The 128982-nt window shown below is 46.7% G+C and overlaps 5 protein-coding genes and 1 long non-coding RNA gene across 7 annotated transcripts; 3 read left to right on the forward strand and 3 right to left on the reverse strand.

Moving 5' to 3' along the window:
• Positions 1–6062: 6062 nt before the first annotated feature.
• On the reverse strand, positions 6063–25606 carry CUNH1orf131 (chromosome unknown C1orf131 homolog). The gene is made up of 7 exons (XM_031341813.1): positions 25422–25606; positions 23465–23790; positions 9291–9347; positions 8319–8414; positions 8113–8199; positions 7266–7324; positions 6063–6838 (listed from the first exon to the last, which is right to left on the reverse strand). Exons 1-7 carry the CDS (start codon positions 25507–25509, stop codon positions 6706–6708), a joined length of 846 nt encoding a protein of 281 aa, XP_031197673.1. The 5' UTR covers positions 25510–25606; the 3' UTR covers positions 6063–6705.
• Gnpat (glyceronephosphate O-acyltransferase) lies at positions 25570–52861 on the forward strand. Its single transcript, XM_031341812.1, has 16 exons — positions 25570–25845; positions 33760–33942; positions 36604–36780; positions 37616–37745; positions 40333–40460; positions 40963–41038; positions 41829–41980; positions 42099–42229; positions 43511–43734; positions 46068–46310; positions 48008–48087; positions 48830–48970; positions 49786–49882; positions 49959–50052; positions 50843–50904; positions 52227–52861. The coding sequence occupies exons 1-16, from the start codon at positions 25771–25773 to the stop codon at positions 52268–52270; spliced, it is 2037 nt and encodes a 678-aa protein (XP_031197672.1). The 5' UTR covers positions 25570–25770; the 3' UTR covers positions 52271–52861.
• A 4893-nt stretch (positions 52862–57754) lies between these two features.
• On the reverse strand, positions 57755–62506 carry Exoc8 (exocyst complex component 8). The gene has a single exon (XM_031341814.1). It carries the CDS (start codon positions 62155–62157, stop codon positions 60007–60009), a length of 2151 nt encoding a protein of 716 aa, XP_031197674.1. The 5' UTR covers positions 62158–62506; the 3' UTR covers positions 57755–60006.
• Sprtn (SprT-like N-terminal domain) lies at positions 62384–70963 on the forward strand. 2 transcript variants are annotated; one of them, XM_031341815.1, is made up of 5 exons: positions 62384–62913; positions 63900–63999; positions 64906–65034; positions 66409–66676; positions 67493–70963. In XM_031341815.1, the coding sequence occupies exons 1-5, from the start codon at positions 62693–62695 to the stop codon at positions 68272–68274; spliced, it is 1500 nt and encodes a 499-aa protein (XP_031197675.1). In that variant the 5' UTR covers positions 62384–62692; the 3' UTR covers positions 68275–70963. The 2 variants fall into 2 exon arrangements, with proteins under 2 accessions (XP_031197675.1, XP_031197676.1); XM_031341816.1 differs by lacking the exon at positions 62384–62913 and adding an exon at positions 62957–63153.
• Positions 70964–73861: 2898 nt separating this feature from the next.
• Positions 73862–114843, reverse strand: Egln1 (egl-9 family hypoxia inducible factor 1). Its single transcript, XM_031341817.1, has 5 exons — positions 113961–114843; positions 80939–81058; positions 79109–79245; positions 76911–76978; positions 73862–75888 (listed from the first exon to the last, which is right to left on the reverse strand). The coding sequence occupies exons 1-5, from the start codon at positions 114780–114782 to the stop codon at positions 75833–75835; spliced, it is 1203 nt and encodes a 400-aa protein (XP_031197677.1). The 5' UTR covers positions 114783–114843; the 3' UTR covers positions 73862–75832.
• A 379-nt stretch (positions 114844–115222) lies between these two features.
• Positions 115223–120513, forward strand: LOC116068169. Its single transcript, XR_004109465.1, has 3 exons — positions 115223–115525; positions 116934–117014; positions 120492–120513. It is a non-coding gene; the product is annotated as an uncharacterized LOC116068169 (long non-coding RNA).
• Positions 120514–128982: the final 8469 nt, after the last annotated feature.

Consider the following 128982-nt stretch of genomic DNA (forward strand, 5'->3'; position numbering starts at 1 on the left):
ACTAGGACCTCCAGGGGATGGCTGGCCACAAGTCAATTGTAGACAGCTGACTGCTGCCAGAACTTCCTGGCATAAGCTAAGAAGGGTGGGAACCTGACCTTTTCCATGAACGAGAATGGGGCTGAACTCAGCGGGAGGAGCTGGGACCCGACTCTAGGTGGAACGTTTCCTTCGAGTGAGTGGTGATGCTCACTGAGAGCCCTGTTGTCAACTCAGCTCTGGGAAAGGTCCCAGAGTCAGAGGGTTAGAGGGGACCTCTGGGCACCACTGGGCACACCTGTGAGCAGAGGCTCCATAGGCCCTGAGACAGCTGCTGGAGCTACGGGAGTGGCCTGTGGTGGCCTTTCCAACTCCAAGCCCCAGGAGACTGGACTTCCTAAGCACCCCGCTGTCTCAGCACCAGCGGAGAGTGGGGTGTAGACACAACAGAAAACGTGAATGCATGATGTAGAATCGCCGCCTCTGCACTGTGCGGCACACTGAGCATGAACGGTGTTTGTATAATGTTGGCGAAGGAATTTAACAGAAACAGAAAGCTGTGTACCGTTGTTTGGCCGTTTTCCCCTTTCCTTGCCTTCTCGCCCCACTCTCCCTACCGAATCGATTCTGTCCCCAGTGGTTGGTATTTGGTGGCAGCTCTTGGTCCTGTGGCTGTTTATGTCTCACTGAAAACACGGAGGGGTGGGCAGTGGTAAGGGAAGTAATTTTTTTCTAATTTTTGTATAGCTATCCACAAGCGTTTGTATTTTTTGAATTGCAAACACTGTGTTTTCTGGTCCTTGGGGGTTGGTTGAACTTCCTGTATTACTTTTTGGAAAACTTGAGTTTTACCACATTCTTAAACAGATTTGAAATAAATTCTTTTGACACTGCCAACAACTGGAAGACGGGTGTATTCTGTGGTCACTAGTGAGGGGTCACATCTGAATTTCCACAGACTGGCCCTAAATCTCAAAGAAAAGATGTGGTTTCAAATTACAAAGCACCATTTTCTACAGTGAAATTATAGTTTCATTTAAAAATGTGTGTGTGTGTGTGTGTGTGTGTGTAGGTTGTAGATCACCTCAAGTGTTCTTCTGATGCTGTCTACTTTTCTTTTTTTGCGATGGATTCTTTAAAAAAAATTTTTTTTTCCAAGACAGGGTTTCTTTGTGTAGCCTTGGCTGTCCCAGAACTCACTCAGTAGACTAGACTGGCCTTGAGCTTACAGAGATCTGTCTGTCTCTGCCTCCCAAGAGCTGGGATCAAAGGCATGCACCACCACTGCCCTGAGACAGGTTCTTTTATGGGCCTAGCACTTGCAAATCTAGCTAGACTGGCTGGGCAGCAAGCCCCAAGACTACCTGTCTCTGTCTTCACCCTGCTGGAATCCGTAGTACACCCTGTTCTCTATGTAGGTTCTATGGCTCACACTAAGGTCCTCATGCTTATACGGCAGGCTCTACCAACTGAGCCAGCTCTAATCACAGACTCATTTTTGCAGAAAGCAAGAAGACTGGGCTGAACCCGGTACAGTGGCTCACATTTGTAATCTCAGCACTTGGGAGGCTGATGCAGGAGCAAGCTCAAGACCAGTCTCTTCTATATGGTGACACCTAGCCTTGGAAACAAGAGATAAATCCACGAAGACCTGACCTGGGCTCCAGGACAGCTCTGAGCAAGCATCCCAGGCTGAGCATCAGAGATAACATATACCCTTCAGCAGTGTAGCCAAGAGCTTCCCCTCTGTCCTTCCTTGAGCTATGACATTCTAAAATTTTACTTTTTTGAGACAGGGTCTCACTGTGTAGCCCTTGATGGTTTGGAATCCACTATGTGCACTAGCTTGGCTTTGAACTTGTGGAGATCTGTCTGCCTTGGCCTCTTGAGTGCTTGGATTAAAGGCCTGTACCACCTTTAAGTAGCTCTCCTCTATCCAATTGTTCCTAAGACTAGTGACTGGGGCTCAGTAGGTGGGGTGGGGAGGTTGTAGGTTGGGTTTTGAGGGAGGCAAGCTTTCAAGGGAGGGAGGGTTGGAGGTTATTTCCCAGGAGTGATCTTGGAAGGAAGCGGAATCCAACAAGAGGGATATTAAGACCCAATAAAAAGCTGAGCACATGCCAGGCGGTGGTGGTGCAGGCCTTTAATTCCAGCACTTGGGAGGCAGAGGCAGGTGGATTTCTGAGTTCCAGGACAGCCTGGTCTACAGAGTGAGTTCCAGGACAGCCAAGGCTACACAGAGAAACCCTGTCTCGAAAAAAAACAACAAACAAAAAATTAAAAAAGTGAGCATAGTGGCTCATTCCTGTAACTCTTTCATTCAAGAGGCTGAGAAAGAGGTTCATGGAGAGTTTGAGGCCAGCCTGAGCTATGTCGTGAAATCCAGGCCATCTTTACCTACAGAGTAAGAAACTCAGTCTCAAAACCCCAAAGCAAACCGGAAAGGCATAGTAACCAAGGGTCCTCCTTCCTCGTCCACTGCTGGCCCCTGTGGTTCCTCCCTGCTCTGTCCTGGCTCCCCACGTTATCCCAGCTGCCTGCTGAGACGTCGGTCTCTACAGTCCTCATGTTCACCATGAGGCTTCAGTGCTCAGCATGAACCCTGAGTGTGCAGCAGAAATTTATAACTGAGTGAGTCTCTGAAGACCAGGCCAGAGCTGCCGCCCCTGTGAAACCTGCTCAGACACTTGCAACTGAGCTCAACAAAGAGGGATAGCAAGCTTTAACATTATGATTACCAAGCTTACTTGCGGTATATTAGGTTAGGTGAGAGTAAGAAAACAGAATGAGGGCCTGGAGAGATGGCTCAGTGGTTAAGAAAACTGGCTGCTCTTCCAGAGGACCCAGGCTCAAGTTCCAGTCAAACATGGCAGCTCACGGGTGTCCCTAACTGCAGCTCCATAGGATCTGACACCCTCACACAAACATACACACAGGCAAAACAGTGACACTTTTTTTTTTTTTAATGAAATGGTTTAAGAAAACAGAATGGGAAACGGTCTGAGCCGAGGCAGCCCAGTAAACTGGAACCACCGGCTTCTGCTCTGTGAACCTGCAGAATTCTTTTCCCTTGAGAACTGGCCACCACCAATGCCCACGTAGATATCGTGTTCTGTTTGCTAACAGTCAAACTGTCTTAACCAGAAACTTGTGAAGTTTAGCTTCTATAAAACCTGTTTAGCTCTAGGGAAAAATCTCTTTGGGGTGGGGATAAAAAGACCACCCTAAGATAATCACAACGCCCAACCCTTCATAAACCTTGAATATTTCTGACTGAACCTGGACTTATTAAAGCAATAGCTAGAGGTTATAACTACATGCTAATTAAATTTCCCTTTATCTCTAGGGCTGAGAATTTCTCATTGAAGAAAGCTGAGGAGCCTCTCAACAAATTCAGTGTCTTTCAGCACTGCCTGTATCTTTCTTATATATGTCCACATACAGTAGCCCTGGACACAGGGACACTGGTCATGGCCACGTGCCTTCTGACCAGTAAGAAGTGACTGGGGTAATAGCTCAGGCAATGTACATGTTGTGCAAGTGTAAGAACCATAGTTCTAGTCCTTAAAGCTCACATTTAAAAACACAATGGGGCAGCTGCTTAGAGATCTTCACTGTTTACCCTGCCTGTTTCTCTGAGCTTCTAACTCAGAAGTGTGATACCAGTCAAAATCCTAAGCATGCTAAAACCCTCTGGGTTTTCTCACCTTCTGAAGGCCCAGCTACCCTGCCCCATCGGGCTGCTTGCTGACCTCTACTGTAGAATCTGCCTGCTTTCTGGGACCCCTTAACTCAAAAGACATGGCTACCTCTCTCCCTCTTACCAGTCACCCTGCTCCCGGCAGTAGCCAAGATTTTCAGTTTGCCTGCCAGACTGGTTTTTCTAAAGTGATCTGTAAGCTGAAGAAAGAGGAAGGGATGCAACTGGCCAGAGCTTGAATGCCTGTGCAGTTCTGGGGAACTCTGAGAGATCAGCAGTGAAAGAACACTACTCGTCGAGTTCCATTCTCAGCACCCACATGGCAGCTCACAACCATCTGTGGTTCCAGTTCCATGGGGTCCATCACCCTCCTCTGCCCTCCCTGGACACCAAGCATGCAAGCAGTGCAGACATACGCGGCAGGCAGAAACACCTATACACAAATTTAAAACCAAACAGCAAGGTAGACAGTATCTAAGGAATGGTAGCTGAAGCTATCCTCCAGTCTCCTCCACATGTGCACGTGTACACAAACCTGAATGCATGTATGCACATGCACATACATGAACATGTAAAGGTGGTCATGAGTTGGTATGGTGCAGGATACAACAGGAGTACTGTGGAGGGGTTTGTTATTCAAGGCTGCGGTGGACACTGAAGCTTGGTGTGTCTTCATTAGGGTTTTGCTGCTGTGAACAGACACCATGACCAAGGCATCTCTTATAAGGACACATTTAATTGGGGTTGGTTTACAGGTTCAGAGGTTCAGTCCATTATCATCAAGGCAGAAACATGGCAGCATCCAGGCAGGCATGGTACAGGAAGAGCTGAGAGTTCTACATCTTCATCTGAAGGTTGCTAGAATACTGGCTTCCAGGCAGCTAGGATGAGGGTCTTATACCCTACACCTACAGTGACACACCCCTCCAACAGGGCCACACCTTCTAATAGCACCACTCCCTGGGCCAAGCATATACAAACCATGACAGTGTGGATTATGAGGTTGTATAGTGGGATACAAGAGTGGTGTGAATTTCAAAAATGATCTGAGCTGAGGAGATAGGTGGAATATGCAGAGACGGAGGAAGAAATCATAGTAGTTAAGGAGACAGTCACATGACTCCCACCAAGCACTGGGGCCAGGTGCTGCTTCTGGCTGTGGGAGTGTGACAGGTGGAGTTAGGGCAGAGTCAGCTTCCCATCCATCTGAAGAATCGGTGTCAGACAGTGCTTCTTTGCCTCCTCCCTCCAAGTCAGTGTTGGCTAAGACAGCATTATCCAACAGCGCCTGGGCACTTTCTGGGGGCTCAGTCAGGACTCACACTGTGTTCCTTTCCTGGCCACAGGGAGTGCAGGCCACTTCCATCTCAGCAAGCCCTGCCTGTGTCGTGTGTCCTGCACAGCCGCATGGGCCAAACCCTGAAGTGACTGAGGCCAGGTCCTGTACTGTGGCTAGAGCCAAGAGCTCAGGCAAGACCCTGTTTCCCTGAGGTCGGCTTTCCCGCAGAGCAGCTGTTCTCAACCTTCCTAACGCCTTTACTACAGTTAGTTCCTCATGGTGTGATGATCCCCAACCACAAAGTTATTTCATTGCTGTTATTTTTCCATTGTTATAAACTGTACTGTAAGTATTTGATAGGTGGAGAACCACGACTGTAGTTAATTTTGCTGGAGGCCTTACCAGGATCTTCATCCAGAGCAGACTTAAGCTTGATCTTCTGTGCTCAGAACACAGAGCTGTTTGTCGATCATTTTGTCCTCTGAAATGTTTTTAGAATACTAAGTGGTCAGTAAACTGAGCTTTAAGTATTTACACATTAGACTTCTCTGCCTTTCTTAAGGGTTGAGCATAAATATTTACACACTGAGACTCTGGTCCAAGCTGGCAGTCCTCAGCTGTCTAAGCCCCGATGGCTCATGGTGGCGGTACTCCACGCTCCCAGGCTCTCCTTGAGAAGATGGAGTCAGCTGATGCAGTGACCTTCCAAAGCTCCTCTCGTGCCCTGAGATTTCTCTCCCCAGTGCTGTCCTGTTAAGATTTTCTCAGTTGGGCTGGTGAGGGGATGAGCAGGTGAGGTTGCTTGCTGCCAACCCTGACACCCAAATTCAATTCCTGGGACCTGCATGCTGGGAAAACCAGACCCTGTGACTTCCACACAAACACTGACACATGTGCCCTTACTTACAAATTATAAGCTTTAAAAAACCCATCATTTAAAATTATTCAGCAAATTGGATTCCATCTTGTGAGGTGTTTGGCAATGCTCTCAGAGCATTCTGACAACATCCTAACAGCTAGCCCCATCCTGACAGTTCTCAGATCTGTGCTGCACTGCTTGCTGGACAAGGAACTCCAGGGTGGGAAATGCCAGAATTGCTCCTGTCACTGCACACTTTCCTTTAATGCACCTCAGCCTCTGAGGAGTTGCTGACATCTAGGCAGGGATGGTAACATCACTGTAAAACGGCCTTGTGAGGTTACAGCTCCAAGTAGGTGTGGGGAACCAGTCAGAACTGCCTGTACGTAACTTAACAGTCACTCATACTACAGCGGTGTATTTTTAGAAGTTCTTTTTTTTTTTTCACAAAGTGGATTTACACACGTAGCAGGCTGACAACAGAATCGCTTTTCCACAGAACCAATGGATAACAAGTGCGCTTAGTGTCTTCATGAGTCCAAAAGGCACTTCAGCGTCAAAAGGCACTCTAAGCGTCACAGACACTTAGAGACAGTAAAATTATGAAAAAGTGGAGTGTGACCAGTGTGCTTACACCAGCAACCTGCAACAGGAGGGGAGGCGGGGCACAGCCCAGCACTGAGCAGGGTCACTTCCTGCTGTATGTACAGGTAGCCATGTGTACACATTCACCTCTGCAGCACAAGGGAGGGAAGCCCGGCACTCAGCCGACTCTCTGCTCAAATGGGAAAGGGCCGGTGGAACAAGAAAGGGCAGCCACAGGGTTAACGAGTCCTGTGTCCCATGCACTGCCACTGTTTCTGCTCCTCTCTGGAGCTGACAGGGACTTCATTTAGCTATCCTGGAAGAGTTGATTTTCTTGATATCAGTGGGGCTTAGAATCAATGTCCCATTTCTGAATTTTCCAACTTGTCCAACCCGTCCACTTGACAAAATGCTGGGAGCCGACTTCTTGGATCTCCTGTGTTGAAAGCGAGAAAAAGGTGCCAAGCAGTTAGAGCGAGAAGCAAGACCAGAACCTGTAGCTTCCTCCCCTTGTGCAGGCCCCGTCACAGCTGCACGCGTCTCTCGCTTCAGATAGGTGTGGAACACTATATCCAGGGTTACCCTTCCTCTCCACTCCGATCCTGACAGAGGTCACCGCACTGAAATGACCCCTGCAGTGTTCTCCAAGCTCCTCTGCAGCCTCGTTACAGGACTCCCCAGCACCTGATGGCAATCTGTTTTCTCAGGTGGGGCTTCCCTCACTGCCCCTTGGGGACAAGGCTTCCTTGGGTGACCACACCCGCTGGGCTGAGGGCTGGGGTGCTGCCCACACGCAAGGAACCGTGAAGGAACCAAGCACAAGGTGTGGTCGGTGACAACCCAGTAACTATGCCACTACTTACCTGTCCTCCTGCCCCCTCACTTTCCTCTTCTTTTTCTTGAAAATGTCTGTCTCTTGGGCCTACAATTTAAGATAGTATGTCAGCAATGGATAGTGAATATTCAAAAACAGAGCAATGGGTTTTGACAAAATGGGTCATATGACAAAAAGTCATATGAATGCCATGTATTTAAAACATTTCTAAGTTGGTATATTAAGCATAAACCAGGGGCTGGAGAGATGGCTTACCAGTTAAGAGCACTGGCTGCTCTTCTAGAGGTCCCAAGTTCACCCCCAGGACCCACTGTGGTCCACAACATCTGTAACTGTATTCTTATGGGATCTGATGCTCTTTTTTTTGTCTGCTACCCTCTTCTGTCATTGCAGGCTTATATGCATATACAGCACTCATATACATAAAATACATACATAAAGAAAGCATCAACCATAAAGTCTCACCCTGAACCCTGTGATGGGTCTAGTGGCACATACATGTGACTCTACTCAGAAGGCAGAGGCACAAGACTGACAATTTTAAGCCAGCCTAGGCTATATAGTGAGACCCTTCACAAAAACCCAAGGACTTGGTTGTAGCTTCCTTCACTGCCCTGGAGGACAGGGCTTCCTTGGGGCAACCACAGCTCAGCACCAACTGACAGACACTGTGGCGACACCAATGACCCATTGCCTCAAGGCCAGCCTTGCCTTACCATGACCAAGTCAGATGCCTCAGCTGGCCGGATGAAGCTCGGCTGAGATAATGGGGGGTGGGGAAGACACCTATGGGGCAATGCTGGTGTCCTGACTGCTCAGCAAGCAGGGAGCGCCAGCAGGCAGCCTCTGAGCTGAGGCTGCCAGGCCACACCTACCGCTCTCTTTTCTTCTTCCACTGCGATCTTCTTCTCTTTGATTTGTTTCTGCAAAACCTTGTAGTTCACGTAAGTATTCTTGGGAGGCTGAAGGGAAGGAATAAAGACATCATCAGTTTCTATTCCGCAATAATAAAAGAGCAGTCCCAGGGCCCCTGGGCTGTCCCCTCCCTTCAGGCCTGGCCACAGCGGTATCCCTCACTCACCTTAGCCCCCAGCATGACAGCCCGCTCCCGTTCCAGGACTCTTTCTTTTCCTTTGCCATAGCCCGTGATCCCAAATCGGTGTACTTCCAGACGAGCCTGTGGAACACAGCAGTCAGACCCAGTGTGTCAGCCACAGTCAGACCCAGTGAGTCAGCTACTGCCCTGCAGCCTCTCAGTCACAGTCAGACCCAGTGTGTCAGCCACTGCCCGCAGTTTGTCAGTCACAGTCAGACCCAGTGTGTCAGCCACAGTCAGACCCAGTCTGTCAGGCACAGTCAGACCCAGTGTGTCAGCCACTGCCCTGCAGCCTGTCAGTCACAGTCAGACCCAGTGTGTCAGCCACTGCCCTGCAGCCTGTCAGTTACAGTCAGACCCAGTGTGTCAGCCACTGCCCACAGTCTCTCAGCCACACGGGCCCATAAAGCTACTGCGGCTGAGGAAACACCACCAGGCTCTTGAACTGGCCACTCTCAGTGCTGCCTCTTTGTTCACTCTCACAGCTGAAGCAATGGACTATCTCTTCATGAGCTGTGCCAGAACTGGGATTCAGGAGGCACTCTGTACTCTGATTGGATGCCCAGTGCCAGAGGGGCAGCCACTTAGAAGAAAGCCCCTCTCCTAACATACTGCCCATAGCAGGTCAGATGCAACTGTTTTCGGAAGAGGTGGTTAGCAGTTCCCACTCTCAGTGGCTGACTCCCTCCTGCCCTTTTCTCAGACATCTTAGAAACCTGGGGCACAGTGGACACATGTCCCCATCTAACTTACCACTGTGTTACTGCACTGCAACCTTGGTGCTGGGAAGTGAATAGCAGTCAGTCACATGAACACTGCAAGACTAGGTTTGCCATCTCCTTAGCCAGCCTGGAGACAAGAGTCTATACAGAAGACCAGTGCTGCATTAAAGCTGCCAGTTCATAATAAACTCTAGTGAGCCTTAAGGAGGAACTAAAAGCTACCTCAAATGCTTACCTTTTCTAGGTTAAATTCCTGAACACCCACATCTTTTTCAAGGACCTTTGTTTTATTCTGCAAAGAAAACAAATTCGTATTAAAAACTACCAATTAGCCAGGTACAATAGCACAAACCAGTATTACCAGGAGAAAAGAGGTGGCTACTCCTTTGAGGCCACTCAAAGGGCTACACCATGAAACTTTGTCTTAAAACAAACAACCCAACACCTATATGTATGTGTATGAAATAAAAATAAAAACCAAAATACCCACCTCTCAAAAAACAAAACAGAAAATATTAAGTATTGGAGAAGATGTTGAGAAACTGAAACCCTTATACTCTAGGCACAAATGCTAAAGGGACAGCAGCAATGGGCAGTGTGTCATCTCCTCAGAACAGTAGGACAAAGTATGCACACAACTGAGTTGTTCCACCCTGCCAGGGGCTTGCAAAGGTATCTTGTACACCAATATTCATATTAGCTGCCTTCACAACAGCTACAAGGGCAACCCAGATGTGTGCTGACAGATGAACAGGTTAAACTGTGGTTTATACTCAGCTTTTAAGAGGGGAAACTCTGGGTTGGGGTGTAGGTCAGTGGCAGAGTGCTAACCTCATAAACACGAGGTCAACACTAAATAAAGTGCTAACACACAATAAAGAACAGAGGACACTGTGAAAAAGACCAGTCACAGAGGGCAAGTAGTGGCCCACCCCGCAAGGGGAGCTGGCCTGTAAGAGAGCGAGAGCAGAAGACTCTCGAGATGCTTGGGAGAGACTACTGTTAAAGACAAAAACGTTGGCCAACAGTAGTCACCATCTAATCCCAGGCCCCATCTGTCGTAGCAGCAAGAGCTGTAAACTCCACGCAGCCTCTAGGAAAGATGTTGGCCCCCGTGGTGGAGGATGGGGCAAGCCAAAGTGGCTGTCCTGCTTTCTCAGGACATAGTCCCTGCTCTGCATAGGCAGGATATCCAATCACAATGCAAACCCCATGTCCCTTGCTTTCTTCTCCATATGGGAGCTGAGCTCCTGGCCCAGTAAACCTGTCTGTGGCCCACTGACTTGCCCCAGATCAATTTCTTCTGTGTGCCTTGGATTTAAAAAGACAAAACTGCCAGCTGTAACTGCACGTCTTTAATCCCAGCACTTGGGAGGCAGAGGCAGGAGGATCTCTGGGAGTTCAAGACTAGTTGGTCTATATAATGAGTTCCAAGATAGTCAGAGGTACATAGTGAGGCCCTGCCTTGGAAACAAAACAAAGCAAAGCAAACCTCCTGTCCCCAAGAATAGAAAAAAGTATCAGTGGAGTAATGAGCTGACTCAGCTTTGGGTAAGGCACTTCCCACAGAGCCCAGGGACCTGGGTTTATTTCCTGGGCCTGACACAGTAAAAGAAGAGCGCTGTCTCCTGAGTTCCCTCTGACCTCCATACATGTGTACCCTAGTACCCACTATCACCTGTACAACTAAATAATGTTAAAAAAAAAATCAGGATAAGACTTGCTCACTGTGGCCAGTGTAAAGTTCATCAATCAGATGACTCTCTTCCTAAAACCTGACCCCAAGGGAGCTCAGAATGAAGTGAGTACACTGGATAAGCACTCTGTTGTCAGGCTTTTTAGCAATGACCTGGGGAGGTGTCTTCAGGTCTGGTGATGCCTCTGACTCCTCCCACTGGTCTTATCAAAGGCCAAAGAACCCATATAACCTGTATTCTATCTCCCAAGCAGCAACTAAGTACATAGCCTGGAAGCCCGAGAGCCTGGGGTCAGATCCACAACCCTGTATCTGAATGGCCAGGGTCAAGTTCTGCCTGCAATGCTGCACACTGAGAAGCACAGGTGCCATCAGCACACACTTCCATGACAGCAGGGGCACACGTAGAGGGACATGCCTGGTGTATGCAAGGCCTCTCTCTGTCCCATCCCAACATCAGAGAAATAAACCACAATCTGTAATTTGTGGCGGACAGGGAGACAAGTGATTGCTGAGAAATCTGATGAGGTTTGTCTGCCAAATAAGTTTGCATTAATCTTAAAAACCAAACCTTGTAAAGTTGTGCTGACAAGGGCTGAGTATTTTGAGTGGCACATGTGTATAAGGAGTGCACTTAACTGCAGATCAGCAATACAGCCTCCTCAGGCACCTGGCTCCTCTGTACCCAGAGACTGGTGGGAGGTCAGGGGATTCAGTGAGGCAAGAGGGGTCTGTGGATGGGAACAAGCACGGGCACGTGGGAAACAGTGCCAATAGCAGAGCCTAGGACAATGCTCTTCCATCTTTCATCTCTCTATGTAGTCCAGGGTGTCCCTGAACTCAGAAAACAACCATGCCCTGCTCTGGTCTTTTCCATCTAGGTCATCAAGGGGCCTCTGATTCCTAGGGTAGTAACGGTGGAAACCAAGCAGCTTGAGAGGGTGTGGGGGACAACCTCACTGACTCTGCCCTTCCTCTCCGGAAGTTGCACTCCCATTAAAGGACAGGTTCTTTCGTTTGTTCCCTAAGCTCCAGTCCAGGCCACCCCATTTCAAACTCAGAGTGGAACCCATAATTTGCTTCATTGGTTAGAATTCATTTGCTACCCAGGGTCAGCATCCTACAAACATCAATCAGACCAACTCCTGCCTGGTCTTTGCTACTTTGTGGGTTCTTCTTTTTCCTACCCTTATACCCTGGTTCTACCCTCTAACTCCTCTAAGAGATAGGAGAGAAAGAAGCATAAAGGAGGGAGACAGGAAGGGAGGGAGGGAGAGAGAAAGCAAGAGTGCTCCGAATCTAATTTATTTCCCAACGGCTCCTCCCAGTTTCCAGACTAGCCCCTTTAAACTTTTCTCCCAACCATTCCTCCCTCAGTTCCTCAACAGTCCCTTCTCCCAGTTTTCCCAATACTAACAGCTCCAAACTATAACGAAGGTTGTAGCCTATCTGCTCAGCTCAGCGTCTCCTGGCTGAACTCTCTCCTAACAATATTTTCTGCACCAACTGCCTTTTCCTCTCACTTGACTAACTCAATCTCCTTTCGAAATCTCAGCTCGCTTTTTGAGGCAACTGACATTGTAGGCCATAGGGTCAAGCAGTTCGAAGAGCTAAGAATTCTTAAAGGGCCAGTCGGCTAGCAACTGGGGATCCTTTAAAAGCCCAGGCATACCAGATAAATCCCACCGCACTCCCCATTTGCTGTGGCTTCTAAATCTGCAGGCTTGAAACTGCCCCAGGTGTCCCTGCAGTCCTGCTACTGTTGTTAGTGTTGCTTCTCCCTTCTTCTCAGGGTTCACAGATGTCTGCTGGGATCTCTCTGGTCACTCAGGAGCATATTTATAACTGAGATAGAACCTAACAGCGATGCTTCTCTTCTTCCCTGTAACGTGGGCACCGCTTCCTGAATCTTTTATACTTCCTTGATGACGTTGCTTAATCTCCACCCCAGCTCTGTGCTTATAGTCCTGACTTGGGCACGCAGGATTTGGTATTTAACATGGTCTGTCTTAAAAGTCCTGCTCAAAGGCCTGCTGTCACTCTGCACTGTGGATGGCTCAGTATCACATGAGAAGAAAGTCCCCCTCATAGGCTAGTTAGTGGTTAGGTGCTAAATGCTTCTTGTCCAGGCTTCTGGGCTGACAGGAGAAGGCAGTGGCTGGTCCAATGTTTTCAGAAGACCTCCCCTGTTCAACTCTGAGCTTTATTAGTTTTGGTGGTATCCACAGCTTTTCATTTCCCATGGAAATACAAACAAATTCATGTTCCCAACACAAAACATTTGCTGACTTCCATTGTGATATAACATATCCTTATAGTATATAAGCTGATTTGATTCCAGTTTTTTCTTTTCCCCAGTGTTTCTCAGATGCTGTTGTTCCTTTCTTGTTAATGTTCAGAAAACTGAAAGTTAACAGAGCATTCCTGGTCTATCCTGGGGGAGGCCAGGAGGGAGTGGCATCTTTATTGAAAGTTAACACACCACTATTAGTCTACCCTGGGGTCTTTATTTTTTATTGCTTACACCATCCTTCTTTAAAACCTACTCAGCCGGGCTGGAGAGATGGCTCAGCGGTTAAGAGCACTGACTGCTCTTCCAGAGGTCCTGAGTTCAATTCCCAGCAACCACAAGGTGGCTTACAACCATCTGTAATGGGATCTGATGCCCTCTGCTGGGGTGTCTGAAGACAGCTATAGTGTACTCATATATACATAAAATAAATAAATAATTTAAAAAAAAAACCTACTCAGCCAATCCTTTTGGATTTTTCCAAAAGCAGCTACAAACAACACAGTGTTTAATGAGGTCAGAAAAGCAGGATCTCTTGCTCTTATGATTAAGTCAGAAACCCCTTCTATAGGTCTTTAACTTTTTACTTTGTTTGTATGCTAATAAGATTCATTCTAAAATACTATCTTTTCTTTGCATGATGAGCCCAGAAGAAGAATGACTTGAAGGCAAAATAACCAAAATACAGTCCAGTTTGGGATCTATGTGATCCACATATGAATCTTGCAGTCTCTTTTCAACTGAAGTTGACTCTTTCTTTGTTTCCTTTGTTAGGTGGACTAAGTTTGAATTTCCTTGTAATGTTTGAAACAAATTACTTAACTCTTGAGTAATTAATCCAATGGTGGGTTGTAGCCAATTAATATCTCCTATTCTGTACCTTCTGTGGTTAAATTTTTTGTTGACTTATTTTATAACCTAGATAGTGGATAGATCTCCTCTGTATTTTTTCAGAAGCAATCAACAAACCCTAACAAGGCAAAATTCTTTGTTTCATCAAACATTTTCTCTCAAGTATCTGCATCAGAATCAGAACAAAATCAAACAAAATATTATGTATGTAATGGTAAATAATGGATTGAGAAAATTGCCTATAAATGATTTCTAGTGGTTGTTGCACAAAATATTAACATAGAGTTGGACTATTTAACATTCCTTGTGGAAGACGTTTTCACTGATACCCTTTACAGGTTAAACATTATTATATGTAGGCACAGTGAAGGCAATTTTTTTCTTATCCTGCTCTTTCAAGGGAATAGTAAAAAAGTTGTCTTATAAATCAGTTATCATAGGCCATGCCATAGGTAATAAAGAAGTAAAGAAACACCAGGTTGCAATGCACTCATTGGTTGGAATATTCTATTCACAGCTCTCAGATATGCTAACATTCTCCATTTCCGCGATTTATGTTTTTATAACAAATACAGAGGAATGCCACGGGCTGGTAAACTCTCCTTCCTATACGCTCAGCTTCCACTACACTGTACCAGCTGACCAAGTGTTGTAATCTCTCCTTTTCTCAGGGCCACCATCCTGTCCATACAGGCTCATTAGTTTTAAAGTTTTATCTATCCATGTACTTCATGTATACAAATGCACACCGGAAAACAGAATCAGAAGCCATTACAGATGGTTGTGTGCTATCATGTAGTTGTTGGGAATTGAACTCAGTACCTCTGGAAGAGCAGTCAAGTGCTACTAACCACTGAGCCATCCCCCCAACCCATTAGTCAACCATTTTAAGGATAGGGCTATTGGTATAATATCAGCAATATCAGGCCCCCCTTATAAACTTGAAAACTCAGTCCCTGTTGTGTCCTGTTTTGGGACAACCTGCACACTCTGTGGTTATTCTGGATGATATTTTTCAATACTGTTCCCAAAAGCATCTTCCATTTCACCCCTTATTTTAGGGATTGTCACTGGTATTGAGGGCATGTTAATCTGAGTTTCCCACTGCTGTAATGAATCTTATTCCCATAAGTTAATGGCTATGCCAGCCACATGAGGCCTTAAAGTTCCTTTCTGGACCCATACATTTAGCTCATCACAAACTTTGTTTTACCTGAGATAACTTTTTTTTTTCAAGACAGGGTTTCTCTGTGTAGCCCTGGATGTTCTGGAACTCACTCTGTAGACCAGGCTGGCCTCGAACTCAGAAATCCATCTGCCTCTGCCTCCCAAGTGCTGGGATTAAAGGTATGTGCCACCACTGCCCGGCCTGAGATAACTAATTTTAATTCCTAGAAACTGGATATAAACCATGTGAAGTGGCCATTCTGAATTCCAAGGTTTTTGTGAAATGATTAATATAATATAGCTCATATCCACCCAACTTTCTATTTCAACGTCATTCACTTGCAACTTTAATTTTGGCCTTCCTATCATTAATAATTGTTCACCAAAATACATGTTTTCCTGTACTTCCAAACCTTCCCAATCTTACTTCTGAGCAGCTTTGTCCTTGATATAGGGAAACTGATAGCTGAGCAACCCTACCACCTGCGTTAGCTAGCATCTCTCTTTTTACATAAGCCATTACTTCAATTTCTCCTTTGAAATCTTCATCTATAATTCCTGGATGCACAGTGAATCCTTGTGAAGTCAAACTCTTCCTTCCCAAGATCATCCTTACTGTCCCTGAGGGCAAAGGACCATAAACCCCAGTGGCTATTTTATAACTCTGAATTTTTGGGGTTAGTGTAAGATGTTTATCTTTGATCAAGTCTAGAGCAGCACTGTCTGCATCAGCATGCATTAGATCTGCAATACTTGGTTGAGCTTCTCATTTTTCCTAGCTTGTACATTTTACTGCAGGGCCTTGAGCTAGCTGACCTTCCCCTCCACCCCATTTTGTCCATTATTTTTTTCCCAACAGCAAGAAATTGACTTGGCTATCTCTCTCTTGGATTCACTGGTTCAATGACAACCCTTGCCACACCATCTGCACACCCCTGGAAGCCTAGGACTTCTGACTTCTTTCTGATTTATATCTAGAAAAACTGTTGCCCTTAGAGATGACTTGTTCACAATTTTGCTGCAAATGACCCTATTTCCCACAATTAAAGCTCTGTGCACTTTGAGGTCTGAGACCTTTACCAGCTTGTTCACAATTTTGTTGCAAATGAACATATAGCCCCACAATTAAAATATTTGTTATTTTGAGATCTTGAACCTTTAGCTACAGTTTGCCCAATCATGGTGACATTATACACTCTAGAATCAATGTTGGTGGCCTCCCAGATCTACTCTTCCATGGGTCCTGCCCTCGCCTTAAATGACCCAACAATTTTTGTGAATTCCATATTTGCATTTTCCAATCCCAAGGTCTCAATTAGCACTTGTTTCACATCAGGGTCTGATATGGCTTTGTTCACAGCTGAAAAATATCAGTGAAGGCTTTCCTGAGCTTTGTATAATTTTTGTATATTTCTTTGCTGGGTCCTCAACTTTGTCCCAAGCTTTTAAAGATACTAAATGGCATCATTCTATGATTGCATCTTCAAATTGAACCTGTTCTTGTATATCACCAGAGCAATGTTCAGCGATCAACTTGTCCCTCAATAAAATGCGTTGTTCTAAGTTACTAGCATCTTCTTGTTGGGAGCCACCTAGGAGAAGCTAGAAGCCAGCAGGTGTTCTTCCTGAGGTGGTTCTGCCATGGACTATAAATCTATGACATTCACTTCTTTTTTTGTGTTTTTGCTTTTGTTTTTTTGTTTTTTAGAGACAGGGTTTCTCTGTGTATCCCTGGCTGTCCTGGAACTCACTCTGTAGACCAGGCTGGCCTCGAACTCAAAATCCACCTGCCTCTGCCTCCCAAGTGCTGGGATTATAGACGTGAGCCACCACTGCCCACCTGAATTTCACTTCTTTTTTGGTTTTTCAAGACAGGGTTTCTCTGTATAGCTCTGGCTGTCCTGGAACTCACTCACTCTGTGGACCAGGTTGGTCTCGAACTCAGAAATCCACCTGCCTCTGCCTCTCAAGTTCTGGGATCAAAGGCGTGCGCCACTACCACCCTGCTGAGTTTCACTTCTTTAAGCAAGGCTGAAAAGATTACATGTTAGGAAAGATTTCTGCTATTAATATGCTTTTCCTATATATAAAACATCACTAGATATTAACTTATCCTTTTGAGCAGATTTCTGCAGAACAATGTAAATGTACTGTCTTATAGTGATGCATATAGACAAATAGATTTAATTCTTAATGATGATTCTATAAGAATTCCTAAAATTGGGCTGGTGAGATGGCTTAGTGGATAAGAGCACTGACTGCTCTTCTGAAGGTCCTGAGTTCAAATCCCAGCAACCACATGGTGGCTCATAACCATCTGTAATGAGATCCGATACCCTCTTCTGATGTGTTTGAAGATAGCTATAGTATACTTATTTATAGTAATAAATAAAATTTTTAAAAGAATTCCTAAAATTATATTAGTTCTTATTAAGATCTTTTATAATAGGACTGCTATTAAGCCCTTTCTGATGTAAAAACTGCAATGAGAACTCTGCCAGTCTTCAAGTATCATGAGTTAATTACTTCTGAGAAAGCAGGCAAGCATTTACAACTTAGAACACATTCTAAGAGGTTGTAAAACAACCAAAGATAATAAAAAGGGAACTAAATGATTTACCATAGGTGCAAGAACAGAAGATAAAATGTTGAGCACGTTTACCTATATGAAATGTCACTAATAACTTAGTCACAAAAATTATGTTTTTTAACTTTTAATGAACTTGTTGAGTTTGTGAACGTTTAGCCAGACAATTACTCCTAATGGATATGCAGGTATATATTCTCTGTTGTAAACTTCTTATTCAATATATGATTTGAATTTATGTTTGAACTTCTAGTGAACTCTTGTAAAAAAAAAAAGAAAGAAAGAAAAAGAAAAAAAGGCAAGGGGGATGCTTGGATAAACCATGTGATCTTTTCTCCTTGAAAAGGTACAAAAAATTAGGAAAAATTACATTGGCAGGCATAGCATTAGGAGTAAAGGCACTGGGAATGAGGAGGGCATTATTATTGTTACATCAGAACAGGAGGAGAAAGCAAGATTAGAAGAGAGCAGAGAACTTTTTAGAGAGAACTTTTGTAGGAACTTTTTGGAGAACTGAAGAATTTAGAAATAAAGGCTAAAATCACTTTTCAAGTGTTCCTTTTCTTCCTGCAACTTCAAGTAGCAGGCTAGAAGTTAGAGCCATGAAGTTCCTGCAGATAGAACAAAGGCTACTTTACTTACTGTGAGGTACTAAACACCAGAGACTGAAGTTTTCTGGCCTTAGAGGAACTCAAACAGGTCAGCTACCACAGCAAAGTGACTTAGACTTAAGACAGCTAAGTTTTATTATTAAACAGCAATCCTAAATATCTCTCAAGACTAAGTCTTATTCCCAACTGTGTTCTTCCCCCTCGGCTACCTTCAAGAGAGAACCAGAAAGAAGTGTCAGGGCTGGTCCCCCTAGCATCTTCTCTCCACCATGACAAGAATTGCAACTGAGGGCCAGCCCCTGGCACAGCTGTTACCAGTCTCTTCCAGTCTTGTGGAATAATTCTACTTTGAGTAGCCCAATTATCTAGAGTTTGTTTCTCAATGGGGTAGTGCACCCCATTAGACATCATCACCTCTTTAAAAAGTTTTAGGTCCCTCATTTCTACAGGACTCCATCCTATTTCATCTTAACCTTATGGATTATTTCCATTAGCAGGCATAGGCTGTATAACCACTGGGAATGCTGTTGGTGATTTGGGACCCAGGACTGCCTGTCCTCATAAGGTACTAAGGGTTTAACCCTGTCTCCTGAAAAGGGCTGTCTCATCTGATCACCCTCCTGCTTCTCCATTTCTTTGACTTGACTGCCCTTTGACACAGTTCCTTTTCTCCTTTCTACCTAGAAGAAACTCCATCTCTCTGGTTCAGTCGGTGGGAATGAACTTGTTTGTTCTCCTGTTTCTTGACACTTTTTTCTTCCATATTTTGATTCCCAAGCTTCTCCATTTCTATCTGAAAACGTTCCAGTTGCTCAACTTTTTAATAAACAAAATAGCCCCAAAATGAGGGAAAACAAACACTGCTGCTGAAAACCACACGGGGCATATCCGGACAACAGCCTTCGCAAACACCTTGTAAGCTTTTTGAAACAACGTATCCATCCTTTCTTTCCCTCCCTTTTGCTCTAAGGTACATGAAATCAAACCTCACATTCTGCCTAGCCCTGCATTGAGGTCACCTGTAGCTGGTTTTGCTCCTTTGTGGGTTCTTCTTTTTTCCCAAGCTTTTATTCCCCAACCCCCACCCCATTTTACCTAACACTAGATAGGGAAAAAAGGATAGAGGGAGTGAGAGACACAGAAAAAGACACCAGAATTTAACTTTTTTCCTATTTGTGCCTCTCAATTTCTAGCTCATCCCCTTCCAACATTTCTCCCAACCATTCCTCCCTCAGTTCCCCAACAGTCTTCCTAAAAGTCCCTTTCCCCAGTTTTCCCAATACTAACAGCTCCAACCTAAAATAATTACTGTAGCCTGCTCAGCTTAGCTTCCCCTGGCTCAACTGTCTCTAACAATCTTCTGCACCAATCTTTGGGCCATCCCATTTCAAACCAGAATGTTGAACATTGGTTATAGTTCATTTGTCATCCAGGGTCAGTATCCTGAAAACACGAATCAGATCACCAGCTGGCCCTGCTGGAATTCTGTCATAGCTTTCCACATACTTGATTCTTACTTTGTTTTGGTTTAATTGGAAGGACCTCATCATGTAGTTAAGGACCTCATCATGGCCTGGAATTCTTTTTGATCTTGTTTGTAACCCTGGCTGGTCTAGGCCTTGCTATGTAAGTAAGGCTGAATTCACTTCATGATGACCCTCCCGAGTACAGGGAAGATAGGTGTAAGGTATCACACCTGGCTGTTTTCATGTACTTTAAAGTACAAAGTCCCACAGCTGCCTCTAAGACCCCCCAGCTTCTGGGGTTCATCTCTCAGGTCACTGTCCCTCTGTCCTACTCTTGCTGTTCTTCCAGTTCTTTGAATCAGTAAGGCAGGCAACAGGGTTGGCAAGGCTGTCTCTCCCACTCTAAGCATCTTTAATACTGAGCATTACCTGCTTGGGCCTCACATCCCTGACCACAATCCTTAGAGCGGGCTCTGCCTCTTACCCTGTTTTGTCTTTGTTCACAAGTCCTTTACTTTTATTTATTTATTTATTTATTTATTTATTTATTTTGGTTTTTCGAGACAGGGTTTCTCTGCAGGGTTTCTCTGTGTAGCCCTGGCTGTCCTAGAACTCACTCTGAGGACCAGGCTGGCCTCGAACTCAGAAATTCACCTGCCTCTGCCTCCCAAGTGCTGGGATTAAAGGTGTGTGCCACCACTGTCTAGCTTGTTCACAACTCTTTACCTTTATAATCAAAGGAAACAGGATAGCATCCATACTCCACTGCTGGTCTCTAGGGACAGGCAAATAGGCAAATAGCAGGCACACAATCACAATCAGTTGTGGGATAAGGAACTGCACACTTGAGTTTCCTGTGAAATGACTTCTGAAGTCCCTATACCACAGGCAGGGAAGTCTGGGAAGAGCATTTGGAGGCTAAGACGTGGAACAGAACAGCACTGAGATGGTGCCATGCACCCACATAAGCCTGTTAAACCTGTAAGAATGCACAGCACTGCTTCATCATGGAATTCATGACATCAGTCTAAGTTCTGGGGGAAAAATGGTCATTTTCTAGGTCTAGGCAGGGCCAGACACCTGGACCTCTGTCCAAAATGTACCAATAGTTCTTCCTTCTTCAAGTTCTCGAATTCCAGAACTATGTAATGGAGTTCATTATCAATCACTGTCTCTGCCACCCACCTTTTGGAATGTCCTGTTTTTAGTGAACAAGGCCCAACTAGTCCTCTGTAGTACAGCTATAGCATGGCTACTTTGTTGGCCTCACCTACTGAATTCTCCCCCTTTGCTTGGCATCCCCCAGTCCCAGGCTGCAATGCTGAGACTCCATCCATAGCCTTTTTGTGTGTGTGTGTGTGTTTTTCCAGGGTTCATTGCCTGACTCCTTCACTTTGCGCTCGCGTGCGCGCTCGCTCACACACACACACACACACACACACACACACACACACACACACACATTTTCAAAGGGCAGAGAACATTTGGACAAGTGAAAAATATAATCAAGTTTAACAAGTTCAAAACACAGAAGTTCCTGAGATAATCCAAGTATAAGGAAAATACTCTCGAAGGGGTTAGGGAGACAACTTGACAGCCCACAGACATTCTGTTCTTGATGGGTAGGGAAACCCAGACTCTCACAACGCCAGCTCTTTCTCCATTCTATTAATAGACAAACTTTCCACTCTAGGAAGGGGGCAAGAGTGAGCACAGAAGATGCTGGGGCCGGAGAGACTTGTGACAATAAGGAAGGGTGCAGAGACAGATCGGGTAAATTCCGAAACCTGTTTAACACCAAGAATAATGCTTTCATACTTTCCCAAACCATGGCACACTAGAAAAGACAAATCCTTGTGAACTCCTAAAATAGGAGGAGATGACCAAGGGCCATTCCTTAGTGCAGCTATGACAGGTCCCAGGGCTAGTATCTGAAGCATGAGTAGGAAGCTGATTAGATCCATCCCTAAAGTAAGGACAGGTGTGACTGCAGCCTGGCATCCTAATGAGCCAAAGAAGAGCTGTCAGCAAGCCAGGTATATAATGACGATGTTTGTTTGTATTTTGCAATCTCCTAATTCAAATAATGCTGCTTAAAACAGTAAGAATACGGCAAATGAGGACATAAACACCCATTCACACAGCCATGAAGAATATTGCTGACTTAAAAAAAAAAGATAATGGTCATGCCCTAGTCTCAAAAATCTGCTTCTGGGACCTTATCTGCAGAAAGGGTCTTTTTTGTTAGTTTGTTTTGTTTTCGAGACAGGGTTTCTCTGTGTAGTCCTGGCTGTCCTGGAACTCTCTCTGTAGACCAGGCTGGCCTCAAACTCAGAAATCTGCCTGCCTCTGCTTCCCAAGTGCTGGGATTAAAGGCGTGCGCCACCACCGCCCGGCCTGCAGAAAGGATCTTAGAGAGCAGTTACAGTTCTCTGGGGGTGAGGAACATCCTGGATTTAGGGGAAGTCCTAAAACCAATGATAGGTAGGTACCCTGAGAGACAGGTACAGGAAGGCAGAGACTGCAGTTACACCACCAACAGCCAGGGGGTGCATACAGCCTCCCTGGCCAGAGGCAGGAAAGCTTCCTCTAGTCCTAGTCCTAGAGTTTTGGAAGGGAACATGGCCCTGCCATGCTTGGCTTTGGATTTCTGTCCTCTACAACTGTATGTAACACTGGTGGTGACTCTTTATTGCTTTGGAGCACTATATGGTCATTTCTAACAGCTGCCTTAAGACAAATCCCATTTTCTTCTCTCTCTCTCTCTCTCTCTCTCTCTCTCTCTCTCTATCTCTATCTCTCTGTCTCTCTCTCTCTTTGCTAGATAAAGGTTTATGGAACATGAGGAAGGCTAAAGAATGGCTTATCTCTGGATTTTAGCAATGAATTTAAAAAATCCATTAGTATATCCTTGTTGCAAGGAAATGGGGGGCAGAAAAGATTATTTGTGGGAGTAACCACCTCACCTTAACAAACTGATTTTGAGGTAAGATTTACAAGTTATCTGAAGACGAGTGCTGCACAGGAAAATAAACTTACTTTTCCATCAGATTGTGAGTTCATGGAATAAGGGCTGGCATACATTTTGGTCAGCACTGGCTCTGTCCTAGAATAGCTGCGACAATGCTGTGTCCTAAAATAGCTGCTGGCGCATAGCAGGAGGGGCAAAAAGGACTGGTTTTCTTCTGAGCACTGACAACCAAAGGCTTATTAGGTAGGAAGGTAGTAGCTAAGCAGGCCTGGTTTTATCAAAGCCTGAAACTTTTCCTTTTGGGGAGGTCAGGGTATCTCTATGTAGACCAAGCTGACCCCGAATTCACAGAGACCCACCTGCTCCTCCCCAGGGTTGGGATCAGAAGTGTAATCATATGCCTGGCAAACCCTGTAGCTGTTAAGACAACCTCGACTCCTTGATTTGCAAATGGCTACCTCCTAAGTACCGAGGGACCAAAACTCACCTGGCGAGTGTTTCCGTAGACCTATGGCCTTAAGGTACTAATGTCATAAATTTACCTACTGAGCACAAACACTAACAAGATTTATAGTGCCCACTTTCCTCTGGGGAATCAGGTTTGGCAACCTTAGTCAGCTGGCCCACACGATGGGTAAGAACCAGATGCTGAGTCCTGTGAGTCATTTTCCAAATTCTGGGGCCTGAAGGAAGCCCTGGGACCCCAGGTACAGTCTATGGTCACGAAAGACACCCTTACCACACAAGCATAAGCCAGCTGATCCATTACCTTTGTAGGTTCATCTTCATCTGACTTTGGTTTTCTCTTTTTACTTTTGCTTTGAAACTCTACCACTTCCACTAGCTTGCTGCCATTCTTCAGGGAAGAGAGGGAGACTGCAGTTGTGGCAGGGGCTTCTGAAGGGGCAGCGGGAGCAGACTGCAGTTCTTCTCTGAGCTCCTTGAAAAAGCTGGAAGCACTCTTCTTCTGGGCTCGTACAGGAGATCCAGGCAGAGGAAGCAGCTCTGCTGCCACATCTGCTATTGTCTCAGAGTCTCTCTTCTTTACTTTCTTCTTTCTGATCCTTTTCTGCTCTGTTTCACCTTCCGTCTCTCCTGTTCATTTCAACGTTAAAAAAAAAATTAAAAATTATCTTAGTATTAGTTAACAACCAATACCAAAGGTCACTTTGCATGTGGCCCAGACACAGGCATCCATTCATATACACAAAGAAACAAGCTTAGGGCCGGGTCTAATGACTTCATGGTCTCCAGGACCCACACAGTAGAAGAAGATAACTGACCCCTGTGTTTTCTCACAGCACATGGTAGAGGTGACACCACCCCTCCACACATAAGTAAATAATGTAACTTGAAAACACACACACACACACACACACACACACACACACATACCATTTTTAGAAATCAAAATCCCACCTTCCTTCCTAGACAGCGTGCACATCTCTGATCTTTAGTAATACAATTGCGCTAGTTCTCACACCTGCTCCTTACACGGTGCCATCAACGCCATAGTTCCCAGGACCATATTAAAAGCATTTGCCTCTATAGTAGCATTTCTTTTTACGGCACTGCGGGGTCACGGGTACATGTCTGGGTTCTTCCTGTTTTCCTTTGGTTTTAAATTTAAAGGGAATCCAGCTAAACTGCTTTAATTTGAAGACCTTTACTTTCTACTCAATTTCTCATTTTCAGTCTGAGTCTTCTGCTCAGACTCTCAACAGTGACCTGAAATTTTAACCAGAATTCTAAGCCTCATCACTGACCTACAGTATGGGCACAAGAGCTTTCTAAACACTAGCTGTGTACTCAATAAAAATGTACTTGTGGCCAATGTAACTATGCAGTAGCCGGGCAGTGGTGGTGCACACCTTTAATCCCAGCACTTGGGAGGCAGAGGCAGGGAGATTTCTGAGTCTGAGGCCAACCTGGCCTACAGAGTGAGTTCCAGGACAGCCAGGGCTATACAGAGAAACCCTGTCTCAGAAACCAAAACAAAAAAACAAAACAAAACAAAGAATAGGTAGAGTCCAGGTGACTAGAATCAACTATCTTAATGAATTCTTGCATATGTGAATACAAACTGTTAGAATTTTAAAAATTAGTTTTAAAACTTGTGGAAGTCAGAGGCCAAATGTTGTCTGTCCTCCACTGGACACAGAGAACCTAAAACAGACAAGGAAACTCGGCGCAGAATGTGACATCAAGCCCTAGACCTTGAGACTCTTAAGGAGAGCCTTTAAGGTTTTATACACGTATACATGTATGTATGTGTATATGTATATGGGTTACTCTGACAGTTAATGAGGGAAACACACAAAAAACATATACACATATGCGTTCTTCCAAGTTCTAAGCTTTTTTTTTTTTAAATTGTGTAAGTGAACTTGGAATTTTGAGTAACCGCTCCAAAATAAACACAATACAGTGTTTGTTACGTGCTTGGTTCTAAAAGTCAGGCAATCTACGTGAGCTCTTCAGCGTGCCAGTGCCCGTCCTTTTGCGAGAGGCCTGTCTTTAGTAACCAGCTCTGATTTTTCTTTTCTCGCACAGTGAGAAGGAGAGCAAAAGGTCGGCCAAGAAGTGGGTGAGAAGGTCTCGGAGAGTGAGGCGCCGGAGGGTAGAGCCGACCGGCATGGCTCCAGGAGATCACGTGGGCCGTGGTCCCGGCGCCTCGGGATGCGTTTCGCTGCCTTTGGCTGCCTCCTCTCAAGAGCTATGCTCACCCAGGTCGTAGAGGGTCCGCAGCACGGCGTCCAGGAGCGCCTCAGAACCAGGAGGCCCAGTGGAGTCCGTATCTTGCTCCGCCGCCATGGGAATCTACACGGACCCCCAGATCCAGCACACAGCCAACCACTTCCGCTTCCGGTGCGACTTCTGCGCGTGCGTCACGGGTCCTGCGCGGCCTCGGGCCTGGTTAAGATGGCGGTATTCGGGGTCCAGTGCAGTGGCCGTACGGAGTGCCACTGTCCTGGGCGTATGGGAGCCGCCCCGTTCGAAAGAACCGCCCCCAGCGGCTACACCATAGCCGTGTAGCAGACCAGCCCAGGCCCCGCCCGGGACGGCAGCCGCGCCATGGATGTTCCTAGCTCCTCCAGCTCCCGATTCTCGGTCGGCTCTGCCAGCCCTAGCAGTGTGCTCCTCTATGCGGTAGGCGCCTGGGGGACCAAGGCCCAGGGCGACTGTCGCGGGAAGGACAGTCCCCTCGACCCCTGTGTCCGCAGCCCACGATCCTTGTCTCAAAGAGCGAGTGCTGACCCGGGTCTTAAATAGGTTTGGGTACTTGGCTTGGTATCCACGGCAACCATGTGTCTGCGCCTCGGTTAAGGTGTCTGTTTTAACAAGTTTGTATCGATGGTGGTTCCTCTGTCGCTTCTCCCCGTCAGGCCGGGAGCCCCTGCCCACTACATGAGGGGAGCATTGGAGGCTCCGGAGTCCACCGAGGATGTGTCCGCAGAATTCTGCTCGTTGAGTAACCTTAGTCCTGATCCAGTCCGAAAAGACTTGGGTCTCCACCTCCCGCCTTTTTACCCCCTCCCTCAAGTATTCCTGAGAGAAAAATATTCGGCTACAATATGCGCGTAGTTTTTTAACACTCTTAATTTAGGAAGACTTGGAACCTCAGGAAATTATTGTCTTCTAATTGTTATGTTTCCACAAGTTTCTGAATAGGATTCCCATTTGCCACTGGTTTCAGTCCAACTTGCCTTCTGCACCCACCTTCCTTCCTCTTCTGGTTTTAACTGGTGGTTTGCCTGGTTTGGTTCCCAACAGAGTGTTGGTCACTTACAATACTCATGAGCAATTATCAAGGTGGAAACTTTGTGTCCTTTCACTCCATGGGATTGCACAATTACGGGGAGGGTGGTGGTGGTGAGAATTTGCTTATTTTTATTTTATGTGTATGAGTGTACCTACATGTATGTATGTGCACCACGTGGTGCCTGGTGCATCAGAGGCCAGCTCTGGAAATTGAGTTACGAATTGTGAGCTACTTTGTGGGTGCTGGGAAAGGAATGACCCTTAACCCTTGTGCCATCTCTGCATCCTCGGGGGAATTTTTTAAAAAATCTTACTTATTTTTGAAACAAGATCTTCTTGGTTTGTTCTCTGGCTTGGCACTAGCTGTGAAGCCCCAGGCTTTCTGGATCTTGCAATCTTCATGCCCTCTATAAGCCAGGATTACAGTCTATACCACCACTCCTGACAAATAGTGACTTTCAAAGGATATTTCCATGCTATGCCAGTTAACACCATTTTCTGATTTGAGTCCAGTGGAATGTTAGCTTATGTAGAAAGGTCAAGGAGGAAAAACCACAAAAGAGCAAATTCAACAACCCCCCCTAAGAAAATATTGCTACCTTGAGATTAGGACAACAACTTTTGGAATGTGGGCAAACTTAAGTTCCTTAAGAAATTTAGATTTATGATTGATATGAACTGCAGCCTTAAAGCCTATGGCTGGAACATCTCTCATTGACGTCACCACACAGTTCTTCACCATCTTTAGTTTTTTTCTTCTAAAGCAGGCACATTGGGAAAGAAGATTGTTAATAATGGCTATAACTTAAGAAGCTTCTTGCCCTTTAAATGGGTTTGTGTGTTGATTGGAATTTTCCTTGTACGTGTTAATAAAAGGAGTTGGGTCTTTTTTTAAATGACGAAATTTTTGTGTGCTTTCTGTGTGAATAAGTAAGGCAACTGGTCATGAACGTTTCCACTTTTGAGGCTGGACAGCAGCATTTTTTTTTTTTTTTCCTTTTTCTGAGACAGAGTTTACTTTGTATAGCTGAGGGTGCCTGGAACTTGCTTTGTAGACTAGTTTGGCCTCAGACTCTGCTAAGAGATCTGCCTGCCTCTGAGGTTTGGGATTAAAGGTATGTACCTTGTGGTGGTACACATGTGGCTCAGCAGCCCATAACAGTGTTTCTGGCTAATGTTTGTGATTGTACAGCTGGTGACCATGGTAGATTACTTCAGGTTACCTAACTTCCTCTATCACACTTAGTTGTGCAATACTCTCTGTCTAATCTGTAGTTCTTGAGTGATATTAAGATATTGCAGGCTGGGCGGTGGTGGCGCACACCTTTAATCCCAGCACTTGGGAGGCAGAGACAGGCGGATTTCTGAGTTCGAGGCCAGCCTGGTCTACAGAGTGAGTTCCAGGACAGCCAGGACTACACAGAGAAACCCTGTCTTGAAACCCCCCCCCCCCAAAAAAAAAAAAGATATTGCTAATGGCCGGGCAGTGGTGGCGCATGCCTTTGATCCCAGCACTTAGGAGACAGGCAGACAGATTTCTGAGTTCGAGGCCAGCCTGGTCTACAGAGTGAGTTCCAGGACAGCCAAGGCTATACAGAGAAACCCTGTCTCAGGAAGAAAAAAAAAAAAAAGATATTGCTAATGATGCAAACAGTAGGAGTGCCTGCAGTCTTTCAGATTTTAGTCTCAGTTCCAAAGACTGCATTGACTCTAAGTGCACAGGAAGTAGTAAATGTCAACACATTAGTCTAGTCAAGTGGGGTAAATAAGGGCACTAAATGTTGTTGAAATCAAGGGAAGAGACATCTGGTTGGTTTGGGCATTGGAGAAGGCTCCTAAAAGATGACATCTAATCTGAGTTTCTCTAGGAGGTGAGGACTGTTGCAGTGTTATGTAAGAAAATCACGGCCTTGTGTGCAGGGAAGCTAATTAGAGAATGAAGAAGAAGACACAAGACAAAACTAAGAACATAAGGAAAGGGATAGTCTAAAGGAATTTCATGCTAGCTGTGGTATCGCACTCCAGCAGGCATAAGGCTGAAGGAGGCAGAGGAAGGAGGATCACAAGTTTGAGGCCAGCCTGGGCTATACATTTTGGGGCTGGAGAGACAGCTCAGCGGTTAAGAGCATTGACTGCTCTTCCAGAGGTCCTGAGTTCAATTCCCAACAACTACATGGTGGCTCACAACCATCTACAATGGGATCCCATGCCCTCTTCTGGTATGTTTGAAGATAACTACAGTGCTCATATACATAAAATAAGTAAATAAGTAAGTCTTATTTCACTTATCATAGGTATTGATGGCTTTTATAGAGGACTAAATCTTCTCTGTGTTTATGTTCTAGAAAAATCTAAGAAAACCACTAGGCTTCTGCCATGGTTGTCTGCATTGGTGAGACCTTTCACTCTAAAGAAACTCAGGTTGGGGAAGATGTGATCCCTAGGCACAAAGATCACTTAGGACAAACTGTTAGTGCACAGAGTCTGGGAAGCACAAAGCATGATGGTTTTATGCGCAGATATTTAGGTCAGAAGATCATTGGTGAGGGAAACCAGTTGTATCTAGGACCTAAGGCAAGTGGGGGCAGTCTGAAGTAGGTGGTTGGGATCCTATGGTTTGGCAACTGGGCAGATGCTGATCTCTCAATGATAGGAAATGCAGGAGAGGAGCAGGTCTAGTCAGGTAGAAAAATAGTTTTGGTCTAGGATATAAGATTGTCAGCTGTGGATTATCATGATCTGGACCAACTACATCCTAAATGTTTGGGAGGCATCCAAGTAGAGTTAGGAATGTGGTACCCAAGCAAAAAAGGAGGGTGTGACTGAGAATGTGAATTTGGCAAGTCATTGGCAGGTAGGATGCATCTGAAGCTAGCTAGGAGTGCACTCTTCCAAAGAGATTGTGTATGTGTGCCCCTAATGCACAATCCAGATCCTTGGTTGCATGTTAAGAGTCCAGTGAACGGTCCAGGCACTTGTATATTCCCTCTCAGACTGACCTGACCTGGTGAGGGCTCCTGCTCTGATTCACTGTTCAGTCTTACTTTCTGTGTTTCACCACCATAGCTTTATATCTCACAGGAAGGAAGTGTGCTGTCTCTTCAAAATGTTCGTGGTCCCCTCTGCATGGCAGAACTTTGCATTGCTGACTCTTTTTTAATATCAAGGATCCAACACAAACATCACCTGAACCACTCTGTGTGAAACACTTCCTCATTAACAGCCTACCTTATCTGATGGGTCAGTTGATTCTCTGGTGGGTCATAATAGTCATTGTACTGACTGGCCAGGGCTGAATGTTAAAGAGTCATGGCATTTGTAAGCCTATTGGTAAGACAGCCATTAATGAAAACCAAAGTTTAAGTCACTTAAAAATTATATTTACACATTTTTCTATAAAATAAAGATAAGTGTTACCAATCACCATTTCCTAAGTATTTACTGAACACCACTGTTCTATCTGTTCGAGAGGCTGTCCCCTTAGGGGAAGGCTGCACTCTTGTATCATCTGGTGCTGCTGAGCATCTTGGCCAGTGCAGCTGAGGTATGAGCTGGCCTTGATGGGAGTACATTTGTCACAGGGTGCCGAAGCATGCACTCCACTGGAGGTCACTGACCAGCCCACTGCCTGCCAGTGGAGTCACCCCCACCTGATCTTGTCTGTCTTTGCTGAAGGGCATGTTTCCCTCTGTGCACTATCTGCTTGCCTGTGTTATTGCTGTATTCCCAGCCTATAGCAAAGGGCCTGGTGCACAGTGAGCTCTGAGAGGCCACTTGCTGAAGGCAAGCAGTGAAGAGGGGGGCTCTGGGAGGGTCCAAGGGACAACCTGAGGTAGGGAACACACTTCAGCCAGACCTTCCTACTGGATTCTCATTTGCACTGTGTTCTTGGGTAAGTAGCCAGTCAAATGTGTTTGCTTGCTGGCAGTAATTATGGTTCCTGCATACTGTAATCCTTTGCATAGGAGGGGCTGGTGGTAGGTGTCATGCTGACTTGAGTGCATAAAAAGATGTGCACTTGACATTAGAGACTAGGGAACAAGGGGATATGGGCAGAGGACTGGGAGAGTTGTCAGACCTACTTGTCAAGCTTGCCATCCATCCATCCATCCATCCGTCCATCCATCCATCCATCCATCCATCATCTGTCTAGTCCCCTGGATTTGGATTCAGAGTTGTTCTGGAGTCCATCCTCAATGAGTTTCCCAATAGTGATGACATTGTCCTTTTTAACTCCTAAGGGCACAAGTAGGAAGTTTCTAAGATCTCACTTTCCCTTACATTATGTCATAGTAGTTTCTTGAGTCCCAAGTTTGAGCTGTTACTTTATTAAGGAGAACTATAAAGTTTAAGAAGGCTTTCAAGTCTTATATGCATGTTAAGATGGCTGCACTTAGACACGTGGCCAGATGCTGATGTACTAATGATATGTCCTGCCATCTGGGCAGCAGTGGTGCACGCCTTTAATCCCAGCACTTGGGAGGCAGAGGCAGGTGGATTTCTGAGTTCAAGGCCAGCCTGGTCTACAGAGTGAGTTCCAGGACAGCCAGAGCTACACAGAGAAACCCTGTCTCGAAAAACCAAAAATTAAAAATTAAAAAATTAAAAAAGAAAAGATAGTCCTGCCTTTGGATTAAGTGTTAGCATGCATAGATATGCAAGTACAGTGTGTGAGTACATATGTAGTAGATGTGACTAGCAGGCAGAGAGTCCTGTGCAGGTGTGCTGGGGAGCATTAGAAATCCTCCGAAATGATGCTGAAGTAGGTAAGGAGAGCAGCAGGGCCATCAGACAGATGCCTACATGTCAGAAGGATACTAGCATGGCTTCCTGTGGCTTCCATAGCACAGTGAGTTTACTTACCAGGGAGTAAACAGTGAGTGAGCCATGTCTTAAGAGACAGGGGACCAGACATAGTGGGTCTTCCCTAACTCTAAAAATGACCTGGCTTTATTCTAAGTAGGTGGAACTCATTTAAGTATTTAAAAAGCAAAGAACAACCTGTGTTTTGAGGAGTATGTGATGGCAGGCAGGAAGATGGACTAGGGCACCATTTAGGCAAGGATGCCCTTGTGTTTAGAGTGCAGGCTGTTGGATAGCCTCACTGAGGGTGGGGCCTGTGGATGCTGAGTTGATGTCCTACATTCTCAAAGGCCACGGTAAGGGGGTTGGGAGGAATGATGCCCAAGGTGCAGGTGAGATGACGGTTAATAGTTAAGATTTCAGGAGAATAGTCAGGTTGTAGAACCAAGCCAAACAGTGGGCAGGCTTTGGAGAAGTGTGGTGGGAGAAGCACCAGCTGTGGATTTGGAAGCACATGACTGTTCTCAGCTGGTTCATCTGCCATGGTTTGTCAAGGGGGAGTGACCCATAGGGGTGCATTTTGTCTAGCCTTCATACTGAAGCCTAGGTCTCACCTGTAGCACCACAAAGCCAACCAAACAAAAGAAAGCAAAGGGCAACAAAATCCAGTGGAATACATGAGTGTGCCCAGCATTTGTGGAAGGCCAAGAGATGAGGGCTGAAGGAAGTGAGCCAGTGTAGTCTTTTTGGTTGGGGGGGGTTGGGTGCAACTCCCCAGTTTAAAAGTCATTGAGTTGGAGGAAGGAGGTAGACTTTTGCTGTTGATGAGAGAGCACTAAATTCAATACCAAAGTCAGGAAATTTCAGAGCCATTGGAGGAGGGGGAAAGAAGAATAGCAGATGCTGGCCCAGCAAAAGCAGAGGCTTACACTGAATCCTGTGTGGTTGTCTTTAAGAACAGTTGTGCCTTTTCATATAATTCCAAGTAGTGGAATATAACCTTAGTGTTCCACAGTGAGATTAATAACATTAAAACAGAGGAAGACAAAATAATGGAAGAAGTATAAACGACAAAAATCAGGTTGACGGTCTCTGTGTGTCTGGTGGAGAGACAGGTCTCTGTGCTTAGGAACAAGCATTCCTTAGAGTAGTCTCCACTTTAGGGGATCACACATAAAGTTAGATTTTTTGTGTGTGTGTGTGTGTGTGTGTGTGTGTGTGTGTGGTTTTTTGTTTGTACTTTGCATTTTTCTGAATTTTTAAGTGAGCCCAAGTCAGTTTGGTAATTCAAAAAAAGATGATGTTATGAAACATGGTAATTATGTAACAACTAAGTTTTTTTTAAAAACAGTATTTACTATAAAGGAATAGGGATAAAGAGGAGAGGTAAATTACACATGGTATGACCCATGTTTTGAATAAGACATACATGTTTCTGTAGTACTATGGGTACCTCATGTTGACATGGTGCCATAAACATGCATGGCAGTCAGTGTAGAAGCCACAGGTCCCACCAAGCCGTGTCTCTGCTGTTTGGGAGCTGAGGACCCGCTGGCAGGCGGGTGACAGTGTGTCTTGGGATTCCTGTGGATGCAAGACATCTGCTCAGAGTTTGCAGTGGAACTTGTTCTTCAGCATGTCAAGCTCTCAGAATAGACCGGGCATTTAACAGCTGGCAGAGGTCACTGTAGCCATCATCACTACCACTATTAATTACTTGGTCAGGAAAGCATTGTTGTAAGAGGACCCTGTACTCTCTGAAGGTAGAACAAGGATTTGGTGGTTGGCAGCAAGCTGGACCCACCAATGCTGAGCAGGGGAGGTGGAGTAGACTCCTTGTTTTATTTGACTTTGTTTTGTTTTGAGACAGTCTTGTGTAGGCTAGCCTGGCCTTGAACCATGATTTTTTTTTTACCCACTTCTGAAGGGCAGGGACTAGATAGGCTTGTACTAACACAGCCAACTTAGTTTGGGGTTTCTAATATGTGTTTTTACTTTTTAAAGCTAAATAAAGGCAGACAAAATGAGTTTGTAGGTGTGGTACTGAGTTTACAGAACAGAAATATGACGGTCAGTAGGCCATCTGCTCAGTAGGTCGGTGCTTGTAAAGTATGTGAAAGGCCTTGGGTTCAGTCCCTGGTCCAACAAAACAAAGCCACCTGTTCACCATTCCTGGTAGTGTAAACCTATAATCCCAGCACTTGGGAGCTAAGATGTAGAGATGGGGATCAAGAGTTCAAGGTTGCCTTTTGGTACATAGAGAGTTTGAGGCCAGGCGGGGCTACATAAAGCCCTGTCTAGTAATAACTAGTAATAATAATAATTGAGTACTGATTATAGATGGTGATGGCACCGACTTTCCTTTGTCTGAGTCTGAGTCTAGTATTAGAACACTTGTAGTTGTTGCTCAGGTGTCACGTTGGGGCAGAGGGAAGCCTTACTTAGTAATTCTTCCTTTCCCACTAGGCACCTTACTTTCCTTCATTTCCTTCTTCACAGAAAGACCTCAAAAAGTGGGATGAGTTTGAAGATCTGTTAGAGGAGAGGAGACATGTCAGTGACTTCAGATTTGCGATGAAGTGCTACACCCCGCCTTTGTATAGAGGCGTCACTCCCTGCAAGCCAAGTGACATCAAGTCCACTGTCCTCAATTCTGAAGAGATTAACTATGTCATTAAGCAGGTAAGAACAGAGTTCCTCAGGCACAGCAGCCTCCTTTAATGTAAGTGGATCCATCTGCTGTTTCCCTGAATTTATTTTATCATCACAAGTATACTTTTAGGTTTAGCTTCATGGCCTCAAATGTGAGCTATCATTTTATTAAACACTGGAAGGCTAGCTGAGAAGTAACATGGTGCCAAATGCATGGTATATTATGAAACAACTTGTACTGAAGAGCCCATAACTTGAGGGCACCAGTTAGTTACGAGCAAAGCTAATTTGGTATATGGGGGGTGGAGGGCTGTTTTTAACACTATCTGACAAAGATCCAGGCTTTCCTAGTGAAGAGAGTAAAGAGAATTTTTAGCCAAACAGATCACTTCAGACCTCCACATGAAAGCTTTATGAGAAGCTCTGAGGAATCCTGTGCCTATGTCTCACCCCTCTGTCAGCTGCATTCAAATGTTGGGTGTAGGATCCTGTATCAGTAGCTTTTCAAGAAGCCCATAACTTGGGAGCCACAGTTTGTTTTCAGAACAGGAGGCCAGAGAGAAGGTTCAGTCTGACCAGTTCATGGGAACAGAAACTGTGGTAAAATGCAGGAAGCTCCAGGGTGAGTGGGGCTGGGGGGGGCAGTGGGAAGCGAGATGAAGGGATTGGGCTTTGCCTATGGTGCCATGCCCTCGGATGCTCACATGGGGTGTGCTATGCAGATGGGATGTAGGAGCACTGCTCTGGTTTTACTTTAGATGTGGACCTTGACCCATGCCCTTAATCCCTGTGCTTTGCTCAGCCATTGACACCATGGAAATGCTGTCGGTTCTCTGTGGTTAGGCCTGTTTCAGAGTGAAGACAAGTTTCCTCACCGCTTCATACTCAGGGACAGTACTAGAGCACCCAAGGCATTTTTTTGCAGAGAGTTAACTCCAGCTAGGCATGGCTGTGTTGGGATGGGGTGGATTCTGAGAGACACATCATCATGTGGAAGCCCCATGGCTTCCTTACGTGAAGCTAAGAACCAGAGAGCACCACAGCCACAGGCCTCGGATAGGTGGTGGAACTTTTGCTTCTTTTTTTTTTTTTTGGTTTTTTGAGACAGGGTTTCTCTGTGTAGCCCTGGCTGTCCTGGAACTCACTCTGTAGACCAGGCTGGCCTCGAACTCAGAAATCCATCTGCTTCTGCCTCCCAAGTGCTGGGATTAAAGGTGTGCGCCACCACCGCCCAGCTGGAACTGTTGCTTCTTGATCCAAGGTGAACAAAATGTAAGATTAAAATCAATGAGAAAGACAGTGATTCTGTCTGTCCCTGAGAGTGTTCCTAGAGAAGCAGCATACTGCTTGTTTTGTTTTGATTCAGTTCTTTTGCCATGCTAGGAATGAAATTCAGGGCTCTGCACATGGGAGGCAGATGCCCTACAACTGAGCTGCATCTCCAGCATCATGCATATGCGTTTATAGTGACAGTTTTCCCTGTGCATGAAAAAAGGCTGTAGAGTCTTATGGATCTCAGACTGGTCTCTAGCTCTCTTGTTTCCACTCCTCAGTGCTGAGATTACAGGTGTGCACCCCCAGCCAGACTTAAAGTAACCTCCTCCATGTATAAGCAGGTGTGTTCTTGAATAGTACATAGTGTGTACACATGTAGCATGGTTGTTTATCATTATGAAGCATTGCATGCTGGGATAATTACTGGGTTCTGTCCTTATAGGCTGGTGATCCTGTGGGTTGCCACACATTTGAGTCAGGTGAGCTAGGAGTCCATGACAGCTATAATGACACTTGGTGATGGGAAGTTTTCAATACTGTTGTCATCATGCAGAATCTCTGTCAACAATGTATGTGGTTAGTCATTGACAAAAGCACTACTCAGTATGTGACGCCTGGGGACCCTAAGTTCCACAAGTCAGTCATTTTGTAGCTTAGGTTGGCCTCAAGGTCTGGGTTCTTTAAGTGTTGGGATTTCAGACTTGAAAGCATTTTTGTTGGTTGGTTGGTTATTTTGCTTGAACTTTCATCTCGCCATTGTCGTTCCTGTCTTGCATTTACTATGCCTTCTCTTCTTCCCTGGTTCCTGCTTACTGTTCTTAGGTGACTTGGGTTAATGTGGTTCTTTGTTTGCTGGGTCACTGTTTGAGATAAGCTCTGAGGAAATGAAGGTGCGCACTGAGAGGTGGTGCTATCCAGTCCTCCCTCCTGGATTGAGTTTAGGTCAGATAAGGAGTAGATTACGGATCTGGCAACAGTGCTCTCTGTGTGCAGGCTCCTGTGTGTGTGTGCGCAAATGTATATGTGCCAGAGGTCAACCTTGGTTGACATTTCTCAAGAGCCATGTGGATTCTTTTTTAATTTCTAGCCTTTAAACCTCCTGAAATTGAACCATTTTTCACTGAACATGGTGCTATGCCTTTATGGCCCTGGCACTCAGTAGACTGAGGTGGAAGGACGGTGAGTTCAAGATCATCCTGTATGCCATAGAGGACCTTTGCCTAACAAAGGAAAAAAAGTGCTGTGCATCATCATTTACTGTGTTAGTGAGTTGGGTCAGGGCTTGTCACAGAGAGCATGTGCTGTCTTGGACTTCCATCAGAGGTCTGTTTCGAGTCAGTCACAGTGGCCTGAGTGAGAGGAGGGAGCTCTAGCCTCTGTCTTATAGAACTCATCTCTGCTCTGCCTTCTTTTCAGCTTTCCAGGGAGTCGCTGACAGGTGTTGATGTCCTCCGAGAGGAAGCCAGTGAGATCCTGGAGGAAATGAGTCACAAACTGCGTATAGGGGCCATTCGGTTCTTTGCTTTTGTTCTGAGCAAAATTTTTAAACAGATCTTCTCAAAGGTGTGTGTGAATGAAGAAGGCATTCAGAAGGTGAGGATTGCTGCTGCTGACAGTCTTGGCTGATTCTGTGCTATAATCCATTCTAGGATGTTTCACTCGGACTGAATGTTGAGGGTGGGTTGTCAGGCACCCACTATGGCCTTAGGGGACATGTTGTCTGTGGCTTGTCCTTCTTATTGTCAGACCTACAAACTTCCAGCTTAGTCAAGTAAGACTTACAGACCACTTCACAGTGTCACATGTTCACAGGTTACAAAGTAGTAGAAGGATTTTCTCTGTGTTCATACATATTCCTAGCCAACATTTCCATTATCCATCTCCTGTGCTGGTGTGATTTTTCATATAAACATATTCTCTTAGAATTTGGTGGTCAAGGTCAGTTAACTTGATTTATAACACTAATGATAGACCTTATTGCCAGTTTTCACTTGCCCTAGCTATTTCCTTATGTGTTGCTTCCCTGGACATCTTTCTTTATTTAACTTATTTATTTAGAGACAGGATCTCTAGCCTATACTGACCTTGAATTACCCAAGTAACCAAGGAGGACCTTATTTTTGATCCTCCTACCTTCATCTCCCAAATGTCCCAAACGTTGAACTGACAGGCATGAGCTCCCTCAGCCTCTCAGGTGTGAGCTCCCTCAACCTCTCAGGTGTGAGAGAACAGGCATGAGCTCCCTCAGCCTCTCAGGTGTGAGCTCCCTCAACCTCTCAGGTGTGAGAGAACAGGCATGAGTTCCCTCAGCCTCTCGGGTGTGAGCCTCCATGCTCAGTCATGATTTACTTCTCTGTTTTCTGATTTAACCTGTAATTTTAGTGACATGACAACTGAAATTTTTGAAAATCTGACTTTTTTTTTTAAGCTACAACGAGCTGTCCAGGAACACCCTGTGATCCTGCTGCCCAGCCACCGGAGCTACATTGACTTCCTCATGCTGTCTTTTGTTCTCTACAACTATGATCTCCCTGTACCAGTGATCGCAGCAGGAATGGGTGTGTGCATACTCTTTATCCATGCTTATAACTGTACAGACTTACAGCTCACTGCAGTAATGCTAAGAGTACTAGAGAATTTGAAGCATGCCAACAGCAACTTTTCTGGGTCCCTATTTGCCATGGTGTGGTGACCCAACTTGAACCCTGTGCTGTGCAGTGACTGACTAGTTCCTCAATGTTGTAGCTGTGTCTGAATTCCCTTCCCTTTTAAAGCTGAATGATAGTCCTTTTATGGATGTACCACATTAATTTTATCCTTTAACCTTTCTGTCTGTGAACACTTTGCCTGCTTCTGTCATTTGGTTGTTTCAGGTGACACTGGGTCTCAGTCAGGTCACTGCAGCTGTGATGAGATGAGAGCAGCTAGGGAGGAAAAGGCTCTTGTCACTCACAGCTCCATATAACAGTTCACTGTCACAGACAGTGAGAGTGGGACCTGGAGCAGGAACTGATACAGGGGCCATGGAGGGTGCTGCTTACTGGCTTGTTCCTCATGGCTTGTTCAGCCTGTTTTCTTATAGAACCCAGGACCACCAGCCCCAGGGTGGCACCATCCACAATGGGCTGGACCCTCCCACATCCACTATTAATCAAGAAAATGGCCTACAGATTTACCCACAGGCAATCTGATGGAGGTGTTTTCTCAATTCAAGTTCCTCTTCCCAGAAGTCTCTTGTATCAAAGTGACAGAAAACATCTGGACAGTTATATACACCTGACCCTCAGCAAACATGCCTCTGGAACTTGAGCTTCACTTGTTTGAGGCCCATTGTGCCGTTGTGTGTAGTGTCCACGCTGCTCTGTGCTCCCAGTAGTAGCGCAGAGGAGTGGGATTTACCTATGTTCCTATGACTGTTAGCAGTGCACATACTTTTGTTTGTTTAGTAGTAACTATCTCTGTGCTATGACGTGGTCATTATGGTACTGAGTCCCTGTCTGTGCTTCTTGCAGTCACTGGGGTGTTTGATTTGAACAGAGTTATTGTTTGGTTGTTTGAATTTTGAGATGGGATCTATATGGCTCTGGCTGGCCTTGAATTTCTCAGCTCTAGTGATCCTATTGCCTCAGCTCTCCAGGTGTTGAGTATATTGGTCCCTGTGTCTTTGTGCGTCTGTGTCCCATCTTTTGGGTTGTTCACCTTTTTGCCATTGAGCTATGGGATTCCTCTGTGTCCTGGGCACTTGCCTACAGATACAGGATTGGCCAGTTTATCTGTACTCACTAGTCACCATGCCATTCTGTTGACTTTGTCTTTGATAAATGGACTCATGTTTCTATGGAGTCCAAACAATTTGTTTATTCATTTGTTTCCTGGTATTTACTGTCAAAACCAAAAAGTTGTTACCAAATTTGGTATTGTGAAGTTTTTCTCTGATACTAATCTGAGAGTTATAGATTGAGGCCTTCCACTTGGTTCTTTGAGCCACACAGTTGGCTTTTGTGCTATAGAATTCATGTGTCATGTTGCCTTGACACCGTGGGGGTAGACTGTGCAGGCATTGTCCCTCTTAGGCATGCTGCTTTGTAAGTGTGTCTGTGCTTTTATAGAATTCATCTGTAGAGTCTGGGTTGCACTGGTTCCCTTACAAGGTCTCCAGGAAAGTAGAGATTCTAGTATTAATACGAGTAGTGAATCAGTAAGACAGCTACAGGACTTCCATACACCTTAAAATGTGCTTCCATCTGCATAGACATGTGAGGAAGTGATTTAAACACTAGGGAGAATGAAAACCATTTAAAACTGCAGAGAGAGCCTTGCCTTTCTTTGTAGACCTGCTTTATTTAATTTTATTTCATTAAAAGTAGATATTTTTACTTGGTGGTAGAGAGATGCAAGTAGGTTGTCATGGATCTCTAGGTTAGGAATGCCACATGCCTGCCTGTTTCAGAGCATGGCCGAGGATATTGGCCTCTGACATTGTTGTCATGTTGCCTTGCCATTGCCTCTGTCCCTGGTAGCTTAAAAATACCCTGGAGCCAAGAGAGGTACAAGGTACTCTCCCAGCAGGCATCTGGCCACAGTCTCTTACAAAATTCCATTAGATGTCTTCTGTTTAAATGCTTGTTTTTTGTGTGTATGTTTTATATGCATGTATATACATGTGCGAGGGTACATATGCATATATGTGCACCTGTGTGTGTAGTTTGTGTGTGTGTGTGTGTGTGTGTGTGCGCGCGCGCAGGCCAGAGGTTGACACTAAGTATCTTTTTCTGTTGGTCAACATCTTATTTTTAGAGGCAGGGTCTCACTGAATTTGGAGCTCGTTGGTTCGGCTAGACTGACTGGCTAGTCAGCTCCACAGGTCCTGATGCCATTGCCTCCCACACAGCACTGCAGCATAGGCATGTGCTGCCACCCCTGGTGTCACATGGGTGCTTGCGATCAAATTCAGGTCCTCATGCTTATATGGCAGACACTCATACTGAGCCTTCTCTCTGGCCCTTTTCTGCTCTTTTTTTCTAGAGTTGATTGATCTCAGAAGTGTAAGTATTGCTGTCACAGGGCACATGTCACGTTCATCAACTTGTTAGTGTTGTTTACATTTAGGTCTTTGTTCCCATATTGCCTCTCCCTGTGTTTTAGACTTCCTGGGAATGAGAGTGGTCAGTGAGCTGCTCAGGATGTCTGGGGCCTTCTTCATGCGACGGACTTTTGGAGGAAATAAACTCTACTGGGCCGTATTCTCTGAATATGTGAAGACCATGCTACGGGTAAATGCAGGTGCTCCAAGGGCCCGGAGCTGCACTTCACTTCTGAATAGACCTCTAGCTGCCTTTTCCCCTCAAGTAGCGGACCAACTCCCAGTGCTCCCTCATCTGAGATATGTCCTTTTTTAAGTCTTGCTGTGAGCAGTGTTTATTCAAGGGGAAGAGGGCACTTGGAATAAGGAATCAGAAACCATTTATAAGGCCAGGGATGCTGCTTAGTGATAAAGTGCATGCCTAGGATATAGGAGGTCCTGGGTGTCTCTCCCCTGATGCCACCCCTCCATCCTCCATTCTCTCTCTCTCTCTCTCTCTCTCTCTCTCTCCCCTCTCTTTTTCTTTCTCCTTCCCTCTCTCTCTCTTTCCCCCCCTCTCTCTCTCCTCCTCCTCCTCCTCCTCTCTCTCTCTCTCTCTCACACACACACACACCCCACGGGGCAGGTGGAGGAAACAAGTGTATTTTGAGAGTAGACAATGGGTTTTGTGTATTTGTTGTGTTTTCTTTTAGAGTGGTTATGCTCCTGTTGAGTTTTTCCTTGAAGGGACAAGGAGTCGAGCTGCCAAGACCTTGACTCCTAAATTTGGTAAGTCTCTTATGTACTAGAAGCATACAAACCCCCAGGTCTCAGGTGTGGGACTGCTGTGGCTACCAAACAGAACTCAATATTCTTTCATTTCTCTGATAAGATTAGAACTGTTTCCTGAAGTGTAGCTGGTTTGGGGCACTTTGGATGCCTTTTATCTCCCCCTGCCTGGGAATGGGATAGGGCAGAAGCTTAGAGAATCAGAGTAGCAGGCACAAACAGTAAGAGAAGACACTGCATGTCATCACTAGAGTGTGAGTTCCCTGGGAACATGGACTGTTGCTGTAATCTTCATGTATTATCATACAAATCATACATGGTGTGATTTGTTTCTGACTTAGAAGCTCAGGCTGGCCTGGAACTCACTGTATAGCTTCAGCTGGCCTCAGACTTGCTGTCATCCCCCTCCCTCAACTTCCTGAGTGCTGAGAAGATAAGTGTGAACTCTCATGCCCAGTTTGTGTTAGTTTGGGGTAAGTTAGTGAGAGGCAGCAGCTCAGTGTGTGTATGGAAGGCTAGCTGTATAACTGCTTCTGGATTGACTTCCATACTGGGCCATTTCTCCTTTCACTGGGGCCAGAACAGCCTGACCGGTTGGGCAGTGACAGAGATTGTATTATTGGCCAACAATGGGAGATGCTGGACACAGACTTAGGATTCACTTCTCAGCCCTGGGGGTGGGAGGCTGTGGGTACAGAGAAGGAGGGAGGGAGGCTGGTATGTTATTTATGAGTCCTGTGTGCCCTGATCTTCAGCATACATGGTAAAACATTTCTCCCTGTGTTTACAGGTCTCCTGAATATTGTGATGGAACCATTTTTTAAAAGAGAAGTTTTTGATACCTACTTTGTCCCAATTAGCATCAGTTACGATAAAATATTGGAAGAAACTCTTTATGCTTATGAACTCCTAGGAATTCCTAAGCCAAAGGAATCCACCACTGTACGTGAGGATAGCCAAATTTGATTTTTCTTTGAGTGTAGAGAATACCCTGGCTTACACATCACTACTAATTTATAAATCTACTCCTGTTTTCTTTCCCACCTTGTGATGCCACCAGGGATTGTTGAAAGCTAGACGGATTCTCTCTGAGAACTTTGGAAGCATTCATGTGTACTTTGGAGACCCCATATCACTGCGCTCTCTAGCTGCAGGGCGGCTCAGTCGGAACACGTATAACTTGGTGCCAAGGTGCAAGGCCTGTGTTTTAATACCTGACACAGATGAGAAGTAAATTCCACAAGTGTGAATTGAGACTCTGAGGTGATGGCCTCTGTGATCAAACCTTGGCTTGCCTGAGCTCTCTATCAAATGCTAGGGCAGCCCTGGCTTCCATGTTCACCAGCGGAAAGCCTCAGTTAAAGAGCCTCATGTTTGAAGCCAGCATGGTGGGGCATGTCTGTAACCCTAGTCCTCAGGAGTTGTACTAGAGGCAATAGGAGCAGGAATTCAAGGTTATCCTCAGCTACATAGCAAGTTTGAGACCAGCCTGCTTTACATGAGACCCTGTCTCAAAATAATAAAGCAAACACAAAGGATAATCTGCCCATCCCCCAAAGTGCTCTCCCTAAAACAAAGAAAGATAAGCTGTGTATTTGAATGTGTAGCCAGATGATTTATCATCCTCCTCGGCTGCCAGCTTAACAGCACCCTGGCTTAGAAGCACAAACACAGAGATTGTGGACACTATTTATGTACCCGCCAGCTTGTGTGTCCAGAGCAGTGCTTTAGACCCTAGGAAGGAGTACAGAGTAGCAAGGCTCTCTGCTACTCTAATTACAAATTACATTAGCATTTGTAATTTCCTTTTAGTTGGAATAATTGATTGATTTTGTATGTTTGTGGGTGCATACAGGTTGTCAGGCTTGGTGGCTTGCCCCTTTTCCTAGTGAGCCAGCCCACCAGCCCAACCATTTGTGTTTTCTTAACTTAGAAGAGTCCTCCCAGGGAAGAAAGGCAGACACAGCCTCTGCCCAGCCAGCCCTCCAGTGGCTCTGGAGCTGTAGTACTTCCCTGGCTGTGAGGTGCCTGGCAGGCAGTCTCACTTGTTACTCCAGAAGCCACAGAGCCCAGGGCTTCTTCCATAGCTGTTTGTGGAGCACCTGCTCCCAGATGAGGCTAGGCTGGTTCTTAGAGTTCTGCAGCTTCCCCGAAGAGGAGGCAGCCACATGGCTTTTTCAGTACAGACCCATGTCTAAGCAGCTGTGCTTGTACCAGTGATATGTTCTCCTTATAAAGCAAGATGAGGGGCTTTGTTTGCTTTTCCCTCTATTATCTAGAACTGGGAACAAGTTTTTTTGCATCAGTTAACTGCATATTCTGGAGACATGCACAGGTCCCACTGTGAAGCTAGGGAATGCTGCCAGCACGTGCTCTGAATTTGGCGGCAGAACCATGACAGGTGTTCATTTGGGGTCCTGTCCCACCGAGAGTGTGTGACCAAGCTGTAACCTGCTCTGCCCCTTCTTTCAGATGCATCCCTCAGAAGCAGCCTGAGGATGTGCAAGCCTTTGTCACTGAAGTTGCCTATAAGATGCAGCTTCTGCAGATTGAAAACCTGGCTCTGAGCCCATGGCTTCTGGTAGTTGCCATTCTGCTTCAAAACCAGCTCTCCATGGACTTTGACGCCCTGGTGGAGAAGACTGTGTGGCTGAAGGGCTTAACCCAGGCGTTTGGAGGGTTCCTGCTTTGGCCTGGTACGTCGGTGCACACCATTCCTAGAGTAGTCTTTTCATTTCCTAGTTTGGAAATGTTCTTAGAGGTGAGACACCCATGGAGGCTCTGAGCAAAGTAAAGGTGGCACACATGCCCCTGCAGAATATAGACCTCAGTGAGGGGGCTACTTGAGAGTAATTGCTTGTGTCTGGTTGACTCTAGAGAGGAACTCCTGGACTATAGTGCCAGTTCCTTGGGAGCTCCAGACCAGAGAATAACAACATAAGCCTCCCTCCACACTTGCTGTCATTTAGTTAAAGAGTTGTGATGGGCTTGTGTGTGCACTGGTGGGTTGCACATGAACCTATGGTGTGTGTTGTGTGTGCACTGGTGTGGGTTGCACATGAGCCTATGGTGTATGTTGTGTGTGCACTGGTGTGGGTTGCACATGAGCCTATGGTGTGTGTTGTGTGTGCACTGGTGTGGGTTGCACATGAGCCTATGGTGTGTGTTGTGTGTGCACTGGTGTGGGTTGCACATGAGCCTATGGTGTGTGTTGGGTGTGCATTGGTGTGGGTTGCACATGAGCCTATTGTGTGTTTTATGTGTGCACTAGTGTGTGTTGCACGTGAGCCTGTGGTGTGTTTTGTATGTGCACTGGTGGGTTGCACATGAGCCTATGATGTGTGTTGTGTGTGCACTGGTGTGGGTTGCACATGAGCCTGTGGAGGCCAACAGTTGATGATGGAGGTTTTTGCTTTTGCATTATATTTTGAGGCAAGGTTCTTGCCTCCTGCCTCCACACTGAATGTGGAGCTTGCTAGTCTGGCTGGGCTGGCTAGCCAGCAAGCCCCAGAGATGGTCTTATCCCTGCCTCCTGTGATCACAGAGGTGTGTGCCATTTCTTCGAATTCAGGTTTTACTTGACAGAGCCATCTTCATAGCCTCAGATTTTGTTCTTTTGAGGCTGGATCTCATTCCAGGCTGGCCTAGAACTCACTGTATAGCCCAGGCTCATCTCAAACTTGGATCAGCCATCCTGTGTCAGGATTATAGATGTGAGCTGCCATACCTAGCAAGTGTACTATTTGCTACAGTGTAGTTACTTTTAAAATTGTTGTTGGGGTGACAGGAGGTGTTGAGGCCAGAGCACAACTTTGTGGAGTCAATTCTGTCCTATCACCTTTATGTGTGTTCCAGCGATGAAGCTCAAGTTTCTAAGTGTGCATGGCAAGAGCCTCTGCCCACTGAGCCATCTCACAAGCCCCAGGATTGTTTCTGTTTTGTTATTTTTCGTACAAGAAATTGAACCTAAGGCCTTGTGTGTGCTCTGTACCCCAAGGTCCATCCTGAGCCTCTTAAGCCTCGTGTGTGTGTGTGTGTGTGTGTGTGTGTGTGTGTGTGTGTGTGTGTGTAGACTGCTGTATAGTAAGCAGCTGGGGGCTTTATCTAGCTCTCTGATACCAGTTCATTGAGCAAGCATAGTGCCTTCCCATCTTCTCAGTACTCAGGAGGTGGAAACAAGAGATCAAGAGTTCAAGGCCGCCGGGCGTGGTGGCGCACGCCTTTAATCCCAGCACTTGGGAAGCAGAGGCAGGCGGATTTCTGAGTTCGAGACCAACCTGGTCTACAGCGTGAGTTCCAGGACAGCCAGGGCTACACAGAGAAACCCTGTCTCGAAAAACCAAAATTAAATAAATAAATAAATAAATAAATAAATAAATAAATAAATATTTTTTAAAAAGTAGAGAAACCCTGCCTCAAAATAAAGTCAGCAGACAGGATGCAAGTCCCAAAAGCTGTCCCCTGACCTCTACACACAGTGTGTTACACATCCCTCATTTGAACTCTTTATACTTTGCTGGGGATTTGGGGCTGGGAGTCTATGACAGTAACTGATCTAAGCTGAGAACCACAGGGACGATGGCTTGAATGTGATCACTGAAAGACCAGGTTGTGACATAACAGCCAAGAGCCTCCCAGTTCTTAGAGGTAGATAAGCTGATATAGGGCTTTCCTGCCTCCTGGAGGGGAGGGCCCGGAGTGGTGATGATAAGCTAGTGCTAGGGTCAAGGCCAAGAGCTGTGGACAAAACACAGCTTATAGAGAATACCTAGTGATTTTTGAGTGTGGCTTTGATGGGAAGAAGATCTTCAGGAAGGCGAGGACTGAGTGGAACTTGGCTTTATGGGTGAGGGAGTAGTGGTTGGGCAAGAGAGGCTGCATGCCCTGCCCACCCAGTGATCTTTAGATCACTGGGCATCTTATAGAGAGACAGAGGATGTGTTAGACCATGTATTCTGCCTTGGAGCATGTAGGTTCTGGGATGTGTGGCTTCCTTCTCGTTGAGTTCACTCTGCTGCTTTCTCTGTAGATAACAAACTTCCTGAGGAAGTGGTCCAGTCCAGCATCCTCCTGCATTCCAACCTGGCCAGCCTTGTCAAAGACCAGGTGGTTCTGAAAATGGACTCTGGAAGCCCACAAATGGTCAACGGGCTCGTGCCAGCACACATCACCCTCCTCATGTGCTCTGCCTACAGGAACCAGCTGCTCAACATTTTTTCCCGTCCTTCCTTAGTAGCCTTGGCTTTGCACATGACACCTGGGCTCAGGAAAGGTAACTTTCAGGAGGGTGGCCTTCAATGTCAGAAGAGGCCTGGCCCTCGAGTCCCAGAAAGGAGTAGTGCAGCCCCATTTGTTCTCTACAAAAGGAGTCTGCCCTGACCACTTATAAGTCTAGAGTTGGAAGATATAGTAGCATGTGGCTTAGCCCCATCTACTCAGGAGGTTGAGACAGTAGGAGCTTCAAGGAGTTTAGGGCCTGCCTGGAGTATATAGCAGACTACAGTTTCAAAACAACAACAAAAGAGGTAGCTCAGTGGTTAAGAGTGTGTCTGGCCTTGCAGAGGTGCTGAGTTAGGTTTCCAGCACCAGTGTTAGGAAGCTTACAACTGCCTACAACTCTAGCTCTAAGGGATCGAACCCCCTCATCTGCCCTCCATGGGTTCCTACACACATGGGGCATACACATGCATATCCATGGAATAAAATGAAAATCAATCTTTAGGAAAGAACGAAACTTAGGAACTGGAAAGACCTAATAATGGCTTTGTGTGTACTGCATCTTTGGGATAGGAAAAGGGCTTAGTGGGAAACACCTTGCCAGGCAACCATGATTAGCTGAGTTGAGATTCCTAGAACTGCTAAAAAGCTAGGTGTGCTGGCCTGCATATGAAACCCTAGCGTTCCCGAGGAAGCAGAGACAGGAGACATGTCCCTAAATGTGTGTACCAGCTACACTTGAATGTGTAGCTTAGCAGCAGTCAAGAGGCTGTGCCTCATCTAATGTGGAAATCAACCAACTCCTGAAAGCTGCCCTCATTCTCATACATATGTTTGTGGCATGCATGTCTCCTCACTCAGTCATATGCACAATAATCTAACACTCGGTGCCTTTTATAAATAAGGGTTGTTAGGTCTAGGGAGCCATGTAATTACTAGAGAGGCTATGCATTGGGAACACCATTGTCGGGTGCTGGTACGATGATGTTTCTGTGTTGACAGCCTCTTGCCTAGCAGAGGCTGATAGAATACCAGTACCATCACTGTACAGTGCGCAGTGGTGTCAGATCACGGCTGAAATACGTTATGCAGGCTGGATCCACACAGATCTGCCTGAGGATCGTGGGGTCTCACCCAGAGGAGCTCCTTGGGTTGGTCTCAGGGACACACTTGGGCTTTTTCTTTTCTTACTTTATTGGGGTGCTGTTGACTGACCCAGGCTTTCACATATTTTGGGCAAGTACCTTGCTGGTTTTGGTTTCTCAGAGTGACTTCTTTTTTTTTTTTTTTTTTTTTTTTTTTCCCCGAGACAGGGTTTCTCTGTGTAGCCCTGGCTGTCCTGGAACTCACTCTGTAGACCAGGCTGGCCTCGAACTCAGAAATCCGCCTGCCTCTGCTTCCCAAGTGCTGGGATTAAAGGCGTGAGCCACCACCACCCAGCTCAGAGTGACTTCTGCAGTGACTTCAGACAGCGTGCTAAGTTACTGTGAAGAAGTGGGAGACAGGAGAATGGGGGAGCTGAGAAGTGAGCTCTCTCTCTGCTCTGCTCAGAAGGAAGCCTTTCTGAGGATGGTTGCATTGTGCTCATTTCAGGACTGAGGGATTTGAAGCCCTTTTAAACTCTGTTGGATTGTAGTCTGTCCAACAGATAAACTTCAAGGTCTCAGTTCTTCCCTTGTTAAATGCACACACACTTGAAGAGCTGCAAGATCAAAAGCCATGTCTTAATGTTGTGGAATGGCTTCTTTCTAGAGGATGTCTTCAGTTGCTTTTCCTTCCTCCGCAACGTGTTTTCAGATGAGTTCATCTTCCTTCCAGGAAACACACTCAGGGTAAGTTCTGACAGGCAGAGCAGTCACGCCACATGCATGTTCCAGAGGTGACAGATGAGGGTCCCTGGCATGTGTCAGGTCTCCAGTCATCTTTTTCTTGTTGGGCCTTCAATTCGTCAGACATTAATTTGGTTCTTGGTCAGGTTTCATCAGTGACTTAGGGAATCTTTTGGGAGAGGAGGGTTCTTCTCTGAGCTGTCAGTGCAGCCTGTCACTGCTGTGAGTGGACTCTGTGCTCATAAACTTTGGAAGTCAGCATAGCCTTCCCTGTTGGGCTGTGTCATAGTGGGAGGTGGCAGCCCTGCCTGGCAGTGGATCAGCTGTGGTCAGGCTCCTGTAGCTGCTCTGTGGATTTGCTTGTGTGAGCAGAGGCACACAGACAGAAGGCACAACAGGTTTCTCTGTATTGTCCTAAGGAGAGGGTTTTCCTGTGCTGTGGGAGTTGGGGTGTGAGGAGTGAGAGCAGGCAGGGCTTGAGTCTAGGTCTACCTGTGGGTATTTCTGGACTTGCTATTAAATTTAAGGATGTGTGCAATGCAAATGAACATCTGGGGTGTGTGTCTGTCTAAACATCCCAGGCCACAGTTGCACTGTGTTTATGTGTTTGAGCTTTGGCACTGAAGTGTTGGAACAAATGCTCCCAGCTTTAGTGCACAGTCAGGTGGCTCTGAGGAGCTGTGGGATGAGTGATGTTGAGGGTGCACAGGCAGTGTACATATGTGGCCTCCTTTTCTCCTTCCAGGACTTTGAGGAAGGCTGTTACTTGCTGTGTAAATCTGAGGCTATGCAGATGACTGGGAAGGACATCATCCTCACAGATAAAGGGAATGCTGTATTACAGTTCCTCACAGGACTCTTTAAGCCTTTTGTGGAATCATATCAGGTACTTAAAACTTGCAAATTTTGTGTGCCCCCATTTCAATATTGTAAGACTTTCTTCCTGAAATTACTTGTAGTATAAAGGATGAGCATGTGCCAGGTGAACAATGGGCCAGAGAGAGAAGTTCCGTGTCTGCTCAGGGACAACCCCATCTTCTTTGTATGGCTGGTATTGATGCATAGTGGTCACTAAGTGAGCACAAGACATAATGATCCCTGCGCTCCATTAGTGTTCCTGCACGCTCATTCTGATCCCAAGAACGGGCAGGGTCCTGCTCAGACAGCCCAGGAGAGGACATAGAACAGGGTTGGGACACTGTGCTGTAGGATTTTAAGGAGAGAGGGAATTTGAACAGCAAATAGTAGGCTGTGCAGACATTTCAGATGAGGGAATCTATGTCTCTCAGCTCTTTGCTCATATACTGGCTTTGATGGTGATGCAATCATGGAGGCAACCAACCTTGTCCACCTCTACCCTAGAAGTCCATCATTGGTGAACTGGGAATCAGCCAGTGCTTAAGGACTTGCACTCTGTGATTTAAAAGGAAAGACAAAGAGAAGGTCTTTTCTCCCCAGGCAGTACTCAGTATATAGAACTGGAAGTGTTTGTCTTGCCATCAGCCTAGTTGAGAAATTAAACTATTAACAAATGTCATTTCAAACTGTCCTTTTCTAATTGTAAACGCTGCTGGAAGCTGAAGAGATGTGTTACTTGTGCAGACGGTAGAGAGTGTATCTGTGAGGAGGGCAGTGTGGCCACCGTGCTCTTTTGCCTACCCCCTTTTTCTCTGTGTTCCTCATTCTCCCTCTTGAAATCAGTTACTTTCCAAATACCTCTTGCATGAAGAGGACTACTTCAGTGAGAAAGAATACTTAGTCGCAGCCAGGAAGTTCACCCGTCAGCTTCTGGATCAAGGTCAGTCATATCTCTGTGGGTAGCAGTTTCTCAGCTGGCAATAGAAAGATCACTTACCCTCTTCTCCTCCTTACAGGTGCCTCTCAGTGTTACGATGCGCTGTCTTCTGAACTGCAGAAAAATGCCTTAGCAGCTTTTGTAAGGCTGGGGGTGGTGGAAAAGAAGAAGCTGTAAGTACCGGATGCTAATGGGTTCAAGATGAGGAGTAACAATGTAGCCCAAGAGCCAAGGCCCAGGAGTGCAACACTGGGCTTCCCTTCTGGGAACCTACACTGCCCAAAATCAAGACTTACTCTAGCCTATGTTTGGCTTGACCTCAGACTGAATTTCATAGATTAATTACAGAAATGAGTATAGGGTAATTAATGTGGGTATGCATGCACTATGGACAAATTCTCCTAACTGAACGAGAGTCCCAAGGATAAAGCTGTAGCCAAACTCTCACAATTTTATCTTGTGTGGTAAGAGAATGTGTTTGTGCATGTGTAGAGCAGTGGTCTCAGGGTCTTAATGCTGTTCCCCCTATTGTGGTGACTCCAACCATAAAGCTATTTGTGTTGCTAGCTTCATAACTATAGTTTTGGTAGTATTGTGAACTATCTGATATGTGACCCCTGTTAGGGTCGTTTGACTCCACTTCCATTTGAGGCCACCACAAGCTGAGAACCACTGGTCTAGAATCTCCTGAATGAACAAGCATTTTGAAGCTAAACTCTCATAGTTGAGTGTCACCTATACTCAAAACAGGAGCAAGTAGCCTTTCAGCTACCTGAGCTCAGGGCCGTGGCTGTGCCTCTGCAGTAGAGCCTCGCATGTTGAGGGCCTGGGTTTAGTCCCCAGTTCTGAAGGATAAAAAGCAAGCTCCATGCTTGCCACAGGCTTTTAGCAGCCCTGGGACGTTGTAGTGAGAAGCTGTCTGTGTCGCAGATTACACAGTAACACAGCTTTTCTTCTCTTTAGAGATAGTAAGTATGTGTATTATGTGAATGGACCTGCCACAAGCAAATTAGAAGAAATGCTTGGTAAGTGTGCTGGGATAGACTCAGACCCATTCCCCCTGTTGTGTAAGCATCAGAGTATTCTTAGCAGGAACAACAGCCATAAATAAGCTGAGCATAGGCCAGAATTTCCATAAGGAAAAGTGCCAGTTATAGTACTTGGGAGGTGAGGCAGGAGGACTGCCATGAGTTCAGGACCAGCTTTGGGCTACATAATGAGTATCATGCCTGCCAAAGCCAGACCCTGTCATAGAAGGCAAAACAAATGGGCTAGAGGAGGGGGAACCAAATGCAGGTGGGAGAAACGGTGAAGTAGAGATTTAAGAAGGGTAGGGTAGGGTGAGGGCAGAAAGTTCAGCAGAGTATCAAGCAGGAAGACAGCAGACAGAGGGCAGTCCTGACAGCGCAGCCAGCTGCACAGGCCCCGCCCAACCCAAATGCAGTCCTTTGCCCTTAGCTGGCTGAGGAGGGTCTGTTCTGGCTGGTTTTTTTTTCTTTACTTTGTTTATAAAAGATTTTCTTTTTCTGTATGTATATTTTTGCCTGCATGTAATTATATACACTACTGCAGTGCCCACTAAAGCCAGCAGAGGGCATTGGATCCCCTAGAACTAAAGAGCTGTCATGTGGGTAGTGGGGATGGAACCCCAGTCCTCTGCAAGTGGGACAGGTGTTCTTAACCACTGCACTATCTCCAGCACCCATCTTTCCCTTCCATCTTTCTTTCCTTCTTTCCTTCCTTTCTTCCTTCCTTTCTTTCTTTTTTCTTCTTTCTTCCTTCCTTCCTTCCTTCCTTCCTTCCTTCCTTTCTTTCTTTCTTTCTCTCTTTCTTTCTATCTTTTTGGATATAGGGGGTCTCTATGTAGCCTTGGCTGGTCTAAAACTCATAGATACCCACCTGCCTCTGCCCTGTTCCCTCTTCCTAGTGCTATCACATCTAGCCTTGTTTTCATTTTCTGGGACAACATCTTATACTGTGTCCCCAATTGATCTAGCCTGGCACTTGCCACATTCACTCCGTGGCCCTGGGGGCATTGGAGGTGGGTGAGCTTCAAACTAACAGACCTCTTTTCTCAGCCACACCCAGTTGTGGGGACATTTACCCTCCCTCTGGGTGAGAACTTGTGGATTCTCAATCACAACTTCCTAGTACATGATGGGAGTAAGAGCTGTCCAGAGGCTGTAGGCTGAGAAAGAGGAGCATCTAGAAGAGGCGACCACTGGCTTTGTCCAGGCCAATAGAGCCCATGGGAGCCAGCTAAGTGATCAGTGGGTGGACCACAGCCTGCTACAGAGCTGTGGCAACACTCAACACCATATTAGCTCATGCGCTTTCTCTGTTTTAGGATGTAAGAAGCCAGTAGGAAAACCAGCCACTGCAAAACTGTAATAATCGTGGAGCAGTTGTAGAAAATACAGTTCCATAGTGACAGTCACAAAGGACTTACTCTGCCACAAATGGGCACTGAGAGGAAGATGTGACGTCTGTCTCCTTGAGACCTCTTAGCCATGCTTCTACCAGGAGGAGGAGAGCATGGGAGTTGTGACCTTCCCACCGTGATGGCTGCCAGCAGGCATTCATGTCACTGTGTGTTGTCAAATAAAGAAGTCTTGAAAACATTCTTGGACAGCAGAGCTCAGGCCCCTCCCAATCACTGCCACTCAGTTTCCCACACCTACTCCACTCTCAGGCTGACCTACGAGGCATAGTACAGCAGCAGCACTGACCACTTACTTATCTGTGCACTGAAGAAGGAACACCGGTGAGTGTTCCCAACCACAGCTCTATGAGGGTCCCAGTCAAAACACAGGTGCACTAAGAATGCTGTGTGTTGGGTATATACAAAACAAAGGAAGTTCATGTCTAGAGTAGCTCAAATCTCTAGGACATTTTGTTTTGGTTAAGCAGACCTTCCAAATCTGAAAAGCAGTCCAGCTCACTGTTCTTTGTCAGTGTTTTCAATAAACTGTTCTTACTAAACAAACAAAAGCTTTAAATCTGACACACTTCCATCATAACTATTTTGGATAAGGGACTCAGCCTATATCTTTTTACTTTAATTACGTTGCCTCAAACAAGTGCAAATTTGACAGAAGTGTGTAATAAATTATCTAGTTTACTTTAAACTTTACACCCAATGGTCTTATTAACAAATTGAACTAAACAGAGTGTGTGCAACAGAGATGCCTACATGATGTGCCATGAGTGTACCTGGAGGGAAGAGAAGTCACTCCGTGAGTGACCCCAGCATCAGTGGACCTATGTCATAGGTTGGGGCTGGGTGATAGAAGAAAGGGCTGTGGATGTGTTGAGAGAATGGTCTCAGATAGGTTCTTGGGGTCATCAGAGAAAAAAGCCATAAATGCGTGGCCTCAACACAGCCTTTTATTTCTTGTGGTGTGAAAGCTGAAGTGCAGAATGAAAGTGTGTTCACAGAAGGTTCACCTTAGGCTTGAATGGGCACTGAGTCCATGTGCACTTAGGATCACAGAAAGTGGACAGGCACTCATCCTTTCTGATCTTTTCAGTACATCCTGTATTCCCAACAAAACCCCAAAATGATCATTAATCTCATTCTGAGGGGCTCACCCTCATCAGTATATGAATTAAGGGTGTAGTTCAGTCATCGGAGACAGGCATTTGAATCTAAGAACCAAGCAAAGTCACTGAAACACCCTGTTCTGTCTCCAAATCCCCCAAGTCATGCATGCATCTATTCCCAGGGCCTAGGGCAGCCACTGCACTAGGCCACCAGTAACAGACAGGTCCTCTGACAGCATTTGCTGCTTTGGGAAGCTAGAGGGCATGTTGAAATAAACAGTACCATGTAACAGTGATCCTGGCTGTGGGCTGTGGTGGGCAGGTCACAGCTCTAACAGTTGCAGTCACCCACCACATGCTAACACGCACATGCTATTTACCTGAGCTGAGCTGTAACCAGTCAGGTGTTGGCCTTGAACTCGCCAGGTAGCCTTGGATCCTCCTACCTCTACCTCAGATTACAGGCATGCACTATCATGCATTATTTATAGTATTGGGAATTGATCAGGGCTTTGTGCATGCTTGGCAAGCACTGTACTAAGCCTCAACCCCCACTCAAAAAAGTATTATTGAAAGTGTATATAAATCTGGAGCTGGAGAGATGTATCAAAGGTAAGAGTACTTGCTGCTCTTCTATTGGACCTGAGTTCATATCCTGCCAGCTATATTAGGCGGCCCAGAACATCCGTGACTCCAGCTCCAGGGCTCTAACACCTACATTTCACCACCAAGACACACATTCATACAACTGAGTGAATAAGCCTGATGTGATGACACCTCTCTACACGTGAGGCAGCAGCAATGGGGTACTGCAGCTTATGACCAACCTGATCTATACAGCCTTCCAAGCAGGTTCAAGGCTACACAGGCTCTATCGCAAACCAAAAAAAAAAAAAAAAAAAAAAAAAAAACAACAAAAAGTTGCTTTAAATCTTACTACATGATAAGTCTACGTTTATCACATAATGAGGATTAATGGAAATAGAAATTTTCGTATATTTTTGGGAAGACTACACAACCTTCCTGGTGGTCAAGTTTGGCAGTGTTTATCTAAATTAAGAAAGGATAGTTTGGTTCTCTGGGATTAGGTCTGTGTCACAGCAAATGCACCAAGAAGGCATCGTGGTAACTCCAGGAAAATGGTAAAGTTGAAGTCAGCCAGCATACCAAGTTTGTTGCTCCTGTGGCAAGGCTGAGTAGAAGAATCGGATAATGGATGTCTGACATTGTGGTTCCTGCATCAAAACTGAAGAGGGACCTGGGTCCGCAAGGCCATTTCTTCTGCCACAGTCAAGTCTGCAGCCAGAGGACTGAAGGAGGAACTAAAAGGCCAGAAGTGCTGCCATTGGAGACATCCACAGCTCAGGATAGATGGGTTAATGTATGTATGTAACAACAAAAAAGGAACAGTTTGGCACAACAGTACCTAGACATGAATTTTATATATGTATTCCCATAAACAAGATAAACAAGGAAAGGTTTATATACATACACAATCTATCCATATGTATAACTTTTCCTGGAAGTTTTCAAAAAAAGAATTTTTTTATATAATGTGTGTATGTGTGTGTGTGTGTGTGTGTGTGTGTGTGTGTGTGTGTGTGTATGTGTGTGTAGTACCCAAGGCCAGAAGGTGTCATCTGCTGAAGGTGGACTAAAAATTTTGGGTACTGGCAACTGAACCCATCCTCAAGAGCAGTGAATGTTCTTAACCACCCAGCTACCTGTCCCTGGTATCATCATCTTCCTCCTTTGTTTTTTTGTTTTACAGAGTGTTTTTGTTTTTTGATAACAGCCTCTATGTAGTCCTAGTTGCCCTAGAATTCATTATGTAGACCAGGCTGGCCTCAAACTCAGATCTGCCTGCCTCTGCCTCCCAAGTGCTGGGGATTAAAGGGTGTAGTATCAGGAGGCTGGCTCTTTTGTTCAGACAGGGTCACACTGAGTAGCCCTAACTGCCCAGAGATGATCTTGCTTCTGCCTCTTCAATTTTGGAATAAAAAATGTGTGTCATCACACCCAGCTGAAAGTACTTTTTTTAAATACTAATATGAATAGTCTATAAAGCTCACATGGCTATCAAAATGAAAGCTATGTTTTATTAACTATGAAGACTACTTCATCTCAGGAAGACCCCAGGGAAGCACAACTACAGAAAAGATGTTTTGAAATATTTGAATGAATGAAGCAAGAAAGGAATTGCATGAATTCTGGGCTGGGTGTACAGACAGCTTGCTAGGGAAAGGAATTGCATGAATTCTGGGCTGGGTGCACAGACAGCTTGCTAGGGTTGCCTGGCAAAGATCGCTGCTGCCGCCTTTTATACACCTTTCCGAGCTCTGTAGTCCCTTCATGCAGGTCTCTTCCAGACACAATCTTCTCACATCTGCCCATAGAGCATGCCTCCCTTTCTTTTTTTTCTTTCTTTTTTTTTTTTTTTTTTCAAGACAAGTTTTTTCTGTATAGCTCTGGCTGTCCTGGAACTCACTCTGTAGACCAGGCTGGCCTGGAACTCAGAAATTCGCCTGCCTCTGTATCCCAAGTGCTGGCATTAAAGGCGTGCACCACCACCGCCCAGCTCCTCCCTTTCTTTTCATGCCCATATCTGCCAGTAGTTCTATGAGAAATTGCCACATTTAAAAATACATTGTGTGGGTGTTCCTGCTGTGCATAGCTGTTTTGGTTGGTTGGTTGGTTTTTTGAGGCAGGGTTTCTCTGCATAGCCTTGGCTGTCCTGCTGTCCTGGAACTCACTCTGTAGACCAGGCTGGCCTTGAACTCAGAAATCCACCTGCCTCTGCTCCCCAAGTGCTGGGGCTAAAGGCATGCACCACCACTGCCTAGCCACAGCTGTTTTTGTTAACTTTGTCCTACTTTTAAACATTGAAAGACGACAGGCAACATGAAGCTCAGCATTTGGTTCTTTAACTGTACAGTGGCTTATTTTCCGCCCACTGGTGTGAAGCTTGCCTCAGGCAGTCATCTGCAGGTAGCATAAAACTTGGTTTTTAAGATTCTTTTTTTTTTTTTTTTGGTTTTTTTTTGGTTTTTTTCGAGACAGGGTTTCTCTGTATAGCCCTGGCTGTCCTGGAACTCACTCTGGAGACCAGGCTGGCCTCGAACTCAGAAATCCGCCTGCCTCTGCCTCCCAAGTGCTGGGATTAAAGGCGTGCGCCACCACCGCCCGGCAAGTTTTTAAGATTCTTACCTTGTGCCAGGCAGTGGTGGTGCACACCTTTAGTCCCAGCACTTGGGAGGCACAAGCAGGCGGATTTCTGAGTTCGAGGCCAGCCTGGTCTACAGAGTGAGTTCCAGGACAGCCAGGGCTACACAGAGAAACCCTGTCACAAAAAGCAAACAAACAAAAAAGATTCTCACTTTGTATATCTGAAGTTTCCCACTAAAAATCTTAATGTTTTCTGGGGCCTAGATTGTTGCTTCAAGTACTTGCAAGGCCCTGAGTTTCAGTCCTAGCACCGTCAAAACTTCATTTCTTCACAATTCTGACACTATGAAAAATACTTAAATCATCTTATAGGTCTCTGTCCTCCCCACATAAATGAAAGAGAAGTAAGAGGAACATAAGAATGGTAAATAGAGATAACTGAAGCCAGGTGGTGAAGGCACCCGCTTTTATCAGGAGGCAGAGATAGCTGGAGCTCTGAGTTTGAGGTCAGCCTGGTCTACAGAGTGGGTTCCTGGATAGCCAAGGTTGGAAAAAAAAAAAAAAGATAAAGAGCAGAGTATGAGCCTTTAATTGGAGGCAGGTAGATCAATGCAGGGGCCTGGTCTACATAGAGAATTCTAAGCTAGCCAGGACTAGAGTGAGACCCTGTCTCAAAAATAAGTAAATAAACATAAAATGTTTTAACAGCAATCAATTCTATCCAGTGTGAGGATGGTAGAAAGCTTTATCAGTTTAAAGATTGTCTCTCACAGTATATCAAAGTGCAGTGAACAGCAATGCTTTCATCTTCTGCAGCAAGCCTCAGCTTCTTAGCCCTAGCTACGATACCAGGTACAACATGAATGTGCTGGGAACCACGGTAATATCTTGAACAGAAATGACTTTGAGCACTTAAGACAGGAGGCTCTCATCAAAGGCTGAATTTTCTAATTGAAATTAACCCAGTCTGTGATTCCTGGTCTATGCAGTTAGTTTGAAAGCAAACAAAAGGTGATTAATGTTGTCATAGCATGTCAGCATGCATAGAGCTATCACTGCTGGACAATCCTTCAAGCTTCCTGCACAGATTTCCCAGACTGCATTCCCTCAGCTACACAAAGGAACACATTAGCCCATTCTTAGCAGAATAAAGTTCTCTACTTCCACTTCCTTAAAGAGACAGTCATTTATTTTATGGGGAAACATGTATCCTCACAACCACACAATTCCATAAAATTCAAGTTTCCAGTATCTTAAGAGAAACTGTTTGGCTGGAACATCCAGTTATGGTCATATAGAAAATTCTAACTTAGCAAGGCATAGTGGAGCACAACTTTAATCCCAGCACTCAGGAGGCAGAAGCAGGGTGATCTCTGTGAGTTCAAGGCCAGCTTGGTCTTATAGAGGGACCCTGTCACTTAAAACAAACCCTAACATGGAAAAAGTGAAAGTCTGTAATGGTGATCTCAGTGATCTTTCTACATACGGAGAGCTTAAAAAAAAGAGAGAGAAAGAAAACCTGCTGGTCTGAGTTGAGTTAATGAAGCTGAGGAGTCTTAACAACTTTGGATCACTGCAGAAGCTGTTTAGGGTTTTACATCATTTTATGGCTTACTACCACCTCTTTATTCAGACAAGAAATAACCTTTAGAACCAATGGACATAAAAACATAGCATCATGGGCAAAAACCACAGCTACAAGCTAGTGGGAAATGGGTCTCAGCAAACACATTCTAACAGAACATTAAGATAATCAGAGCAGAGTTCAGTTTAGAAATCTTAGGGGCTCCCACCTACCCACCTTTCCCTTTACTGAACAACCTGAAATAAGTATTACAATCTGGAATTCTTTTAAAAGTTGTTTTTAAGGCAGGGTCTTTCTACAGAGCCCTGGCTGTCCTGGAATTCACCTTGTTGATCAGGCTGGCCTTGAACTCAGAGATCCACTTGTCCTTGCCTCCCAGTACCAATTAAAAGTATGCACCAGCACACTGGGCTCTTGTTTTTTAAAATGCAGCCCAGCATTTGAGGAATCACAGAAGGTCCTTCCCCACTCAGTTACTAGGTTACAAAACCTATCAGGGCAGCAGTTGTGGCAGTGGGTAGGGTGCTTGCCTAGTATGAGCAATATCAGGGTTTTTTCTCCAACACAGCATAAATGGCATTGTGGCACATACCTGTAATCGCAACCCTTGGGAAGTGGAGTTGGGAGGATTAGAAATTCAAGGTCATCCTTGGCGACAAAGCCAGCTCAAAACCAGTCTGGGCTGAAAACTATCTTAAGAAAACAAAACAACCAAAAACAAATCTCTAGCATTCTTAAGGAGTGACATTGCATTCTTTTTTTAACTCCTAACCTACAGACACCCTGAACTCTATAATTACTCAAAGAGGGAGTTCTGCATTTGCCAGAAGTCTCAGTGGCTCCAAACCCAGGCTGGTGGTGAAGTGTCTGCAGGGGTTGGAGTTACTTAAGTAAGGGCCTACTGCTAGGACCCTTGGTGTAGCTTTTCAGCAAGACTCACTTCCTGAACATGGCAAAATGTGTTGCATCAGAAAATCCATTCAGTTCTGGAATACGTTAAAAATTCCACACAGTCCTTGTGATTCCCCAAAAGAGATGCATCTACTTAGCCAGGGAACATGCTACCTTCCAGTGACTTTCGGATGCCGCAAAGTTTTATGAAGGCTTCCTTCCACATGCTACAAACACTGAAGGACCTGGGGCCCACTTATTCAAATTTATCCCAAACCAATTTTCCCAACTCATTTCTTTTCAAGTTGATTTGTTTCAGTATATAACACAGGTGTGTTACACAGCACTGACCATTAAGAAGCCATTTTGTTGACTTGGAATGCTTCACAGCATACTTAAACCCTGTGGACTTACATACTTTTCTAGGCAGCATAGAAGTGCAATGCTCCTGGATGTGCTACTGTGAGAAGTGTGTTTCAAGTTAAAGAGTAACCTGAAATGCTCTGGTGTGACCATACACTCTACTTAAAGTGTTTGTTTGTTTGTTTGTTTGTTTTTTAAACAAAGCATGGTATGTGCTCTAGCAATACCAGTATTGGAGGGGAGGGGTTTTGTGTGACGCTTAACATATTATCTTTCTTCTTTTGACTGCATTTTTTTTAAAGACTTATTTATTTTATGTATATGAGTACACTGTAGCTGTACAGATGGTTGTGAGCCATCATGTGGTTGCTGGGATTTGAACTCAGGACCTTCAGAAGAGCAGTCAGTGCTCTTAACTGCTGAGCCATCTCTCCAGCCTTTGACTGCATTTTTAAGAGGGCGCTTTTATATGCTGTTTGTGTCTCTGAGGAATGTGCTGACATTGTGTAATGTAAATACAAATAATGCATCTGTAGTACATGTATACACACACACACACACCCCACAGCGAACCAAAGCCTCAGACCACAGAAGTGGTGCTCTCGGGATTCACCCGCAGGAGTCTAGATGCATTCCGAAGGTCCTGCAGCTGCTTGGCAGGCTTCCCCACGCCTTCCTCAAATCTCCTCTCCACCACTGGCAGAACAGTCTCATAAAGGAAGGATGCGTTCTGCCTGATGAAAGCCTTCTTCTCTGGGTCCTGCTCACACCGCAGGCTGTAGTCCACATGCTGCACAGCAACCAGTATGACCTCCACCAGACTCTCCAGGAGCACCATGTGTAGCTCTGGGAAGTACAATTTCAATGCCTCCTCCAGGAAGCCCATGGTCTGCTTGGTGAAGGCTACCACTGTGTAGCTCAAGTTCACCCAGCAGTCATCTCCTGTGTACTGCTCAAAGTTACTGACCCCGCAACTTCTCATCTCTTCCTTGAGCTTGCCCAGGGCCTCAGGAGTCATCAGGTTCATCCGACGCCACATCTCCTCCGAGTTTCGGTGCTTGGTGGCTTCAATGATAATCTCCTTGTAACTGTGCAAGGCCCCCTGGATGTCCTTCACCAGCAGGGCATGGATGATGAAGGTGAGATCCAGCCCAATCTCTCCCAGCTGCTGGCAGTGCTCCTTGGCTACCTTCACACACTCAGCAGCGGTGGACAGGCTCTCCTTGCTGTCAAAAACCTGCTTGCTGAAAGCATCCACGAACATGCCCATTGCCGACCTTGCCCAGACCACAAAGGCAGAGTAGCAGCCACTGTCCGTGCCTGCAAAATCTGTCTCAAACTCCCTTGCAGTCTCTAGGAGGCTGGTAAAGAAGACATGGCACAGCTTGTGAATGTAGAGCAGAGTGGCGCCCTCAATTCGAAGCTGGCGGATGGCAGTGTGCACGGCTGCTGCCCTGTTCCTCAGAAACAGCTCACAAGCCTTCGTGCACTGGCCCAGCCGGATCAGCTGAGACACTGCCCTTCGAGTGGCCTTAGGGCCGCCTCTCAGAGAGCGATCCGGGGAGAGTTCAAACACAAGCACCTCGGTGAGCTGTCGTACTCGTTCATCCACTTTGGCCCTCAGCTCTTTCACAGGAGGTGGGCTAGGCTTATCTTCCAGGTAGTGATTTAATTTGTCCAGCAAGTCCACAGCACCCTCAAAGTCCCTCTGTGCAATACAAACATCCAGGTCTTCAGGTAACTCCTGGATCCACTCCATGGAAAGGTCAACCTTTTCCTCCTCCGCCTCGGGGGTGGCCAGTTCTTCGTCATCCTCATCCTCAAACGGGTTGTTGCCCTTGGAAGTGACCGGTGGTGTTGCACGCGGGGCTGCTGCCTCCTCCTGCTCCCGCCTCCTCTTGTCGCTGAGCGCCCTCTTGGTTTCCTCCAGCACCTCCAGCCACTCGCGTTTAATCTTGGCATTTTCCGCCTGGAAGATTCGGCTCTCCGGGAACATGAGCAGCTTGAACATGTCTTTCATGGGTGGATTATCCTTGACGTTGACCACCGCCAGGCGGTCCAGCGGGTAGAGCGCGTTGTAGCGGTACATGCCTCGCCTTTGTGGCAGCCAGGTGGCCACCAGCAGGCAGTCGTTCATGAGGAAGCCGTGCACGCGCTGCAGCTGGGCCATGTGGTCCGCGTCGTATTCCACCAGGTCCCCGTTGTACACCAGGTACTGACCTGGCGTCTCCAACAGGTCCCGGCAGCCCTCCACCTTCTCCAGCAGCGTGGTGAGTGTTCGCTGCTTGCCCTCCTCGCCCGTCCCGGGACCCTCGCGAGGGACGCCCGCCGGCCCGGCCAGGAAGCCTGCCTGGGCCGCCCCGCGCTCCCGCGGCCCCGCGCCCGCTGTGTCCTCACCCGCGGAGGCGCCCGCGGCGGCGGCGGGCAGCAGTGCCAGCGGGATGCTCTCCAGGCTGCTCTTCTGCTCCGTCAGCAGGTGGCTCAGCTGGTACATTTCGCTCTCCAGGTAGGATATCTCGCGCGCCGTCTCGATGAACTGCCGGTAGTTCTGGTAGACGTTGCGCTTCAGGTTCTGCGCCGTCTCCTCGGCCAGCGCCTGCACCCGCTGCCGATGCTCCTGCAGGTCGCGGTCGCCGTCCGACTGCTGCGACAGCTGCTTCACGTACAGCCGCGCCTCGAAGCCCCCCGACTCCAGCTGCCTCCGCAGGCGGCTCGCCCCGCTGTCCGACATGGCTGCCACTCGCCCTGCTCCCGCGGCCCGTAGTGCCTGTCACTCGCTGCCTCCGGGCCCCACCCGAGCCCGGTGGAGAAGGCGGACGAGGAAGCGGGGCGGGAGCAACCAACCCCCAAACGCCTGCGCCGGGGCCGAGCGCTGCATTGCGCCTGTGCCAGAGTCGACACGCTCGCACTGCGCCTGCGCCCGGGGCGGGGTGCTGACAATGCGCCTGCGCAGAAACGGCAGCATCTCAAGGCGCGTGCGCGGACGAGCCAGTACGGAAGTCAGAAGAGGGTCGGGCACGGACCAGACTTGACGTGAGGCTCTGGACCTCTGCGGCGGTCAGGAGACAACCAGCTTCCTAAAGCCGTCCCTAGCCCGAGCCCAGCGTTCCTAAGCCTGTGCCCGCGGAACAGCGCCGAGCCACCGTCGGTTAGGCGTTCGAGGCGAGCCCGCGCGCCCGGACAGCGGGGCCGGGAGGTCTCGCGAGACCCGTGTGCCGCACGAGCCGGACCGGCGTCTTGGGAGCGGCTGAAGTGGGAGTAGCGGGATGGACGAGGATCTGGTGGTCGCGCTGCGGCTGCAGGAGGAGTGGGACGTGCAGGTGGCGCGGCGCGCGGCGGCGCGGGAGCCCGTGTCGTTGGTGGACGCGTCCTGGGAGCTGGTGGACCCCACCCCGGACCTGCAGGCGCTCTTCCTGCAGTTTAACGATCGCTTCTTCTGGGGTCAGCTGGAGGCGGTGGAGGTGAAGTGGAGTGTGCGCATGACCCTGTGAGTGCGCCCACGAACGGCTCGGAACGTAGGGAAGGGCGAGGCCCCCGAGTTGTCGTTGGTGTCCCCGCCTCGCGGCGCAGGGAGAGGTCGCCGGGAGACGTTCCCACACCCCCAGTCCCGAGTCCAACGGCCTTCAGTGATGTACCAGCAGGATCCCTTATCTATCCACTGAGTTTGAAAAATCCTAATCGAGATAGTAATCTGCCCTGCACAAACGCTGTCACATACCGGCCTGCGGTAATGCAGACTAAGACGTGGTGTTACTTCTAACCTCACACCAGCCCTGTGACCCTTTTTGGGAGAAATGCCTGTGTGTGCCTGTGCGAAGGAGAGGGGGGTAACAGTGGGTGAGGGTGAGCAAGTGTAACTCCCTGAAGCCAAGTGTCCCACCCAGAAAAGCCATCCTCCTTCAGGGACTTTTTTTGTGAACTGGTGTGGATGTGCTGCCTCATCCCCACCCCACCCCCTTTTTTTTAAAAGATTTATGTGTATGAGTACACTGTAGCTGTACAGATGGCCGTGAGCCATCATGTGGCTGCTGGGAATCGAACTCAGAACAGGCCCGCTCCCTCCAGCATAATTCACTGTAGCTGTCTTCAGACGCACCAGAAGAGGGCGTCAGATCTTATTACAGGTGGTTGTGAGCCACCCTGTGGTTGTTGGGATCCGAAGTCAGGACCTTGGGAAGAGCAGTCAGTGCTCTTACCTGCAGAGCCTCTCACCAGTCACCCATCCTTTTTTTTTTTTTTTTTCGGGGTGGGGATGCGGGGAAGGGGCCTCATATGTTTCTGTGGCTGGCCTAGAACTCACTCTCTAGACCAGACTGGCCTGGAACTCACGAGATCCTCCTGCATCTGCCTCCTATGTGCTGGGATTAAAGGCCTGTGCCACCATGTCAGGCTAGGGTTGGTTGGTTGGTTTGTTATTGTTTTCTGTCTCCTATGTGTCTTTGAATCTAATCGATTGTTGTGACTATTTTCCAGATGTGCTGGGATCTGCACCTATGAAGGGAGAGGAGGCATGTGCTCAATCCGTCTCAGCGAACCCCTGCTGAAACTGAGACCAAGAAAGGACCTTGTAGAGGTAGGTATTCTTATTGCATAAACCTGGTTCTCAGCTCGTTGGTTTGCAGGATTTATTTTTATTTAGAGATGGGTTTTTGATAGTAGCCCATACTGCCTTCAACCACAAGATCCTCTTGCCTCTGCCCGAGGGTGTACAGCTGCACACCACACCATTCCTAGCCAGGATATTTGGTTGATTTTAAGAGGCAGAGTCTCTGTTCCTTAGGTTGGCTATTTTTAGGGGTGGTTGATGGTGAGGGAGGCAGAACCCAATGTAGCCAAGCTAATCGCAAATGTCTAAGCCTTCCACCTCCACCTTGATACCTGGGTTTGTGGGTATGCCCAGTAGCCATTCAGACCCAGGCTGTTGGCTCTTTCGGTGTTGGAATTTCCATGTTGGCATCTGCAGTCTGTATTGTAGAGGTTTTTTTTTTGTTTTTTTGTTTTTTTGTTTTTTTGTTTTTTTGTTTTTTTTTGTTTTGTTTTGTTTTTTTGTTTTTTTGTTTTTTTTACCCCTGTTACTCAAGACAGGGTTTCTCTGTGTAGCCCTGGCTATCCTGGAACTCACTCTGTAGACCAGGCTGACCTTGAACTCAGAAATCCACCTGCCTCTGCCTCCCAAGTGCTGGGATTAAAGGCATGTGCCACCACTGCCCAGCTGTAGAGTTTTGACTATCGGGATTTTAAAGTTGTGGTTGGATTCACTGAGCTGTGGGTTTGGGTCAGTAGTTAAGTTAAATGGGCCTTCTTGAGCAATGTTAATTTTGTGAAGAGGATTGTTTCCTGGGTTCTGCAGACCTTGGAATATTATATGTAAAGGTTTGTACTTGGGTCTGTAGAAGGCTAAGACTGCAGGCTAAGAAAGAGAATTCATTTTATCTTCAGACATGCCCTAGAAAATTAATACACTGGTTTTCTGTTTCAGACTCTTTTGCATGAAATGATACATGCCTACTTATTTGTCACTAATAATGATAAAGACCGGGAAGGACATGGCCCAGAGTTCTGTAAACATATGCATCGAATCAACCAACTGACAGGAGCCAACATAACGGTATACTGAGCCACACTGGTTTGGGGAGCAGGCAAGATCAGGGTCTTGCTGTGTTGACTAGTCTGGCCTCAAGCTCACAATTCTAATTCAGCCTAAGTGGTGGGATTATGAGTATGTGCCACCAAACCCAGTAGCCATTCATTCAGTAAAAGTGAACTAGATAGAAACAGATTTTCAGGCTTGAACAAGGGGTGGAGTGGCTGAGGAGCCAGCAGGCCTCTTCGTTGAGGCTTCCAGCTGCTGTAGGTCAGCATTTCAGGCATGTATTATACTTTTCTGGACCTTCAGGAATAGCTCCAGCTCATCCTAAATTCTTCCACATCTGTGACAGTCCCTCATCATCCCGACAGTGACAGTGTTGGAGGAGATATCATAGCCAGGGCTAAGGTGTAGCCAGGGCTACTGTCCCTACAGTAGGGGTCATGTGTATATCTAGAACTATCTATTGCTCTGCAACGATGCAACAGCAGTGCCTGCATTTTGAGATCTTGACCGTGAGGGTGGGCAGTGTCTTAGCACTCTGAGCACTAACTAAATGTTGTTAATTATGGGGATTTTGCGTGCTTCCTTGGGAAGGAACTGGCTGTTGCTTCAGCCCTTTAGCAGTTTTTATCATTTCTAGAAACTTAAGGAAATATGTGTGCTTTCTAACATTTCCCTTTTTATTTGGTTTTATTTTCTATGTTCATTGATGCTTTGCTTGCATGTGTGTCTGTGGGAGTTATAGACAGTTGTGAGCTGTATTGTGGATTCTGGCAATTGAACCCAGGTCCTCTGGAAGAGTAGCCAGAGCTCTTAACTGCTGAGCCATCTCTCTAGCCCCATGGTCTCAGCTCTTTCTCCATGTTGGCAGCTTATTAAGGTCCTGTAGTAAACCTTCTTGGGTCTAGCTTTTAATGATGTTGTTGTTTACTCTCTGCAAAATTTGCATTTATGGAGTTGTTTTCTGATTATGGGTTTTTCCCCACTAAAATATTTTGTTTTATATGCTTCTTTTGTTTGTTTGTTTGTTTTCGAGACAGGGTTTCTCTGTGTAGCTCTGGCTGTCTTGGTACTCACTCTGTAGACCAAGCTGGTCTCGAACTCAAAAATCCACTTGCCTCTGCCTCCCAAGTGCTGGAATTAAAGGTGTGTGCCACCACCGCCTGGCTTGTCTTATATGCTTCTATCTACACGGTAGGAAGTTTTAAATTACCAGATGTTTCCTATAATAGTGAACTTCTGAAAAGAAACTAAATATAGTAGCTGTCCCCAAATGGAACTTTTTAGAAATGTCTGAGAAATGGAGTATCTCAAAACAAAAAGACTCCTTGGGTAAAATATCTCGTTAGATTGTCTACCTTGTCTTGACTGCTGGACACTCCCTCTGCCCAGGTCTACCACACTTTCCATGATGAGGTGGATGAGTATCGCCGGCACTGGTGGCGCTGCAATGGACCCTGCCAGCACAAACAGCCCTACTATGGCTATGTAAAGCGTGCCACCAACAGGGCCCCCTCTGCTCATGACTACTGGTGGGCTGACCACCAGAAAACTTGTGGAGGCACTTACATAAAAATCAAGGAGCCAGAGAACTATGCAAAGAAAGCCAGAGGAAAGACAAAAGCAGGCAAGCAGCCAGCATCGGCAGTGGAGAATAAAGGTACCTCTCCGTCCCATCTCCCAGGAGTGTGAGCCTGGCCAGTGTGTGGGGACCGGGGGACAGTTAGTCCAGGGGCTGCTCCACTGCAGGTGGTTTCATGTGTAAGTAGCACACATCATCCACAAAGTGATGGTAGCCAAGCTTGCTTTGCTCTGTGTAGAAGAGAGGGAAGGTGAAGACTTCTCCATTGGCAGTATCTGAGGCAGTGTCTAAGACAAATGGGTGTCAGAGTGAGGTAGCAGCACCAGGGTGTGAGTCCTGAGCACCCCAGGCCACTAGGCAGGCTGGTGACCTCTGCTGAGGTGGCTCAGGAAGTTGGGAAAGGAGTGGGGCCTTCATTTGTTCCTGTTATCCTTAGGACCTGCTCCTTTTCCTCAGAAGTCCTGTGGAGGCAGCACTTAACTTAGTTGACGCTTCCCCTGGCAAGGTTGTCAGTTTGGTAGGGTTGGCCTTGGGAGCCAAACTGTAGTTCGTAATGTGAAATGCAGAGAAGGCAGGGGACTGGAGAATTGGTTGGTGCAGAAGGACTGAATCTGTAGAAAGCCAGGTGAGGAGGAGGCAGATGAGAGGAACCAGTACTTTTCTGGGGACATTCCTTGCTTAGTGTTGGATTCTTTTATCTATGATTTCGTCCATCCTTCCCATTTTTTCAGTACAGGCCTCTGACTACTGAAGGTTGCCTTCTCTTGTCAGTAAGTGACTACTGCACAGTTCTCAGTTAGCACAGAACAATCCTTCATTTTTGCTAACCACTGTTTGCTCAATGTTTGTCTGGGTGGCAATGTATTGAGGAAGTCTTGTCTGTCTCCTTTGCAGACAAGTTGTGCAGAGGGGAGGCCCAGCCACTCATCCCATTCAGTGGAAAGGGGTATGTTCTTGGAGACACAAGCACTTGCCCTTCATCTGGGAAGCTGAACACCTCATACATGGTTAATGAAGCCAAAGGTCTCTCAAGTCAAGACCATTCAGCGACTGCCCTGAGGCTCAATTCCAATGTTGAGGTGAAATGTGAACAGAATGGTCTCCCGAAGAAACCTCCTCTTGTCACCCCTCTTCCCACTGCTAGTCACCAGAGTGTCCTGAGCAGCTACTTCCCCAGAGTCTCTGTTGCTAACCAAAAGGTTTTCAGAAATGTGAATGGATCCCCAGTAAAGAGCGGGACCACTGGAGATGGCACCAAGCATTCTGCCTCAGTAGGCTCTCAGAGAAAGGTTCCACCTTCCAGGGCATCCCTGAGAAATGCCTCCAAAGTCACAGCACCAGCATCAGCAACTGTGACATCTGCAGCTGGGACATCTGTGACCATATCCCAAGAGGAGAGTGGGTCTGAAGACCAATTCCTAAACAAGCGACCCAAGTTGGAGGACAGGACTGCTTTGGATAATATCAAGGAACAAACACAGAGTGGTAGTGACCTTCATAACAGCTCACGGCCCACATCCACCAGCACTTCTCGGAGCTCAGGCAGCTCATGCAGTCAACGACGGCTGGTCAACTGTCCAGTGTGTCAGGGTGTGGTTTTGGAGTCGCAGATTAATGAGCACTTGGACCGCTGCCTGGAAGGCAACAAAACCAACCTGCGACCTCGAAGAGTGTGAGCTGGAGTGGATCCCACACTGCCTGTTGGCAGTCACCTGGCAGGTGAAGGACCTGTGGGTTACAGTCTGACTTACTGCACCAGCACAGTGTTGTTTTATATATACTCAATGAGCAACTGTAGTTTAAGTCTGTGTCTTCATCCAGGGGGTGTGCCTGTAATACCAGTTGCTCAGGAAGATGAGGCAGGAGCATCACTCTAGCCCATGATCCTGAGTAATGTAGGGAGCCTCTGTCTCAGGAGCTTACGTGTCAGTGTGCTGTGTTCACCCATACCTTACCAGGACATGGGCTTCATTTGTCCTGTGTCCATGTATGGCTTTATGTACTTTTGGGTTTTTTGTTTTGGTTTGTTTTGTTCATGAAGGTTTTAGAGTACTTAACTATATTCTCAAGATAGTCATATCAGGAGTCCTGAAGCTGAATACTTTTAATATTAAACCCCATTCTCTAAGCTGTTAATCTTTTTGAGGTCTGATACTTTGTTCAGATGGTATGAAACAGTAGTTGTCCTAAAAGCAGTCAGCGTTCTTTCTTTTTTAAATCATAACAGCGGATAAGCTTTCTATATTTTACAAGATTTTACTTTCTACATGAAGGTGGTAGGCAAATTTTAAAGACTTCTGCATTCTTAATAATTTATATTTTAAATATAACGTTTATTTATGTATATAATCTGTCCTACTTTTACTAAAAAGTGGCCGCAGATTTTTAAAGACTCATATATTTAAAGACTTTTTCTAGCTCATGATAACTCCTGTTTAAAATTCCAGTACTTGGGAGGCTGAGACAGGGAGATGGCTGTGCGGTTTGAAGCCAGCCTAGGCTTAAGCTCCAGTGTGGGCTATGGTGAGACTATGTCTCAAGTTTTTTGTTTGTTTGGGCTTTTTTTTTTTTCTTTCTTTCTTTCTTTCTCCTTTTCTTTCTTTCTTTTTTCTTTCTCTGTTCCATCTTTATTTACCAAGCAATGGTTGCAGAATTGAGAGTAAAGTGGATAGCATATGTACAGTACAATTGTTTTAATGTTAAAGCGGTTACTCCGTTCTTCAGGCCAGGTGGGGACTTAAGTGAATGGTGCTAAAATGTAACTGATGTATAACATCTCACAAAGCTGCCTGATTCCTTGAAGAGCAGAAAATACCTGGGCAGCACTGTGAACTCTACGCCAAAGTGCGAGCAAAAGATCATCATCTGAGCGCTGGGAGCTTGTGTCTTACCGCATTTGGGCAGAGACAGAGACACATGTCTCAGTTTGTCTCACGTCTGTCCCTCCACCTTGCTGACTTTGCTCCAAGGTGGAAAATTCTTGGAAGTGTTGGGGTGAAGCTGGTTTGTCTGCTGTTCCCCTGTATAACTTCCTCCATTACCTCCCCCAGGGAGGGTTGTGGGGAGTCCTGCTATAGCTGTCCCTTCACAGGGCCTACCCTCTCCATCCCCAAAGGTCACAGTTTGTTACCAGAGAGTGTGAAGGTAGTGTCTTTGTTACTGTGTAGGTTTATTTTCATTCCTTTGTAGAATTTAAAGATAACTATAAGTTTCCTCCCTCACCCCAGTATTATTGAACCATTGGAACCCAGTGCAGGGTTAAGTGATGCTGACAACAGCCACTCAGGAGTGGAACTGTCACAGGGCATCTGTGGTCGGCTCTATCCAACTCTTGAGTCCTCTCCTCCCAGCAGCGGGCCACTGTTGACCTCCCAGTACTCCTGACAGGATCTTCAGCCAGTAGGATCAGATAACAAGTTTTGATATTTCTTACAGCATGAAGTTAAATAGTATTTAATGTTTATAGGTAAATTGCTATTAAAGTTTTTTGTTTGGATATATGCCATATTTTCACCAATTTAACAGGTTATAGACAATTAAATATTTTTGTGCCAAACTACATAAGTTCTAGGGCTGTGTAGTAAATTAGGTGGTAGTTCACGCCTTTCAGGAGCTACATCCTCAGTGAGGGAAATATGCACATTAATATTAGTGCCTTATGATGGTGCTGGGTCAGGGTTTCACTCTGGCACTGTTTTTTAGTGAGTTGAGTTAGCTTGTTAAGGGAGGGGAAGGGCCTCAGGCAGGGAGAGAACTGGGTACATCCTGTGGAAACATAAGACGTTGAGCTGGAAGGAGGGAGAGTGTAGACATGCAGGCCTAGCCAGGCTGAGGGTGGGACTGCACCTGCTGTGTCCACTAACCACCTATACAGTGACAGAGAGAGGATGAACTGGGTATGCAGAGTACCCAGGTGCAGTCTCAGCAACACCAGCTTCTGAATGTGGTGAGAATGCAAGTGGGAATGTAATGAGCCTCTAGTAGTTAGAGAAGATTTGCCCCTGAGTAGTTATCCTTACCTGTCATTTTACCAGTGAAATGTGGATTTTGTTTGTATTCTCCCTTTGAAAGCAAATTTCTAACCTCACAGTGGAGCTAAAGTTGGTTCAGCTCTGCACTTTAGGGCTATAGTCGTAGGTCCTGTTTCTATAGAATTTGTGCTTATGTCCCAGTTCCCACACTGGCTAAAAGCAACCTTTGAAACCTTTGTTTGGCTTTGGCCAACTGAGCACATATCCCAACTGAGACCTTTGAGGTAAATGGGAAAACACTAAAACCTTATTCTGTCTTGTTCCAAAGCTCGAAGATTGTATTTATTTTTCAAAGCTTTACAGATTTTAAAAATAAACAATGTTTTGATGTAAAGTGGTTGGTGTGTCTTTCTGGTTTCATTTTTGTGGTGCTGAGAATGGGCCCTGGCTCTTCATAAACTCACAAATTCACATTTGTATGCTTACAGACACATGCAAACAAGGCCAAGAATGTAATCCCAGCACTCAGGAGCAGGTTAAGTGCTCTGCCGCTGAACTACATACCCAGACCTCTTTAAGATTACAGAGTGGGCTGCCTGACAGCTGTGGTGTTCTCATCGTGTTTAGTAGAGCTGAGGGCCTTTCCTCCCCTTATCTTGATACAGAATATCTCCATATACTAAAGATGGCCGTGGTCAGTAAAAGGGAAGGTAAGTGGGAAACTGTCTACAAGTATATGCTTCTGTGTGGTGTATTCAACAGAGTAGACACCAAGGCTCCTGGTGTCACTCAGACTCAAACTAGGATGTGGGTCACAGGAATTAGGTCACATATTTGCTATCCTGTTTCTCAGTCCTCCAGTTGTAACACCAACTCCTTGCCATAGACAATCAGCCAAGGATGTTTAGGTGAAATTCTTTCCAAAGCTGCCTACTTGAAGCTTTGGAAACTTAGTTTCAATCTCTACTGATCCTACCCACCCCTCTCTCTTCTACACTTACTATGTGTATGTGTTTGCTCAGAGAGTCAGCTATCTCCTTGTTAAAGACTTAAGATAGGTTTCTGTCTGTTAACAGTATTAAAAATAATTTGTGAACAGCTGGGTACAGTGATAAGATATTTAATCCCAGTACTCAGAGGCAGAGGGTATCTAAATTCCAGACCACCCAGAGTATGACCCTGTCTCAAAAACCCATTGTATTCTTACCTATATGTATAAACATAAGGCCAAGAACGTAATCCCAGCACCCAGTGAGGCAGGAATTACACGTTGGCCTCAGAGTGAGTGCCTATCTCCAGAAAAAACAGTTGTTAGCTGAGTGTTTCCATAGCTGCTCTATGAGACCAGAAGTGGAAGGTTGAGGGTGGTTTCTCCACACACTAGAGAAGCCACCCCTATCACTACTGCTTGGATATAGCAATGTAAGCCCGGAGCACAGCTGTGTGTGCTCTGCTTGCTTTCTAACCCTTCTGGGCAAGTTAACCCTAAGGGCTACATTTCTTCTTCACTGTGTTTCCATCCTTCCTTGGGCATCTGTTTCCGAGGTTTGGGAACTTGCTCCTGCCACGGCGTGTTTAGCCAGAAGTCTCTCCTACCACATGGGTTCAGGGTCAGACTTGGCAGTAGGTGCTTCATCGGTCATCTCAGCTGTCCTTGGTGTTTGGCTTTAACTTGAGATAACTCTTCAGTCTGTCCCCTGAAGGGATGACTATTCCCACCTGCCTGCCTTTCCTGTTTGGTCATTTAGTTCTGAGATTGGGATCTGACCATGCTAATCCAGCTGCATGAACTCCCAAGTTGGGCTTCAGCCCTCCTTGTAGCTGTACCTACAGGAGTGTGCCACAGTGCAGGACATGGAGGATCTTTATGGTGTTAAGTTTTATCCAAAAAAAATGCTTGTTTGACTGCATTTAGATTTTCTTATGCTGTACATTAAGACCAAGTCTCAAGTTGTTTGTTTCCTTGCCTTGCAAAAGCAGTGGGGCTTCTGGCTGATTGGTCACTTCCAGCACTTCATAGGTGAAGTTCTTTCCCAGAAAAGAACACGTCCGGGATTGAAATTCATGTGTTTGCTCTGTTCCCACTGTGCAACAGGGAAGATCTGAAAAGAACAAGGAATGCCCCAGGCAGTAGGATATGATTTCACCAGGGCAGAGAAAAGCCAGAGCTAAGGCAAGCAAGCTGTGAGATGATAAGAGCCCAGGGATGAGAATATTCCAGTCTCTGACAGACTCCAAAGCATAAACAACCAGGGCTAGGACTTCCCAAGAGCCAAGCCAGAATGATACCTCAAAATCTAAGGCAATGTTTTCCAGTGTGGGTTCTGGTTTGGGGCTGACTTACCAACCTTGAGAGTATCTATTCCCCTCACAACTTGGGCACCAGGAGTGATAAACATGGAGTCGGGGAACAGGAAAATCAACACTAGGTAGATGGCTCCAGGGAGCCAGGTGGGCAGACACCAGGCAGCAGGCTCAGGTGTCTAGCCACAGGACCCAGGAGGAAGTCGGCACACTCAGATGATTAAAAATCGAAAGCAGGGTATTAGGGTACCACAGGGGCTGAGCAGGACTTCTGTCTGAGGCCACACTGGGCAAAAGCAAGACCCAGTCCCAAAACTTAAAAAAAAAAAAGCTGCACCCAAACTAAAGAGTGTTAATTCTATGTTTTACCCATTGTCACACTTAGACTGGTCCTCTGACCCACTCCAGTGCATATTTCAGTGCCATTTCCCAAATGCCCACTCAGATGGTTGTTTGGGTTTTTGGAGACAGGGTCTCACCAGCCTCACAGAAATCTTCCTGCCTCCGCCTCTCAAGCACCAGGATTAAAGGCATGTGTCACTACACCCACCATACTAGACTCTTAGAGCTACAGTAGGTCCTATTATGTTGCCCGAAGAACCCTTGTGTCTTTGTACATGACCACAAATCAAATGATGATGTGTGTAGAGCTGCATACGAAGGGTCCTGCAGGTGTGTACGAAGCCCCCTCCCCTTCAGCAGCACAGGAGTACTCTTGACACATTCAATAGCTACGGGGCTTAATACAACATAAAAGCTTACTGAGAAAGAGGAACTGCAGTGCTGAGAAAGCAGGTGCAGCCACCGACCACCATGTCTCTACTCCTGGAGCAACTACCGGCTGCTCGCTCTGTTATTTACAGAAAGGAATTACCGGATGGTGTGGACTAGACCCAAGATGGATCTAGTAAGTAAGTGGCCAATGGGCTCTCAGGGAAAGTCCGTGGTAATCGGCTGGGAAACAGACGACAGCTGGAGGTGACAACAGTTACGGTTTTTTCAAGAACATTTATACATCTTTTTAATTAGATTAGCTTTACAAGCAACGTGAGAGGCTTTCATAGGAAACACCACTTCCAAACCACACGAGTCTCTCTGCGAATCCTGAAGTGCCCTGCCTGTCATGCAAAAGGGGCTGTTCCACAACCGGTTAATGTGTTGAACAGAAACAATGTTATAAAGCTTTCTCTTTAACCAGGATTAACACATACAGGCCACACATGGTTTTAAATAGAGTCCTAACATGAAATTGAGTTTAAGTGGGCATTAAGGGGATAACTATCCTGATTTCTTGCTTTTGTTTTTTTTTTTTTTAATTTGCTTTTCACAGTGACCTCCTGGAAAGCACATACTTTCCAAAAAGGCTGCTGCTCCAGTCAGTCAGACCTTCTGCCAACAATGCCAAACAGTTCCTCCTAACTCCAAAACATGGTGCTTCGGAGCCAGGTGGCCAAACCTTGAGCTGGCCAGCGGCAGAGGCACTTGCTGGAGAGGTGTGGTCAGTGGGGACTTCCTGCCGAGAGCCCCTCATGCAAGCACAGTGCTGAGTAAGCCCTCATTCACACTCAGCTTTACTGGGTTGTTTTCATGTTTTACATGAACAATAGCAATCTCTTAATAAGAATTACTGAGCTTTCCATAGAAAAGGTTTCTAACTGGATACAAACTACACAGGTGCTAAGACTGGTGTAAAGGGAGATACACAGAAATAGTTCTGTATATACACATTTTGGCAAAGATCAAGGTCAGAGACAGAACACCTAAGGGGACAGGAATTACACCCACAATCTGTGCAAACTCTGGCTTTCTAAGGGGACTGTAGAGGTGACAGGAGTCTGGCAGCCTTGTGTGGTTGTCCCTCTGTCCTCTAAAAAGAGAAAAACCCATAAAACAAAAGAGCGTGCTTTCACACCCCTTTTGATTGCTAAGCTAGCACTCGGCTTTCATTACTGGATAGGAAAATGGCTCATGGCTGTCCAAGGAGCAAATGACCACAATCGAGGCTACAACCACACACATCCATGTGCCTGAGGTCACCAGATGCCCTGCCACAAGAACATGGCCCTGACCTGGAAGGGCCTGGAAGCACGGTCACACTATGGAGAAGCCACAGGGAAACCTGCCGCAGTGGGACACGGCTGTGGGCAGGCTAGACCTGCAGCAGAAGAAAGCCCTTTGTCTTGGGAACACGAAGCTGAGGAGAAGCCAGAGTTCATTCAGTGCCTGTCACTTAGCTTTAAAAAATTAACTGAAGAGACATACCCTCTTCCTGTGGCTTGTTTCCTCTCATAACTATGAGTTAGTTGAGTGCCAGTGGCAACCATCTACTGTTAGGTCAAAGAGCAAGAGCAGCGACCTTCACAAGTTCGAATCACTGAGAGGCGGGCCAAGAAAAACCTCGTGCACTCAAGCTGGGACACAGCACCCTTCCTTTACTTTCAGGCAGAAGAAACGAATCATCATTCACTGGCAACAATAATAGTAGGAGGCCTTTCGGGCAAAATTTAATAGCATGAAGAGGTTTACAAAAATAGATTGATGTTATTTTGAGAATAATACTGTAAATTTTTTTTCTTAATTCAGTTTTGATAAATTGTACCTAATACAAAAATTCCCCGAATTCAAACTTGATATAAAAAAGAGATGAAATGAACTCAGTTAGGTGACAGGTCTGGCAAAATAGAAGACTGAAGAAAATCCTACAAAGGGCCCTTGTTTCATGTCCAGATGGAAAAGCTACTCCCCTCCGACAGCATCTCCTTTTCGGTCAGCAGCCAAGAGCAGCCACAGATCTGGAGCTGACCACACAGTACAGTCCCAGCAGATGGAGCCCTCTGTTGGATGACACCCAGCGAAGTCGCCTGGCTCCCAGCTGAAATACCAGGCAGGTGTCTCTCTGTTCATCCTGTCCACGAGTCCACAGAAGGCAACTGAGAGGCTGTAGGTAACGTGGGTACTGCTAGACATCTTTGCTGACTGAATTGGGCTTGAGTTCAACCCTCACACCTTTCTCACCTGCAAGAAAAAGAGGCATTCACTCATAAAGTACTGGCACTTCTGAGACTACACCCCAGTCATGAAGCACTGGAGATCCCGTGACTGCACCGGAAACAACATCTCATTTCTCCATCGTCCCATCAGGTCCATCCCACAAGCTGTTCCCAATGCCACTGAGACAACCACACTGCTGTGCACAGGTCTTAGAGGGCAAGCAGAGGCATCTCACCAGAAACAGTGCCATCTTTAATTTAAAGCCACCTGAGTAATGAGTACTGGAAAAGTACTGAGCCAATGAAAACACATTAAACCACAGCTCTGAAAGTGCTCAAACATCCCATTTTCTTACATTCCTACAAAAGGCTAAGTTGAGTCCAGCTCCTTAGAACCCAGTAGTCCTGTGACTACTGGATATGCTTCAGGTCCCAGGACACACAGGTGCTCGACAAGTCCATGACTTACACACAAAGCTGGCATTTGGGAACCTGTCTGCTGAGCTAATTCGCCTCTTCTATACAGACTTTCCTTGTGGCCATGCGTTCTTTTTTTTTTTTTAAAGATTTTAAAATTTATGTACATGAGTGCTCAATTTACATGTATGCCTGACAGAAGAGGGCATCAGATCCCACTATAGATGGTTGTGAGCCACCACATGGTTGCTGGGAATTGAACTCAGGACCTCTGGATGAGCAGTCAGTGCACTTAACCACTGAGCCATCTCTCCAGCCCGCCACACATTCTTCAGAGTGAATGTTGTGAAAGGAAAAGAGATACTCATTTACCTGAAAGACAAGGGGAGGGGAGCAGGGAAACTAAAGAGCATGGAGGATTACAGAAAAACTGTGCTTGAGTTAACTAACTCATCCATGCATCAAACCTCCGCTAAGCTTTGTACAATTTCAGCAGGTAAGAATGAAGACTAATTAGAGAAATCCCGTTTAAAATAGGGACTTAAGGAATCTGGCAGAAACATTCTCCTGGACTGTGGCTTTTGGAAGACGCCATCCCCAACTGTTTCAGCCACGCCCAGCTGTGTTTACCTGTTAGATATTTTACTTTAGCTCTTGCTCGCTCATCTGCATCAAAATACCAAACAGTTATTGCGTACCTAGAAGGAAATTTAAGACAGGGTCAGAATGGTCCCTGGGAAGAAAGTGTTCCTGACAACCTGTAATGCGTGAAGCAGCCTAAGACCAATGTGTTAACTGGCAAGCGGGTCCTGTCCATCCCGAAGATGAGCTATAGCATCCAAGGGAGGCTCATAGCCTCTCTCCATGCCCACCCAGCCTGCATGGTCAGAAACAGATTAAGGAAGAGCAAGTGCCCAGAAAGGAGGCACACTGACTGGGACAAAGAAACACAGGCCAGTAAACTAACATCTCTAACTCTGAGTCACCAAGGAAGAGTTAAGCAACACTCAGAAACTTCTAGGATTCCTTCCCAAAAGGTCAGTGTTTCAATGCTGGGTTTGGCCGACCTTTTCCCAAAAGACCTCATCTAATTGAACTACTTTATCCCACAAATGTGGTGTGACAGATCTGTTCAGAGCTAAAAAAGCAGGTGACTTCATGGCACAATAGTAGTGTGTCTCACTGTATCTGACTCCAGAGCTAATAGCATGTGGCAGCCAGCAGTAAACAGTGGAGCACAGGAACAGATGCTGTGTGTGTGAGCATGTGCCTCAGGCCACTGGTCCCTCAGGAAAGCCATCATTAGGATCCAGGCCAAAGTTCATGGGAAAAGCAACAACGGCTACGCAATCACGTCACCTTGCTTGAAGACTCAAAGGGCAGAGCCAGTGACAGGCACCACAGTGCATATGTCCTAACATTAGCTAGCGACTGACTCACTTTGCCCAGGCTGCACTCGTCCCTACCATGGTCTCTTTCAAGGAACAGGGCTATACAGGTAGTTCTTAACAGCTCTTGCCCTTGTCCCAGGCTGTCGGTCAACTGCCAGAAGTCTGCCATCTGATCAGCACCTCCCAGAGCCCTGAGTCCTCAACAAGAAAACTCTGCTACTTTCCTAAGTTGCATTCCTCACATCCCTAGACCTGATAGCCTCCCCTCTGCCTGGGCTATACAGACCCACCTGGACTCAGGCCTCTGTTCTCTGGCCCAGTGGCCCCTCTCCTGATTGTACCTCTAGCCTCACCATGCCTGGCTTTCCTGTCAGGGTACCTAGAACTTCAGGCTCCACCAGGCAGCTGCCACCCACTATGAATCAGTGATGGAAGCCGCAGGGTCAGAAACAGGATGAAGACAGATGCCAGGCAGGCTCCGGGGCCTCACCGATGGCCAGCAACCTTGATCACTGTACCCTAACACTGGAGAAGCTCAATCTCGCCAACTCCTGGCTGCTTCTAAGCCAAAGGGGACAAGAAAATCAGACTTTCCTCCCACTTTCCCTGATAAAAACAGGCACACTCACTGCAAGCATACACCTCACACCTGTGCTTTTCAGAGTCTTCTGAATCTCTTCATTAACTAATGCTACATGGAAAACAACAACAACAAACAACAAAAACCAACCACATTCAGGAGAACGTATGGATTGACATAATCAGTTTAGAATCTAACCCTTAAAGTCCAATGAAAGAGACACGAGGGGAGGCCAGATGGATTGCTTTGTGTTGCATTCTGCTTTTTGAGACAGGGCCCTATTATGTTGCTATCACCTGGCCTGGAGTTTAGTATGTAGCCTGGGCTGGCCTTGAACTTGCAGCAGTTCTGATGCTGGGATGGCAAGCATGCACCACACACGGCACCACACACGGCACGGATGTGGAGGGTGAGTGATGCTGGTCTGTCTTCCCAGCATGCACCACACATGGCCACCACCCTGTCTGTCAATTCCCTTTCTCCCCACTCTGCTCTCTGAATTGTTTTTGAAAAATTGCTTCTTTCCTTTACTAGTTTTCTAAGAGTGCTCTGAAAACACCCACAGAATCCTGGAGTGGGCAGTGTTAACAGGTACACCGTGCAGAAGTAGGGGTGGGGTGGGGTGGGGTAGTAGCAGTAGCAGAGTGAGGAGGTCCCTCCTATTCCACCTCAGCCGAAGGGCAGCTTACTGCAGACTGACATTCTCAGGAGCACGTGTGAATACTGACTGAGAAGATCATAACACCGAGGGAGGGCAGGGACAGCGGGCGGCTGCTCCACAGAAACTTTGAGGTCACCCTTCGAACTTGCCCGGCCCTGTCAGGCTGTGAACCAAGTTCCCGTGAGCGAAACACTACCTTGTGGCGTATGCTGGCTGTACTTCATGAGGGTTACGCCGGTCAGACCAGAAAAACAGCAGTCTATCAAATTTGGGTTCAATGTCAGCAAACTGGGCTTTGCCTTCTGGAAAAATTCGAAGAATACCTCCACTTACCTGGGAAAAGAGCAGAGTATGTCAGTATGAGCCACCAAGAATGGTACCAGGTTAAACTGGCAGTAGGCAGAGTTAAATGACTCAAAATGCTTAGCTGGATTATTGTAAATACAGTTATGTTAACTAGCAAGATGAGATGGTGAGCTGAAACTCCATGTACAGGGCAGAAGGATATATGGGAAAATTCCTTTTTGTTGTAAGCACTTGCCACAGACAAACATACAAAATTTCCAACCCTACTTGCAAGGTTTGAAAACCAGTGAGTATTTCTAGTCATGCTGAGGTGGCATGAAGCCACCTTTGCCGAGTGGCTTACCTTTTAATGTACTATAAGAAAAACAGGGCCGGGGGTGATGGCACACGCCTTTAATCCCAGCACTTGGGAGGCGGAGGCAGACCGATTTCTGAGTTTGAGGCCAGCCTGGTCTACAGAGTGGAGTTCCAGGACAGCCTGGGCTACACAGAGAAACCCTGTCTCGGGAAAAAAAAAAAAAAAAAAAAAAAAAAAAAAAAAAAAAAGAAAGAAAGAAAGAAAGGAAGGAAGAAAGAAAGAAAGATAAACAACCACAGTGCTTTAACTTTCAACAGATATTTAGCAAGCAGGTGAGCTGATGGTGTTTATTTTTTAATCTACACTGTGTATGTATGGAAGCTGGAGGACAACTTTTGGGAGTTGGTGAGTCCCAGGGATCGAACTTAGCTCCTCAGGCTTGATGGTAGTTACCCTAGTCTGCTGAGTCATCTCCCCTCCTAACTCATTCTGCACCCAGCTATCCCCATGTAGCCTCGGTCTAAATTCTAACTGTAGCTGCTAAGAGCTCAACTCCACCCATACCACTCATTTACCTCGACTGTAGCTCTCTGTGGGGACTAGATACTCATCACAGACAATATATGGAGTGCACTGAAAGTCACAGGGCCCCAAAATGCAGAGTGGGGGACATGCATATAGACCTGGCCCTGTGTTTCCGATTATGAGGAAAAACACTAGACTAAAATCACCAATCTAGGGAGATTTAGTCACTTGGTTTTTGAGACAAGGTCTCAAATAACCCAGGCTGGCCTCAGATTTCCCATGTAGCCAAGGATGAGCGACCTCAACCTCTGACCCTCCCAAATGCTGAGGTCATAGGTGTGTAGCAGCAAGCCCAACAAACTGCTGCTCCTGAGCAGGTGGACTCAAAATTGAAGGGCAGTTGAATACCTTGCTGTGAGCCTGACCTAGAACTCAGAGTTGGACACTAGACTACAGTCTTGTCCCCTCCCATCATAGTGTCAGCGAGTAGGAATATGGTTTGCTTCTTTGCTACTGAATCCCAAGGCACCTTGCAAACACTTATAGACCTGTCAGACTGGGATGACAAACACAACCTTTTTCTCCTCCCCCTACTGCTTAAGGAGAACTGGCTGGTTGACATTTATCTTGAGCTGGAAACCTTCCTTGAACTCCTGAATCTTCTGCTTTCCACCTCCCAGGTACAGGAGCACCACCCATAGGTGCATACTGCATAAGGCATGCCGCTATGTGTTCATATTAGTGTTTGTTTTCAAGCACAGCATTATAAGTATCATGTCACAAAAATCCACTCTGAGTATCCAGACTGAAGCGGACTTGAGAGAGAACTACAGATATCCATGCGGAAAAAAACCACAACTCGAAGAAAAGCCATCTCTACTGAATTCAGTGGCATACCTTGGCGTCCCAGTCTTTATTTAGATAATATATACATGTCACACATCTTCCATCTCCGTTTGGGTTATCAACATGACGGACATAGCCTGTTCCGTTGCCTGGGTAACAAGCAACCATGGCCTGGAAAACAAGATAACGGTCCATGAGTGAACATAAGGAACATAGCTTTCGAGACAGAACTCTGGTTCACACCCAAGTGTAACTGTAGTAAGATCCCATTCTGTGGGAAGGAGAGGTAAGACCATTTTATGCCATTATAAAGAACACAGTATAGGTCGGTAAGCAACCCCAGGTGTGGAGACCCTAGCTCATGGTGGCAGCTTTGCAGCAATGGAATGAGCCAACATGGAAGGTCAGGGGTCTGAATGGTGGAGAAGCTGAGTTGTCACAAAGGTGGCCCCTGCTTTAAATAACAGAAGTCAGGAGGGTTTCTAGGTTTCACTGTCCTGATTGTTGCACACTCTGGGAACTAAAAGGACAGGCTTCTGACCTGCTTGGTGGAGCTGTCTTCTAAGATTGCCTTGGAACCAAAACCTGAGGAACGAACTACATGGTGATACTCCACCCTGAACGGCACTGGTTAAACATAATGGATGGCCAACTACAAATACCTTCCCATGTCATGTCAATGAAGAAAAGAAACTCAGACTTGATGGAGAATAAGCCCTCTGGGAACAGAAAGCATGCTTTGCTCCGCTCACTGAGGCTCGGCTCAGGAGACTGATCATCATGGTACACCAAGGGGATCATGTCCACAGAGGTGCTGAGTACCCGTGTGCTCTGGGTACAAGTGTGATCAGCTAACACTGGACAGAGATTCAACAGAAACCCTGCAGTGGGAGGAAAACAGTAGTCGCAGGTCTCAGCTCACACCACTCCTGTGCTCATGTGAAGGGATTGAAGGAAGCTACAGACATCAAGTCCCCTACAGTGAGACTCAGCTATGTGACCAGTGCCAGTTTCTTTCTCCTTGGTATCTGCATTCTTCTTTTGTCAACCCTTCAAGGGAACAAATGTATGACTTTAAAGTGTGACTTGGGTATCGTCTTTTGACCGAAATTCATGCCGCAGTCAGAAAAGAGGCAAGTAGCAATCCGCCATGTCAAGTGAAGAAGTCCTCAGAAGTGTGGTGAAGCAGGTCTGTAAGCTTCGATGACACTGTGACGTGTATCAGTCACTGTCTTCCCATCAGAGTGACAGTGGCTCGGATCTGAATGGGGATGGGGTGGGGAACTCTTATCCATTGGTAAGGGAGAGGGCATTGGGATGGCTCCCCAGGAATGGTTACCTAGTGTTTTCAAAAGTCCTCTACCATGAGATTTAGGTATGTGACAAAGGCTAACCTTTAGAATGCAGTCACTAGCCAGTAGCTCATCTCTAAGAACCTGGGAGACATTTTACACCAATCCTTAAACACCAATGCCACCTAGACACCCTGCCCCCTGCTGCCCATCATAGGCAGGACTGCTGGTGAACATTCCATTATATCTCCATTTGTCCTGACTCAGGATGGACGTCATAAGCCTTTGTTTTACTGTTAAGTGTTTAGAGATGACAAAATGGCATGGGGGAGGGGTTCAGACTGCTCAGCAAAAGGGTCTGTCACCAGCTGCCAAAGGCATGCAACACAGCACCCGTGACAACTGTCACCAGGCACCAACTCAACAGCAAGATCCAAATGAGAAAGTGAGTCAAAGAGTGGGGTGAGGAATGACTTAAAGCCTGAACTACTATAATCTCATTTCAAAAGATAAAGTGGAGCCAGTCGGTGGTGGCACACACCTTTAGTCCCAGCACTTCAGAGGCTGGTGGATCTCTGAGTTCAAGGCCAGCCTGGTCTACAGAGAAATCCTGTCTCAAAAAACAGAACAAACAATAAGTAAATTGGGGCTGGTAAGGTACAATGGTTCAGTGGGTAAGGCCATTTGCTATGTGAACCGGATGGCCTGAATTCAATCCCTGTCTGTCTGTCTGTCTGTCTGTCTGTCTGTCTGTGTGTTCTAGGATATGGCATGTCTTGACTAGGGTCAGGAAGGAAGGGCTATCTGATGAAGCACAGCTGTGCTTGGGCATCACACAGGGGGCCAGCAGGCTGGGGCACTGGCAGAGCAAGAGGAGCCCAAAAAATCAGGACAAGAATCAGGAACCACAGAACTGAGGATACTATTCTGAATGTAATGGAAAGTCAGGTGTGTGGTACACATCTGAAATTCCAGCACTCAGGAGACAGAGGCAGGAGGATCAGGTAATTATAGGCTGGCCTGGGTAGAGAGAGGCACTGCCTCAAACAAAACAGAAATAAGGGCCAGAAGTGACAGGGGCCAACATCAAGCACACACTCACTAACACTGTGAAATCTACCCATACATGACAAAGACTGCAGAGACTTGACATCACCACCTGCCAAGTGCACAGTAAGCAAGTGCATCCAACACACCAGGTGCGGGCTCTTATCATCTTTCTCATCTTCATCCACCTGTCAAGGAAACCAAGGCCAAAAAGGCTAGTGTCCTCAGAGATTCAGGCCAGGTGGACTCAGAGAATCTGGTCCCTGAAGCAAGGCTGGATATAGCACTGAAGGGCCAGTGTAGTCTCCAAGGGAGAGAGAGAAGTGACAGCCGGGGCAGGGCTTCCTGGGTGGAGACACAACTCTGTCCTTTCAAGAAGTGGGCCAAGGGATGCGAAGAGGGGAGGATGGATGGCACAGGGGACAGAGTGTGGACGAGACAGCTTTAAAGAAAGTTTCAATTTCAACTCAATGAAGTAAGTCTATTTAATTATGCTAATTAGCTTTCCAGTCCCTGAGATGTTGGGACCGAAGTCAGCCTGCCACCTCAACCACCTTGCCTGTGCTAGCTCTAAGACAGGCAGCAGGCCACGGCCACAACTATGGAAAGCTACACTGAGTCCTAAACAAACCTGGCAAACAAAAAAGCCAGAAGAGTAAACAGTGTGAATCCCCTGTGATTCCATCGGCATCCTGTCCCTGACCTAACACTGCAGACAGCAACTCTGGATGTCTCCAAACCCCAGGAGGAAAACCCCAGAGGAGGCAAGCTATGCAAACACACAAGATGGAGGACCTTCTCATGAGGGAAATACCACGAAGCTGTTTCTTCTCACCTGGAGACTAAAAGGAAGGAAGCCCAAGGTGTGTTCACTTCGGGCCCTGGGTGGCTGAAGTGTGAAGCTGAACCAAGTAACATTTCTTTGCACACGTCCACCCCCTTATTTTGGGAGTAAATTATTTGGAAACAGATTGTTTGATGCTAAGCAAACTAAAACTTGACAGGCTATGAAATTATTCTGTGAACAAGAGGAAAAGGTCGGCAGCTGACAGTTCACCCCATCTAAGCGACTGTCTCAAGTATGCGGCAGATGCACTCAAGAGAGGCTGTGGCCATCACTCACTCCACCCAGGGCAAGCACACCCCCATCTGGTTCTCACAACCAAACCCGTAGCTGTGCTGGCTTGCTTGTGAGTGAACTTCTTTTGCTCTTTATGAAATAGTCTCCCTGTGTAGTCCAGGATGTCCTCAAACTCAAGATCCACCTGAGTGCTGGGGTTCTAGGTATGGGCCACCATGTACTTGGCCATGAACACCCATACATGCACACACGGAAGCACATACTAACTAGGTCTGCAGACTAGTTTCACCCAGTGTGCTGTGGTTTCGTTTGGCACTAACTGTTGTATATCTGTAAGAATGTTCAAGTACATGCTATAAGTGGCTGCACACAGCCCTCCATTGCAGAGAGGAATAAATCAAGTTTCCTAAGGCCTCACCTCACAGGCGACTCAACACATGGCCAGCAGCTTTCCATGTCTCGACTCCTCCTTCCCACTATGTCCAAAGCAATGCTCTGGGGGGCCTCACCTTCGTTCTTCAGAGCCATGTGTGGTTTGGGGCCACGCTTTCCTCTTAGCTCAGGATTAATCTTCACAGCCCTAAGACCCTTAAGACCAATAGCTCTTCTACCCCGGTCACCTGACCAACAGCAGGGTGTGTCGTGTCTGCAGGCAGAGCTTCACATGCTGCTGCTATTCAGCATCACATCTGGATATCCTGTCAGCACAGGAAATTCATTTTAGTTCTTCGGGGTGACAAGACACAGTGCTCACCAGAGTGACTGATGGGGTATGGTAAGAATTGGGGGCCAAGGCTGTAAGGACAAGATGACTAATGACTAAGCAGTAAACAAGTTAATAACAGAGGAAGGGCCAACCGACCACACGGTCTAAAGAACCCTGAAAAATTGCTCATTTGTGTGGCTACTAGACAGTGAAATACAATCTGCACAAATTAAATCCAGGCTTCCTTCTCCACAGAGCCCACAACCCAGGGTCTGTCCGCCTGGAGGAACTGAGCATGCCCTATCTCATGTTTCTTTCAATAAGTCACACCAGTAAAGGAACTCACTAATTTAACTTTCCTACCAATCCTCCTGCCTCAGTCTTTCAAGTGCTAGGATTACAGGTATATGCTACTACACCTGCCTTAGATTATGCTTTTAAAATGGCAAAACAAAACAAAAAACCACCTTTAATCCCAGCATTTGGGAGGTATAGACAGATGGATCTCTGATTTCAAGGCCAGCCTGGTCTACAGTGTGAGTTCCAGGACAGCCAGGGATACACTGAGAAAACCTGCTTTAAACAACAACAACCAAAAAACAAAAAAAAATAAAATAAAAAAACAAAAAAACCCAAAACAAACAAACAAACAAACAAACAAATGTAACAGACAACAATCAGGATTTGTCAAGATGCAAGTTTGTGGCTGTCATTATGTGAGACCTTCACAGCATGGGATGGGGGGATGGTTCATCGGTTAAGAGCACTGACTGCTCTTCTGAAAGTCCTGAGTTCAATTCCCAGCAACCACATGGTGGCTCACAACCATCCGTAATGAGATCTGATGCCCTCTTCTGGGGTGTCTGAAGACAGCTACAGTGTACTTACATATAATAAATAAATCTTTAAAAAAAAAAACCCTCACAGCATTCTTCATTTAATCCCAGAGCTCCTAGAGGGAAAGGGGAGCGGGACAGTGTGGCAGAGGAAGCACGTCTTTGAGACAGGGTCTCAGTTACCCCAGCGGTGTCTCCAAGTCACCAGTTAGCCAAAGGCAGCTCGGATGTCTGCTCCTCCTGCCTGCATTTCCAACCATTGCTGAGATTGTAAGCATCACCATGCTGTCAAGTGACGCTGGGGACTGAACTCAGAGATCCCTGAACCCTTGACAAGCGTTCCAACAACTACATCCCCAGCCCCACCCTTCAAACAACAAAAATGAAAGCTAGCAACCAAGACCCAGGCAAGCAAGACCTAGGCCTCTGGCTGGCCATGGGTTTCACACAGTGGCTAAGCGGCTACGCAATATGAAGTAGTGATGGTTCTACAGACTCAACCGGGTGGAAGCTAGGCCTGACAGCTGCATCTGTTTCCTGGAGCACACGCTGTACCATTCCAAGAGAATGCTGACAAAGTGGCATTGACTATCTAAGGAATCCGAAATGAGTGCCAGGACATAGGTGGCTCAGCAGTTAAGAGCACTGACTGCTCTTCCAGAAGTCCTGAGTTCCAGTCCCAGCAACCACATGGTGGCTCACAACCATCTGCAATGGGATTTGATGACCTCTTCTGGTGTGTCTGAAGACAGCTACAGTACACTTGTAGAAAATAAATAAGTAAATCTTTAAAAGAAAAAAGGAGCACGTGTTGCTATTTCAGAAGACCTGGGTTCAGTTCTCTACACCCACATGGCAGCTCACAGCAATCCTTAAATTCAGGGGACCTAACACCCTCTTCTGGCCTCCTTGGATACTGCACAGATCTGGTGCACAGACCTACATTTAGGCAAAACATTTATATGCATAAAATAAAAATTAAAAGAAAGGTTAGAGTTTTTAAAAGCGGAGAAGGGCACAGCCCAGAACATCGGGGAAGGGCTGGGAAGAGTTCATAGCTGTGCTCTCTGGCCCTGAGACCAGGTCAGACAGACTACAGGACCACGGTTAAGTGTCTACAATTAGTTAAAGTGTGTGTGCTTTCCAGGAAGGGAGCGTGAAAGGAACGATAATTAGGAACAGAGGGTCTGCCAGAGCCTGCACCTGAGCAATGTCTGCACCAGTCCTCAACGGCTGGGTCACTTTGAACCAATTACTTGTCCCCTCTGTACCTAACTAGCCCTGCCTGTAAAGCGCAAATAACAGCAGCAAACTGCCCGCCGCCAAGTGAACAAACCAGCACATGAGAGGTGTTAGTCACTCACTGTGCCTGGTGCAAAGGCAACAGGGACAACAGCTGCACCTAACAGCTGCAGGACCTCTGAGGAGTCAGTGTCCACCCTGGGCGCTTTCTTCATTGACCTGCCCCAAGGGAAGTGGGCATGGGAGCCAGGTAGGCATTCAGCTGCATTATAACCTCTAAGAGGTCTTGCCAGAGCCAGGCCCACCCAGTCCTCACAGTGACTGGATAAGAGCCTTCTATGGAGGAGTGGCCAGAACAGCAAGCCGCCCTGAGGCCACACAGCTGAAACACCTGGCCAGGTTCTGTGTGTCTTCATGTTTAGGCAACTCTGAAGCTAAGTACATGCCTAACATAATATAAACATTTATTTCTCAAATGAGAGACAGAAGATGGCTGCCCCCAGCTGAGCACAGCTGCTATGCAAGAGGAGGAGGAGGGTGCTATGCCCAATATCTGCTCTGTCTGCCCCCATGTGTGTGTGTGGGGGGGGGGGCTGGACCACCTGCCTGCCCAGCCTGGCAGCGATTGCCCTGCTGCAGCCCAGCCTACCATAGCCTGGGTGTTGTTATCTCTTTCTTCTGAGATTACTCAATTCTAACAACAGGACAGCCTCAGAAAAGCTCGTCCTGATAAGAAAATGCCCGAAATAGGACTGAGCTTTTTTTTCTTCAAAGGTATTATGTAAACACTGGGTTTGGTTTTGCAACTATTATCACAGAAGTTAAACAAAATCAGAGACGTTTCAGAGTCCCTAGAGATAAACTGAAAATGAAACAATCCAACTAGAATTCCACAGACCCAAAGACTGTCAGAAATAAAGACTTACAAGGCCATTTATAAAGCTAGAGGCCGTTTATAGGGTTAAAACATAAAAGCTGGGTATGGCTGGACAGTGGTGGCGCACGCTTTTAATCCCAGCACTTGGGAGGCAGAGACGGGTGGATTTCTGAGTCCAAGGCCAGCCTGGTCTACAGAGTGAGTTCCAGGGTTTTTCTATACAGAGAAACCCTGTCTCGAAGAAAAAAAAAAAAAAAAGATATTAGGGAGATGGGCTGGAACAGTGGCTCTCAACCTTCCTAATGCCATAACTCTTTAATTTAGTTCCTCATTTTGTGGTGACCCCCAACCATAAAATTATTTCATTGCTATTTCATAACTGTAAATTTTCTGCTATTATGAATCATAATGTACATATCTGATATACAGGAGTCACAACACAGGCTGGGAACCTCCAGGCCGGGAAGATGACTCGGTGTCAGTGGCTAGGTGCACCAGCTGCTTTTCCAGAGAATTCAGGTTATATTCCCAGCACCCACGTGGCTCATAGCCATTTATAACTGCAGTCCTAAGGGATCTGATGCTCCTCTTCTGGTTTACACAGGTACCAGTGCACAGACATACAAGCAAAACATTCAGCCAGGCATGGTAGCATACACCTTAAATCTCAGCACCTGGGAGATCAAGTTCAAGGCCAGTCTGGTCAACAAAGAGTTCCAGGACAGACACTCACACAGAGAGACCTTGTCTCAATAACCAACCAAACAAACAAAAAAGGCAAAATAATATTCATATACATAAAACAAAAATATTTAAAAAGGTAGAACCCTAGCCTATCTTATCTCCCATGCTGTCACCCCTTAGGCTTCTTATACTGTGACAGACCAGTGCCACCCAAGGTCATTGCAGTAGAGAGGGTACAGATGGAAGCTGGCCAGGCCCGGGCAAGCTTCAATCCCACCTTGCACTATGCTCAGAGCCAACAGCACACACATTTACAGGGCAACTGTGCACATACAAACAAGACCCTCTCCCCATCAGCATCTGCCTCTGACTCTTCTTCAGTGTAGGTCTCACTGCCACCATCTCTCAGTCCTTGCAGGGTCCTGGTCCAGCCCACTGTGGACAGCAGGTGCACTGCCCAGTACCTACCCACTGCCATGAGCCTCTGAGACTTGGGGATTCCTTACCGTAGTCCTCAGAGCTCCCTTGGACAGCACAATGCTCAAATCTGCTGGAGGCTAACCAAGTGGTCCTCAATCTGTGGGTCACAACCCCTTTGAAGGTCAACCAACCCTTTGAAAGGGGTTGCCTAAGACCCTCAGAAAACACAGATATCTGCATTACGATTCATAACAATAACAGAATTACAGAACCTCTGGGCTTAAGAGGAACTCAGAACTGAAGTCTGTAAAAGCCTCAGGCACACCCTGAGATTTTAACTCTTTAAAACCTCAATTTGTTGGGGCTGGAGAGATGGCTCAGCAGTTAAGAGCACTGGCTGCTCTTCCAGATTCCCAGCACCCACATGGCGGCTCACAACCTATCCAATACCTTCTTGTGGTGTGCATTCACGCAGACAAAAGCCATATACACACATAGTTAAATAGATCTTTTAAAATTTCAATTTGTTATTATATGTGCGTGTGGTTGTGTGTGTGTGTTGCGGGGGTGATCATATATGCCACTGTGTGCCAGTACAGGTCAGAGGGCAACTCTGTGGAGTGTTTGAGTTGACCACAGGTCACCAGGCATACACGGCAAGCACCATCTCCTGCTGAGCCAACTTGCTGGCCTCAGACAAGGTATTTCTGCCAAGGTCACTGGAAGAGATGTTCATGCTTGTCTCTTCACCTGGCTCCCAGGTATCGCCTTAAGACCATTGAGGCTACCCTGATGTCACAGAACAGAACCAGAGAGGCAAAGTTCTTGGTTGCTCAAAGCTCCCTACCAGCAACAGCCAGGTTATTGGTCAATTTTCTTCAGGATTGCAGAAGACAGTTTGAAAGCTTGAGCGCTGGGCTTTGGCCTCCTCCATTTAACACCTCACACCCTGGTCTCAGTCAGCACCCAGGAGCAGGTGACTCAGAACAGAGCAGCCCAGCTTAAAGGACCTGGCTCTTGTTCTTAATCCTGGTTCTGCCAATTAGCAGCTACGTGACTGTGGGCATTCGAGAGGCATTTCCTCATCTGTAACCTGACTTGACATGGCCCCAGAGGCAGCCTGGAGGATGTGCCAATGTGCACTGGCTGCTCAGCCTCCGCCTGACCGCACCACACGGTGGAGTGGCTGCTGAGCAATCCTCAAGCTCCACTTCCATGGTGCCAAATCCTCACTTCTGTGGTGTCAACGTCACATCCAGCAACAGATTGTTTTCCAACTTCAAAGATTTATTTATTTATTTTATGTATATGAGTCCACTATTGCTCTCTTCAGACACACCAGAAGAGGGCATCAGATCCCATTACAGATGGTTGTGAGCTACGAAGTGGTTCCTGGGAATTGAACTCAGGACCTCTGGAAGAGCAGCCAGTGCTTTTTTTTTTTGTCTGCTGAGCCATCTCTCCAGCCCCCACCTGTTTTCCAGCAACTCCTAATCTCCCAGGCCTCCTCCTACAGTCTCCCCACCCCCCAACCCCAGAAAGTACTGGCTGTGGAGCCAAACTTCTGCCCTTGACACTAGAACCCTGAAAAACCCAACAATCCCAACATCCTGGGAAGTACTGCAGCCTAGAAGGAAAGAGTGCTCCTCCCCACATGGATGGTGTGGTGGTTTGTATATACTTGGCCCAAGGAGTGGTACTATTAGAAGGTGTGGCACTGTTGGAGTAAGTGTGTCACTGTGGGTGTGGGCTTTAAGACCCTCATTCTAAAGCTGGGCAGTGGTGGCACACACCTTTAATCCTAGCACTTGGGAGGCAGAGGCAGGTGGATTTCTGAGTTTGAGGCCAGCCTGGACTACAGAGTGAGTTTCCAGGACAGCCAGGGCTACACAGAGAAACCCTGTCTCAGGGGGGAAAAAAAGCCCCTTATTCTAGCTGCCTGGAAGCCAGTATTCTGCTAGTAGCCTTCAGATAAAGATGTCTCAGCTTTCTCCTGTACCATGTCTGCCTGGATGCCTCCATGCTTCCCCCTTAATGATAATAGTTTGAATCTCTGAAGCTGTAAGCCAGCCCCCATTAAAGGTTGTCCTTATAAGAGTTGCCTTGATCATGGTGTCTGTTCACAGCAGTAAAACCCTGACTAAGAAGTAAACCAGAACCATCTGCTCCCACCCATATGTGCAGCCTTTTTTTCTACTGGCTTCAGGGGAACCCCATCCTCACCCCTTCCCTATATCTTACCTCCTTGTGCCTCCCTTTCTCTCCACACCTGGGACAGATGTGACTAGCTAGCCTTTCATCCTTACCCAGCAAGCAAACTCTTCTAGAGGAGCCCTATCTTTGCAGCAACTGCCCCTAAGCTGCTTGGCACCAGCAAGGGCTATAACTGCATGCCTGGACACAACTTAGTGTGCCCGACCCTGACCCTGCAGACCTTCTTGGCCACTCTTATCCTCTTGGTTCCTCAGAATGGTTCCTTCAAACCTCTTATCGCTCTCTCCTGCCACCATCTCAGCCCATGACACACGGCATGAAGTTACCCTTTTCACAGAAGGCTGTGCCTCCCCCAGGGTTGCAGAGATTTGAGCTGCAAGCACATCACCCGAGACCCTTGTTTAACATGTGTATTCTGAGTCAGGGTTGACAGTGGCCTGTGGTTTTGCATTTCCTCCAATAAAGCCCTGCAGCACAGAGAAGCAGGGTCTCATCTCACCCTGTCTCCCTCTCCTCAGAGCCCTGCTACTTGAAGCCCACGCTATGACCTCCTTCATGTGATCTTCAGTAACTGCCTCTCCATCAGTAACTTCCTTCCTGAACATACAACAGATGTTATTTATTTTAAAATAAATCTTGTGGGAGGCAGAGGCAGGCGGATTTCTGAGTTCGAGGCCAGCCTGGTCTACAGAATGAGTTCCAGGACAGCCAGGGCTACACAGAGAAACCCTGTCTCGAGAAACCAAAAAATAAAAAATAAAAAAATAAAAAATAAATAAATCTTGTACTGTCCTTCCAGCCACAAGCTTTGCAGCTCTACATAGGCTCCACAGGCAGGCTTCTGAGATGGCAAGTCTATCCTATCATCCCCAAACTTACTTGGCTAAAACCTACAACATCCAGGCCAAAATAAATAGCCAACAGTGGTCTTCCCTAGTAAGCGCTGAATAAGTCTTAAGCTTTAACAACGTATGCCTATTGGGTGCTTCAAAGCTTGGCATCAGACCGGACACTGGCAGCCTGGCTTCCTGTCCCACATGGACTGTTGGGCCGTACTTGCTATGCATCTGCACAAGCCCTGAAAACTCAGCTTCACAAAGACATGACATGACCCAGAGGTTCGTGGCCACCTGCCCAACATAATGATGGTGTCTGCTTGGAATGCAAACATACCCACATACGCCTAGGAATATGCCAGAGCTCTGGGGTGTCTGGGTGCAGTATTTGGGAAACAGTTGGTTGAAGGAGTCCTGAGCCTGAGCACATGCATGCCTTGGAGGCTGCTGCAAGTGCAAATATCCAAAGATGGCTGTAAGAGGTGGAGAACAAAGAAGCAGGATCAGTAACAAGAGCCCAACATGAGTCAGGACTGAGGTACTGTGACAGAGAGGATGTCTCTCTCCACCACATGCTACAGCACAGAAGACAACAGACAGCAGGTTCTCCTATGATGGGAAAACCTAAGATGCCAGTAAGGCACTGACTATGTTCAATGGTAGTTTGCCTCTGTCCTAGTGGAACTAAATAAGTGGAATTAGGAACCAACAGTGAGCTGGGCGGTGATGGCGCATGCTTTAAGCCCAACACTTGGGAGGCAGAGGCAGGTGGATCTCTGAGTTCAAGGCTAGCCTGGTCTACAGAGTAAGTTCCAGGACAGCCAAAGGCTACACAGAGAAACCCTGTCTTGAAAACAAAAGAACCAACAGGGGACTGGGGATGAGGCTCGATGCCAGAGCGCCTGGCAACTGATGCAAGGTCCTGGGTTCAAAACCCACCACTACAACGAAGAAAAGAAAGATCAGTGGACTCAAAAGATGGGAAGAATGGACATCATGCACTGGTCCAAACCAACCCCTGCCTGCTGCTGCTGGCTTGCTGTGTGATGCTGGCCCTAAGGTCCCCCTAGGGTCCCATTTTATCAGCAGAGTCTTACTTTTCTTGCTGCTGTGACAAAATGCCTGAGAAAACCAACTTAAATAAGGAAAGGCTTATTTTGGATTGCAGCCTGTATGTAGAGTCTGCCATACAGGGAAGGTATAGTGACCAGAGCCCAAGGCAGCTGGTCACACTGTGTTCACAGTGAGGAAGCAGAGGGAGATGGTTGCTGGTGCCCAGCTCACTTTCTCCTTTATATCCTCAGTCCAGGACCTCAGCCCATGGGATGGTGCTACCCACATTCAGGATTCATCGTCCTGCCTCAACTAACCCAAACTAGAAACTCCCTCATGGGCATATCCTTAGGTGACTCCAGAGCCAGTCAAGTTAATCATCAACGTTAATGATCATCACTGGCTAGTGAGCTGACTGCATCTGTGTCACAATTACTCAGAAGCCACCAAGAATCAGACCCTGTCATCTCTGATCACCTTCATAATCTTGCAATAAAAGAAACCTCTCAGACCGGAAACTGGATCTGGAGCAAATTCCAGGATAGAGAGCAAATGGGTGTCACCTAGATCTCAGACCCAAGTCCTTCCCAACAAAGCCCAGCTCTCCAGGTTCTTCGGTAGCTGATTTATTTTATTTATTTGACAAGACATTTGCTTATTTCATGTGTTTGGGTGTTTTGCCTTCATGCCTGTCTGCACATCACATGTGTGCCTGGAATCCATGGACACCAGGAGGGCATAAGACCCCCTGGAATTAGAGTTAAGGTGCTTGTGAGCCACCAAGTGGTTGCTGGGACTCTAGCCTGGGTCCTTTGAAAGAGCAGCCACTGCTCTTGAGCAGAGCCATCTCTCCGATACATCATTACATGATACATAAGACAGCAATGCTGATATGCTGCACCAGTGTGTCCTCCGAACTCTTGAGAAGAGAAGGAACAGAGAAAGAACAATCAAGAGATCACAGAAAAAACCAAGGCTGTTCCAAATCCTGTGAACCAACAGGAGAGAAGGCAGAGGGAAGGAAGGCACCATGCTTTCCACATCTACTCTCCCGATGATCACAACACGGCATCATCAAAGCATTAATGAGAAACTGAGGCAGGAGACTCACTGGCATCGTACAATGAGTCAACACCAGGACAGGATTCTGAATCCTAGCTGCCGAATTCCTCAGTCTTAGGCATGGAGCCGACCGACCCTCCTCCAGGGTCAAGAGCTACCAAGGGGCTGAGGAGGCAGAGGGGCTGGACAGAGGAAGGCAGACCTGTCTCCTAACAGCACTTGAAGGCTCACATCAGGAAGTTAAGGAACAGAGTAAATAAAGGCAAACAGTGTTCAGACTGCAGACACCCTGGGGAAAGCCCAAGTATTAAAATGGGGTCAGTGTGGTGAAGAACGTGGTGCCAGTGATTTGGGGGATTAAAACGTCTTTCTTCTTGCAAACTTACTGGTTACAAGAGGTGCAGAAGAGGTACTGAGCAGTCTAGGTGCCTGAGGCAGAGACCGAACATGGAAGACTCCTTTCAGCTGAGTATGTGATAATCCCCAGGGATTTTGTTTTAATTTACTGAGAGAAGGCAGGACGGAGGGAAGAGAGAGTGAGATGGAGATACCAAGTGAGCGGGCAGGCATATGTGTGTGTAGGTAAAAGGACAACTTTCAGAGGGTTAGTTCTCTTTCCATCTTATGTGGGTCCTGCAGATGAAACTTGGGTCATCAGGCTTGAGGGACAAGCAGGTTTACCTGCTGAGTCACCTTGCCAGCCTCAGCCTCAGCGTCAGCCTCAGCCGTCTCAGACCCATCAAGAGGCTGCTATCTGCCTCAGCTGGGACTCACTGGAGGGGTCTCAACATTCATGGCCTCAGAAGCTGTCACCACTCTGCCCATGCAGCCCGTGACTGAGGGAGTGATCTGTTCAAACAACCACATCCACATACAAGCGAACTCCCCCAGCAATTGGAAGATGTTTTTCCTTGAGAATATGCCCGTCTCTGCTCAAATAACATTTCAATGGGACCTTGCTAAAAATGATTTCCGAAAGGGGCTTGGGAGACAGACAGCTCCGTTGGTAAAGTGCTTGCTGATCTGATCTTGGGTCTGATCTGATTTTGGGTCCCCAGCACCCACAAGAAAGCTGGGCTGTCAGCCTGCCATCCCAACACTGAAGAGGCAAAGACAGGCAGAGCTAGACTCCTGACTAGCTATTCCAGCAGAAACAGTGAGCTCCAGGCCAATGGGAGACTCCGTTTAGAGAGTGATGGAGGTTGACCAAGACACCTGACGTTGAACCCTGAGGTCCACATAGATGGACATGCAAACATGCACATGTGATGAACCACCCTGACAGCAGTGGATCTCAGCAGGGTCCCAGCAGTGTGGCCTCTCTTAGCTGCTAGGGGAGTACCACAATGTTTTACCAAGGACAAGGTGTCCTTTTACTGAGATGTCATCCCTCTGCCTCAGCTTATCTACTTGCAGATGGTAGATATTTGGGCTGCTTTCTATTTTGGGCAGTGGTGAATGAAACGCCAAGGCCACATGGGCGAGGATCAATGAAACACCCATGGCTGCAGCAATGGAATTCCTGGGTCACATCATGGGTTTATATTTAACTCTCTGAGACACAAGCAGCCTGTTTTTTCTAAAGTGGTGGTGCATTTTACATTCCTCTAAGCAATGAACATGTGTGGCAACCTTCTATAGGGTCATTAGCTCTGAATCTGTTTCTCTGAGCCCTCATCCTGGGTCGTGGTGCCTGTGTGCTGGCTTCTCACTGTGGTTTCTGCTTCCCTAACAACCAGTCAGATGAAAGACACGACTTTATGAAACATGTAGCACCAAATTCCTGGCCCTCCTGCCTCTAGCTCGAGCTGGAACGTGCCAGAATTACAGGTGTGTAACACTATACCTGGTTTATGAGGTGCTAGGAATTGAACTCCCAGCTTTGTTCTTGCCGACCAAGCCACAACCCCTGCCCTCTGAGGATCTTTTACCACCCTCGGCCACGGCTGTTTATCCCCTTCTGTGAAACAGTTTTTCAAATCTCTTTCTGTTGGACTGTTTCTCTGAGATCTTTTGTTTGTACGTCTCATTGTCTATTTAACATGTCTGTGTGGGCTTGTGCACTTGAGTGAAGCTGCCTACAGAAGCCAGAAGAGGGCACTAGACCCCACACAGCTGCACTTGCAGGTAACTGTGAGCCACCAGACAAGGGAGCTAGGAACTAAACTTCCTGTAGGAGACCACATATCCATTCAACCATCTCTCCAAGACCATTTATCTAACTTCTTGGTTATAGGAAAATTTTATGCAAATCTCACACGCAAATCTCTCACATTTTATAAATGATTCCATCCTAATTTGTCTTTCTGTATTCTTAACGATCTCTTTTTAATTCTGTTAGTTTATGTGTATGAGCACTTTGCCTACATGTACATACCTGCATCTGCTGAGGGGGTCAGAAGAGGTCATCGAATCACCTAGAACTGAGTCGAAACACGGTTCAGAGCCACCATGTAGGTGCTGGGAACCAAACCCAGGTACTCTGCAACAGCAACAAGTGTTCTTAACCACTGGGCTGTCTCTTTTGTCCCTTACCAGACAGGTATCTTTTTAAGACTATGTATTTCTATTATTTGGACTGGTCTAGGTGCACTGGTGCCATGCAATGTGTGTGAAGTCAGAGACGGCTCTCAGATTTCTTTCTTGCCTCTTTGTGGGAGCCAAAGATTGACCACCAGGTCTGTGCAAGCATGTCTATCAGCTTCGCCATCTCACTGCCTCTCCCCACCTACCACCCACTACCACCCCTGGCCCCAAAAGCCACTGACTCCTTAATGGTATCCTTTGGGAAGCAAAACATTTTAATATTGACAAAGCCCCATTTTTCAATGTCTTTCTCTAGAGGTCGTGTGTGTGTGTGTGTGTGTGTGTGTGTGTGTGTGTGTGTGTGTTCTAAGATACCTTTATCTAATCTAGAATTCACAAAGATTTCCTCTTACATTTTCTTGTATTATAGGTTTGGGGTTCACTTGAGGCGTCAGACCCATTCTGAGCTAATGCTGGTGTGTACAGAGTCAAGGTTTATTTGTCCACGTAGATGGCTCTCTAGAATTATCTACCAGAATGAGACATAACAAAAACTACACTGTGCTGAACTATCTTGCTTTCTTGTTTCTTTAGTTAAAAAGAAGAAGAAGGAGAAGAAGAAGAAGAAGAAGGAGAAGGAGAAGGAGAAGGAGAAGGAGAAGAAGAAGAAGAAGAATCTGGGCTGGAGAGGTGGCTCAGGGAACATTTATTTATTGATCTTGAAGAGGACCCAAGTTCAATTCCCAGCACCTATACGGCAACTCACAACTGCTTCTAACTCCAGTTCCCTCAGAGGACCCAATGGCCCCGCCTGACCTCTGAGGACATCCAGCATACACATGTGAGCAAAACCAGCATATACATGTGAGCAAAACACTCATACATATAAAGTTTTTTTAATAGAAAAGAAAAATCAATTGAGTCAAGCATGGTGGCTCACATCTTTATGTCAGCACTTTAAAAGCTGAAACTAAGGATTGCCACAAGTTTTGGAACCTCCTGAGCGTCATGTACGTTTGAGGCCTGCCTGAGCTTTCATCTGGACATGCGTGTGTGTGTGTGTGTGTGTGTGTGTGTGTGTGTGTGTGTGTGTGTGTGTATGTGTGCCTGTGCTCGCGCACACTCGTGCGCACACACACCAATTGATCCTGTGAGTGTGTATCTACTTCTGAACTCCAGTTCCAGAGTTCCATCAAAGCAGATTATTTGACTCATAGTTACGGAGGAGTCCCTAAAATTGCCAAGATCTATTCCTGACACTATGCATGGCTTCGATCCTCTGTGCTTCCTGAGACCTGAGTCACAGCTGGGGACTGGTGCTCAATGTCCCGCTGTTACTGCAGAGTGAGCACAGTGTCACAAGGCCAGGCCAGGTGATAAGCTGAGGTCTACTTGTCCTAACAATGACTAGAAATAAGTACTAGGTCGCCTGCTGCCACAACTGGCCATCTGCCCACTGTTCATTTCTTTTCCTTTTTGTTTCCTATAGTTTACAGCTTAGTAGTATCTTTATAGTAATAGTAAACCTTACAAAATCACAAAGTAGCAACCTTTCCCTGTGGTAGGCAATATTTCTACAGCTGAAATACATACTTGCAATATCCAAATATCTGATATTTGCAATATCCAAATTCTAAAGAAGCAATAGCTCCAAGGACAAAGGACTAAGGCCACAAAAAAAAAAAAAATACATATGCACACATGGGCTAAAGAGCTATTTTGAAAAGGGATGACACATCTTTACCCATTGTCAACAAAAGCTATTTTTAACATACGTAAACAGGGTAGGCTACACCTTACCAGTCTGTCATTTCCACTGTGCAGACCAAGTAGGCATAGTGGCTCACACTCAGGAGGATCATCCCAAGTTTAAGGTCAGCCTAAACTACAGACTGTTATCTCCTGTACAAAGCACAGCAAAAAAACCTAACAGACACACACAAACCCAACTAGGGGCTGGAGATGGCTCTCGGGAAGGGCGATTCTGTTCTTCCAGAGAATCTGAATTCAAGTTTCCATGTTAGGCAGTTCACAACCACTTACAACTCTAGCTCCAAGGGGATCGGACCCCTGGACACCAACACTCATGTGCACATACCATACATACACATAGTTTAAAAGAATAGATCCTTGGGTTGGAGAAATGGCTCAGTGGTTAAGACTGACTGCAGCCGGGCGATGGTGGCGCACGCCTTTAATCCTAGCACTTGGGAGGCAGAGGCAGGTGGATTTCTGGTCTACAGAGTGAGTCCCAGAACAGCCAGCGCTATATAGAGAAACCCTGTCTTGAAAAAAATAAAAAAAAGAAAAAGAAAAAAAAGAGCACTGACTGCTCTTCTAGAGGTCCTGAGTTCAATTCCCAGCAACCACATGGTGGCTCACAACCATCTATAATAGGATCTGATGCCCTCTTCTGGTGTGTCTGAAGATAGTTACAGTGTACTCATATAAATAAAATAAATAAATTAAAAAAAAAGAATAGAGCCTAAAAGAAAACCAAACCAAACTTGGACCCACAAGAAATGTCTTAAAGTCAAAAGTAACATAGGCTTCTCAAAATGCAATATTTTTTATAATGAGAGGACAATTACCATGTGAATTCAACTTGACAACATCAAGTCAGTCTACAAGTTTGACAATAAGCCAATGGAGGGTGTGACTAAGGCTAAAGAAGTCACATGGGGCCAGGCGGTGGTGGCACATGCCTTTAATCCCAGCACTTGGGAGGCAGAGGCAGGTGGGTTTCTGAGTTTGAGGCCAGCCTGGTCTACAGAGAGAGTTCCAGGACAGCCAGGGCTACACAGAGAAACCCTGTCATGGAAAAGAAAAAAAAAAAAAAAAGGAAGTCACATGGGGGGGGTTAGGGGGGAACGGGACATGGCAAAAATACCCCAAGTCACACAGGGGTTAGGGGGATGGGACATGGCAAAGATACCCCAAAGTACAAGCCTTTATTTTATGATTTTGTTTCCAAAGCTTCCTTAGGTGTGATCCTGGGACTGATCCTCAGCAAGGGACAAAAACAAAGTTGGAGTCTACACAACTTAAAATAAACCTTAGGGGCTGACTTGCCTCAGTGGATAAGAACAGTCACTGTGTTCCATTCCCTGACCTACATGGCAGCTCACAACTGCCTGTAACTCAAGCTCCTGGGGCTCTTCTGGACTTCAAGGGCATGCACAGGGTACACAACACACAAACAGGCAAACATTCATCAAAAATAAATCTTCTTTAGAAATACTCTCATTAGCGATTACAGTCAAGCCTAGGGCATGATATCAAAGACCTAGGGCATCCCATCAGGATCTGATACCTCCCACCCCATCATAGCTTATCTGTACGAGTGATTAGCTTTCAACATTAATGTCTATGATATCGGTTTTTGAATGCAGACCTAATAGATTCACCATTATCAATAAAACATGTATTGCCACCTGACCTCAAGCTGTGAAGGGGGAGGACCAGAGAGAGGATCCCGGATCCAGTGTTCTTTGCCTGGTGCCCACAAAGTAACAGGTTGTATGAATGAGTACACAATGCCCTTAACCAGGGATCAGCTTTCCTCACCAGGCCCAGGCCATGTGCCAACTGCCCAAGCAACAACAGATAGGCTTAGTTCAAAATAAAGCTTTAGGTTCTACTGAAAGCCAACCAAGAATTCTGACACCGTGGCTCTGGTAATAGCTCAGTTAGTAAAGTGCCTGCCACGCAGGCGTGAGTTCAATCCCCAACACCCATATAAAAAGATGGGGGAGGCTGAAAACAGGTGGATTCCTGGGCTCACTGGCCAGCCTCACTAGCCTAACAGGCAAGTTCAGGTCCCAATGGAAGACACTATCTTTAAAAACAGCGTGGAGAGATGGAGCTGCTTAGGAACCAGCAGGACCTCTGGCCCATTGCTGGCTTCAGTCAGCAAACACCCTCCCTTTCCCAGACAATGATAAGATGAAAAAAACATCTGCAGGACTGAACTGTGTAACACTGAAACACAGTCGCTGGAAACCAGCCCAGAGAACAAAACGGTTCCTACATGTTTTAAAGACCTTTTCCACCAAAATTTCCAAGGGATGCTTCAGAGCCAACAATCACAGGTACTGCCTTTAACATAAGCAGAACAGAGTGACATGGGGCCCAGTTTTGTTTTGTCAGGAAGGGTATCTTAGCTCAGGCACACTGTGATGACTACTAAGGCTTCTTAATCTATAAAAATTCAGACGAATTGTCTTGCAATGCCCATTCCATGTAGGATCAAACCCACAAGTAAAACATATTTGCACGTGTGCCATGGGAGAAGAGAAGAAAAGAGGTAGAAAGGAAAAGGCTAAATTACCATCCAGTACATATATATTCCAAAGCAAGGACTGGCCTGGGGATGCTTAGGCAAAGGTATGCCCTGGGCAGTCACTTCAAGTCACAGCTTCCATGCTTTGTTCCACAGATGGCTTTGCTCCTGTGAGGAGACTGTACAAAGCCAACAACTTCTGAAGCATATACACATGCATATCTGGGCCTCTTAATTCACATGCCTGCCCTTGTGGGAGAACCAAAACATAAACTCTATAGACACCAGGAAAAGCAAGTTAATAAGCATGAGTGGATCCATCCCATATACAGTCACCAAACCCAGACACTATTGTGGATGCCAACAAGTGCTTGCTGACAGGAGCCCGATATAGCTGTCTCCTGAGAGCCTCTGCCAGAGCCTGACAAATATAGAGGAGGATGCTCTTTCTTGGCCAACCATTGGATTGAGTACAAGGTCCCCAATGGAGGAGCTAGAGAAAGGACCGAAGGAGCTGAAGGAGTTTGCAGCCCCATAGGAGAAACAACAATATGAACTAACCAGCACCCCCAGAGCTCCCAGGGATTAAACCACCAACCAAAGAGTACACATGGAAGGACCCACGGCTCCGGCTGCATAGGTAGCAGAGGATAGTCTTGTTGGACATCAATGGGAGAAGAGAACCTTTGTCCTGAGAAGGCTCAATGCCCCAGTGTAGGGGAATGCCAGGACAGGGAAGTGGGAGTGGGTGGGTTAGTGAGCAGGGGAAGGAGGGATGGGATAGGAGGTTTTCGGAGGGGAAACCAGGAAAGGGGATAACATTGAAATATAAATAAAGAAAATAGCTAATGAAAAAATAAGCATGAGTAGGCATATCTGTAATCCCAGATGTTTGGTAGCTAAGACAAGAAGACTGCAAGTTCTAGGCCAGCCTGGGCAACTTAGGGACCCTGTCTCTTGGTTTGCGTCTTTAGGGATACCCTTATAACAGGAATTTTTAAAAATTATTATTTTTACATTTCTTTTGTCTGTGTGATGTTGACCTGCGGCATGCACATGGAGGTCAGAAGACAAACCTGTCCTTCACTAAGTGTGTCCTGAAGATCAAACATAGGTTCTCAGGCTCAGTGGCAAGAGCCTTAACCTACTGAGCCATCTCCCCAGCCACTAAAACAAGGGTTTAACATGGGGTTCACATGTGAGCTGCAAACTGTGGGAAGAAGTTGACAGTTCCCATCAGACATCTACAGTGCACAAAGAGTTAGGAGCCGGCTTGTAGAACTGCTTTGGGCCAAACTTCATACAGGCTTTGAGGATTGAATTTGGTCATCAACATGATCTCTAGATACATCTTTACTCAAGATGGTTTATGCCAGGTATGGCAATGCATGCCTGTAATGCCAGCACTCAAGAAACTAAGGCACAGAGATGGATGTAAGTTCAAGGCTAGTGTAAGTCGCACAGTGAGACGATGTCCAGATACCACTGCTGCTGCCACAGAAATGACTTACTCTGCAGACACCTGCCTCACCAACTCAGTACTCAGAAAATGAACGCAGTTTCGAGGTCAAAATTAAGCACAATTAAGGTGGAACTTTTAAAATACATATAGAGCGGGCTGGAGAGATAGCTCAGTGGTTAAGAGAACTGACTGCTCTTCCAGAGGTCCTGAGTTCAATTCCTAGCAACCACATGGTGGCTCACAACCATCTGTAATGGAATTGGATGCCCTCTTCTGGTTTCTAGTGTGTCTGAAGACAGCTACAGTATACTCATATAAATAAAATAAATAAATCTTTAAAAAAATACATATATAGCTATTGTTTATTTAGTGATGTGTGTGTGTTTTGCTATCATAAATGTATGTACATTATGTTTGTGCACTGTCTCATAATGCCAGAAGAACATGTCAGATCCTCTGAAACTGGAATAGGCTTGTGGGTGCTGGGAACTGCACCCAAGTCCTCTGCAAGAAGCAACAGTGCCTTTCAACCACGGAGATGTAGAGGAATTCCCCTTAATTATCTGATTGGCTAATAAAGATGACAAATAGCCAATCACTGGGCAAAAATAAGGAGACAGGTTTTCCAGGAAGAGAAGGACAGACGGAGGAGGACAGAGGGAGAGAAGTTGGAAGATGGAGCAGAAACTTCTGCTCCATGGCCTGGAGAAACTGCAAGTAGCATGGTTTTATAGCTGGGGAAGAAAGTGGTGTAGAGGCATATCTGCCCAATACAGGCATATACTACAGAATATAAATATATAACTGAGTTGCATTTTCCTTGAATGGGCTTATTGGGGTTGGAGGTTTACAGCAACACCTAGGCATCTCTCCAGCCTTAATAGGTAAAATGTTTCAGGGTAAAATGTTTATCAAAGTCAAAATGAAGTAAATGCCCAGTTGGGTTCCTGCCATACAGCCTTGCCAGCTGCTTCTAAAGTCAGGTAAAAACTGGAATCCAGAACATGCTCTCGGAACCAGGCTTCTGACCCTGAAGGAGGTGGGCATGCCTGGGTAAGGCTAAGCCCTCTTTTGTTAACAACCCTTTTACAGAGTTGCCAGAGATATTACATCCCCCTGGAGCTGGAGTTGCAGTGGTTGTGAGCTGCACAAGGTGGGTGCTGTGCTGAGAGTCTATTGCAGGCCCTCAGAAACATCCAACGCTCCAGTGCCCTGTTAAATAAACTCCAGCTCACCTTACTGTGTTTGAACTTGGTGTGACAGTTTTAAAAACATATGAACAGTGATGCCACGGGTTGAAGTTAACTCTGACGGTGTGCCCCTCTCTTGGAGGTCACCTTGTGACCTATGTTTGAGGTCACTTTCAACGTCATACCTTAAGAGCTGCAAGCTTTGGGGACACAGGCATGTCCTGCAGTGTCCCAGGCACTGGGGGTTCAGGGGACTGAGGAACCAGGCACACAGGCCACCCCTCTGCAGGGGCCGGGCCATCAGAATCCTGCCTGGCTCCTATCATAAAGACTGGCACAGAACTTCATTTCACCTTCAAAGCAGACCTTTCTCCCAGTACTTGGAGTTAAAAATAGTTTAAGACCAGGCTGGCCTGGACTATTTTTATCTGGAAAATTAGGGGTCAGGAACAACATAGTACACAGAAGGGGGCGTCAACCACAATAGGAAAGAACACCCACAGACTTGGGATGAAAAGGACTCCTGGAGATTAAGAGTTTGGGCAGGTGGTAAAGGAAGGTGAAGCCTAGGCCAGAGGATAGCGAAGGTCGAGTTACTGGGTGCTAGCACGTGCCTAACACAGAAAGCAAAGGCTTGGGGAGCTCCACACAGTAATCAGTTACATCATACTTGTGGGGGTCTCTTATAGCCCAGACTAGCCCTGAACTCCCTATGCAGCTGAGGATGACCTTGAACACCTGACCCTCCTGTCTCTACCTCCCAAGTGCTAGGATTACAGGTGTGTACCACCACCACAATGGACTTGGAGAGCGTGCGCGCGCGCGTGCGCGCGTGCGAGAGAGAGAGAGAGAGAGAGAGAGAGAGAGAGAGAGAGAGAGAGAGAGAGAGAGAGAGAGAGAGAGAGAGAGAGAGAGAGAGAGAGAGAGAGAGAGAGAGAGAGAGAGTGCCATTGCCCCTGCCCTGGATTAGAGGTTGTTTTGGTTTGAGTTTTTTGGTTTTGTTTTGTTTTTTCTGTTTGTTTTCTTTCAGAAAGATCAGTGGAGATCTGCATTAGCTTGAGGTGGGAGGAATCATACTTGTGTGTGAAGGAGACTTAGCCAGACACTAAAGGAGATGGGAGGTCTCAATGGCTGGCGCAGGATCAGGATGGAGGCCCATCAGGGATTCACTGGTGTGCTGGGGACTGAGACACGGAGAAGGCTCAGTTTACACAGCCCCTGTACTGGCTCTGTGTGTGTGTCAACTTGACACAAGCTGGAGGTATCACAGAGAAAGGAGCCTCCCTTGAGGAAATGCCTCCATGAGATCAAGCTGTAAGGCATTTTCTCAATTAGTGATCAAGAGGGGAGGGCCTATTGTGGGTGGTGCCATCCCTGGGCTGGTAGTCCTGGGTTCTATAAGAAAGCAAACTGAGCAAGCCAGTAAGTGACATCCCTCCATGACCTCTGCATCAGCTCCTGCTTCCTGACCTGCTTGAGTTCCAGTCCTGACTTCCTTTGGTGATGAACAGCAATGTGGAAGTAAGCTGAATAAACCCTTTCCTCCCTAACTTGCTTCTTGGTCATGATGTTTGTGCAGGAATAGAAACCCTGACTGTACAGCCCCCAATAATCAGTTCAGAGACATCAAACCATAACCTTCTGAACACGTCCATCTGTGGCCCACGATCACACCTGCCCCAGGACAGCGGTGAGTGCAGCCCAGCACTAAATGATAAACTTACTTTCAACACGATGAGAGGCCAAGCACCCGAGGCTTTTAAGTACGGTTTTGTAAGTGTTGGCAATGACTTTTCTTTTTTTCTTTTCATGGGTTCATCTGTGGCAGAATGCATGTATGTACTCTGTAATCACATATATGGGTACACACGTGTGTACGCACAGGTCTGAGGTGGATGTTAGGAATCTTCCCCATCGCTCTCCTACCCTGTGGCATCGCTCAGTCAAACCCAGAGCTCACAAGAACTGCTGGTCTCTCTGGCCAGCTTACTTTCTTGCTCTCATCTGTGCCCCTGAGGCTGGAATCATAGGCCAGCTTCCGTGCTTCGTAGCGATTACATAGGTTCCCTTTACCTAGAGGCTCCGCACTTTAACCACTGTGCTGTCTCCCAGTCCTCAGTGTTGGGTCAACTTACAATAGGTTGTGCATACCAAAGAAATGTAAAACAAAACCAAAAAGCAAACAAACAAACAGTAAAACAGTACGAGGGGCTGCATATAAAATGATTAAAATCTCAAGCAGGGTGGCCAGGAAGAAGAATCTCAGACCTAACACTCACCAAGTCTCTGATACAAGCAGCGCAGCTGGGAACGCTCAGTTGATAAGACAAGGTACTAGGACCACAAGGCGTCCCACTGTGAGGGTTGTGTCACTGGGGACAGGAGCTGTCAAGGCCACAGCATGACACTGAACCACCTCCACGTGGCAAGAGCTGGGGAAGCCACAGAGGAAAGGGATAAAAAGGAAAGGAGCGCTGGGGAGAGGTCTTTGAAATCCTCCAGGGTAGAGATGAAGCTGGGTTTGAACAGGAGTAGAACTGGAAATGAAGTAGCCCAAGCTAGATCTGAACTTACTTTGTGGCTGATAGCCTTGAATTCCTGATCTCCTGCCTCCCCCCCAACCCCCAAATGCAGGGATTACTGACATGCTGCTACCTCAGTTTATGAGAGGATGGACCAGGAGTTTTTGCTTGAGTGAGTCACACACAACTCTGACTAAGACACATTGGGACCACTGACAGAGGGGAGGGGAGGCTGCATGCCTCTGAAACCCCAAAACTCCATGCTTTCTCCAAACTGACAGCTTCTCTGGGAAACGTTCCTAGTCTATGGGTTCAGCTTCTGAGCACCCCCAAAATAGCAATCCGCTCAGCCCAGCTCAGAGCTTTCCCTCCAACAGCTGGGCTGAGTGGAAGGACAGAGAGATGTGTTGACCTGGCACCTGGGGCCCACACACAGCAGATGCAGATCATAGTGTATGAATGTAAACACCCTAGAAACAGAGGTCACATGCAGAATCCAATTTAAACCTGTCCCTCCATCTACCCTGACTCCTCTCCTGCCCTACCAGCCCTCACTTCTTCTAACACAGAGGAACTCAATATGAACCACACTGAGTTTGTCAAGCCTTCCAAAAATGAGGTGGGGGCTGTGTCTCATTCCTGTACAGTCAGCTGCTAGAGTGGGAGACTGATCCAGGAATCTGTAGATCCTCCCAGATGAAGTTGTGGCTGTTGCAGATGTATACGAAGAAACCAGGTGCTGGCACTCCACTGTCCTGGTCACTACAGGTACTCCTCCTGCACCAGCAGAAAGGTAACCACTTCCCCAGGAACAATAACAGTGGTGCACACCTGTAATCTCCAGGAACAGGAACAGTGGTGCACACCTATAATCCCCAGCACTCCAAAGGCTGAAGCAGGAGATCTACTACTGCTCAAGGCCCTATCTCTAAACAGAAAGATACCACACCAACAGGAATGAACTGCAGACCATGAATCATCATAGGTACACACTTAAGGGTACGCTATCATTAACTGATACAGTGTAAACCAAATATAACAACAACAGGGTGCGGGGGAGGGATACCCCCATGATTAATTAGAAAGACGGGGGCTTTAGGCCCAAGGACGCTTCTCTGTGGCTTTTTGACTTGCCCCCTTTGTGGCCAGGAACCCAAGCCCTGCCTGCCAATAGCAGAACCTGCCAGAAGCAGGGTGGGGGACAGCTGTAGGTCCTTCTGCAGGCACAGCATACAGCATGAAGACCCTGGTTTAGGACATCCTCAGCTGTGTGTAACCTCATGAGACGTCAAGTTTGAGCTAGGGAATGTGAAATGAAATAAACTGGGAGGAAAAAACTCTGGTGTCACAACTGTGAGGGTTTTAGAACGCAATAGATCCCCAGACCTCCACAAGACTGCTGCCATGTTAGAGGCTCCATTCTGACCTTAACACCCAGCACACAGGCTCCAACACGCAAAGAGACACTCTCTGAACGTACTAATCTTGCATTTTGGCTTCTGTAGTTCCACTTCTTTGCTAACTGATGTATGTCAACCAGGAAATGTTTTTTTGTGTATTAAAAACAAGGAGCTGTAAGGCTCAGGGCTGCGTGACTTGGGAAAATTCCTCACGCAGCTGCTGGCTAGCAATAGAGACTTTCCTTTCGGCTTTAAGGTGTCCGTGTGGTGGTCTTTGGTGGGTTTACCTTGGGTGGCTGGAAGCAGAGCCAAGGGCAAGCCATGAGGACAACACAATAAACGACAAGAGCATCCCACGCAGCTGCAGATGATCCCAAGTGTAGGAAAGGAAATGGGGACAAACAGCCATGCAAAGCAGCTATGAAAACTGTCTAAGAGCATGGTGGTGGATGCCTATAATCCCAGCACTCCGGAGGTGGAGGAAGAAGGATCAGGAGTTCAAAGCCAGCTTGAGCTGCTTAGCAAATCTAAGGCCGGTCTTGGCTACATGAAACCCCATGTCTCAGCGTAGAGAGCTCTCTGGGCATTCACAAGAAAAGTTCAGTCTCCTGCACCAGAAAAGTATCTAAGAATCTGTTAGAGTGAATAGTGAGAAATTACCTAAAACAACCAAGCTGATAACATCAACCCAAAGATATCAGAAAGCACGGCTCCAAAGCCATGGAAGAACAAGGATGCTACGCTGGCTGGAGGAAGGGAGAGAGAAGACAGGTCCCACTAAGAAGCAAGAGCGGGAGGCTCTGCTTCAGGAGACACAGCTCCAACAGCAACAGGCCAGACGCTTATTTTCTGTTTGAGAGGAAAAAATTAAAAGTGTGTGTGTCTCTGTATGTGTGTGTGCACACCTCTGCATGCTCATGTACATGCTCATGTATATGTATGTGGTTCTGTATGCATGCACATGTGCCAGGATAGTGGTGGCTGGGTCAAAACCCACCTAAGTCTTTTCTTCTCCAGCTCACAAGAGGTGGAAAGAGAGGGAAAGGACTGCGGCTAGATCTCTAAGTTTGAGCCTAGCCTGGTCTACAAGCAAGTTCCAAGCCAGCTGGGGCTCCACAGTGAGCCTCTCTCAAGTAAACTAAGAAAAGAATCATAAAACTGATCTTTTTTTTTTTTTAACATGGCAAGAGTAATAATTAGTAACAATTCAGCCTTTTGCTGTCCAGTCAAAGTGCATTGCTTGTGGTGCAGGCCACAGACTCCCCAAGGCAAGCACAAGGGGCACACAGGCGGTACTGTGAATACCAACGGGAGGCTCAAAGACACTGAGCCACTTAGCCCAAAGGCACAGCCACAGTGGTGGAGTCCCAGCAGCAGGACCAACATGCAACCCAGACCTAACAGGGACACAAACCCACTACTCTGTTTAAAATGCCCTTCTTCCCTCCTCAGATCCCCTAAAGGTGTTTTTGTGAGACAGGGTCTCACTATACGGTCCTGGCTGACCTGGAACTCCCTATATAGACCATGCTGGCCTCAAACTCACAGAGATCCACCTGCTGCTGCCTCCTAAGTGCTGGGTTTAAAGGTGTGAACCATCATGCCCGTCCCCATGGTAACCCCTCAACTTCTTTACAACCATCTTCTATTCAGCTGGCAGGGATCAGCCGGCCCCAAACTTTTCAGCCTTTCTGTACATGAGACAACTGACTTCACTCGCCCATCTGATGCAGCATCAGCCAGCCCGCTTTTATTTCTCTTGCCAAGGAGCTGGGACAGTGGTTCTCAAACTGTGGATTGAGACCTTTTTCGGAGTCACGTATCCAATATTTACATTATGATTCATAATGGTAACAAAATCACTTATGGAGTAGCAATAAGCTGGGAGTGACCTCTATGTGAGCAACTGTATTAAAGGGTTGCAGCGTTAGGAATTCCGGGAAGAATGAGAGGAGGGCAGAGGTATGGGGGACGGAAGCCCTGTCTGGTTCTGTTCTTTCCAGGCCGATAAATAGATTTACTTCTCTTCAGATCTGGAGGCTTTTCCCTGAGTCCAAGGGCAACACAGTCCAGGATGCATCTGCCTCATGGAGCAGGGCTTTGTCACCTAAGAGGATTGCCGCCTCTCTCTGTGGCAGCCGCAGTAAAGCAGCAGGATTGTCCTCATCCTATTCTTTGGTCTAAAAGCCTTCCAGAGCTGACTAATTAACCGCAGCACAGAAAAGAGTAGTATAAGGTGCTTGCTGCTCTCATCCTATTTCTCTCTCTCTCTCTCTCTCTCTCTCTCTCTCTCTCTCTCTCTCTCTCTTTCTCCTCTTTCTCCTCTTTCTTCGAAGCAGGTGCTCCCCTAATCATCTATATCCCCAATATCTTTCCTTTATATACATTCTTAAATGAACATTTAAAAGCGTTATTATTGGGCGGTGGTGGCACACGCCTTTAATCCCAGCACTTGGGAGGCAGAGGCAGGCGGATTTCTGAGTTCGAGGCCAGCCTGGTCTACAGAGTGAGTTCCAGGACAGCCAGAGCTACAGAGAAACCCTGTCTCGAAAAACCAAAAAAAAAAAAAAAAAAAAAGCATTATTATACATGTTGTAATTCTGGTAACTTCACTCTTTACTGGTTAGCTTTGGTTTTTTTGGACACAGTTATCTCTATGCAACCCAGGCTAGCCTCAGACACTCTTCTCCTGCCTCATCCTCCCTCTTTCTTTTTATTTTTTTTTTTTGCAGGGCCTTGAGCTCACAGAGATGTCTGTGCCTCTCTCTGCTTCTGGGATTAAAGACCTGGTGCACACACACCTGGTGTTGCAGGAATCTTACTGGCGAGCATCTTGCAGTAAACAAGCAGTGCTCCCCTGGGGTTCCTTCCTCAGCACCGCTTCTCTCTACCCAGCTACAAAGCCCATGGCTTCTGATAGTGCTCAGACATTGCTCTGTTCAAGGGAAGATTGTGGCTCCCTGCTGCTGACGTTACTGTGAGCCTGCCCGATGGAAGGAAGGATGTGAGAAAGGCTAAGAGGTCAAAGAGCAGCTTAAGGGCAAGAAAAGGGTGAGGATCCCTGAGAGGGTGGACAGTGGAGGTGGGTTACATCAGTCAACAATCACGTTTCTGGTTTTCTCCTGTATTACTTCACCTTCCCTCAGGGGTTCCTCTTTTTAAGAGGGACGATAACCAGTTGCCAGATGTGTATGTCTGAGGCAGACACTGAAGAAGGGCAACCTGGGAAGTCTCATAAGTTGATGACCATGTCCTCATGCATATGTAGATGTGTCAGAAAACTCAGAACTTGGCTGGAAGACATGACTTAAACTTGTGGGTTGAAGCAATGGCTCAGTGGTTAAGAGCATTCACTGGCCGCTCTTCTAGAGAACCTGGGTTTAATTCCCAGCACCAACACCATGGCTAACGATCATCTGTAATTCCAGTCCTGAGGGATCCACGCCCTCTTCTGGCCTACACTGGGTACTGTACATGTGTGGGGCACGGACAGACAGACAGACTCGCAGGCAAAACACTGCGCACATAATTTTTTTAAAAAAATAATAAAAGGTACTCCTGGTATCTTACAGAACTTCCAGTGAGAGAAGCAGTTCCCTCAAGCTCTTCTAACTCTGAGGCAGGGACCAGGCACTGACAACCACTGCAGCTCCAGTAGCTAAAGTGAGCAATACACACTGGTAGGAAACAGCTCTCAAAGGACAAAGACATGATAACACTCCCAAAGGCAACCAATCCTAACAGCCTCATTCGGATAACCCCTTAGAAATAGACTTAAGAGTAGAGCTTAGTGACTAAACACACACCTGCTTTTGAGTATATGAAGTAAACACTGTATAGTCAAGAGAGTTTACATAGCCAGACCCAAAGTGCCAACATCAGACCCAGAGTGCCAATGACATACACCCTCACCATAAACAGAAATGTCTATCAAAACTAGAGAGTGCCACACACCTTGAACCCCAGCCCGTGGGAGCCAGAGGCAGGGCTATGAATTCAAGGCTAGCCTGGTCTATGTAGTGAGTTCCAGGACATCCAGAGCTATCTGGTGAGACCCTGACTCAAAAAAAAAAAAAGCTCTAGAAATGTAGGCAAACAGAGGCTTCAAATGTAGCTTGAATCTGCCCCAGATGCCTAACTGGTGGGCCCTGGCCTCGTATGTCCTGACTCTTACCCCCAAGTGTAAGTCAGGGAAGCCCCTCCTTACCCAACAGTGCAATCACCATGACACTGGCTGTATGGAGCCAAGTCCAAAGCCTGAAGCTGCCTACTTGCTCAATATTTGGAAGGAGTGTGTGACTGGTGTCTTAGTGCCCAAAAGCAGTTATTTTTTCTTCTTTTTAATAAGTAATTAAAGATGACACGTTCACACATGATTACCTAATTTTGTTTTTAGTCAAAAAGTTCAATGAGGGGCTGGTGTGGTGACTCAAGAGGTAAAGGTACAGGTACTTGTGCCAAGTCTGATGACTTAAGTTCCATCCCCAGGATGCACTCAGTAGGAGAATCAATTCTGGAAAGCTGTCCTCTGACCTCCTCGCAGACGCACGCACAGGTGCGCGCACACACACAAAATAAGTAATAAATGGAACTTTTAAGATGTGAGAGTCAATGAAAGGAAGCTCTTAAGATGGCCCCCACAGACCCTGAATGAATGAAAGTGAGAGCTCAAATTCAGAGCAGGAGCCCCACGCCCCTGCCGAGGGCTGGTCCCCTAGACCTCTAGGCTAGTGACTTAAGTCAGGACTGTTCCTTCAGCTACCTCAACCTATGAGGAAAGAGGGTGTCTATTTCCCAAGTGTCCCCAGGAGAGCCACTGCCCTCAGAGCCTGCTGTTGCCTCTTCCCTAAGAACAGGAGGAAGGAGGGAAGAGGCCTGCCACTGCCCTCACCTAAGGGAAGCCCATCCATCGAGGCTGAGGAAGCCACCTTCTGGTTCCACATCCCACCCCAAGCTGTCCCCCTCCATCTCGGGGTGAATGGTGACATCCAGATGTCAGCCAGGACAGCCTTTCTTTTTAAATAAAATGAAAACCGCATAGAAAGCCCAGACTGGGGTCCAAACAAACTTGTATCCCCTTGCCAGCTTGACTATACTTCTGGAGACAGGATCTCATGTAGACCAAGCGGCCCTTCAATTGGAGATGTAGCAGAATGTGACCTTAAACTCCTGATAATTCTCCAAAGAAATGGGGTCACAGAAGTCCTAGCAATGCTGCTGGGGATCAAACTCAGGTTCTTCTCCGTGCTAGGCAAGCACACTACCACCTGTGCCACATCCCTACCATGAAGCTCAATTTTAAGCAACCTTTTCTTGAGATCACTTGATATTAAGACAGGTGCCCCCATTCAGTACTGAGTTTGCAGTAAATTAGGCTTCTCATTGCATTCGTTGTATTTTTCCCTCCTAAACATGCTCAGTCTGACAGTCCCGTATAGTTCACAACCCACACAACCCATAATTACTGGGACGAGCTTGTGTGTACAAACTTGTGTGTCAGGGTTTTCTAAAACCTCCCAAAACTCTTACTGACTGTAGATGGAGGGTGGATCAGGGTGCCCTGGGAGGCTGAGAATACAAAGAACAGATTCAGATCTGGGAAGGAAAGTGGAGAGCCGCTGTCTGCCACAGGAGGGAGGGAACAGCGGACTGGAAGGAACTGCCTCAGTAAGAGACAGGAGAAGAAGAAAAATCCCACCAAACCTAAGGTTAAAAGGAGCCCTCTGCCCTCCAATTCCGTGTCGATTTTGTTTTAAAAATAAATAAATAAGTAAATAAACCAGGAAGCCACAGAAGCAGCTTCTTTTCAACAGGAACACTCATTAACAAAGCGAATAGAGGAAAACTGTGCTCTGAGTGTAACCTACCTACTATGAGCCCTGGGAACGGAAACACCTCTTTCCCGGTTTGGTAGTGGGTTTCAAAATAGTAGGGACAGCCAGCAAGATAAAGCTACAAGGGGGAGGGGAGCAGGCCGCCAAGCTTTTCCTGAATACAGGGAGTCTTCCGACCACAGGCTTTTAAATGGACCTTTCTGGGGGCAGCTGACAGAGTCCCAGCTAAACACAGTGTCTGGCTCTCAATCAGAGCCGGGTGCGCGCTGAAAACCGCGGGGCTTTTAACTAGCTCAGGCACACAGGCAAGATGCATCACCCAGACCCGATGTAGCTGGCACCCCAACAACCCCCACGAGTGACCAAGGTTCCGGCAGGCTCTGTACTGTGGCTGAGTACTACAGGGACAAAAGGAGCCACGCTAAAACAGAGCACCAGCCCCGGGTCTGTGGGGGTAGGGGGTTGTCCTCACAGACCCTCCTTCGGGCGCGAGCCCCAGCCACTTACTTTCGTTCGGCCGTTTATCCTGTAGTTGCCCAGCTTCCCGCTGCAGTGGCGGATCAGGTCGTCCATGCTGCTCATGAGGAGGCCGATGGTTTCGCAGCCGGGCTCTTTGCCCTCGATCCAGGTGATCTGGTCCCCCCGGATGTCCTTGGAAGAGTCACTCTTCTGACTGACCAGCTGCCCGTCCGTGAACTTGCCGGTGTCGTGCAGGGCGCGCACCTCGTCGCCGATCTGCTGCCCGGTCTCCCTGCCCAGGAAGTCGTCCACCACGCAGATGCCGTGCTTGTTCATGCACGGCACGATGTACTCCAGAGCCAGCTTCAGCGCCGGCAGCGGCTTGGTCTGCCCATTGGGCCGCAGCCCTCCGCCGGGACTCAGCGCTTCCCCGGGGCCGCCACCCGCTGGGCACAGGCTGGCGCGTTCGGGGCCGGGAGACCTGCTAGGCGGAGGATCCTCGGAGCCGGGCTCTGCCGGGCCGGGGCCGCTCCGGGCCTGCGCCGCGTCCTCCGGGCCCGGTACGCGCGAGGCCGCCGCGCTGTCCCCGCGCCGGGCCGCCCCGCCGGCGCGCGCGGCTCCGGGGGCCCCACCGGGCGGGGGCGCGACGCGGGGCTGCGCCGGCGCGGGCTGCGCGCGGGGGGCCTCGCCGCCCTGGCACACCAGCTTGTGCTTCTTCCAGTCCTGGCGCTGGTGCTCCTTGCAGCAGTAGAAGGAGCTGCGGCAGCGGCCGCAGCGCAGCAGGTTCTCCATCTTCCCGCACAGCTCGCAGTACTGCCGGTCGCGCTCGCTGGCGCTCAGCACGCCGGGCCCGCCGCTGTCACTGGCCATGGCCGCGGCAGGGCGGGCCGCGGGCCGGGAGCGGGGCGGCGGCGGGGCCGTCGGGGCGCCCGCCCGGGGCCGCCGCCCGCTGCGGGAGGCCGCGCGCGCCCTGGCCTCGCCTGCCTTGCCCCGGGCCGCCTAGCGCCGCATCGCGCCGGAGAGAGCGCGGCCTGCGCGGCGCACGGCGCCCTGGGCGGGCGGGCCCAGCCGGCTGCGTCGGGGCGGGCAGGCAGGGCGCGGGCCTGCGGGCGCCACTCGCTCCGCGCGCGCTGCACGTACACCACGGCCCCGGCGACCCGGCGCGCGGGCGGAGAGGGCGGGGGCCGCGTGCACGCGGCGGGCCGGGCCTAGCGGGCGGGCGCGCCGCTTCCTCCGCCCTCCCCTCCGCCTCGCGGCTCCGCCCGGGGCGCGCGTCGCCGGCTTGCGCGCGCGCGGCTCCACCTGCCCGGCCCGGCCCGCGGGCAGCGCTCCGGGGCTGCCTAGGCCACCTCGGTCTCGCGGTGAAGGAAACGGAAGCTCAGACGGCCGCTGGGCCGCTCGGAGCCCGGATCGGCCGCTGCGCGCTCCCGGTGTGCTGCTCCCTGGAGGCCGCGGAGGGCACAACAAAGGCCCCCCGGGCAGCCTGCTTCGGGACCGGCTCTTGCAGTCGCCGGGCCTGCTTCTGGCTTTGCTTTGTTTGTTTTTGCTTTTCTGCGGTCCTTAAACTCTGAGATTTCTCCCGGTTCCGGTTCGAGACCTCTGGGTTAAGTAAGGTAATCAGGGCTCGGTTCCAGATCTGCATTCAGGCCTGAAGCTCTCAAGAACGTCGTCTGTAAACGACGCTGCACACGGAGTTAAAATCTCGCCTTAGCATCTGCAATAGTATCTGCAGAATTACCAGGATTATTACGGGTTTTCTTTGTTGTTTTAAGATGCAGCCCGGTAGTCCTTGGACGTAGGCTTTCCCACCTCTTGGCTAAAATAGTAAAGTGATTAGCGTGAGCCCTCTTTGCCAGCCCAGTTATCCTCATTTTGTTTTTCAGTGTTGGGAACTGAGATGAACACACACTGGTTGGTGTTTTTTGTTTTTATGAAACCTTAAAACCTCACAGAGCCTGGCACAGTGGTGAACGGCTTTAATGCTGGAACTCAGAGGCCAGAAGATTGTTGTGAGATTGGGGCCAGCCTGGGCTACAAAGTGAGTTCCAGAACAGAGACCCTTTCTCAAACACACATACACACACAGCTTGGAGAAATAAACCAGATACTGTCGGTTCCACCTGTGAAGTGGGGGAAGCAAGAGCTGTACATGGTCAGGACCAACTTGCTCTGCGAGGTAGCTTCCGGGGCAGCCAGGGCTACAGAGTTCGACTTGGTCATACTGCCTCCAAAACACAACCAAAACAGAAGGGCCCCCCAGGCCCCTCCGGAACAAACATTTGTCATAATGCACCCAGGGGCCTATACTTGAGTGTAGTCATTGGGACAAACAGCCTAGAGTTTAAAATGGCTGTTTGGATGCCAGGAGAAAACAGGAATCGTTACCTCTGCCCTTTTAGTGAAATTCCAAACAAAACAACTCAAAAATGTAAGAGTGATACATTTACACGCATAAACTTTAAGAATAATTTTGAAGCTGGGCATGGTGACACAAATCTGTAATGCCAGCTCTTTAGAGATGGAGAGAGAGTTACCCTTGCTTACACAGAGGCCACCCTGGCTACATTCTCATGTGCAAAAATAAAAAGCCATTTTGATCTGGGGGTGTACTTTAGGGGTACAGTGCTTGCTTGCTGTATGCAAAGCCCTGGGTTCGTTTTCCAGGACCAAGGAAAATATTTTCTGAAATGCATACATTAAATGCAGGAAGCAGTCTGGGCATGAGGCTCATCTAGCTCTTTGCTGGATGCCTAGGGTCCTAACTTTGATTCCCAAGAACTTTCCCCCACCACAAGGAAGTAGATACAAGTAGAATCAAAATAGTTCTTAGGCCTCTTTTTCCTAGAGTAGATACACTTTTTTTTTTTAACTGTTCATAAGAGTAGGAACTGGTCTTAGCAGGCAACAACAAACAGGGTATTTGTTACAATTCTTCTACATTTACTTACTGGGGGGGGGGGTATTAAAATTGCCCCCATAGTCCAAGCACTTTAATTTTTTTATTATAATTTTTTTGTTTAGGGTGTATATGTACATATGTGGGCATGTACAATCAACAGTGCATCTGGAGGTCAGAGGACAACTTTCTGGACAACTCTGGAGGTCAGAGGACAACTCTCTCCTTCCTTTGCTCTAGGCTCAGGCTCAAGGTGTCAGTCACAGGTGCAACTATCTTTTCCCAGCAAGCCTCTGGTCCCAACAGTTTCTCACATGGTTGACATTCAGTTTACCTCTCTCTACATGTTTTGTGTGTGTGTGTGTGTGTGTGTTTTAATTTATTTATTTTCATTGAATTCTACTTAAAGATAATCAGACTTAAGATTTTAGTTAACAGAATCGGTCATGGTTTACACGCAGTTATGAAGCTGAAACAGTTCCGAGTTTCAGGACCCAGGCCAGCCTATCTCAAAAGACAAGTAGCCCAGAAACTTGTTAACTTGTCCTGTTGCAATTAAGCATATAGAATCACAATCATACGGTTAATAGAAAGTCAAATATAGGGGGCAGGAAAGATGGATCTGTGGTTAATAGCACTGGTTGTTCTTCCAAAGGACCTGGGTTCAAGTCCCAACACCCATGTGGCAGCTCACAACTGTAACTCAAGTTCTAGGGCATCTGAAATTTTCACACCAATACACATAAAATAAAAAATATGTATTATATATGTGTGTATATATATATACATATTCAAATGTAAAATATTCCTTTCAAGTGTTTCCAAAAGTGTACAACTATGGACTTTGTGGTTATTGTAGGTTGATACCTTAGGCAGTAATTCTCATCTGGGTAGGTCTTGGTAAACATGCCACTGGCAAGGTTGCTTAGATAAGAGTCTAGGCTACCATGGCCATGGTAGCTGTCAACCTAAAACTATCTTAATGGTCAGTCTTGGAAGTAGGAAGTGGTAGAGGGTCCATTGAACAGGTGAGAGGTATGCCTTGGGAGTCCCCCTGCTTTTCAGGCAATGCCTGCTACAGCCCAGTCAAGAGCAACGTAGTGGAAACAGACTGAAGAATTAAAGGAAGTGCTACTTTCTCAGCTCCTAAGTAACAACCTGGGCCACAGTTGATTGGCTACCTGAGTGGCCATCATTTGTTCTGGCATGAGCTCCCCTAAGTTAGGAAGCAATGATCTCAAAAGTGTCAAAGGCAGACGCAAGGCAGAGAGTGAACTTCAAGTGGCAGTGATGTGATGGTGGCATGATCCTGTCATCTCAGCTAATGGAAGACTGAGGCAAGAGGATTGAAAGTTGAATTCTTGCTTACAGAGTGTGCCTAGGCTACAGAGCAAGTTCAGGGTCAGCCTAGACAAGTTAGTGAGGTCCAAAGTCTCACAGTAATAAAGTAAAAACATTTAGCAAAGCAGCTTGATGACAGAGAAGGCATGACATGTGCAAAGTCTCTCTATAGCCCAGGCTGGCCTAACTCAGAATCCTCCTGCCGCACTCTGAATTCCTCAGTCTCCCGCCTACACACATAACACACACACACACACACACACACACACACACACACACACACACACACGGAAATGACTAGGCTCTTCAGGAATCCCATGAAGAAAAAAGACTTTCTTTCTTTTTTTTTTGGTTTGGTTTGGTGTTTTTTGTTTTGTTTGTTTTATGAGACATGATTTCTCTGTGTAGCCCTGGCTGGCCCTGGGACTCACTCTAGACTAGGCTGGCCTGGAACTCACAAGAGCCGCCTTCCAAGTACAGGAATCAAGCACCGTTGTCACAGCCTAGCTGAGTTCAGTTTGTTTTTCTTTTAAATGTATTTTCTTTTTATTGTATGTACATTGGTGATTTGACTACAGGTATAAGGTTTGTATAAGGGTGTCAGATCCCCTGGAACGGGAGTTAGAGATGGCTGTGAGCTGTTCTGTGGTCGCTGGGAACTGAAACCAGGACCTCTGGAAGAGCAGCCAGTGCTCTTAACCGCTGAGCCATCTCTCCAGCCCAGAGTTCAGTTTCTTAAAATACTAAATGTGTCCTAAATCCTGAAAATCATTAAACATTCCTGGCATAGTCTCTTTTCTATTCAAGGGACAGAATGCCTGGTTGTAACTAAGGACCTCTGGCTTCTTCGTGTGACCATTTTGTCTGAATATGATGCAGAGGGCCAGTATAGCATAGGCATTTCACCAAGATAAACAGGAAGACAGCCTCTGAGTTCTGGGGAATGGGCTGGAAATACGCCATTTTCTAACTCTGGTTTTGGGCCACACACATGGGTGTGGCTGGAAGCAGCACCTGCTGTCCATGAAAGGGGATCTGCCGGGCACACGGTGAGCTTCCTTCCTGCAAGGCTGTCTCTAGTGAAAATAAATCGTCCAGTGAGACTCTATGTCCAGGGAAGTGTACCAGTGGCCAGACCTTAACAGTTTAGGATTTTAAAGTTACCAAGAAATGCTAATAGAAAAAGATTACACTCCCTGTTCATTAAAATTTTTCTTTAAGGGCTGGAGAGATGGCTCAGCAGTTAAGAGCACTGACTATTCTTCCAGACATCCTGAATTCAATTCCCAACGACCCCATGGTGGCTCACAACCATCTGTAACAGGATCTGATGCCCTTTTCTGGTGTGTCTAAAAAACAGCTACAGTGTACTCATATAAATATAATAAATAAATCTTTTAAATTTTTTTTCTTTAAGAAAACATTTATTCTGCCAGGTGTGATGACATACACCTTTAATCCCAACACTCAGGAATCAGAGGCAGGCAGATCACTCTAAGTTTGAGGCCAGCCTAGTCTATGTAGTGAGTTCAGGACAGCCAGGGCTAGGTAGAAAGACTGAAAAATAAAAAAATAAGCCGGGTGGTGGTGGCCCATGCCTTTAATCCCAGCACTTGGGAGGCATAGCCAGGCGGATTTCTGAGTTCAAGGCCAGCCTGGTCTACAGAGTGAGTTCCCGGACAGCCCAGGCTACAGAGAAACCCTATCTCAAAAAAAAAAAAAAAAAAAAAAAAAAAAAACAAGAAAAAGAAAAAATAAAGATTGTATGTGTGTGTATGTCAAAAAACATCTTGTGAAAGTTGTTTCTCTTGTTCCCATTCCATGAGTTCCAAGCATCCAAGTCATGTCTTCAAGCGTGGTGGCAAGCACCTTCACTCACTGAGCCATTTTTGGTGGGCCTTATAAATGTTTTTTCTTTTATTCTTTGAGATAATGTTGTGTAGCCCAGGCTGGCCTCAGACTTGCTATATACTCAAGAATAACCTTAAACTTCTTATCTTCCTGCCCCTGCCTCCTAAGTGGTAGATTTATAAGTGTGGGGCACCATGCCTGGGTTATTCTGCACTGAGGATAGAACTCAGGGCTTCAAGCACACTAGATGAGCACTACCCATTGAGGTGCATCCCCAGCCTCAAGATATTCTTGGCATTGTTTTGCGACAAGATATCACCAAGTAGCCCAGGTTAGCCCTCATACTTGCAGTGACATTCCTTCCTTGACCTCCAGGGTTTTAGGATTACTGGGGTGTGCCTCCACACCCAGAAGAGGGATTTTGAGGGGTGGGACAACAAGCATACTTCTCTGCTGATAACTGCTTGTCTGCTGCTCATGAATCCTCACAGGAAGAATGCCTAGGGCTGGAGAGATGGCTCAGCGGTTAAGAGCACCGACTGCTCTTCCAGAGGTCCTGAGTTCAATTCCCAGCAACCACATGGTGGTTCACAACCATCTGTAATGAGGTCCGATGCCCTCTTCTGCTGTGTCTGAAGAAAGCAGTGGTGTACTTATACACATAAAATAATAATAATAATAAAAAAGGGATGCCTAACTGACCATCAGGTTTCCTCAAAATACTGGAGTGACTGGAGGCTGAAGCAGGTGACAGTGTCTTGAAGGCAGCCACAGATTGCCTTCAGGAGAACTCTTGTTAAGATTTCCCTCTTGCTGGGCACTGGTGGCGCACACCTTTAGTCCCAGCACTTGGGATGCAGAGGCAGGAGGATTTCTGAGTTCGAAGCCAGCCTGGTCTACAGAGTGAGTACCAGGACAGCCAGGGCTACTCAGAGAAACCCTGTCTCGAAAAACCAAAAAAAACCAAAAAACAAAAAACAAAAACAACACTGTTCAGTGCCGGCTTCTATAGACCCGAAACATTTTGTCGCCACAGAGCAGTCTCAGTCTGTGAGTCACAACCCCTTTTTCACAGTTGAATCCCAGACAGCTTGCCTATCAGCTCTTGATTCATAACAGTAGCAAAATAACACTCACAAAGTAGCAAGGAAAAATGATTTCATGGTTTGGGGGTCACCACATGAGGAACTGTCTTAAAGGGTCACAGACAGCATTAGGAAGGTTGGCAACCACTGCCACAGAGTCTGCTACATGTCACCGAATATGGAAACATGTTTTACATATTGATTTTATATGATGTGCATTTCAAAGGCTGGTTTTGTTTTGGTTCTCTTTGAGACGGGTTCTCACTATGTAGTTCTGGCTGTACCCTGGGACTCAAAGCAGTCTGGTGTGGAATTTACAAGAGATGCATTTGCTTCTGCCCCGGAGGGCTGGGATTAAAGTTGTGAATGACGATACCTAGCTTTCCACCCAGGTTTTTCTGTTACTGTTTTGATTGTTTAGGGTTGGGGTGTGTGTGTGTGTGTGTGTGTGTGTGTGTGTGTGTGTGTGTGTGACTTATTGCACATGTGCAGTGAGGTGCACACGGGCCACATGTTTGTATAGCATCAGAAGACAGCTACCTGGTTCTACCATCTGATTCCCTAAGATCAAATTCCAGTCATCAGGCTTGGCGGGAAGTGCTGTTACCTGCTGGGCCATCTCACTGGTCTCCTTGTTTTATTTCATTAGTTTTTTTAAATAAGGACTCATGTATACTGACTGGAATGAACCTTACTCCATAGCTGAAGGTAACCTTGATTTGAACTCCTGATCTTCCTGCCTTTACCTCCCAAGTACTAGGATTATAAGCATACACTTGATCTTACATAGCTTGGTCAATATAGCAACTTCCAGGCCAGCCAAGTCTACATAGTGAGATGATTTTCTCAAAATAGTAGCAAAATAAATAAATAAAATCTTTTAAGATGTTTAAAAAGCACCAAACTGTAAACTGTAGGAAAAGATAGAAAATGATGTCAGAATCTAGAGGAATGGTGTGTGCCACGCCACGTGGTGTAGCAGCCATCTTAATGATGGTTCTTAAATGCCTTAACCTCTCTTTTAGCCCACCACCCACCAAAGGTAGTAGGAAAAAAAAAAAAGATGGGGCTGGAGAGATGGCTCAGTGGTTAAGAGCACTGTCTGCTCTTCCGAAGGTCCTGAGTTCAAATCCCAGCAACCACATGGTGGCTCACAACCATCTGTAATGAGATCTGATGCCCTCTTCTGGTGCATCTGAAGACAGCTACAGTGTACTTACATATAATAAATAAATCTTTTAAAAAGAAAAAAGAAAAAAAGATATGAGGGAAGTGGACCTGTTTAGAAAAAATTTTTTTAAGATTTTATTTATTCTATGTATACAATATAGTTGTCTTCAGACCCTCCAGAAGAAGAAGTCAGATCTCTCATTAAGGATGGTTGTGAGCCACCATGTGGTTGCTGGGATTTGAACTTAGGACCTCCGGAAGAGCAGTTAGTGCTCTTGCCCACTGAGCCATCTCGCCAGCCCTAGCTAGAAATAGTTCTTTACAGCAACTCCCACCTGTGTTGTATAAAAGTCAACAGTTCAGTTCACAGGCTAACAAGAGATATAGCCATGCCTCAGCCACAGCTCAAGTCAGCAAGAGAGACCAAGAGGAATGCCAGGAGACGTTCTTGGCTGTGCCTCTCTCTGCGAAGCAAAGATCAGCAAAGACAAGAGACCCTTAAGCATTGCATAGCTAATTCTATAAGCAAGCCAAGCTCAGCCAAGTCACTGTCTGTCAAGTCCTATTTATACCCTCCAAACATGTCCCCCACAGGGCTTGCCTCAGCATGTGCATCTGTCTCTGCTGATATCACTCTGCCAATCAGCCCAAGTCCAAAAAGCAACAAGAAGCTACAACACACCACCAAAAGTTTTTTAATGTGTTTCTCTCTGTAGAGTCCAGCTCAACTACACAATATAAGGTGGACGGATACACACATGGCATTGGCAAAGAATCCTTCATCACATGTCTCCTTTCATACGCTTGCTTTAGCAGAACATCCTTTCTCCTGTGTCTGCTTCAGTAAAACATCCCTTTACAAGTCCGCCTTAGTCTCTCACACCTGTGTCCACTTTAACAAAACATTCCTTCTCGTGTTTGCCCAGCAAAAGACCAACTAACTGACTTCCCAAAGAACCTTTAAGTCTCCACTTCAGCAGAGACAGGAGAATCATCGGAGTTATTCTCAACTACATAACAAGTTCAAGGTCAGTCTGCAATACTCAAGATCCTGACCCAAAACCAAGAATAAATGAGTTATGTTTTGGGACACACAGTTTCTTGTCAGCAGTGTGGATACAATTGGATGGTCAATTTTACAGGCACACCAGGTAACCCCTAAGTGAGAGAAGAAGGTGTTGCTCATCAGTGAGGATGAGGGTGCTTCATTGTCGTGGCAAGGGCTGTGGGGCAACCTGCCGGGGCTGGTTGTTTCCTGAATACCATCCCAACAAGTATCCAGGGCCATCTTTAGACAGATGGCAGATGGGAACTCTCTGCCCATATTTCATCTACACTTTGATGATGTTGGTGCTGGCTCCAGTTCCAGATGAAGAGACCTTGGCACTGCTTGTGGCTCACTGCCACCTTGATGTCTTGCAGAGACACCTTCAAAATTCTAGCAGTTCGTTCCTCCAAATGCCTTCCCAGCTCTCTGCTAATGAACCCACCGCATCCCACCCCAGTTATTCTCAGCTGCTGGTTTACTCCATCTGTTACTATAGATGATATTACCAACCTGGTGATGGTATTAAAAGCCTCCTGTGCTGTGTCTCCGAGGTCACTTCCTATAGCTGGTGCCACACAGACTGGGAAACATTAGCAGTCAGTTCCAGTTGACTCACAAGGAAGCATGAGTGAAGCTAGGATTTAAGAGGGTAGCCATGGACAGGTGACTAAAGACCCATGGCCATGGGCTCCACATTAACAAGGACATCAAAAAGGCCTCACTTGATCGTATAAGCCTTCTCATGTCTCTATCTTAAAATGGTTAATTAGCTGGGTGGTGGCAGCACATGCCTTTGACCCCAGCACTCAGATGCAGAGGCAGGTGGATATCTGCAAGTTCCAAGAGAACAGCCTGGTCTATAGAGTGAGTTCCAGGACAGCCAGGGCTACACAAAGAAACCCTATCTCGAAAAACCAAGAAAAAAAACCCAAATAAATAAATAGATGGGCAGATATCAAAATAATGAGTTTTGTTATGACATTCTCCCACATGGGAATAATACATTTGGCTCACACCCCTCCCAACCCTCTCAGTGCCCCGCCCCTGCTGCTGGTTCCCTTCCTCTCCACGAATGGTTTCCACCCTGCATGAGTGTCTGTGTATAATTTAGATTCTGCATATGAGAAAACACATACTTCCTTTTCCAACCTTTATTACCTTCCCTTGCCCCCAACCCCATTGGTCGCTTCTTTCTTTTCACTTTCTGAGTGTCTCACACACAAGGAATCTAGACCCTGTGTGAGAGGAAGAAAAGGCAGCCTTTCCTGTTGGGAGTCCGGCCCATTTAATGCAGTGATCTTCAGTTGCACCCAGCACGATGCAGAGGACATCATGTCATTCTTCATATGGCTGAATAAAATGCACTTTGTTGCATAAGTTCTATGACACATGCACACACACAGCTCACATTCTCTTTCATCTGTTTGTTGATGGGTGTCTAGGCTGCTTCTGTGCCTTGGATGTTGGATGGCGCCTCAATAAGCAGGCTGTGCAAGGGATGCCTACTCGGCTCTCTTCAGTGAGAATCCAGTTGTGATAAAACTGAACCACGCCACCCAGAGCAGAGTTTGGAAGGGCAGGCTAGTCACACTTCCCAGAATTCAGTTCCTGCTCAGTTTGCTCCCTCAGCTCTCCCCTCCCTGACAGCCCCTCTATGAGATGCTGCTGTGTAGGTGTCTGAGCTGCTCCGATAGCAGCCTCCCTGTTCCTACCCCGTCTCCTGCTCCCAGTCCTTGTTCAGAATAAACCTTGTCAGTTTGGAACTCACACTCCTCCCCTGCATAGTAATCATAACAAACCTTCAAAAGCAGTGGGCACGGAGGAAGATGTGTCTGGCTGCCTCCTCCCCTCTCTGGCTCTGGACTCCTCTCCCATTCCTCTCCCTCCCATCCATCTCTCTCTCTCTCTCTCTCTCTCTCTCTCTCTCTCTCTCTCTCTCTCTCTCTCTCTCTCTCTCTGTCTTTCTCTCTGTCTCTTTCTCTCTCTGTGTCTCTTTCTCTCTGTCTCTCTGTCTCTCTCTCTGTTTCTCTCTCTCTCTCTCTCTCTGTCTCTCTCTCTGTTTCTCTCTCTCTCTCTGGGCTTTCCACACATCTGTGCAGCTCTTTCTTTCATACCTGTTGGGGTTCCATTCCATTCTTTGAATTCCTCTTTCTCGCATTGAAGAAATGAAGAGAGAGAGGAAGAAACAAGATAGAGACAGAAACAGACTCAGTGATAGATGGAGAAGAAGAGAGAAGAAAACATCAGTTGAGTCTCAAAAGAATTTAAAAACTTTCATTGAAAACAATCCTGTGCCTTTTGGAGGCGTCCACGAGGAGTCCATGCCGATCTCTAAGCGAGCCATGAGAACTGAAAGGAGAACTCCAGACAGAGACCAGCAAAAGCAAAGGAACTTAAGTACAGCCTTACTCTTATCCCTTTAAGGATTTAAAATGATTTTTTTTTTTAAAAAAAAAGTTGTTTTGTTTTTTTAAAAAAATTCGGTGAAGCCCTGATAATGGAGCCCTCTTGGTGATGAATGGGCCACAGGGCTGCACAAGTATGTGGGCCTCGCATTCCTAGAGGTTAAAGTCCTGCTGCTGTCAGAGTCAAAGACAGATCTTCAGAACACATCCAGTGCCTGCCCTGGGGGTGGAGCCTGGATAAGAATTCCATGGTCAAACGCACACATCTTGGAAAGAGTAAGGGAAATTTTACATTCCAGAATACTTGAGTGTCCAAGTTTGGAAGCTTAGTTAACATTCTAGAGAACAAATAAGCTAGAAAAGGAATAATAGAGGGTTGAGGTATGGTTCTGTGGTAGACTGTTTGCCTTGCATACATGTGGCCCTGGATCCTGTGCTCAGCACTACAAAAAAAAAAGAAAAAGAAAAAGTTAGGTTCCAAGCCAGTGTGACCTAGTGTATGTTCCAGGACAGCCAGGGCTACCCTGTCTCAAAAAAAAAAAAAAAAAAAAAAAAAAAAAAAAAAAATGGCCAGGTGTGGTGGCCCATACCTTTAATCCCAGTACTTGGGAAGCAGAGGCAGGAGAATCTCTCTACAAAGTTCCAGGACAGCCTAGATTACACAGAGAAACCTTGAGCTCGTGTGTGTGTGTGTGTGTGTGTGTGTGTGTGTGTGTGTGTGTGTGTGTGTATGGGTATCATATATAATGATGATGATAATGATGGTGACTGGAGAGGAGCTTGCAGAAAGAAGCAGCCACTTTCTTGGAGTTGGAAGTTTACCGAGAGAACAAACCTCATGAACAAATCTCACAAGAGCCCCCCTTTCTAAGAAGCAAGTGAGGCTGGCTGAACTTTTTGTTACTGCTTTTTTGTTTGCAACCTCCCTCCCCACCACCAGAGAGAGTTCTCTGTGCAGTCCAGGCTGCCTCAAACTCAAGAGATCCACCTGCTTTTGCTTCCTGAGTGCTGGGATTGGAGGCAGAGGCTGAACATTGTAACCATCATGCTAGCACTGTCTTTGTTTTGAATCTGACTGCGAGTGATACAGAGAAGAAAGCGGTAAATTTCTGGCTGACAGATAAGACATAGAAATGAGCTGAATGTGCAAGAGCCATGTGTGTTGGCTGTGTAAAACTATCAACGTTAGTTGGAAATGTTGGAGGCGATCTGTGACCCGAAGCCGGGATGGAGTGGGTACGAGTTGGGCATGAGAACGGAAGTGGGGAGAGGGGAGCCAGACGCAAAAACCAGACACAAAGTCCCTGAGGTTCTGAGAGAGCCCCGAAGCAGAAAAGCATCCTTCAAAAGAAGTAGACCCACGGAAAACGTTGAAGACAGAACATTCACATAGAGAGCAGAGAAATTTACAACAGATAATTCCAGACTGAGGGGTAGGTTTCAGAACAGTTTCTATGAATAACCATCTATCCTCTGACAGAGTTTGCGCCAGCGCCAGCCAGCGGTGGGCCCGGGACCTCATACCTGTAACCACAGGGTGTGGGAGGTGGAAAAGAAAGGATCAGTGTCAAGGACCAGCCGGGGCTACAAGAAACAGAAAAAAGAAACAGAAAGGGAAATAAAGTTTTATTTTGGAATCAGTGACATGGCCTTTCTTCACTGAGTATTCTTCTGGGATGGTTCAGGAAAGGTTGGGCTCAGGCAAGGTTGCTGGGGATTGAACCAGGAAAAGTTTTGTTGTTTGTTTTGTCGGTGGTGTTTTGTTTGTTTATTTAGGCACATGATCATGGAGCCTACCCTGCCAACTGGAGACATTTTATTGGATTGTTCTATTATTTTTTATTATTTATTATTTTATTATTATTATTTATTATTACTTTTTTTTGTTTGGTTGGGTTTTTTTTTGGTTTTTTGAGACAGAGTTTCTCTGCATAGCCCTGGTTGTCCTAGAACTCACTCTGTAGACCAGGCTGGCCTTGAACTCAAAAATCTACCTGCCTCTGCCTCCCAAGTGCTGGGATTAAAGGCATGCGCCACCTCCGCCTGGCTATTATTTATTTACTTTACTTTTATTTACTTTACTATTATTATTATTACTATTATTTATTTTACTTTTTAAACTTTAATTTATTTTTCGAGATTGGGTCTCAATAGCCCAAGCTGGACTTGAACTTGTCCTCTGTCTCTTCCTCCTAACTGCATGAATCATCATGTACCATCACATGGGGCCTTTTCTCTTTTGGGGGGCCTTTTCTTTTCTTTTTGTTTTGTTTTGTTTTTTTTAGATTTATTTTGTTTATTTTATGTGTATGAGTACACTGTAGCTGTACAGATGGCCGTGAGTTATCATGTGTGTGGCTGCTGGGAATTGAACTCAGGACCTCTCCAGCCCCGCTCATTCTGGCCCCGCTTGCTTGCTTTAACGCTCCAGAAGAGGGTGTCAGATCTCATTGGGGGTGGTTGCGAGCCACCATGTGGTTGCTGAGATCCGAACTCAGGACCTTCGGAAGAGCAGTCAGTGCTCTTACCTGCTGAGCCATCTCCCCAGCCCCACAGGCACTTTTCAAGATGAGAATTCTCAGTGTAACTCTGGGACTCTGTAGACCAGGAAGGTCTCAAACTCAGAAATCTGCCTGCCTCTTGCTTGTGCTGCTCGTGGATATGTATGTGCTACTACTACCAGGCTGTTTACTCCACTCTGTTTTTTTGTTTTGTTTTGTTTTTTTGTTTTTTAGAAATAGGGTTTCTCTGTGTAGCCCTGGCTGTCTTGGAACTCACTCTGTAGACCAGGCTGGCCTCAAACTCAGAAATCCACCTGTTTTTGCCTCCCAAGTGCTGGGATTAAAGGCGTGCGACACCACTACCAAGATGGTTCCATCCCCAAGCCTGACAGCCTAAGTTTGACCACACAACCCTCGGGTAGAAGGGCTCCAGCCAGTGTCCTCTGACCTCCACACATGCATATCCACACAGACACAAAACAAATAAATGTAAAAGACAAACTAATATTAAGATTGGTAGTAATTGTTGATGGTAGCAGGCTAGAAAGATGGCATTAATGGTTAAGGAAGGGCATGTGCTGCTCTTTTGAAGGACCAGAGTTTAGCTCCTGGCACCCACACTGGGCATCTCACAACTGCCTGTTTCTATTACACCAGAAGATCTGACACCCTCTTCTGGTCTCTGAGGGTACCTGTACTTCCATACATAGCTCCCCCCCATACACACACACATATATAGACAACATAATTAGATTAAAAAACTTTTTTTTTTT

Source organism: Mastomys coucha, unplaced genomic scaffold (genome assembly GCF_008632895.1).
Source record: "Mastomys coucha isolate ucsf_1 unplaced genomic scaffold, UCSF_Mcou_1 pScaffold22, whole genome shotgun sequence".
Taxonomy (NCBI): Eukaryota; Metazoa; Chordata; class Mammalia; order Rodentia; family Muridae; genus Mastomys; species Mastomys coucha.

Coding starts and splice junctions, on each gene's coding strand:
- CUNH1orf131 (XM_031341813.1), bottom strand. CDS start 25,509: ATGGCGGCGGAGCAAGATACGGACTCCACTGGGCCTCCTGGTTCTGAG. Junction 8,200..8,318: donor CTGTCATGCTGGGGGCTAAG/GTGAGTGAGGGA, acceptor CCTTCCCTTCAG/CCTCCCAAGAATACTTACGT. Junction 6,839..7,265: donor GTGAGGGGGCAGGAGGACAG/GTAAGTAGTGGC, acceptor CTTTCAACACAG/GAGATCCAAGAAGTCGGCTC.
- Gnpat (XM_031341812.1), top strand. CDS start 25,771: ATGGATGTTCCTAGCTCCTCCAGCTCCCGATTCTCGGTCGGCTCTGCC. Junction 33,943..36,603: donor TTAACTATGTCATTAAGCAG/GTAAGAACAGAG, acceptor CCTTCTTTTCAG/CTTTCCAGGGAGTCGCTGAC. Junction 36,781..37,615: donor ATGAAGAAGGCATTCAGAAG/GTGAGGATTGCT, acceptor TTTTTTTTTAAG/CTACAACGAGCTGTCCAGGA.
- Exoc8 (XM_031341814.1), bottom strand. CDS start 62,157: ATGTCGGACAGCGGGGCGAGCCGCCTGCGGAGGCAGCTGGAGTCGGGG.
- Sprtn (XM_031341815.1), top strand. CDS start 62,693: ATGGACGAGGATCTGGTGGTCGCGCTGCGGCTGCAGGAGGAGTGGGAC. Junction 64,000..64,905: donor CAAGAAAGGACCTTGTAGAG/GTAGGTATTCTT, acceptor TTTCTGTTTCAG/ACTCTTTTGCATGAAATGAT. Junction 65,035..66,408: donor TGACAGGAGCCAACATAACG/GTATACTGAGCC, acceptor CCCTCTGCCCAG/GTCTACCACACTTTCCATGA.
- Egln1 (XM_031341817.1), bottom strand. CDS start 114,782: ATGGCCAGTGACAGCGGCGGGCCCGGCGTGCTGAGCGCCAGCGAGCGC. Junction 79,246..80,938: donor ATAAAGACTGGGACGCCAAG/GTATGCCACTGA, acceptor CTCTTTTCCCAG/GTAAGTGGAGGTATTCTTCG. Junction 76,979..79,108: donor CAGCCAGCATACGCCACAAG/GTAGTGTTTCGC, acceptor ATTTCCTTCTAG/GTACGCAATAACTGTTTGGT.